The sequence below is a fragment of the Rhinatrema bivittatum genome, chromosome 19 (genome assembly GCF_901001135.1).
Source record: "Rhinatrema bivittatum chromosome 19, aRhiBiv1.1, whole genome shotgun sequence".
In the NCBI taxonomy this organism is placed as follows: domain Eukaryota; kingdom Metazoa; phylum Chordata; class Amphibia; order Gymnophiona; family Rhinatrematidae; genus Rhinatrema; species Rhinatrema bivittatum.
This window is the reverse complement of record NC_042633.1, coordinates 24,468,594-24,589,400: the sequence shown is the minus strand read 5'-3', so window position 1 is coordinate 24,589,400 and position 120,807 is coordinate 24,468,594. Positions and strand designations below refer to the sequence as shown.

General features: G+C 50.7%; 5 protein-coding genes across 6 annotated transcripts; 1 reads left to right on the top strand and 4 right to left on the bottom strand.

Moving 5' to 3' along the window:
- Nucleotides 1-1,516: 1,516 nt before the first annotated feature.
- On the bottom strand, nt 1,517-19,296 carry LOC115081113 (liprin-alpha-3-like; the record flags this gene model as incomplete). Its single annotated transcript, XM_029585625.1, is given in 7 exon segments — nt 1,517-1,741; nt 5,465-5,551; nt 7,205-7,279; nt 7,464-7,628; nt 7,989-8,090; nt 9,863-10,922; nt 19,165-19,296. Coding segments are annotated over 6 exon segments (888 nt in total), but the record flags the coding sequence as incomplete, so codon positions are not given.
- On the bottom strand, nt 17,481-23,383 carry LOC115080304 (early nodulin-75-like). The gene is made up of 4 exons (XM_029584456.1): nt 23,311-23,383; nt 22,301-22,403; nt 18,123-18,447; nt 17,481-17,924 (listed from the first exon to the last, which is right to left on the bottom strand). Exons 1-4 carry the CDS (start codon nt 23,381-23,383, stop codon nt 17,481-17,483), a joined length of 945 nt encoding a protein of 314 aa, XP_029440316.1.
- Nucleotides 23,384-24,767: 1,384 nt separating this feature from the next.
- LIN7B (lin-7 homolog B, crumbs cell polarity complex component) lies at nt 24,768-36,953 on the bottom strand. 2 transcript variants are annotated; one of them, XM_029585336.1, is made up of 6 exons: nt 36,810-36,953; nt 36,559-36,677; nt 31,164-31,235; nt 27,946-28,155; nt 27,576-27,739; nt 25,329-25,502 (listed from the first exon to the last, which is right to left on the bottom strand). In XM_029585336.1, the coding sequence occupies exons 1-6, from the start codon at nt 36,862-36,864 to the stop codon at nt 25,481-25,483; spliced, it is 642 nt and encodes a 213-aa protein (XP_029441196.1). In that variant the 5' UTR covers nt 36,865-36,953; the 3' UTR covers nt 25,329-25,480. The 2 variants fall into 2 exon arrangements, with proteins under 2 accessions (XP_029441195.1, XP_029441196.1); XM_029585335.1 differs by lacking the exon at nt 27,576-27,739 and having other exon boundaries at nt 24,768-25,502.
- Nucleotides 36,954-50,681: 13,728 nt separating this feature from the next.
- SNRNP70 (small nuclear ribonucleoprotein U1 subunit 70) lies at nt 50,682-99,437 on the bottom strand. The gene is made up of 10 exons (XM_029585062.1): nt 99,285-99,437; nt 79,691-79,846; nt 79,377-79,439; nt 79,172-79,226; nt 74,084-74,148; nt 73,724-73,786; nt 73,550-73,631; nt 52,959-53,060; nt 52,368-52,455; nt 50,682-51,770 (listed from the first exon to the last, which is right to left on the bottom strand). The coding sequence occupies exons 2-10, from the start codon at nt 79,835-79,837 to the stop codon at nt 51,047-51,049; spliced, it is 1,389 nt and encodes a 462-aa protein (XP_029440922.1). The 5' UTR covers nt 79,838-79,846; nt 99,285-99,437; the 3' UTR covers nt 50,682-51,046.
- Nucleotides 99,438-101,846: 2,409 nt separating this feature from the next.
- Nucleotides 101,847-111,999, top strand: KCNA7 (potassium voltage-gated channel subfamily A member 7). The gene is made up of 2 exons (XM_029585061.1): nt 101,847-102,965; nt 107,687-111,999. The coding sequence occupies exons 1-2, from the start codon at nt 102,381-102,383 to the stop codon at nt 108,569-108,571; spliced, it is 1,470 nt and encodes a 489-aa protein (XP_029440921.1). The 5' UTR covers nt 101,847-102,380; the 3' UTR covers nt 108,572-111,999.
- Nucleotides 112,000-120,807: the final 8,808 nt, after the last annotated feature.

Here is a 120,807-nt window from a genome sequence, read left to right as displayed (position 1 = left end):
CACCCAACACAGAATAAGAAAGAGAAAGTTGCAGACAGAAACTGAGCTGGAAACTCCCAGAAGCCCAACTCTGCCTGCAGTGCAGCACCGGAGAAAGAGAAGAGGAAATGCATTTTCTCCTGCACTGAGAAAAGAGAGAGAAAATCCAGGACGTCCCACCCAGGAAGGAGCAGGAAAAACTGCGTCTGATCCTGTGGGGGAAAGAGGAGAAACAGCAGCCAGAGCCGCAGAATCTGTGGGGTCAGAACCGGGATCTGAGCAGGGAAAATGCGGATCAGCACCAGAACCTGGAAACTGTCCTTCTTACTTTCTGAACTGCCCTCTGGGACTGGAGGGCTCAGGGGATGGGGGCAGGGATACAGAGCCTGTCACCTCTAGGACTGGAGGGATCAGGGGATGGGTGCAGGGATACAGAGCCTGTCACCTCTAGGACTGGAGGGATCAGGGGACGGGTGCAGGGATACAGAGCCTGTCACCTCTAGGACTGGAGGGCTCAGGGGACGGGAGCAGGGATACAGAGCCTGTCACCTCTAGGACTGGAGGGATCAGGGGACGGGTGCAGGGATACAGAGTCTGTCACCTCTAGGACTGGAGGGATCAGGAGATGGTGCAGGGATACAGAGCCTGTCACCTCTAGGACTGGAGGGATCAGGGGACAGGTGCAGGGATACAGAGTCTGTCACCTCTAGGACTGGAGGGATCAGGAGATGGTGCAGGGATACAGAGCCTGTCACCTCTAGGACTGGAGGGATCAGGAGATGGTGCAGGGATACAGAGCCTGTCACCTCTAGGACTGGAGGGATCAGGGGATGGGTGCAGGGATACAGAGCCTGTCACCTCTAGGACTGGAGGGATCAGGGGATGGGAGCAGGGATACAGAGCCTGTCACCTCTAGCACTGGAGGGCTCAGGGGATGGGCGCAGGGATACAGAGCCTGTCACCTCTAGGACTGGAGGGCTCAGGGGATGGGGGCAGGGATACAGAGCCTGTCACCTCTAGCACTGGAGGGCTCAGGGGACGGGAGCAGGGATACAGAGCCTGTCACCTCTAGGACTGGAGGGCTCAGGGGACGGGAGCAGGGATACAGAGCCTGTCACCTCTAGGACTGGAGGGATCAGGGGATGGGTGCAGGGATACAGAGCCTGTCGCCTCTAGCACTGGAGGGCTCAGGGGACGGGAGCAGGGATACAGAGCCTGTCACCTCTAGCACTGGAGGGCTCAGGGGACGGGAGCAGGGATACAGAGCCTGTCACCTCTAGCACTGGAGGGCTCAGGGGACGGGAGCAGGGATACAGAGCCTGTCGCCTCTAGCACTGGAGGGCTCAGGGGATGGGTGCAGGGATACAGAGCCTGTCACCTCTAGCACTGGAGGGCTCAGGGGACGGGAGCAGGGATACAGAGCCTGTCACCTCCAGGCACGGGAGTATTGGGGGAGATACAGAGCCTGTCACCTCTGGTTCTGGAAGTTTACTACCTCTGCTGCTGGAGGACCTGGGGATCATGCCCCCCACCTTACCTCCTTCAGGTCCCGCTGCAGCTTGGCGTTCACCTCCTCCGATCGGATGAGATCTTTCTGTGCAGTATTGAGTTCCTCTTCCAGCTCGGCCATCTGGCGGCACATCATGGTGAGCCGCTCCTTCAGCTGGGCCAGCTCCATCCTCTGCTTCTCCAGCACGTCCTCCATGTCCGACTCCCGGCCCCCTCGCAACTCGAGGTGTGGGGAGGAGCCATTCAGCAAGGCCTGAGGGGCACAGGGGAGGACAAGAGGAAGACGTGATCTCTCACCCCTGCCCCAGGACCCATCTGATCCAGGGCAAGGCTTCAAATCCCTCCCCCCATACAAAAAGGGCTACAGCTGCTACAGGACGGATCAAACTCCTTCTTACGCACCCCGGGGACCTGGGAAGCAGAGATCAGGGGCACACGTAACCCTAGAATGATCCTCTTCCTCCACTAAGGCACCAGTTGAGGAGCAGATCAAAGCCATTGGCTTATCCAGTCTGTCCCGGCTGCCGGCCGTAGAGGCTTGACCACTTGTAGGGAATTGCTCCTTATGCACGTCATTTCCCCTCACTCACGCCAACCCCCAGGCACTCCCACCTTTCCAGGTCTTTACCACCAGCCTGCCCTCAGCTCCCAAAGTGGCCGCTGGCACTGAGCTGGTTGGTTTCTGGGCCTCCCCCGTGGCCTGGGGGTCTGGCCAGCTCCTGCTTCTCTTCTCGCTATCGCCTCTGCTCTGCAGGAAGGTACTTTGCAACCTCCCAGGCCTGCTCCCCTACCACCGTCGTAGGCCAGGGCCAGTGGCTTCAACTTGTGCAGGCGCCATACGCCTCTGGTACATGCCACAGGCCCCGGCCATCTCTGGCTTCTCCCTGGCTTCACCCCCCCCCCCCCTGCCCCACGAGAGGCCGCACCATGCATCCAGCGCCCTTTCGGTGTACAAATGTTTGATTTTATGATTGTGTTAAGTGTTTGCTTTCAGGTCTTTCGGGTTTTCAGCTCAGTGGGTGCCAAGCCGGGATATGGCACCATGGCAGAGATCTCTGCTCAGCCCAGGCTTCGATGCCACCAGGGGGGCTCAGCCGGATGAACTTATCTTTCATCTTTATTCAGGATTTAGGTTCCCAGGGCAGCCGGGCAGGGTACAAATCGCCCTGGGCTGCAATTGTGAGGAGCCTGAAGTCTCCCTCCAGATCCCTGCTATCGGGTTCTCACTCCCGGCCCCATCGTGCACTGCTGCGTTCCTGAATCTTACCTGCCCAGCACTGGCAGACAGGAAGACAGCCCCGCCCTGCCCTCTTATACAGGAAGACAGCCCCGCCCTGCCCTCTTATACAGGAAGACAGCCCTGCCCTCTTATACAGGAAGACAGCCCCGCCCTGCCCTCTTATACAGGAAGAGAGCCCTGCCCTCCCTCTTATACAGGAAGAGAGCCCCGCCCTGCCCTCTTATACAGGAAGAGAGCCCTGCCCTCCCTCTTATACAGGAAGAGAGCCCCGCCCTCTTATACAGGAAGAGAGCCCTGCCCTCCCTCTTATACAGGAAGAGAGCCCCGCCCTCTTATACAGGAAGAGAGCCCCGCCCTTCCTCTTATACAGGAAGAGAGCCCCGCCCTTCCTCTTATACAGGAAGAGAGCCCTGTCCTCCCTCTTATACAGGAAGAGAGCCCCGCCCCTGCCCTCTTATACAGGAAGAGAGCCCTGCCCTCCCTCTTATACAGGAAGAGAGCCCCGCCCTCTTATACAGGAAGAGAGCCCTGCCCTCCCTCTTATACAGGAAAAGAGCCCCGCCCTCTTATACAGGAAGAGAGCCCCGCCCTTCCTCTTATACAGGAAGAGAGCCCTGTCCTCCCTCTTATACAGGAAGAGAGCCCCGCCCTGCCCTCTTATACAGGAAGAGAGCCCCGCTCTCCCTCTTATACAGGAAGAGAGCCCCGCCCTCCCTCTTATACAGGAAGAGAGCCCCGCCCTTCCTCTTATACAGGAAGAGAGCCCCGCTCTCCCTCTTATACAGGAAGAGAGCCCTGCCCTCCCTCTTATACAGGAAGAGAGCCCCGCCCTCTTATACAGGAAGAGAGCCCCGCCCTGCCCTCTTATACAGGAAGAGAGCCCTGCCCTCCCTCTTATACAGGAAGAGAGCCCCGCCCTCTTATACAGGAAGAGAGCCCTGCCCTCCCTCTTATACAGGAAGAGAGCCCCGCCCTCTTATACAGGAAGAGAGCCCTGCCCTCCCTCTTATACAGGAAGAGAGCCCCGCCCTCTTATACAGGAAGAGAGCCCCGCCCTTCCTCTTATACAGGAAGAGAGCCCTGTCCTCCCTCTTATACAGGAAGAGAGCCCCGCCCTGCCCTCTTATACAGGAAGAGAGCCCTGCCCTCCCTCTTATACAGGAAGAGAGCCCCGCCCTCTTATACAGGAAGAGAGCCCTGCCCTCCCTCTTATACAGGAAAAGAGCCCCGCCCTCTTATACAGGAAGAGAGCCCCGCCCTTCCTCTTATACAGGAAGAGAGCCCTGTCCTCCCTCTTATACAGGAAGAGAGCCCCGCCCTGCCCTCTTATACAGGAAGAGAGCCCCGCTCTCCCTCTTATACAGGAAGAGAGCCCCGCCCTCCCTCTTATACAGGAAGAGAGCCCCGCCCTTCCTCTTATACAGGAAGAGAGCCCCGCTCTCCCTCTTATACAGGAAGAGAGCCCTGCCCTCCCTCTTATACAGGAAGAGAGCCCCCGCCCTCTTATACAGGAAGAGAGCCCTGCCCTCCCTCTTATACAGGAAGAGAGCCCCGCCCTCTTATACAGGAAGAGAGCCCCGCCCTTCCTCTTATACAGGAAGAGAGCCCTGCCCTGCCCTCTTATACAGGAAGAGAGCCCTGCCCTCCCTCTTATACAGGAAGATAGCCCCGCCCTCTTATACAGGAAGAGAGCCCTGCCCTCCCTCTTATACAGGAAGAGAGCCCCGCCCTCTTATACAGGAAGAGAGCCCCGCCCTGCCCTCTTATACAGGAAGAGAGCCCCGCTCTCCCTCTTATACAGGAAGAGAGCCCTGCCCTCCCTCTTATACAGGAAGAGAGCCCCGCCCTCTTATACAGGAAGAGAGCCCTGCCCTCCCTCTTATACAGGAAGAGAGCCCCGCCCTCTTATACAGGAAGAGAGCCCCGCTCTCCCTCTTATACAGGAAGAGAGCCCCGCCCTCCCTCTTATACAGGAAAAGAGCCCCGCTCTCCCTCTTATACAGGAAGAGAGCCCCGCCCTGCCCTCTTATACAGGAAGAGAGCCCCGCTCTCCCTCTTATACAGGAAGAGAGCCCCGCTCTCCCTCTTATACAGGAAGAGAGCCCCGCCCTGCCCTCTTATACAGGAAGAGAGCCCCGCCCTGCCCTCTTATACAGGAAGAGAGCCCCGCTCTCCCTCTTATACAGGAAGAGAGCCCCGCCCTGCCCTCTTATACAGGAAGAGAGCCCCGCTCTCCCTCTTATACAGGAAAAGAGCCCCGCCCTGCCCTCTTATACAGGAAGAGAGCCCCGCCCTCCCTCTTATACAGGAAGAGAGCCCCGCCCTGCCCTCTTATACAGGAAGAGAGCCCCGCCCTCCCTCTTATACAGGAAAAGAGCCCCGCCCTCCCTCTTATACAGGAAGAGAGCCCCGCCCTGCCCTCTTATACAGGAAGAGAGCCCCGCTCTCCCTCTTATACAGGAAGAGAGCCCCGCTCTCCCTCTTATACAGGAAAAGAGCCCCGCCCTCCCTCTTATACAGGAAGAGAGCCCCGCCCTGCCCTCTTATACAGGAAGAGAGCCCCGCTCTCCCTCTTATACAGGAAGAGAGCCCCGCCCTCCCTCTTATACAGGAAGAGAGCCCCGCCCTGCCCTCTTATACAGGAAGAGAGCCCTCCCTCTTATACAGGAAGAGAGCCCTGCCCTCCCTCTTATACAGCTGCCCCTACAGTAAGGGACCCATCCTCTCCCCTCTTACACAGCTCTGGGTGTTGCCATCTTTGTCTTTACTAGCATCATCGATCCCTGAGCGTCTCCGGGCCAGCTGCTCCCGCAAAGAGAGGGACTGGAAGGAAGAATGAAATCTCAGAGTCACACGTCTGGAAAGGCAAGTGCGGGAGAGCCTGCGCCTCCGGCTCCAATGTCCCCCCATCATCCTCCAACCTCCTCCCACAATCCCTGCAGTGAACAACAGAGACCACGGTCCTCTCCTCCCACCCTCCAACCTCCTCCCAGAATCCCTGCAGTGAATGTGGGAGACCACTGTCCTCTCCTCCCACCCTCCAACCTCCTCCCAGAATCCCTGCAGCGAATGTGGGAGACCACGGTCCTCTCCTCCCACCCTCCAACCTCCTCCCAGAATCCCTGCAGCGAATGTGGGAGACCACGGTCCTCTCCTCCCTCCCTCCAACCTCCTCCCAGAATCCCTGCAGCGAATGTGGGAGACCACGGTCCTCTCCTCCCACCCTCCAACCTCCTCCCAGAATCCCTGCAGTGAATGTGGGAGACCACGGTCCTCTCCTCCCACCCTCCAACCTCCTCCCAGAATCCCTGCAGTGAATGTGGGAGACCACGGTCCTCTCCTCCCACCCTCCAACCTCCTCCCAGAATCCCTGCAGTGAATGTGGGAGACCACGGTCCTCTCCTCCCACCCTCCAACCTCCTCCCAGAATCCCTGCAGCGAATGTGGGAGACCACGGTCCTCTCCTCCCACCCTCCAACCTCCTCCCAGAATCCCTGCAGTGAATGTGGGAGACCACGGTCCTCTCCTCCCACCCTCCAACCTCCTCCCAGAATCCCTGCAGTGAATGTGGGAGACCATGGTCCTCTCCTCCCTCCCTCCAACCTCCTCCCAGAATCCCTGCAGTGAATGTGGGAGACCACGGTCCTCTCCTCCCACCCTCCAACCTCCTCCCAGAATCCCTGCAGTGAATGTGGGAGACCACGGTCCTCTCCCTGCCACCCTCCAACCTCCTCCCAGAATCCCTGCAGTGAATGTGGGAGACCACGGTCCTCTCCTCCCTCCCTCCAACCTCCTCCCAGAATCCCTGCAGCGAATGTGGGAGACCACAGTCCTCTCCTCCCTCCCTCCAACCTCCTCCCAGAATCCCTGCAGTGAATGTGGGAGACCACGGTCCTCTCCTCCCACCCTCCAACCTCCTCCCAGAATCCCTGCAGTGAATGTGGGCGACCACGGTCCTCTCCTCCCACCCTCCAACCTCCTCCCAGAATCCCTGCAGTGAATGTGGGAGACCACGGTCCTCTCCTCCCACCCTCCAACCTCCTCCCAGAATCCCTGCAGTGAATGTGGGAGACCACGGTCCTCTCCTCCCACCCTCCAACCTCCTCCCAGAATCCCTGCAGCGAATGTGGGAGACCACGGTCCTCTCCTCCCACCCTCCAACCTCCTCCCAGAATCCCTGCAGTGAATGTGGGAGACCACGGTCCTCTCCTCCCACCCTTCAACCTCCTCCCAGAATCCTTTTTTGGAGAGAGTGTGGGAGACCACGGTCCTCTCCCTGCCACCCTCCAACCTTCTCCTGCCCCATCACACTTGGAACATTTCGGGAAATTCCTCCTGCCCAGCAGTCCATGGCTTGTGGCCCCCCTATCCCTCCAAGCACCCTAGGTAGGTTGTGGGGTGACCAGATAGAGAGAAGCCGCTCCTGCGGTGGGAAGTGGGGTGAAGGTGCTACTTATCGGAGGAGACGCAAATTACCTCCTGACTGGAGATTTCTAGTTCCTCCTCCAGCACGGCCACTCTCTCCAGCGCAACCCGGAGCCGCTCACGCACCTGCAGAAGGAGAGCCAGAGGTTCTGAGGTGGGGGGGGGAGACAGGGGAGGGGGGATCTACACAAATACCACGCGCTCCCCTAAACTGCCAGCAGCAATGAGCACCAAAGTGGGGCGGCCGCCTCTGAGGACACCTCCCCTCCCTACCAGCTCACCCAGGGCAGCTCTGGGGCTTTGCACTCACCTTCTCATCCAGAGCCTTATGGTGCTCAAAGAGAGACTTGAGGGCCTTCAAAACCTCCACCTCGCTGGAGACTCCAGCAGGGGACTGCGCCTGCCTCTTCACCACGGTCATCCTGAGGGATCGCTCGTGCCGGGACACCAGACACTCTAAGTGCTCCAGGAGGAGCTGCGGAGGGAGGGCAAGGCCGAGAGAGCGGCAAGGTGAAACAGGAGAGAAGCCAAAGGGAGAGAGATGGGTGGGTGGAACACAGCAAGGAGGAAAGAGGAACCAGAAAGAGGGGGGAGGTGGGGGAGAGAAGGAGGACAGAGTGTGGGAGAGGGAATGTGAGAAAAAGGGAAGAGGGGGTAGGGAGAAATTAGAAGCTGAACTCCTGGTACACTCTGGCCTCTGCCTGGATGAGTGAGGGGGAGATCAACGCCACTCCTCCCCTCACAAGCAGCCCCTGCCCCCCCCCCCCACCTCTCTCAGACATCGGCACCTCCCTCCCCCCTCACTCAAACCCTTTCTCACCCTGACCAGACTCACCCTGGTATTGTTCCTCTCAGCCTTCAGCTCCAAAATCTCCTCCTCACGCTCCAGAAGCTGCTCCCGGCACACATTCAACTCCTTGGTGAGGGCTGCAAACTCCTGCGCAGAGAGAGAGAGAGAGAGAGAGACTGAGAAACGGGCAGGGAGAGAGACAGGGGAGCTCCTGCAGAGAGGGAGAGCCTGAGAGACGGGCAGGGAGAGGGACAGGGGAGCTCCTGCAGAGAGAGAGAACCTGCGAGATGGGCAGGGAGAGAGACAGGGAAGCTCCTGCAAAGAGAGACAGCCTGAGAGACAGGCAGGGGGAGAGACAGGGGTGCTCCTGCACATAGAGAGAGAGAGAGATAATGGAAGGGGAGACTGCGAAGGGGTTGTGAGCATATCTGCGAGGAGATTGCATGGGATTAGCAGTGGGACTGCGTGTGGGACTCCCTGGTGCACAGTCTGTGAGTTTCCCATGGAGAGAGAACACGGGATGCTCTGCAAGGGAATGCATGGGACTCCCTGACACAGGGACTCCCTGGGGTTGAGAGTTTGGGACTTCCTGGGTGAGCGTGTGGGACTCCTTGGAGATGAGCACATGGGACTCCCTGGAGGAGAGCATATGGCACTTCTTGGGGTTGAGCCTGTGGTATTCCCTAGGGTACAGCATGTGGGACTCCCTGGGGGTGAATGTGCTGTTCTCACTGGGGTTGAGAGTGTGGGACTTCCTGGTGGTGAACGCACGGAATTCCCTGGAGGTGAGCCTATGGGATTCCTGGTGGTGAGTGCGTGTGGGACGTCCTGGGAGTGAGCCTGTGGGATTCCCTAGGGGACAGTGTGTGGGACTCCCTGGAGGTGAGTGTGTGTGATTTCCTGGGGAAGAGCATGTGGGACTCCCTGGCAGTGAATGTATGTGACTCCCTGGCGGTGATCGCGTGGGACTCCCTGGAGATGAGTGTATGGGATGTCCTGGGAGTGAGCTTGTGGGATTCCCTAGGGGACAGCGTGTGGGACTCCCTGGCAGTGAATGTATGTGACTCCCTGGCGGTGATCGCGTGGGACTCCCTGGAGATGAGTGTATGGGATGTCCTGGGAGTGAGCCTGTGGGATTCCCTAGGGGACAGCGTGTGGGACTCCCTGGAGGTGAGTGCATGGAATTTCCTGGGCGACAGTGTGTGGGACTCCCTGGCAGTGAATGTATGTGACTCCCTGGCGGTGACTGCGTGGGACTCCCTGGAGATGAGTGTATGGGATGTCCTGGGAGTGAGCCTGTGGGATTCCCTAGGGGACAGCGTGTGGGACTCCCTGGAGGTGAGTGCATGGAATTTCCTGGGCGACAGTGTGTGGGACTCCCTGGCAGTGAATGTATGTGACTCCCTGGCGGTGATTGCGTGGGACTCCCTGGAGATGAGTGTATGGGATGTCCTGGGAGTGAGCCTGTGGGATTCCCTAGGGGACAGCGTGTGGGACTCCCTGGAGGTGAGTGCATGGAATTTCCTGGGCGACAGTGTGTGGGACTCCCTGGCAGTGAATGTATGTGACTCCCTGGCGGTGACTGCGTGGGACTCCCTGGAGATGAGTGTATGGGATGTCCTGGGAGTGAGCTTGTGGGATTCCCTAGGGGACAGTGTGTGGGACTCCCTGGAGGTGAGTGTGTGTGATTTCCTGGGGAAGAGCATGTGGGACTCCCTGGCAGTGAATGTATGTGACTCCCTGGCGGTGACTGCGTGGGACTCCCTGGAGATGAGTGTATGGGATGTCCTGGGAGTGAGCCTGTGGGATTCCCTAGGGGACAGCGTGTGGGACTCCCTGGAGGCGAGTGTGTGGGTTTTCCCTCGGGGAGAGCCTGTGGGACACGTGGGCCTCTACCTCAGGCAGTGACGCCTCCTCACCTGGGGTAGAGCAATGCTGAGCTGCCGCTGCAGGGACTCCTTCTCGTGGCTGAGCTCCCGGAGGCGCAGCTGGGCAGTGGCCAATCCCTCCTGCGTCTCTCGCAGTGACTCCAGCAGCCGCTCTCGTTCATTCAGCATGTTCACCATCAGCTGCTCAAAGTTGGCGTCATCGGCGCTGTACGTGGAGCCGCGCCGGTTATCCTCGCTGATGGTCGGCATCACCTCACACATCATGTTGACGGGCTCGCCGCAGGGGCGGGGCTTACGTCACAACAGGGAAGCGAGAGGAGGCGAGGGTCACCTCAGATCAAAGAACCGGGGGTAGGCGAGTCCCCTTCAGAACAGGGAACCTGGAGGCTGGAGGTCAACTCAGGACGAGAATTGAGGGGGGGGGGGGGGGTGGGGGGAGGATGGGAGGGGGAGGTGTTAGCTCAGATCATAGAAGCGGGGTGGGAAGTTCCCCTCGCCTCAGCACCGGGAACTGGACGGCGGCCACTTCGGGACAGGAAATGGGTGAGGGGGGAGAGGTCACTGTACCTCAGGACAAGACTCCAGGGTTGGAGGAGGGGGGGGCTGGTCACCTCACCTTAACACAGGAAGCCTGGGGGGGGACGGGACACACAATTCTTCTCCCCTCAAGACATGAGGCAAGGGGGGGAGGGATGGAAGTCACCTCAGGACGGGAAATGGAGGGGAGGAAAAGGTCCCCAGTGCTGGGGGTTGAATGGAACCCCCCCTTGGGGGGGACTGGAAAGTGGGCGGGACAAGTGCGAGCCTCAAGACAGGAAATCAGGGGTCAGAGGTAGGGAGGGGAAGGGGACGTCAGGGGTCAGAAGGATGAAAGGGAAAGCAGGGGGTATGGGATTAGGGAGACAGGTGGAAGGGAGGGCCAGGGATCAGCGGGGAGGGCAGGGTCATGGGGGGAGAAGGCCACAGAGAAAGGGAAGGTTCAGAGGGTGAAGGGGAGGTAGGGGAGGTAGATAAGGCACCGGAGATCAGAGAGGCCTCGGAAGGGGGGGCATTCCTTGAGCCGCAAACTCCACGGATGTCCGCCAGGAATCTAGGGGGGAGATGGAAGAGAGAGGGATGCATGAGTGCCACGTGGAGCTGAGAGAGCAAGCCTCCCCTCCCCCACCCCCCCCCAACCATGCCCCTCCGTCAGGCTGCCCACCCTAACCCAGGACAGCGGCATTCAATAACGAGCCCAGGCTGTGCCCAAGACCCCTCCTCCCCTTTCCCCCTGGCCTTAGGATACCCAGCAAGCTCCTCCCTCCTCTCGCACAGCAAGGGCCCACCTCATCCCCCTGATCCCTCGCTCCCCCTCCCACCCGATCCCCAGGTGCACGCAGCGCTGAGCTCAGAGGGTTCCAGGTTCTCAGGCTCTATTTTTGTTGACAAGGCATGAAGCAAAGCTTCCTCTACCATAATTATCTTCTCCTAACGGCAGTCTCCTTAATTACTCTAATTGGTAATTAAAGCCATTTCAAGTTCCACCACACCAGCGACTGCCTCTGCACCCGGATCTGAAGTCATGCTCCCTCCAATGGCACAGCCGCTGGCTATATGTGGCAGTCTGTCCCTAGTCCATGACTCAAAGACAGCCAAGATGTGACGTCAATCCTCTAAATCAGCTTCGCTGGAAGGACCCTGTGCCACAAAAGTGACATGTTCTAGGCTGGAACGGTTTCAGAGCCGGAAGGACTGAATCAGGGATATGCCATGCTCAAGGCTGTTCTTCTGTGGGGGCTAGAATAAACCTGCGCCACCAATGAGCCACGTTCTAGGCTGCCCTGGGTGGAACTAGGAATGACCCCATGCCACGCGCAAGACACATTCTACAGTGGTCCTGCCTGGGTGTGGGAATGACTCAATACTAGTGACGAGGCACGTGCTAGGCTGAGGCTGAGTGGGTATGCAAATAACCCTGCACCGCGGAGGTGACACGTTCCAAACTGGTCCTCGGTGCCCATGGGAATGACGCTGTACCACAGGTGTGATACATTCTAGACAGGTCCAGTGCCACGGAGGTGACACATTCCAGACTGCTCAGGATGTGCCTGTGGGAATGACCCCCATGCAATGGAAGTGGCACATTCTAAGCAGGTCTTGCATGGGTGGGGGAATGACTCCATGCCACGTAAATTACACATTCTAGTCTAGCTCTGAGTGGGTGTGGGATTGACTCCGTGTCACTGATGTGACACACTAAAGACTGAGCCTGTGTTGGTATTGGAAACAACCCATGCCAGTAACTTGTCCTGCATGGGTGTCGGAAGGATTCTACGCCATGGGTGTGACACATTTAAGAGAGGTCCTGCATGGGTGTGGGAATGATTCTGTGCCATGGATGTGACGCATTTAAGAGAGGTCCTGCATGGGTGTGAGAATGATTCTGTGCCATGGATGTGACACATTTAAGAGCGGTGCTGCATGGGTGTGGGAATGATTCTGTGCATGGATGTGACACATTTAAGAGTGGTCCTGCATGGGTGTGGGAATGATTCTGTGCCATGGATGTGACACATTTAAGAGCGGTGCTGCATGGGTGTGGGAATGATTCTGCGCCATGGATGGGACACATTTAAGAGTGGTCCTGCATGGGTGTGGGAATGATTCTGTGCCATGGATGGGACACATTTAAGAGCGGTGCTGCATGCGTGTGGGAATGATTCTGTGCCATGGATGTGACACATTTAAGAGCGGTGCTGCATGGGTGTGGGAATGATTCTGTGCCATGGATGTGACACATTTAAGAGGGGTGCTGCATGGGTGTGGGAATGATTCAGTGCCAGGGATGTGACACATTTAAGAGCAGTGCTGCATGGGTGTGGGAATGATTCTGTGCCATGGATGTGACACATTTAAGAGCGGTGCTGCATGGGTGTGGGAATGATTCTGTGCCATGGATGGGACACATTTAAGAGTGGTGCTGCATGGGCGTGGGAATGATTCTGTGCCATGGATGTGACACATTTAAGAGTGGTGCTGCATGGGTGTGGGAATGATTCTGTGCCATGGATGTGACACATTTAAGAGTGGTGCTGCATGGGTGTGGGAATGATTCTGTGCCATGGATTGGACACATTTAAGAGTGGTGCTGCATGGGTGTGGGAATGATTCTGTGCCATGGATGTGACACATTTAAGAGCGGTGCTGCATGGGTGTGGGAATGATTCTGTGCTATGGATGTGACACATTTAAGAGTGGTGCTGCATGGGCGTGGGAATGATTCTGTGCCAGGGATGTGACACATTTAAGAGTGGTGCTGCATGGGCGTGGGAATGATTCTGTGCCATGGATTGGACACATTTAAGAGTGGTGCTGCATGGGTGTGGGAATGATTCTGTGCCATGGATGTGACACATTTAAGAGCGGTGCTGCATTGGTGTGGGAATGATTCTGTGCCAGGGATGTGACACATTTAAGAGTGGTGCTGCATGGGCGTGGGAATGATTCTGTGCTATGGATGTGACACATTTAAGAGTGGTCCTGCATGGGTGTGGGAATGATTCTGTGCTATGGATGTGACACATTTAAGAGCGGTGCTGCATGGGTGTGGGAATGATTCTGTGCCATGGATGTGACACATTTAAGAGCGGTGCTGCATGGGCGTGGGAATGATTCTGTGCCATGGATGTGACACATTTAAGAGGGTGCTGCATGGGTGTGGGAATGATTCTGTGCCATGGATGGGACACATTTAAGAGTGGTCCTGCATGGGTGTGGGAATGATTCTGTGCCATGGATGTGACACATTTAAGAGCGGTGCTGCGTGGGTGTGGGAATGATTCTGTGCCGTGGATGTGACACATTTAAGAGCGGTGCTGCATTGGTGTGGGAATGATTCTGTGCCGTGGATGTGACACATTTAAGAGTGGTGCTGCATGGGTATGGGAATGATTCTGTGCATGGATGTGACACATTTAAGAATGGTCCTGCATGGGCGTGGGAATGATTCTGTGCCATGGATGTGACACATTTAAGAGCGGTGCTGCATGGGTGTGGGAATGATTCTGTGCCATGGATGTGACACATTTAAGAGTGGTGCTGCATGGGCGTGGGAATGATTCTGTGCCATGGATGTGACACATTTAAGAGTGGTCCTGCATGGGTGTGGGAATGATTCTGTGCCATGGATGTGACACATTTAAGAGCGGTGCTGCATGGGTGTGGGAATGATTCTGTGCCATGGATGGGACACATTTAAGAGCGGTGCTGCATGGGTGTGGGAATGATTCTGTGCTATGGATGTGACACATTTAAGAGTGGTCCTGCATGGGTGTGGGAATGATTCTGTGCTATGGATGTGACACATTTAAGAGTGGTCCTGCATGGGTGTGGGAATGATTCTGTGCCATGGATGTGACACATTTAAGAGCGGTGCTGCATGGGTGTGGGAATGATTCTGTGCCATGGAAGTAGCGCATTCTAGGCTGGTCCTGTGCTACTTTGAATGGAAACCACAGTATTCAGGATTTTTCTTTACGAAAATCCCCCGGCTGACATTGCTCCCCATTCCAGCCATCTCCTTCGCCTTGTCTCCCCTCGCTGTGCATTCTCCTCCCCAGAGCAGGAACCACAGATCTTTCAAGTTCCCCGTCTCCAGCAACGCCCCAGCAGTGGGATGGCAGATCCACTCCACCATGACAGCCCCCACCAAAGCTAACCGGGCGTGCAGTGCCGGCTGGAGCCCCCCGCACCATATCCACTACTACCCTCCCCCCCCCCCCCCCATTCAATCCCCGCTTCCGTGCTTCCCTCCCCATCTGCAGCTCACAGCCCTCGGAAGCTCAGACCCTGCACCCTGAATGCTGCCACCTGCCCACTCGCAGGGCCACGGCGTGAAAACAGAATCCCCCTGCCTTCGTGGTGTAGGAGCTGTGCCTTGAGAAATCACAGACTGGAGCGGGAGGAGCCCTTTCAGAGCCCCCCTCCCACCTCCACTCCCCTACAGGTCAGCATTAAAAACCTGAGAGAAGAGTCATTTTCGGGAGGCAGCCTGAGAGAAGCTCAAATCTGGCAGTGTAGCATGGGTGAAAGATGCATTCGGACATCCACTGGCTAGGCCCAGCCTTGAGAGCGAGGAGCTGCTGCCACCTCATAACAGAGCTGTGTATCTGCCTGTGCCGTAAGATGCCAGAAGCGCCCCCCCCCCCCAGGAAAGGCCCGGCAACTCCCATCACCAGGAGAGCAAAACGGCTCCGAGAACCCCCATGCGGCAGGCCGTACTGCACACTCCCACAACCCAACACCTCTCCTGCCACACTCATGCTCTGCATCCACTCTGTGAGAGTGCAGCAGCAAACAGAAAAACACCCCCTCCCTCCAATACGTGGGGTTCCCTAGGATGCATGGGGGGCCAAAGCAACGTAGGGGCAAGCCAGGAAATCAACAGGATCACAAAAGCAGAGACAGCCTGGGGAGAGCTGGCATCGCTGGGGGAAGGAGGGGGGGGGGGGGGAGGGGAGAGAACTGGCACGGCCAGGGGGAAGGAGGGAGCACCTCAGGTCACATTGGATAAGGGACTGGCATGGCATGGGGAAGGGGAGCGTATCTCAGGTCATAATGGGAGGGATCTGGCATGGCTCGGGGGGGGGGGGGGGGGGGGGGGGTGAAGGATGGAGAGCAGATCGAGCCCAGGATCACTGAGAAACGGGAGAAGAGGGAAGGGAATTGGGGGGGGGGGGGAGGGGAGCGAGATCTGGAGGAGGGAGCAGAGGAGCAAGGAGGTCCCTGTTGACTACATGGACCCCCAACTAATCCCAGGGCAATACTGAGGCTGTACAAGCAGGGAGGGACACTGATGGTTAGGGGGGGGAGGGAATGATGGTGGAATAACGGGGTAAGGTGATCATACTGGGGCAGTTTTAAGAATAGGAAATCAAAGCAGAAGCAAAAGATTGATGTTGGGGGGGGGGGGGGGGAAAAGTCGCAGGTGCTGGGATACTAATGGCAGAGGCGGTGATGCTTGGGTGCTGATGCTGGGAAGGATGCTAATGTTGGGGATGCTGATGCTTTAGATGCTATTGTTGAGAAGGATGCAAATACTTTGCATGTTAATGCTGAGAAGATGTAAAATGTTGGGTAGGATGCTAATGTTGGGGGGATGCTGATGCTTGAGATGCTGACATTGGGAGGGATGCTAATTGTGAGCTGGATGCTAGTGCTTTGGATGCTTATGTTGGAAGGGATACTGATGCTTGAAATGCTAATGTTGAGCTGGATGCTGTTTTTTTTTAAACGCCGATGTTGGGGTATGCTGATCCTGGGAGAGAGGCTGATGCTTGGGATACTGATGTTGGGGAGATACTGCTGCTTTGGATGTTGATATTGGAGGGAAACTTGTACTTTGAATGCAGATGTTGGGGGAATTCTGGTGCTTTGGATGGTGATGTTGTGAGGGATGCTGATGCTTGGGATACTGATATTGGGGGGATGCTGGTGCTGGGAGGGAGGCTATGTTGGGATCGAAGCTGGTGCTTGGGATACTGATACTGGGGGATGCTGATGCTGAGAGAGGCTGATGCTTGGGATATTGATATTGGGGAATTTCGGTGCTTTGGATGCTGATCCTGGGAAAGAGGCTGATGCTTGGGATACTGATATTGGGAGGCATGGGGGGGGGGGGGGGAATGATAGTGTTTTGCATGCGGATGTTGGAGGAATGCTGGTGCTTTGGATGCTGATGTTGGGAGGGATGCTATGTTGGGTAGAAGCTGGTGCTTGAGATACTGATATTGGGGGATGCTGGTGCTTTGGATGCTGATGTTGGGAGGGATGCTATGTTGGGATCGAAGCTGATGCTTGGGATACTGATACTGGGGGATGATGATCCTGGGAAAGAGGCTGATGCTTGGGATACTGATATTGGGGGGATGCTGGTGCTGGGAGGGATGCTATGTTGGGATCGAAGCTGGTGCTTGGGATACTGATATTGTGGGATTCTGGTGCTTTGGATGCTGATGTTGGGAGGGATGCTATGTTGGGATCGAAGCTGTTGCTTGGGATACTGATACTGGGGGATGCTGATGCTGAGAGAGAAGCTGATGCTTGGGATACTGATATTGGGGGGATGCTGATGTTGGGAGGGATGCTATGTTGGGATCGAAGCTGATGCTTGGGATACTGATACTGGGGGATGATGATCCTGGGAAAGAGGCTGATGCTTGGGATACTGATATTGGGGGGATGCTGATGTTGGGAGGGATGCTATGTTGGGATCGAAGCTGGTGCTTGGGATACTGATATTGTGGGATTCTGGAGCTTTGGATGTTGATGTTGGGAGGGATGCTATGTTGGGATCGAAGCTGGTGCTTGGGATACTGATACTGGGGGATGATGATCCTGGGAGAGAAGCTGATGCTTGGGATACTGATATTGGGGGGATGCTGGTGCTTTGGATGCTGATGTTGGGAGGGAGGCTATGTTGGGATCGAAGCTGATGCTTGGGATACTGATACTGGGGGATGATGATCCTGGGAAAGAGGCTGATGCTTGGGATACTGATATTGGGGGGATGCTGGTGCTGGGAGGGATGCTATGTTGGGATCGAAGCTGGTGCTTGGGATACTGATATTGTGGGATTCTGGTGCTTTGGATGCTGATGTTGGGAGGGATGCTATGTTGGGATCGAAGCTGTTGCTTGGGATACTGATACTGGGGGATGCTGATGCTGAGAGAGAAGCTGATGCTTGGGATACTGATATTGGGGGGATGCTGATGTTGGGAGGGATGCTATGTTGGGATCGAAGCTGATGCTTGGGATACTGATACTGGGGGATGATGATCCTGGGAAAGAGGCTGATGCTTGGGATACTGATATTGGGGGGATGCTGATGTTGGGAGGGATGCTATGTTGGGATCGAAGCTGGTGCTTGGGATACTGATATTGTGGGATTCTGGAGCTTTGGATGTTGATGTTGGGAGGGATGCTATGTTGGGATCGAAGCTGGTGCTTGGGATACTGATACTGGGGGATGATGATCCTGGGAGAGAAGCTGATGCTTGGGATACTGATATTGGGGGGATGCTGGTGCTTTGGATGCTGATGTTGGGAGGGAGGCTATGTTGGGATCGAAGCTGTTGCTTGGGATACTGATACTGGGGGATGATGATCCTGGGAAAGAGGCTGATGCTTGGGATACTGATATTGGGGGGATGCTGGTGCTGGGAGGGATGCTATGTTGGGATCGAAGCTGTTGCTTGGGATACTGATACTGGGGGATGATGATCCTGGGAAAGAGGCTGATGCTTGGGATACTGATATTGGGGGGATGCTGGTGCTGGGAGGGATGCTATGTTGGGATCGAAGCTGTTGCTTGGGATACTGATACTGGGGGATGCTGATGCTGAGAGAAGCTGTTGCTTGGGATACTGATACTGGGGGATGCTGATGCTGAGAGAAGCTGTTGCTTGGGATACTGATACTGGGGGATGATGATCCTGGGAAAGAGGCTGATGCTTGGGATACTGATATTGGGGGGATGCTGGTGCTGGGAGGGATGCTATGTTGGGATCGAAGCTGGTGCTTGGGATACTGATACTGGGGGATGATGATCCTGAGAAAGAGGCTGATGCTTGGGATACTGATATTGGGGGGATGCTGGTGCTGGGAGGGATGCTATGTTGGGATCGAAGCTGGTGCTTGGGATACTGATACTGGGGGATGATGATCCTGAGAAAGAGGCTGATGCTTGGGATACTGATATTGGGGGGATGCTGGTGCTGGGAGGGATGCTATGTTGGGATCGAAGCTGGTGCATGGGATACTGATATTGGGGGATGATGATCCTGGGAAAGAGGCTGATGCTTGGGATACTGATATTGGGGGGATGCTGGTGCTTTGGATGCTGATGTTGGGAGGGATGCTATGTTGGGATCGAAGCTGGTGCTTGGGATACTGATACTGGGGGATGATGATCCTGAGAAAGAGGCTGATGCTTGGGATACTGATATTGGGGGGATGCTGGTGCTGGGAGGGATGCTATGTTGGGATCGAAGCTGGTGCATGGGATACTGATATTGGGGGATGATGATCCTGGGAAAGAGGCTGATGCTTGGGATACTGATATTGGGGGGATGCTGGTGCTTTGGATGCTGATGTTGGGGGGATGCTGGTGCTGGGAGGGATGCTATGTTGGGATCGAAGCTGGTGCTTGGGATACTGATACTGGGGGATGCTGATGCTGAGAGAGAAGCTGATGCTTGGGATACTGATATTGGGGGGATGCTGGTGCTTTGGATGCTGATGTTGGGAGGAATGATGATGCTGTCACTGGTTGCTTCCCTCCCCTCCCTCTTACCTGTGTCCGGGCCCAGTGGGTAGGGCCTCCCTCTCCTCCGTCCCCGGGGCCGGGCGGCCGCGCTCTCTCTCCGCTCCCAGCAGCAGCAGCTGCCGATCCCCGCCGGCGCACCTCCCCTTTAACACGCTTCCGACTGGCACCCGCCGCAGCTAATCACCGGCCGGGACCCAGCCAATGGCAGGCGCAACGCCCTCCGAGCGGCCTGCCAACCAATCGGCAGCACGTGGAGGCGGAGCTGGCCGAAGGGATGATGTCATCCGGTGTGTGGCGGAGCCCGCTTAAAGGGGAGGCGTGAGAAGGGAGGGGGAGGGAGGCAGACACAGGTAGAGCCCGCGCCAGCTGTGTACAGATGTGCTGCAGGGCCGGGACCCCAGCCAGCCATAGAAAAGAGAGCGAAATCATTACCACCCCCTTCGCCATCCAAGGGATCCCTGATTGTTATTGCTCCAATTTCCCATCCTCGGCTAAATGCAGGCGATCTCTGCTTAGATTACTCCAAGCCTCAATTCTCGGGTAAATACAGGGGACTGCTAATTAGCATTACTCCCCGGACCTAAGGATTACTAGAGGGGATTCCTAATTACTATTACTCCACGCCCCAGGAAACTAATCAATATTACCCACTACTCCATCCACCGGTGAATACAGGGGATCCCTCATCATTACGCCAGTTCCCCATTGAGGGACATATACCGGCGATCCCTAACCATTATTATTACAATTCTCCTTCCAAGGGTAAAAAGAGAGGGGCTCCCTGATCATTATTATTTTAATCTCTCATCCTCGGGTAAGTACAGGAGATCCCTTATTATTACTGCGCTGCCTAGGAGGGCGGGGGGTGTAATTATTGCTCCACGCCCCCATGGAAATCCCTAATTATTATTACTCCCACCCCCCATCCTCGGGTAGATAGAGGGGATCCCTACTTATTCCACTTCTCAGGGTGCTAATCATTATTAGCCCATAGCCCATCCTAGGGTCAATGCTGGAGATGCCTAATTATTATGCCAATCCTCCATGTGCTGCTATAGAGTGGGGATACCTAATTATTATTACTCCAATCCCTCATCCTTGGGTAAATACAGGAGATCCATCCCAGATTACATACAGGTGGTCCCTAATTATTATTAACCCCCTTTGCCATTTTAGGATACATACAGAGGATCCCGATTACGTTTTCTGCCCCCCCCCCCCCCCCCCCCCCATTATTATTTCTGTCCTCCCCTGCCCAGAGATATGCGGGGATCTATTTATTTATACTTCTCTTGCCAGATCCATACAGGGGATCGCTAATTATTATGGCCTCCCCCCCTATCCCTACTTGTATAAGGATAGGGTGTAATGAGTATTACCCTCCCCATCCCAAAAAGACCCCAGGAGTGACACTAGCTGATACATCTCACCTGCGGGCCAGCCCAGGCCCACAGCAGCCTAAGCTAAGTAAGGGGGGCTGCTCTCAGAAGCAAGCCCTGTGCCTCCTGGAAGCCCCCTACAGAAGGTGCAAGTCTACACAGGATTCAGCCCTTTCAGACCTTGCATTGTCTGAACACCATGCTCCGTGCCTGCAGTGCACGAGGCTTGGGGAATTTAATGCCTTTTCTGGGATTTGCTGCTTAGCAGATAGGGAACGTATAGACTCGATCCCTTGCCTAAGACAACTTTACGGATCTTCTTTGCACGAGAGTAGCCAATGGTATTGCATTTATTTTCTTGGTTAACACCTAAAACAGACTTCATCAGCTTTGCACCTTAACAAAAAGGAACACATGCAGTACAAGCAGGACAGCTGTGCTTACCCTGCTTTACTACCTCCAGCGCCACATATGCTGGCCCAGTAGGGGGGGCAATCTGCTCATGCAGCAAAAATCAACGACTGCTGAGACATCCTTGCCGGAAGATCGGGGTCAGGTAGCTGAAGAGTCATAGCCAGAGAACCAGAAGTCCCTCAGCTCCCTCTGCGTTGGTCACACCCGACAAATACCTAAAATAATGCAGATACCTCTTCACAGTGACTGCCCATGAGATCTTGCTGCTGGGAAGAGCATGAGTACCAGAGGTGATGGAGCATAGAAGGACTGGACCTCCTGGAAGCAGCCCAGGGATAGACAGACAGTGATCTAGGCCACCAGGCAATAAGGATCATTGGCCCTTAACCACCCATCCGAGGCTAGGGGACAGTGCTGTGGAACCTCGGGCACTGCTCTATGGCACAAATGGTCAGTCCGCCCCTGGACCAGCCTCAGCTCAGTCCCTGTGCTTGGATTGTAGCCAGCATGAGGCCAAGAAGAGATTTTTACTTGATGATGGAATAGAACATGAAGGCCTTGAGAGATATTTAGGAGTTCTGCTGGGTATAAGTTGCTTTAAGCAAAAGTTTAGTAACAATAAAATGGCAGAATGCAGCAAAAATCACAGAGCACAGGGGCTGAAAATACTAGAGACCGCAGCACAGCACAGAAGGGGGCAGGGGACTGAAAATACCAGAGACCGCAGCACAACGCAGAGAGGACAGGGGACTGAAAAGACCAGACACCATGGCACAACGCTGAGCAGGCAGAGGACTGAAAATACCAGACACCACGGCACAACACAGAGAGGGCAGGGGGCTGAAAATACCAGACACCACAGCACAACGCAGAGAGGGCAGGGGACTGAAAATACGACAGACACCACAGCACAACGCAGAGAGGGCAGGGGACTGAAAATACGACAGACTATCATATTGGAGAGCGTGCAGGGGCTGAAAATACCAGACACCACAGCACAACGCAGAGGGCAGGGGACTGAAAATACCAGACACCGTGGCACAATGCAGAATGTGCAGGGGGCTGAAAATACCAGACACCACAGCACAACACAGAGAGGGCAGGGGGCTGAAAATACCAGAAACTGTAGCACAATACAGAGAGCACAGGGGCTGAAAAGACCATAGACTGCAGTACAACGTAGAGAGGGCAGGGGACTGAAAATATCAGAGATTATCATATTGAAGAGAGTGCAGGGGCTGAAAATACCAGACAACACAGAGCACAGGGGCTGAAAATACCAGATACCACGGCACAATGCAGAGAGCGCAGGGGACTGAAAATATCAGACACCATGGTACAACGCCGAGAGCACAGGGGGCTGAAAATACCAGAGACTATCACACTGCAAAATGCTAGGGGGCTGAAAATCCCAGACACCGTGGCTCGCTGCAGAGCGTGCAGGAGGCTGAAAATCCCAGAGACTGCAGCACACTGCAGAAAGAGCAGGGGGAGCCTGAAAAAATACCAGAAACTGTAGCACAATACAGAGAGCACAGGGGCTGAAAATCCCAGAGACTATCACACTGCAAAAGGCTAGGGGGCTGAAAATCCCAGAGACCACAGCAAAAGGCAGGGGACTGAAAACATCAGAGACCACAGCACAAGACGTTGGAGCTGAGGAATAACAACAGCTGGGGCATCACCATGGGTTCCCTTCCCAAGGAGATTTTTTTTTTTTTTTAAACCCCTTCAAGTCTCTTCTCTTGTTGCTAATTTCATTCACTGAGCAAACTCGTTCGCTGTACAACACGAGCATTTCCGTAGCCAACGGCGCAGAGATCTCTCCCCCTCCTCGCTCTGAGCGAGGCAAGGAACGAGGAAGAGAGTTCACACATCTGGATCAGCAGGGAAGAGAGGACAGATTTAGCACATCTGCCCAGCATCTATTTTCGGTAATCGGGGAGGGAGTGGGTAAGGCAGGTGACGCATCGCCCCATGTAGTGTGAGCAAGCACAGAAAGCCACTGAATGACCCCCCCCCCCCCCCCTCCCGAGGACGAGAAGACGCGGAGAAAGAGCGACCGAGTTACGAAGTAAAGGGAACGGCAGAGAAAAGCTCAAACCTGCCCTTCCAGTCTGGCCGGCTTTTTTGATAAACGCAACCCCGTGCCAACTCCCCCGACCGGCGCTCGACAGCCAGAATCCGGCGCGGGCAGCGCGCGTCGGGACAGCGCCAAAACGCAGCCCTACCTGAGGGCGCCGTCGCCGCCTCGCCACCTGTCCCGGCGCTCCTGCAGGGAGAGGACCCGGGCGGCGCATTCCCGCCTCTGCGGAGAGGCTGCCGATGGGGCTCGGCCAGCACCTTGCACAACCTTCCTCCCCCCACGCGCGCTCTGTACGAGGGCAGGCCAGGACTCGCTGGCACACCCGGCCGTGGGTGTGCGTCCACCTCCGGCGGAGGCTTCCCGTCATCGCTCGGGCAACACCGGGACTGCCGCGCCAGCAGGCCCGAACCGGGATCGGAGCAGCCGGGAACCGTTTCTCCTTCCGGGCCTGGCTGCGGTTGCGAAGCGTTTTCTCGTTATCTATAAGCCACTTTCATGTACCAATTATCCTGCTAATAAAAGTTTCCTGAATTAGAGAGAGGAGAAGGGAGTCAGAGGATGGGACAGACAGAGGAGGGGCCCTGGGGCCTGAAGCTCTCCCCACTGATGCATCCATTCCCCCCACCCCCTTCCACAGTCAGCTTTTCCTCCATCCACCCAACCTCGGGCACAGAAGAAGGTGGAAAGGGTCAGCGATGCACCCCGTCTACAGCACTTTCCCACTGCCTCATGCCACGGCAGCACCACAACAGGAGTCACCTTCCCCCATGCCAGCACCAGCAGGCCTCTCCCTGCCAGCGTGCCAGCCCCCAATCAAAGGAGCCGCTTTACCCCACCAGCCACCCAGCACCCCTGTGTCTGAAGCTGCCCTCCCCCCACAGTGCCACCATGACTGAAGTCACTTCTCCCCTGCCAACAGTGTCACCGTAACCGAAGCCACCACAACAGGAGCCAGCACCCCTACTCCACTGTGAGACAAGAGCCACCTCTGAAACGGCAGCCCTCCACTCCCCACCCGAAACCTGCACCCTCCGAGGACCGCGGGCCGCCTCCGCCGGGTCACCGGAACAGGAGCCGCCGGGCCAAGTATCTGTGTTTCAGACACAAATTAAACGGAAACTTGCCTCTCCTTAAACGGCGATATATTTTCTCCCCAAATAAAAGGCCTCACCTGACCATTTTATTTTTTTTGTAGGTTTTTGCTTATTCTCCAAAGCTGCACCATCGCCTGTCCTCCAGCTAAGCTGCAGCTCCCTCTGCTGTCCACGGGAAGAGCTGCAGGTTGGGCTGCACTGGAGACCTAGCTCCTGTGCCCGCGGCAGGCCCCACTCCTTCCTCCACCCGAGGCCTTTCAGGGTCCCTGCCACCCAGGCTCTCTTTGGGCTGTAAATTTGCTTAACAGAGAAGGTCAGATCAAGGCAAGCACGGGGGGGCAACGTTGACGTGTCTTGGTTGGAAGGAGACCTTCGGTCTGGGCCCGGGACTTCTCCCGCCCGACAGTCCGGTGGCGCCAGCGGCCAGAGGCACCCTTCTGCCTCCACCCCGGCCCAAAGGCTGAAAACAGTAGGGGAGCCTGGGGGCTCTTGGAGAGCAGAGCGCTTCTTCCTAAATGAAGCAAACCCTTGCGGACACCCGTTGGCTCCTGCGTTGCTCGCTCGCACGCCCCGCTGCTCGCCAACGCTGCAGCCGCTGGGCGCGTCCAGCCAGCTAACACCCGTCACCTCCCTCCAAGAAAGAGTCAGAAGAGCATCTCCACAGATCAGCTGTTTATTAGGGGAGAGGGGAGTCAGCATGAGGGAGACATTCAACAGTAACACGTCAGTCTATGCAGGCACACGTCCTAGAAAAGGGGCTTCCCTGAATGCCTAGGCCCCGGGTCTCTGACCTTGCAGCTACTGAATCCCGTCACGCAAAATGCAGCCGGCGCTCGGAGAGTGAAGCCGAGTCCCTCGGGCTGCTGGGCTCCCGTCCTCGCGAGGAAGCCCGGGACTCGCTCTGTTGTCTGCTCTTCTCCCGAAGCCCCAGCCAATCCTCCACCCGCAAGGAGGCCGGGGTTTCTCCACAGCCTGGTGCCACGGTATCGATCCAGCCACCATCGGCGACAGAGAGACGCCGCCACGGCCCTGCTATGCCCAGCTGCAGGGCCACATCCACCTGAAAGACCGGGGGGGGGGGGGGGGGGGGGGGGAGTGGTGCACCTGCAGGTGTCCAGGCAGGGAGGCCGAGTGACTCGTACACCTGGCGCCCCCTCTAGGCCGTGCCTGAAGACCGGGCAAGCACGCGCACAACACATAAATAAGGACAATCACAGGATACACGACTGAATATACAGAGAAGTAATGTGCACAAGAGAGAGGGGGCGCGGGCGACCGGCATTGTGCAGAGCAGTAATAAATAAATACATATCCATCTATACAGATCACAGGAACCGGAGGAGACTGAGGATGCCGAGCAGAGGTGGGGATTAACCTCTGGACTCCAGTGACCTACAGGAGAGAGGGAGGAAAGCTGATGTCAGTGTGAGGGCAGAAAGTACAGGAACACGAGGAGGGGGCCCCAGAACACCTCCCCCCCCCCCCGGAATACACGACTTATAGGGTTACAAGCAGAAGACCACAGGGATGGCACCAAGCGGACCCAACAGCCAGGCGGGATCTCAGCAGCGCCACCATGAGTGTGGATGAGCTAACATGAGCACCAAAAAACAAACCAGGTGGAGGCGATTTTTCCCTCCTGAAAAGCTGACTGGCTGTCGGGGCACCAGCACAGGTTACAGACCAACGATTTGGGATTGGTGCAGATGGGGACGCGCAAGGGCCGGCAGGGGGGCTAACAGCTAGGGAGAGACTCCAAGAAATAAGCAATTAAACACATTTAAACCTGATCAAAGATTTGTCCCAAAAATGTGCCTGAAGTCCCCATCATACAAGGACTTTCAATCGGATTGGGATAGAGCAGCAGAACTGCCCTCGGGTAACAGAAGGTGGATGCTGCATTAATAAACATGAACATTTGCTACAGGACAGCGCTGGATCCTGCAGAAAGAGGATGTGGACTGAACTCTCCTACTGCTCAGCTACAGGACAGGACTGGATCCTGCAGAAAGAGGATGTGGACTGAACTCTCCTGCTGCTCAGCTGCAGGACAGGACTGGATCCTGCAGAGAGAGGATGTGGACTGAACTCTCCTGCTGCTCAGCTGCAGGACAGGACTGGATCCTGCAGAGAGAGGATGTGGACTGAACTCTCCTGCTGCTCAGCTGCAGGACAGGGCTGTATCCTGCAGAGAGAGGATGTGGACTGAACTCTCCTGCTGCTCAGCTGCAGGACAGGACTGGATCCTGCAGAGAGAGGATGTGGACTGAACTCTCCTGCTGCTCAGCTGCAGGACAGGACTGGATCCTGCAGAGAGAGGATGTGGACTGAACTCTCCTGCTGCTCAGCTACAGGACAGGACTGGATCCTGCAGAGAGAGGATGTGGACTGAACTCTCCTGCTGCTCAGCTGCAGGACAGGACTGGATCCTGCAGAGAGAGGATGTGGACTGAACTCTCCTGCTGCTCAGCTACAGGACAGGACTGGATCCTGCAGAGAGAGGATGTGGACTGAACTCTCCTGCTGCTCAGCTACAGGACAGGACTGGATCCTGCAGAGAGAGGATGTGGACTGAACTCTCCTGCTGCTCAGCTGCAGGACAGCGCTGGATCCTGCAGAGAGAGGATGTGGACTGAACTCTCCTGCTGCTCAGCTACAGGACAGGGCTGTATCCTGCAGAGAGAGGATGTGGACTGAACTCTCCTGCTGCTCAGCTACAGGACAGGACTGGATCCTGCAGAGAGAGGATGTGACATGAACTCTCCTGCTGCTCAGCTACAGGACAGGACTGGATCCTGCAGAGAGAGGATGTGGACTGAACTCTCCTGCTGCTCAGCTACATGACAGGACTGGATCCTGCAGAGAGAGGATGTGGACTGAACTCTCCTGCTGCTCAGCTACAGGACAGGACTGGATCCTGCAGAGAGAGGATGTGGACTGAACTCTCCTGCTGCTCAGCTACAGGACAGGACTGGATCCTGCAGAGAGAGGATGTGGACTGAACTCTCCTGCTGCTCAGCTGCAGGACAGGACTGGATCCTGCAGAGAGAGGATGTGGACTGAACTCTCCTGCTGCTCAGCTACAGGACAGGACTGGATCCTGCAGAGAGAGGATGTGGACTGAACTCTCCTGCTGCTCAGCTGCAGGACAGGACTGGATCCTGCAGAGAGAGGATGTGGCTTCACAGCCTAGTACCTGAACAGGAGACTGCACACTGGGGGGGGGTTACATTCTCTGAATGGGTCACCAGTTCCATTACGGTTTGCCAGGTGTCACAGGTCATGAGGTCTTCAGGAGAGGGGGCTTTTGATTCTGTGTTTAGGCTAACACCAGAGACTGCTGTTCTGTCCAGATCCAGAGCAGCGTGAAGAGGAAGCTCTTCCCACCCCCCCCCCCCCCCCGCACCCCCAGCCACAGAGTTTACGGAGCCGCAGGGACCCCAGCTCGCAGGTGCGCCCCCTTACGAGTAGCTGTTCTGCTGCTGCCGGCGTCGGGCTGTCCGCATTTTCTCAAACCTGGCCTCCATCTCTTCCAGGACTTTGGGCGTGTAGCGTACGACCAGCTTTACCGTGCCCTGGGCTGCCTTCAGCAGCTCCACCGCCTTCTCATGTTGTTCTCCTTCCACACTCTGTGCAGGGGAGGGGGGAAGAAGAAAACAGAACCCTCCCCAGCATGGCAGAGGAAGCCCAAAAGACGTCGTTAGTGCCTCTCGCCCCAAGCACGACCACAGCCATTCAGAACACCAAGCCCAGCATCGCCACCGCCACACACCATTCGCTTTGGCGGCCCCCGCAGCATCCGCCAGTAGCCGCCCCGAGAACCCTGCTAACTCACCACCCCATTGACCGACAAGAGCTGGTCTCCTCGTTTCAGGCCCCCGTGGCGGTCCGCCACCCCTCCAGGAATGATGCGGGAGATGTAGATGGGGGAGTTCTGCTCCTTCCCCCCCATGATGTTGAAGCCCAGGCCCTCGTCCGTCTTGGGCAGCTCCACCACTCTCGGGTGGGCGTGGCCTTCGCTGGCTGCAAAGGCAGCGACCGTGGCCTGCAGGGAGAAGCAAATTAAAACCAATAACCTTGATGACGTCAAGGGCCGCCTCCACTGCACAGGTGTACCAGTTGGAGGAGGGCGAGGATGCAGTCCTGAAATCTTAAAAAAAAAAAGAAAAGACAGGGAGGAAGGGCTGCTGGACACAGGGAATGGGAGAATGGGTCAGGTGTACTGAGAATGTCTCTTATCAAGAGGGAAAAAAGCCTTCAGTACATCAGGCCCAGTGACTGAGGTAAAATAATCCAAAACGTGCAAGACAGGCTGCAGGCAGGGAAGAAAATGATGTGGGCCGAAGGGCTGGCATGAGTGCTGGCCGTGCCCCGTGAGAGGAGAGGCCAAGGGGGGGTCCTGTAGCTCACTCACAGCCCGAGATGACGTTCCCAAAGACCATGGGAGAGCCATCCCCGACGGCAAACGCCCCGGCCCAGTCACAGGAGGGCAGCCTTCGCTGATTAAACCCAGCCGTCACGTGGGGGGTCCACTGAGCCCAGTATCCTGTCGACAGTAGCCAGGCCGGGCCACGAGTGCCTGGCAGATCCCACGAAGTCAAGTATTTTCTGCGGATCACTCCCAGGGATAGCGATGGCTTTCTTTAGTCTAACTGGCTAATAACGTGTTATGGACTTTTCCAAACCCCGCTGTGCTCGTCGCCTTGACCTCGATAGTGCGCTGAGTGAAAAAGTACTTGCTATGATTTGTTCTGAATCTGCTGCTTGTTAGTTTCATGCTTTAGTATTATTTGCTGCTTGTTAGTTTCATGCTTTAGGATTATTTGAGAGAGTAAATAACCTTTCCCTATTAACCTGTTCCACCCCCCTTCTGATTTCCTAAACCTCTCCCATGTCCCCTCTCAGCTGTCTCTTTTCCAGGCTGAAGAGCCCTGGCCTGTGCAGCCTCTCGTCATAGGAGAGATGCTCCATCCCCTTTATCATTTCTGTCGCCCTCCTCTGCACCTTTTCTATTCCCACTGTGTCTTTCTTGAGATGGGGCGACCAGAACTGCACTCAATACTCAAGCGGCAGTCGGACTGATACATTCTCCATTATCAAAAGAGATTCGTTTTAGTTGCTCAGAATCTCCACTATTAAAGACTGTTTCAGGTGCGAGTCTGTTCCAACATCCTCCTCCGTAAAGACGGAGGCAAAGAATTCAGTATTCTATTTCCTTGTCCTCCCTACACATCCCTTTTAGCCCCTCGGTCATCTAGAGGCCCAAGTGACACCCTCACAGGCATTTTACTTCAAATGTACTTGACAATGTTTCTATTCGTTTTAGCCTCTCTGGCAAGCTTTTCAAATTCTCTCTTGGCCTGCCTTACTACTGTTTTAATCTAATTTGCCAGTGCTTATGCTCCTGCCTATTTCCTTCATTTGGGTCTGCTTTTCATTTTCTGAACAATGCCCTTTTAGCTTTAACTGCCTCATTTAGCTCACCATTAAACCATGCTGGCAGTCAGTTGGTCTTGCTTCTACAATTTTTAATGCATGGAATACATTTTATTTGGGCTTCCAAGATAGTATTTTAAAACAATGTCCACCCTTCATACAAATTTTTAACCTTTGCAACTGCTTTGTTTAGTTTTTTTCTAATTTTTTTTTCATTTCATCATCATCTTCCCTTTTTAAAATTCTACACTACTGCAATAGCTTTTCTAAATGTCCTCCCTCCTGTGATTATGTCAAGTTTGATTACATTATGATTGCTATTGCACCACTGTAACCTCTTACACCAGGGTGTGTGTTCCATTGAGGATTAGATCTAACGTGCTTTTCAGGGGGACGGGGGGGGGCGGGGGAGGCTCATACACTGAAAGATTCTTCACATCCACTGTCTAACCTAATGCACCCCTCTCACCGATTCTAGGACAAGAAGCAGTCAGTGATACATCTAAAAACTTAACTTCTCTAGCTTATCACAATCAAACATTGATCTAATCAATACTTGGGTAAGAAATCTCCCATTATTGCTAAATTTGCCTTATTAATTTCAACTAGCATTTCATAGCCATTTTTTTTCCATCTTGGCCAGGTGGCGGGTAGTATACACCCACTGCTATACTGAATCGTCCCACTGGGAATTTCTATCCAGAAGTATTCCACAGTGCAGGATTTTTAACATGCGTGACTCTATGCAATCTTTACATATAGTGCCACCCACTCATCAATGCAATCTGCCCTGTCACGTCGATATAATTTATACCCTGATATCACAGTAGTTATCCTCTTTCCACTGTGCCTCTGAAATGCTTAGCATGTCTCTGTCCACGCTTAACGCCATTCTAACTGTACGTTCATGCTATTCAGACTTATGGCATTTGCAGAGAGCCCTTTTAAAGGAGGTTTTTTAAATTGGACTTTTATTTCTATTTCTAGCCCCAGCCTGCTTATTAGCAGATGATACAGGCAGTGTAGAGTCATTCACATCTGTGAGCTCTTTATCTATATCCGTCTGGACTACTTCAGCCTTAACCACAACCTTTCTACTGGGATATTCTAATTTTCCTATCTTGCAAGCATCCTTGGAAGACACCTCCCTCCAAACCGAACCATGCACTTCTGAGCGACTGTTGTCTTCCCCTTCCCCCAGGGTCCAGTTTAAAAGCTGCTCTAGACAGTCGGACAGCAGGCCTGTTCCTTCCCTGCCAACGAGCTGGTGCAGAGACGGAAGCAAAAAAAAAAAGAAGCCTGGGAAATTGAAAGTTGGCGACAGGGCTCTGCCAACCACCACACAGGCCTGGGATCTGCCGAGCAGCAGGACCTGAATTCAAGCATCCCACAAAGAGAGAGAGAGAGAGAGAGAACCGCAGCAGAAGATAAGGAAAGTTGCAGAGACGATCAGCCCTTCCTCCATGTGCTCTAGGGATGATGACTGGGGAGAGAGGGAATGAGCCTTGGAACCCTGTTGGCAGGATGCTGCCGCCATGGATTGAGATTTCCCTGAAAGGGTCCCCCCCTGCCTTGGCCCTTCGCCTCCAGGTGAGAGCTAGAGTGAGAAAGCCATACCTTGGCGGTAGCATGAGCCCTGATTTCAGCACTGCCCGTGATATCCAACGTGTCATAAAGCTGCTCATATACCTGTAAAACAAACAAAGAGCAGTGATTAGGGGGGGGGGGGGGAGAGCAGGGGCTGCAGCAAGCAGCATCTGAGAAAGGAATCCCCCTCAAGAACCAGGAAAGGGTGCAGCCCCCACACTCAGGAGGCCACCTCCAGGACCCTATGGGGAGGGTTTGGTGAGACAGCTCAAAATCCAAGAGACCTGGCGAAGGGGCGGGTGGAGGGGGCTGGTACATTGTAATGCATGGGTGCAGCGCTTCTGCTATCACACAAGACTTAAATGGCGCAAAGCACTGCAGAGGTGAAGAGAAAAAGTGAGGACCATGAGAGCAAGCTGCAGAGGGGAGAGGGGGCAGCACACTGACCTCACAGGTCAGAGAGGGAAGAGAGAAGGAGGGAGGAAAATGGGGGAGGGAGGGGCAGCACACTGACCTCGCAGGCCAGAGGGGGGAAGAGAGGAGGGAGGGGCAGCTAGGCCTGGAGCTACCGGGTGTGCACACCCTGAAACTGCACAGGGCGGCACACCCGGAGGGGCGGCGGAAGCAGCAGCCCTCAAGGCCGCCAGTGGACCTGTCCCACCGCCAGCGGCGAGGAGGAAGAGGCCCGTGGAAGCCGCATCCCGCCGGCGACCCGGAAGTACAAAAGGGTCCATGAGGCCACCGGTGGACTCTGGCCCACCGGCGGCCAAGAAGACAACGAGGACCGGCGTTAAGCCGCCGGTGGCCCGGAAAAGGATGAGGCCTCCAAAGGCCGTCAGCGGACCCCATCCCATCGGCGGCCGAAGAAAGCAGCAGCAGCTCCTTCTCAGTGCTGGCGCTCGCTGTTGAAAACACGTGCAGCTGGCACGTTTTCTTTTCTTTTTTAAATTTATACGTTATTCATTTTCTTCAATGATTACAAATCTACTCCAATATAACTTATTATTGTTCTGCACATAACATAACTGGGGGGAGAACAACAGAGAAAAACTGTATATTACATAAATAAATCTACTATCTAATAGAAACCCAAGCAAACATCTTGGGTTTTAGTTGGATACAAATAATAAGAGGAAAGGAGTCCTTTCTTATTTTGTCTCTAAATTCTCAGCTTATCCAACAAGAATGTTTCTAGATGCACCGGGTCTCCAAAACCACATTTTTCCCCCCCTGATAAGTTATATGGCAAACCCAAGGAAATTTACGGAAGAAAGTCGCCCCCGGAGGCCACCACTCGATGTTTTAATGACAAGAAGCTTTTTCTCCTTGCCTGGGGGGCTCAAGAGCCGTCTGAGAAGATCTGTGTTTTGTGCCCCTAAAAAAGATACATCCTTGATCCTGAAAAATGCCCTGAATAGACTATCTTTCTCTTGTTCAGACAGGAAGGCTACAAAAAAGTGTTGCCCTCTTTATCAATTATGTCTATAGACTCCTCCAAGAAGACTGGAGGAGCTTCTAGATTTATATTTTGCATCTCCACATTCCTCGCTGAGTTTTTGGTAAAAGAATGTATTTTAGATCATCTGGGAATTTCTTTGTCTTTATTACCTCAAAATCTCTCTCAAGAATTTTTTTTTTTTTTTTAAACATCTCGACTGGGGATAGCAGGCGGGTTAATGGAAAGCTTACTATTCTCAAATTCCTTGACCGTTGCAAATTCTCCATTTCCTCTAATTCTTTATGCATATTCATGCTATCAGGCAGGAAGGAATTTTCTGAACTTTGTACCAATTGAACTTTGGCATTTAAAGCAGATTATATCTTTTTCACACTTATGGATTGTGGGGTAAAAAAATCTTATTTATTTTATTTATTTATTTAGGAGTTTTTATATACCGGAGTATCACATCGGTTTATCAATCTTAAACTGTTTCACTATTTACTTTTATCACAGCCGACAAAGATTTATTCATGGTGGCAATATTATTATCTAGCTTCAAAATCATTTTCCATAAATCAGATAAAGTAACATTATCTGGCAGCGTGGCCGGGATACTGCTACTGGTAAGAACTGGAAGTGCATCAATATTTTCCACAAAGAAAGTAATTTTTTCAGACCCTTGGTTTGCTGCTTGATTAATCAAGCTTACTTCTAAAGGGATTGCTCCCACCAGTTCTCTTGCCAATTCGGTAGATGGACCCCTATTTGGCTGCGGTGGAAATTCAGGTCCCTTGCCAGGACTGAGGGAGGCTAGTGTCGTACCTCCCAATACATCTTCACTTGGCGCTATCATCTGCCTCACGACATGTCGGTCCATAGGGCCGGTGCAATGTTGCTGCACTGGGGACAATGTCAAGATCTTTGCTTTCCTTTTCTTCCCCATCCACGAAGAAAACAAAGTCAAAGGGTTCTGCCCAAACTCACCCGGACTAAGCCGGACCAAGCCGCACGCCCCTTCGGTGTCACGCCGGCGGCGTCAACGCACCAGGTTTTAAAATCCGTGGCCACGCCCCTCTGACGTCGGCGCCTACGACTCAGGCTCTGTCACCAGCTGAGGATGATATTCGGGGCCTCTCTCTCGCTTGGTAAGCCTCGGGAAGGGGCCGACAGCCCTCTCCCTTCCTCCTTCTCACTCCCCCTAGCACGTTTTCTATGCTGATCTTGCGATGCACGAAATTAGCATAGAGGAAGTGCTGGGCTCGCATGGTTTGATTAGTGCATGGGCAGGCACATGAGGAGGAGCAGCAAAATGGTTCCCGCTGGTATGAGAGTGTGTGTGTGTGAATGAATGAATGAGAGCCTGACCTGGGTTGTGGTGTGGATGAATAGGAGCATGACTAGGTGGAGGAGGGGGTTAACGTGAATGGGAGTCTGACTGGAGGGTTTTGTGTCTGTGTGAGGGAACCTGACTGGGATGTGTGTGTGTGTGTGTGTGTGTGAGAATCTGACTGGGATGGATGTGTGTGTGTGTGTGAGAATCTGACTGGGATGGATGTGTGTGTGTGTGTGTGTGAGAGAGAATCTGACTGGGATGGATGTGTGTGTATGTGTATGTGTGTGTGTGTGTGTGAGAATCTGACTGGGATGATGTGTGTGTGTGTGTGTGTGTGAGAATCTGACTGGGATGGATGTGTGTGGGAGAATCTGACTGGGATGGATGTGTGTGGGAGAATCTGACTGGGATGGATGTGTGTGTGTGTGTGTGTGTGTGTGTGTGGGGGGGGAACCTGACTGGGCTGTGTGTGTGCGCGCGAGAACCTGACTGAGTTGTGTGTGTGTGCGCGTATGTGAGAACCTGACTGGGATGTGTGTGGATGTGTGTGAGAACCTGACTGGGATGTGTGTGAGAACCTGACTGGGATGTGTGTGTGTGTGTGGGGGGGGGGGGGGGGAAACCTGACTGGGATGTGTGTGTGGGTGTGGCGGAGAACCTGACTGGGGTGTGTGTGTGGGTGTGGGGGAGAACCTGACTGGGATGTGTGTGTGAGTGTGGCGAGGGAGGGAAGGGAGGAAGCATACTGACCTCACAGATCAGAGAGGGAGGGAAACGAAGGGGAGAGAGGTGCAGCGCACTGACCTCACAAATCAGAGGGAAGAAGGAAGGAGAGAGGTAGGAAAGTGGGGGAAGGAGGGAAGCAGTCTGACCACATTGCTGAGAGAGTGGAAAGTGGAGGGGCAGCACACTGACTTCACAAGTCAGGGAGGGAGGGAAGTGAAGGAGGAAGGGGAGAGGGGCAACCAGTTCAGAGAGGGAAGAAGGAAGGAAGGAGCGAGAGAAACGGGGGGAGGGAAGGGGAATGGGCAGCAACCACCTCCTGGATCAGAGAGGGAAGAGAGAAGATGGAAGGGAGGGAGAGAGACAGCAGGCTGACCTTGTGGGTCGGAGAGGGGAGAGGAGGGAGGAGCTGTACATTGATCTCCCAGGTCAGAGAGGGGAGAGGAAAGTGGGTTTGTGGGGGAGGGCTACCACACTAATCTCATGATAATTCCGATCAGTTTTACAAGCAATCATTCTCAGTAAAATCGACTACTGCAACTCACTACTACTTGGCCTCCCTGCTAGCTCCACAAAACCTCTACAGATGTTGCAGAACGCAACAGCAAGGATTCTAACCAAGACAAACAAAAGAGACCATATAACACCCATCTTGAAAAATCTACACTGGCTTCCTATCAAATTCAGAATACTTTTCAAAGCCCTCTCATCAATCCACAAGGCAACACATAACATCGCCCCACTCGAGCGCAAGATCCCTCTTCAACCTCACACCTCACACCAGACCAGTGAGACAAGCGTACAGAAACAACCTACAGGTCCCACCGATGAAGACAGCATTAGGTAAAAGAGCTTTCTCCACTGCCGGTCCCAAACTTTGGAACTCTCTCCCATCAGACCTCAGACTAGTGCAATGCCCGATTGTATTTAAGAAAAGACTCCAGACCTGGTTATTCAACCAAGCATTCTCCTAACTTCAGCTTTTATGCGTATTCCAACCTATGATCCCTTTCATTGGTAACCCCCAGAGAGCAATATTAAAAACCCAGCCTTATGCCCAACACCCGTTCTCAACTCCAGCCTACATTAGGCCCCATATCTGTTACTTTATGTTGTTAACCCCAACTATTTTTATCCAAGTTCAATCTACCTGTTTATTGTAAGACATCCTCTTGTCATGGTTATTGTTTAGAATGTAAACAGACTTGATTAGTAATTCTGTTTACTGGAAAATCGGTATATAAAAGTGCTAAATAAATACATAAATAATCTCATGAGTCAGAGAGAGCAGGAAAGGAGGGGAAAAGGGTCAGAGAGGAGAGAGGGAAGAGGGGAAGAGAGAGAGGGGGGGGAAGGAGGGAGGGGCAGCACACTGATCTCACTGGTCAGGGAGGGAGGGAGAGAAGTGAAGGGGAGAGGGGCAGCCAGGTCAGAGAAGGGAGAAAGGGAAGGGGGAGAGAGGGGCAGAACACTGACCACATGGATCAGAGAGGAGAGAGGGAATTGGGGGGGAAGGATAAAGGCAGCACACATTGACTCCCAGGTCAGAGAGGAGAAAGAGGGAAGAAGGGAGGTAACAGGCAGCAGACTGACCTCGTGGATCAGAGAGGGAGGGAACAGGGGCGGCACACTGACCTCGTGGATCAGAGAGGGAGGGAACAGGGGCGGCACACTGACCTCAGAGATTAGGGAGGGAAGAGGAGCAGCAGACTGATCTAGCAGGTTAGAAAGGGGAGGGGGCAGAAAGGGAGCAGACTGATCTAACAGGTTAGACAGGGGAGAGGGAGGGGGATTGGGGCAGCACACTGACCTCAGGGATTAGAGAGGGAGGGACGAGGAGCAGCAGACTGATCTAACAGGTTAGACAGGGGGACTGGGGCAGCACACTGACCGGGGGGGGGATGGAGAGGAAGGGGCAGCGCACTGACCTCCCGGATAGCCGAGCAGAACTTGCTTTGCAGGACGCGCTGCAGGGCCTGGAGCTTGTGCGGGGGGAGCTCTCCGCTGCGCTGCAGCCTCTCCAGCAGCTCGATCGCCCGGGACACATCTGCGAACGAAGGCAAGAGAGGGAGCGCTGCAGCAAGACGGCTCCAGTTCCATTGCTACACCCCCGCCCCCTCTACCAGAATCGGGGGGAACATCCCCCCCCCCCAATCCAGCCTGTCCCTGCGCCTCTTACCTCGCTCCAGCCCCAAAGGCTCCGCCAAAGCAGCCATCTTCACCACAGCAGTCATCTGACCTCCCCAGCTGGGGAGGGGGGGAATGAGGGCGGGATTAGCAAGGGCAGGGGAGCCCTGCTCCCCCGCCTTCTGCAAACGCAGAGAGAGCCTGGGTTTTATTGAAACAGAGAGAGATGCCCACATCTGTGTACCTGAGTGGAGATGGATAGAGACAGGCCTCCCACTTTATGCAAAAACACACACACAGCCAGCATTTCATTTAAGCACAGAGAGATGCCACACCTTTGTAGCATTGTGGATGTGTATGTATAGAGAGATAGGCTCCCTACTCTGCAGACACACACACTGCCATACCTTCAAGTCTTTTATTTCAACAGGGAGAGATGCCCACACCTCTGGACCTGCCTGGGTGGGTGTAGATAGATAGATGGATGGATGGATACAGACAGGTCCCCAAACTCTCCCCTCTCCCTTCGGTCTTTAGCTGCATTCATGACCTCCGAGCACACGCCCAGGCCAAGCACATCTTTGAAGATGAAGGGAGGTCCCAGCTCATCAGCACCCACAAACCGGGAAGCCCAGAGGCTGTGAGGGGTCTCAGGACCCTAAAACCTGGGGGGGAAGGGGGCTATTCAGCAACAACCCAAAATGAAGTGTCAGTCCAATTATTCTAATTTTTTTTTTGTTTCTTTGACCTTTCAGTTCTTTGCATTCAAGTGCAGTAACACAGCAACCCCACTGCTGTCCGCAGTGACAAGCTGCGAAAAGGTCTCCTCTGCCTTCCTGGCAAGAGAAACCCTCCTTAGATTTCTGTCTGGCGTGCCAAAGTCCATGGTGGCAGGAACAACTATTAATAGACTCCCCTGGCTGTCCGGTGAAGCCCGGGCTTGGGTTACCACAGGGGCACCTGGGGTACATACAGGAAGCCCATGCATGGACCCCAGCCCCCAGAATCTCAGCCAAGGGGCAGCCGCACAGGGCCCTGCATCCTTAGATCACAGAACCCCACAAGCCTGGGCTGGCTCCGCACTGGCACCAGGCCCCGGTCGACCCCCGGCAACGAGACTGCTGCAGGGATGAGCGGGACTGGGCGGGCAGCAGGGAGATTGGCACAGCACCCGCTCCGCTGCGTTGCAGCAAAGGGCCTTGCTGGCACTCAGAGCAGCTTTCCGGGGAGGTTTCCCCCCTCCATCTCTCCGGTGTACCCTCCCAAGGACACCGGCTCGGAGCAGCAGCGGTTATCTTTAGCAGTGTAACCGAAGCCAGCAACACAGGAATGCGCCTAGCAATGACATCAGCCAGCCGAGTCCCCCGGCTGGATGCCTGGGTGTGATCCCTCCTCCCCCAGGAAAAAATTTCCGTTTGGAGTATCAGGTTCAGAAGTGTCCACTAAGCAGAACAACTGTAATAAGATCGAGTCACAACACCATATTCACAGCGAAGGTGTACTTACAAGGATTCCCTATTCTCCTAGCTCAGCCACTGCTATCAGACAGGGAATCCTATAAGATGTATTCCCTTCCCTGAGCCCTCTCTTCCCCCACGCAGGACTCTTGATGACCTGTTCTTCAGCCGTCCGAGCTGGATCCATGCTTCTGTGTGCTAGTGACAAGCTTATGCAGGGCTGGGGTTGAGAACCACTCTTCCACTGCCCATGCCGGATGGAGAAATGCAGAGGGAGATATTCAAAAGCCATTTAGACAGATAAAAGTTATCTATCAAAATGGCAAGTTTTGACATATTCAGCCTCTTCATGATCCAGCTAAAATCTTGCCAGATTAAGAAAAATAAAAAGAGGCTTTCTGGGAGCTCAAATCGGGAGGAGCTACTTATCCAGCTAAGTTCGTAGCTGATTTACTAAGCATTTTTCCCCACAGACACAAAATGGGAGAAAAGCCTTAGTGAATCTGGCCCTTAGCCAGATAAGCAGTCATATTCAAACTTACCCGGGTATATTCAGCGGCACAGCTGCACCGCTAAATTAGCTGGATCAGTCCTATCCGGCTAACTTGCTCTGAATACGGACCTCTTAGTCTCACCTGCTAATTTCCTTTCCTCAACTCCAGCCAGACCAATCCAGACACTTTTATGCTCCCCAACCAGCAGATGGAGAAAGACAGCTTTACCGACGTCACCCTCTTCTAAGAGCCTATGCGGACGTCCACCTGACAGTTTGTCTGTAACAAGCTAATAAGAAACAACTGAAGGCACCTCCAGAACATGGAGGACAGCTAAGCAAACCAGACCAAACACAAACCCTCTCGTTTCTGCAAAGCTCACAAAGCAGGGTTGGCAAAGTGGCTGGACTCAAGGAAAAGAAATCAACAGGTAAGACAATTTCTCTTTCCCTTTTCATCCAGCCAGATCCATGAGATGTTCCCAAGCTATCCCCTCAGACTAGGTGGGAACTGCCAGTTCTCTCCCAAAACGGTTGGGCTGAACTACTCATTGCCCCTGGCTCAAACATCCAGATGGTAATGTTTTGAAAAGGAATGCCAAAGAGGCCCAAATTGACCGCTCTGCAAATCTCCACTGGTGACGACAACCGGTGCTCCGTCCACAAGGCCCGTAGTTCAGTTGAGTATACCCAAAGGCCCCCAGCAGTAGCAATCCCTTAGGGATATACACTCTTCCAACCGCCAGCTTAATCCACCTGGCTAGGGAAGCTTTCAAAGCTCCTTTACCCTTCCCAAGGATTGCAGAAAAGAGCGAAAAGATGATCCAACTTTCTAACTGGCTACCAGAGGAGAGCCCTGCAAACATCCAACTGGCGAAGTTCCTCATCGTTCTTTGAACACATCTCCTTGAAGGAGGGGAGGGAAAGCCGTCTTAAGATGGAACTGGAGGGGAGGAATAACCTAGTGGCTAGCGCAGCAGGCTGCGAGCCAAGGAACCCAGGGTCTAAATCCCACTGCTGCTCCTTGTGACCTTGGGCAAGACACCTTCACCCTCCGTTGCTTCAGCAAACTTCGAGCCTGATTTACTAAGCTATTTTTCCCCCCCCACCCCCATCAACATAGAAAGGGAAAAAAGCTTTAGTAAATCAATCCCTTAGAGATTGTAACTCCTCTGGGATCAGGGAAATACATACACTGTCTGAATGTAATTTGCTTTGAAGTGGCTGACCAGTCACAAAAGGCAGAATAGAAATTAAAAATGTTAATTCATTTTAAAAACTTAACTATGACACTACCTTAGGGTGAGAAAGTAGAACCGTGCAGATAGAGACAGACTCCTTCAAAAACCTTAGAAAATGCTTCCTACATGAAAAGACCCATAACCCTGAAGTTCACCTGACCAAATATATCGCTACCAAAATGACCATCTTAAATGTTACCCATCTTTCCCCAATGCCGTGTTGAACGGTTTGAAAGAAGCCACAGACAAAGCTGTCGAGACGAGATTCAGATCCCGCAACAGAACCAATTCCTTCCTGAGAGGACGGAAAATACGTTTGGCTCACCTAAGAAAATCGCCCAATGTCTGGATGCTCTGCCAGTAAAGCCGCCCTTGCTGCAACCTCCATAACAAGCAAGAGCTGCCACCTGCACTCTGAGGGAGTTTAGTGCCAACCCTTTCTCCAGGCCATCCTACAGAAAAGCCAAAATCCCTCTCTCGACAGACCGCACATCAAACATATCATAGTGGAGGATTTTCAGGGCCGTTCAAGGATGGCCACCACTCAACTGGAAAAATCCTTCTTGATCAACCTAGACCACTCAAAAGGCCAAGCCGTAAGACAATATGGCGCCAAATTCTCAAGAACCACCAGGCCCTGGCAGAGGACCTCATCAAATCAGTGTACCAGAGATGCCTGGGTTCATTGGGTGCCACCAAAATCTGTAGCCCCCTGATATCCCTCTGCTTTCTTATTACTTGGCCCACCAGAGGCCATGGAGGAAGAACATACAGAAGACCCTGACTTGGCCCAACTTGGGGAATGGCAATCAGGCCTGCCAAATCTTCCTTCCACAGATGTAAAATCGCTTTTCCTTGGTATTCCTTCCTGTAGCCATCAAGGCCATGACTGGCAATCCCCTCCCCCCCCCCCCCCCCCCATCTGTTCACTATCTAGGATAAAACTGCCTCCGATAGCTCCCAGTTTCCTGGAGCAGCGCCGGAACTGCATCCAAGTGAACATCCAGCTCAATTAGGGGTAGCAACCACTGCAACAAGCAGGCCACACCCCTGCCCCATACCCTTACCCACCCATGGTTTTTTTTTTGGAGATGGCAGCCCTCCATCCTTCCGCTCTGTGAAGGCGAGCCGCTGCAAGCACCTTCACATGCTTCTCTGCCCATTTTAATAGCAGACCCCCCTCAGTGGTGACTTGAAGACTCTTGGTACCTCCCTGATGATTCACGTATGCTGCCACCATTGCATTGTCTGAGAAAACTTGAACCGCCTGACCCTGCAGAGGAACAAATTCTAGTACAGCTCTTCTGATGACTCCTCTATAACCGATGAATGGGCTAAGTGGCTTCCGACTAAGTCCAAGTTCCTTGCGCCATCTGCCTCTGAGCCCCCTAGCCGAACAGCCTGGCATCGGCTGTCGCCGTTATCCATGCGGGAGTCTTCAGACCTACACCTGCTTTCAAGTTGTCTGCCAACAACCACCAATCCAGACTTAAGTTGCGGTGACAGCAGAAGCCTAATGGAATTCTCCTGTGACTTGGTGGACCATCTCGATTGCAAAGCCCTATTAAGGGACCCTAATGTGCACTCTTCCCCTTGGCACCAAATCTAGCACTGCCATCATCAAGCTCGGCCCCTGAAGAAAATCCCATATTCTGGGCCTCTGACCTGCCAACAGACTTCACACTTAACTCTGGAGCTTCTGTATTCTCCCCACCGTCATATAAACCTGACTTTCCTTTGGGCTTGGCAAAGTTCACCCAGCCCAGTCCCTGCAACAAGCGAATCACCTTGGTAGTGACACGTCAACTTTGCCCAGATTAAGCAACCGTCCACATATGGATGTACCAAACCTCTCTCAGCAAAGAGCTGGCCCCCAACTCTCCTATCACCTTGGAGAAGGTTCTCGGAGACATGGCCAGCTCGAACAGCAGAGCTCAAAAGTGGAAGTGACCCCCACCCCTTATGACCAGAAATCTCTGGTGCTCCTTCTAGATGGGAATAGGCAGGAAGGCGTCTCTCAAATGCAGAAGAAAAACATTCTCTCTCTCACCGCCATCTTAAGCAGCTTCAGCATCTCCATCCTGAAGTGAGAGACCGTCAGTGCCTTGTTAACCTGTTTTAGATCCAGAATAGGCCAAAAAGTCCCTTCCTTAGGAGTCATGAAGTCTATTAAAGTCTCCCTTCTCCCCGTTCGGACTCTGGAACCGGGACGACAGCTCCTCTTCACTGAAGACATTCCAGAGTGGAGCACCACTGGATGGAAGAACAAGGCAACATTACAAAGGGTCCGAAATATGGCAAGAAAATTCCAAAGTGTATCTGTCTCTCATGCTATGCAGAACCCATTGGTCTAACAATTTGGACTTAACCATTGGAAAAGAATTGTTAAAGACTGTCTACTTGACAAACGGAAAGCTGGGTCTCTCAAACTTCATTGGGTACTCCTAATTCCTCCCCCTCCAAAAGGGATCTTAACAAAATGGACAGTTTACGCTGGTAGACTGATGCCTTTCCTGGTTGATGACACCTCACTTCCCAGAAGCAACATCGAGCTGGAACTCCACTAGGAGTCCCCTCTGGGTTGATCCTTGGGGAGCCTGGGATGTTCTCTCTCCCAACTCCTTAACCTGCTTCCTCAGATCTTCCCCAAAGAGGAGCTTTGCCAGCTGTAACTGAGATGCTGATTCCGCTGCCTGATTTCTCAACATAATAGCCGATGAGCTGCCACTCTAGAAATCATACTCCAAGCTAAGACTAGGATAAAGTCATGAGAGGCAGCTACCAAAAAGGCCACTCCTGGCTCCTGTTGAACCGCCTCCTTGAACTTTGCTCCAGCCGACTCTAAAGAACCTTTCTGGAGCTACTAAGTTCAACGCAGGCATGCCCTGGCCACAAAGTCACCGCCAATTGCCGCTTGTAGCACTAGGCTCAAAAACCTCAAAGGCCAGTTTGAGCACGGACTCAATCTTTCGATCCTGCATACCTTAGAGCAGGGCTTCCCAAATCTGTCCTGGGGACCCCACAGCCAGTTGAGGTTTCAGAATATCCCACGACTATGCATGAGATACATTTGCGTATATTGAGTCTCCGTGGTATGCAAATGTATCTCAAGCATATTCATTGTGGAGATCCTGAAACCCCGACTGACTGTGGGGTCCCCAGATCAGCCTTGCCTTAGAGGGATGCTCCCTCCTGCACAGGTATAGTGGTCTTCCTTGTGACCATGCAAACCAACACATTCACTTGAGGAGTATAACTTTTCTTCTGCCTGCAGAGGATAAAGCCTTTCCAGGACTTTCTCGGCCTTTAAGCTGGAATCTGGAGTATCCCATTGCAGAGATTAATGCCTTGATTGCCTGATGCATAGGAAATACCTTTGCAGGTTTCTTAATGCCTGCCATAACAGGATCACCTTGCAACTTGCTGTCTTCAGCCTTCTCTGATAGATTCAGCACTACCAAGGCCTGATCAATCCGTAAAGACAGCGGTTCCTTTCTGAACAAATTGCTACGGGAGCATTCTTCAGGTCTTTCTCCGTCTCTCTCCATCAGACATGGCAGACCTGGAAAACTTCTCCTCCAAGTCCCAATCTTCACCCCCTGTCCTAAATGGAACCGATCCTTTCAGAAAGGGCACAGGACCAAAAGCGGCTCCAGTGCCTGCGTTTTGCCAACTGAAAGCTTGGTGCAGAAAAATGCAAAAAAATCCAGGGACAAGGAGGGGGCTGCTAATGCTGGTCCTTCTAGACAGTGCTGGGCCTGAGCCCTCCCACAGAATCCAGTCTCTCTGCATGGGCAGCAGCAATGGAGAGCCTACATCAGCTTCTCCCACTGTAGCACGTGGTTGCAAAAGGACTGCCATTCCCACCATAGCAGCTGGCAGGCCAGCAGGATCCCCTCCATTATGAGTTGAGCCCACTGCAGACGCATCTTCCTGGACAGCAGTGCTCTGCCCCATGCCTTTTCTCTCTCCCCAGCATGGATGGCCAATACTGCCGAGTCCTGCCCAGGCCTGGCAGTCCCCAGGTGCCACACATTGGGTCACTCGGGCAGTCCTGGTATGGTCGCCCCTCCCCACGTTGTTCCTTCATTCAGCTGCCATTGCAGCCCTGCTGACCTCTCTGCACTGATCCGACCTTTCTTTAGAATCACACAGCCCCAGCAAGGCAGCAGATAAGGAGGGAACAGAGAGGAGGAAACGGCAACCGGGGATAGCGAGGAAGGCCACCAGCCATTACCTTCCACTTCAATGCCCCTGGATTAGGCAATGCTCATCCAGAGGACAACAGTCCTAAAAGGCCTGTCCCCCAGCAACAGCAAGTCCTCTTCACCCAGCCTAGCTACAGCTTTCAGTACAGGATGCTTGTTTACCATCTGCTCGACTCGAGCCAGAGAATACTGGCAGACTGAGGTCAGCAAATCTGCTGGTTCTCATTCCATCTGTTGGTAGGAGAGCAGAAAGCCAAGCGTCTGGACTGAACCGACGAGGTGGGATACGTGCATGAGGCACCGAGGAAGAGCTTTGTGCTGTGTTTCTGCTTCACGTGCATCAGTGCCACCTGCACGGGGGTCACAGCACAGCAGCAGTCGCTGCTGGCAAGCTTTCAATAAATAAGTTTCCGAAACTGAAATGCTTACAGACCTAGGAACTCTAATAAAAGAACACAGACAGGGAGATGGTGGTGCTTTTACCTGCAACCTGACTTACCCACACATTGCTTTGCACCATTCTCAGCAAGATGAGACTTCTTCCCAGAAAGAACGTGGCTCCCCCGAGAGGATGAGATGCAACCAGGGCTCAGCTTGCAGCTTTGCTCTAACTCCAGTGATGACATTCAGAGGACAGATTTGTATTTTTTTGTTTTTATACTGCTTTCTTTCAACTAAACCACAATCACTCTATGGGGTAGAGGGGGGGGGGGGGGGGGGGAAGAGGACTCGCATAGGGAATGGGAGAAGATTCACACACCGAGCGCCAAGGAATCAGAATGCACAGGACCAAAGAGCGTTCAGATTTTCAAGAGGCTGGGGCCATGGACCTCATTTAATCCTCCCACCAGCCTCAATCCCATCTTCTCTCGCGCCTCTCAAAAGTCTGTCTCGGTCCCCACCAGCCTTGCTCTCGGTCCCTGCACCCTGTTTCTATAAAGTCTCTCTCAAGCCTCCTCCCTGTTCCCTTCAGTTTCTCTTGGCAGTCACACACCATAACATCTCCCACAAGAAGGATGGGGGCTTGATGGCCCCAACGTAACACCTCCTTCCCTATCCCTTGTGTTATTTGGCCCCCCCTCCCCTTCTGCTCTGCACCACTATCCTCTTCTCTTGCTCCCTTCTTCTCTATCCTCCTCTATCACCCTCTCCTATCCTCTTTGCCCCTCCTTCCTCTGCAGTACTTCTCTTGCACACTTTGGAACACCTTCCTCACTCATTCCTTCTGGCTCCCATACCCTTCATCAGCCCTCTATTTGTGTCCTTCTCAACTCCTTCACCACTACCAATCACCAACTCTGGCTTTCAGCCTTCTACCCCCATCACACTTCTGGATCTGTTACCCTCTACCCTATCTATGGCTCTCCGTCACACATCACTCTTCATCATACCTGGCTCTCACACTCTCATCACCACCCCAGCACAATTTTGGGCTTTTTCATGTCCCCCATCACCATATCTGGCTTTCTTACATACACACACACTCTCCTCCTCTGGATGCCTTTCCCGGTTCTCTTGTGTCTTCTCCACTCCCTCCATACTATCTCGCACAAATCCTCCCCCCTCCCACGTGACTTTAATGCAACAGCTTGACCCCTCTCTGTACCTTCTCCCCACCCTAGCCTTGTTCCCATCAGACCCGCTGCAAAACACATGGCCGTGCAGGCCTTGGAGAGGAATAAGATTCCAGCTCCTTCAAGCTGCAGTATTTACTTCAGGGAGTAGGGGAGGGAGATGATTCAGCCTTCCTCACCTCCCCTATAGCATTTAGCTCTTCCTTGTGCTGTGCCTCCTCATTCAATCCTCTCCACACTTCCTCCCAGCAATCACCCCTTTCTGTAGCACTCTTTCTTGAAGCATTCCCCCCCCCCCCCCATCCCAAGGCCTTCACCTTTTTCTTTTGCCACAAATCATTCTGGCTTGACTGGAGCTCCAGGGGACTTCCTTTTCCCCTTTTCTGTTGACTGCAGCCCAAGCTCTGGGAGCATACTCATCTGTTAGGCTTGAAGCAGTGCTCACTACAGCTTTTCCAGTCACACCAGGCAGCAGAAGACAGCAGAGCGCTCGCACGCCACTGCCTTAGGAGCAGGAGGGCAAAAGCCACATTTTGCACATAAAAGAGCTGCATGTGGCTCCCCACTCACCGGTTGGCAGCCCTTCTTCTACAAGGTGGCACGTAGAAAGGATGCTCTGTATTTTGCCTCCCTTTCTACCTAGTTTCATGCTGTGACTCGAGTAAGGAGAAGGCTTAGGGAGCAGCCTTCACTGGCTCCTGGCATAAACATCCTCCAATCCAGGACAACTGAGCGATACCTGAAGCAGCTCGGGCTCCAAAGCAGTGGGAACTGGAGAGCAGTGGTTCTGCAGCAGAAGCAGCCCCAAGCCTGGGTGCACCTGTAGCAGCGCTTCCTTCGCGCCGGGTGCTCGCCCGGGTGGGTGCTTTCATCCATGCAGGCGTTGCGTCCGATGCAGTGACGGCTAGGGAAGCATGCTTGCCCGTTTTCACAGGATCAAAGGCTGGCAGACAGCAGCATGGGCCCAGGCTTGAAGACACCCTGGCCAGAAGCGAGAGAAACCCAACCCCATTTCTCCAGCTGCAGCAGTTGCGGACTCTAACCCAGTAAGGAATAGCCAAAACGGGCCCCATTTCTGCCAACAGCCCCTCCTTCGTAAAACCTCCTACCATAACTCTACTCAGTTGAGGCTGTTTTCACCTCGCTTGGGCAGGAGCTTCCTGTGTAGTAACTTTTATTTCAGATAGGTATCAGGAAATGCAGTCCAGTTAATTCTCCCCGCCTACTCAAGGAGAGAAGACAGAGGTTTTATAGAACGCACGTGGCCCAGTTGTCCCAAATGCAGAGAGGTAGTCTGGTGCATGCTCAGGGAAAAGAAAAGCAGGAGCAATAGGGGAGGTATTTGAACATTGAATTTCCCCAAGTCCCATATTAGGGTGCCATTGCACTTGTTTAGAAAATAGCTCCGGAATGTTCTAAAAGTATATTAGCTGATGTGTATTTCCGACCCTTGGATAGGTAGAGAGCGGGAAGTTCCTCCAGAAGATGGTCATCTCTTGCTGGACAATCTCGACTTCACTAATTTTTTTGGACAAGTCTACTAAAGCTGAAGATCTAGGGAGGGGGACAGTTAGTCACCTCTTATGTTCCCTCAAGATCAGGACTCCCTCACATAGTTGTGTTTAAAAAAGATCTGGATAAATTCCTGGAGGAACAGTCCATAAACCGTTATTAACCGGACAGACGTGGGGAAAGCCACTGCTTACACTGGGCATTAGAAACAGGTAAGCAACTCTGCTATCCCATGTAACAGGTGTTACAAGACAGCAGGATGTTAGTCCTCACACGTGGGTGACATCATGAGCCCAGCACAGAAAACTTATGACAAAGTTTCTGGAACTTTGACTGAGCGTGCCCTAATCAACACAGGGTCCCTCTTCAATCTGGTAACACAGAATCACAATACAAATAAACAAAAATCGGAGAAACCCAACCCTGGGGGAGTGTCAGGCGGGTTTCATGAGGACTAACATCCTGTTGCCCTATGAGAACACTTGTTCTAGGTAAGCAACTCTGCTTTCTCCTAGGACAAGCAGGATGGTACTACTCCCACATGGGTGAATCCCTAGCTACAGGCTGCGCCCCAACACAAAAGGGGACCAACAAGCACCAACCAGGTGCCAATGGGCACAAGCACAGTGCTATTGGTAAGAGCCTGAAGCCCATCCCAGGATTTGGCTGGGGAGCCGGCTGGGGCTTGGGAGCTCTGTTGCCTGGGATGGCCCCTTGAGCTCACCCTCTGCGAATGGGAGCAAGGGGCTGGAGGATAGTACTTCCTCTGGCAGTAGAGACTTCCTCTGACCCTTCCTCGTGGACCTCCTGGCTAAGGAAGGCGGGTCTGAAGTGCTGGCGGAGAGCTGTAGGAGGGTCTCATGGCGATCCAGCAATTGGGCCACTGTGTCCCTCACCTTATCTCCGAAGAGATTCTCTCCTGTGCACTGCAGATCAATGAGCCTTTCCTGTACCTCTGGTTGGAGATCCTAGGCCTGCAGCCATGCCATTCTGCGGGCACCAATTCCTGCTGCAGAGACTCTCGCTGCCATCTCAAAAACATCAATGGCTGAAACAAGCCATGTTTTCCATACTCCAGGCCCTGATGCACCAGCGATAAGATGGGGTATTGCTGCTATTGAAGCAGTCGCTTCCAGGGGTTGCAAGAGTATTGGCTCATGTAGAGCTGGTAAGAGGCAATACGGTCAATAAGCATGGCCCCTTGGAACACTTTCCTCCCAAGAGCGTCCATCGCTCTATGGTCCTTGCCCAGGGATGCAGAGGTGTGGGTCTGGGAGCGCTTGGCCTTCTTGAGAGCGGATTAGACCACTACCGATTGGTGTGACAGCTGATGCTTCTTGAAGCCGGTAGCCTGTTGTACAGGGTAAACCCCATCCGCCTTCTTGTTAACGGGAGGTACTGAGGTGCTCCCAGATCCTCAGCAGCAACTCTCTAAAAATCTTGTACACCGGGACTACCACAATCTCATTAGGGGTCTCCACGAACTGGAGGATTTCCAGCATCTTCTGCCTGGCATCCTCCTCAGTCATTAACTGAAAAGGGATAACCTCCACCATAGCCCGTACAAAACTTGTGAAGGTCAGGTCATCCAGAGGAGACCTCCTTCGCTCATCTGGAGGAGATGGTTCTGAAGGGAGACCCTCTAAGTCCTGGGAGGATTCCACAATGTTATCCCCACCCCCCACCGGTCATACGGGACCTCATCTTCACTGTATTCTACAGGGGATGTGGCCCTGGGTTCTCAACCTTCGTCCAGAGGCACGGACATTGGTAGCACCGATGCCAGCCCTGGTCTTTCCCCAGTGCCAATGTTAACTATGAAACCAGACGTCCTCGACTTGGAAGAGACAGACAGGGACTGGTCCCCAGTGCCCCTATCTGCCGACAGTGTCGATGAAACTGCCAATGCCCATCAGTGCGGCTCCCAGGTCCAACTGTGCCGATGCTGCCAATGTCGATGCCTTGGACTTCTTCCATCTTGTTGATCTTCTCCATCTTGTCAAGCCGAGCATGACACCTCTTGGGGTCATCTGGGCGCACATGCGGCAACTCCAGATGTCGTGCGATGGCCCCAGGCAGAGGACATACATCTCCCTGGGGTCTGTGATGGACATGGTCATCGGACACTGGGGCACTGATGGAAACCGGACGAGGCCATGACGAAAGAAAGGGAAAAACAAAAGATGGTGACAGCAGGTAGTTGATGCCAACAGGACAGAGGCACTATCGCCACCATGGGGTGGGAACAGAAGCAAAAAAAAAAAACTTACCAAACCACCGAAAAACCTGACTGAGGAAACTAGAGGGAACCGCGATCAATGAATTTACATGAAAAACCCAGAACAGGACAGTGAAAAAAGTTTAAGGCAATTTCAAGAGAAAAGCCACAAGCTCATTCTCCCATGAGGTGAAAGCTCCGCAGGGGAAAAAAAAAAAAAAAAAGACTGAAGAGGGACCCTGTGTGGAAGCGTGGATTAGGGCATGCTCAGTCAAAGTTCCAGAAACTTTGTCATAAGTTTTCTGTGCTGGGCTCATGATGTCACCCACATGTGAGGACTGCTATCCTGCTTATCCTAGAACCATACTTGTACCAATCCAGGTCACAAGTACCTGGGGATCCTGCCAGGTACTTGTGACCTGGATTGGTCACTGTTGGAAACAAGATGCTGAGCTTGATGGGCCCTTGGTCTGACCTTGTATGGCAGTTCTTGTTCTTATGACTTTTTGGCAACATACAAGAGCTATTTCATGACTGTGTGGTTATTTCTTGAAATTTCTAGGTCTACAAAAAAAGAGCAGAAACTCTTACAATGCACCAGGAAGACTTGTTTGTTTTCCCTGCAAATGTATTTTGAGATTGCAAAGCGTAAAATTCTAGTGGTCTGCTATATTATATATATATATATATTATATATGAGAATGTATGATATAGGGGCTTTTTCTCAGATTGTATATAATTCTCTGAATGCTTTGTTTTCTAATGCAAGTTATGCTTGGTATCTTAAAAAAAAACAAAACCCAACAATCACAAGTAACTGAAAAGGCTGAAGTTTGTAGTACTCACACTTTGGCTGTACTGGGGGGCAAGAGTTGACTCATCTACCAGACACAAAGTGATGGCAAGCGTGACTGCCTCCATGTCCATCTGTCGCCCTCGCCATCCCTTGGTCTTTTCTCCTGTTCCCAATCCCTTACTCCTGCAACTTACTGCCAAGCTTTCCCCGTTTCCATGCTCACACTCACTCTGTTCACATGTGACTGCCCACTGTTAAGCTCACCATCATTCTCTGGGAATTTCTGCTTTTTTCCCCTCTTTCATTTGCTCTTGTATAAAACAGTCGAAGCCCCTTGAGTTGAAAGCCAAAAAGAAAAGCCCAGTTTAGAATCTGGTGGACTTTTGAGGTAAGGAACGCCCCCAAATAAACTTGACAATACAACATTAAAATTCAATTTTAATTTTATTCCCTTGGACACAATTAAAAAAGAAAATTCTACAGCGACGCAAACCTTGCACAAACTCCTAGGATGGATTATTATACTACATAAACTCAGAAAACATACCCACCTACTGAAAAAAATTAAAGAAAAAAAAAAAAAATCTATAAACAGGCACCTGTCTGAGTTTCACCAGGAACGTTCGGGGAGGCCTTGGAATGCCTCCCTTTGGTTTGAAAGCTCTTAGCTTGCACACGCAAGTGAGCAACAACGAAGATGAGGGAGCCGGGCGTATGCGAGCAGACCCACGGATTGGTCCAGCTGTGGAAGAGACAGAGTTCACAGATGGGGGAAGGAGAGCAGAGCTGGTTACTCCATGGGGGGTTCCATCAGGTAGCCATTTTCAGCAGACATGTAACCATCGCCGGAGTGCATGGAGGACTCCTGGTCCAGGTACATGTCCTGACTGGTCTCTTCCAACTGCTCCGGCATCATGCCATTATCTGGCCCTCTCTCTTCCCGCTTGTCCCCACGGTCTCCCCTGTCCCTCTCTCTCTTGTGCTCCCGGTCTCTGTCCCTGTCCCGTTCCCTGTCCCTATCTCGGTCCCTGTCCCTATCCCGTCTCCTCTCCCGGTCTCTGTCCCTATGGCTGCGTCTCCGGTCCCGGTCCCGCTCACGATCCTTCTCTCTGTCCCTGTCTCTGTCCCGTTCCCTGTTCTTTTCTTCTGGCTCCGGTTTCAGCTCTATGCCATCCATGCCTAGGTCACCCAGCTGAACATCTTCCACAAGGCCCTCACCTGCTTCCAGCACATCACCCTCCCCCCGCTCTTCTTTCTTGTCTCGCTCGCGTTCTCTCTCACGCTTGCGGTCCCGGCTACGACTCCTGCGCTTTCGGTCTCGCTCCTTATCCTTGTCCTTGTCTTTTTCCTTTTCCTTTTCCTTGCTCCTCTCCCTGCTGCGCTTCCTCTCCTCCTTCTCACGGCTACGAGTCCGACGTCGGCGCTCTCGCGAGCGGCTTCTGCGCCGCTCTCGTTCCTTGTCCCTCTCCCGACTGCGCTCCCGCCGGTCACGCTCTCTCTCTCGATCACGGTCTCTGGAAATATAAAAGCCACAAGAACTACACATCAGGCAAACACTCAAACATTTCGTCCCTTCTCACCATCAAGTCAAGGACCACATGGGCTCCACAGAGATCAAGACAGCAAGATCTGGACCTATGGGAGCCCCAAGCTACCTACACAGGAAGTCCACAGACCTTATAACTACTATGGCTGCTGCAATGACTGCACAATTTGTCATCCTATAACTGAGATAGCAAAAGGCAGGCCTGACAGACCTATGACAAAGGATATAGGATGCATTTGTAATCGTATAGACCAGTGGTCCCCAACCCTGTCCTGGGGGCCCACCAGCCAGTCGGGTTTTCAGGATAGCCACAATGAATATGCATAACAGAAGATTTGCATGCACTGCCTCCATGACATGCACATTTTCTCTCATGCATATTCATTGTGGCTATCCGGAAAACCCGACTGGCTGGTGGGCCCCCAGGACAGGGTTGGAGACCACTGGTATAGAGCCCATGATCCTAATGTGGCGGAGAAAGGAGAAAAACCACACTGGATGGATAGTTTCTGCCTCGTCAAGCCATGCCATCAGCTACAACATCCACAGCGATGAGAAAGCTCACCTTTCATCGTATCTGGAGGTGTCGTCTCGGCCAGAGTGCCGGATATTCACATCAGCCCCACCCCTGCGTGTGCCACCGAGGCCGCCTCCTGCAAAAGAAACAAAGGCAGTCCATCCAGCCCCGAGTGCACAAGGGCAACAAGGGGAACCACTATGCTTAATGCCAGCAGAACATCTCAAAGGGGGAGAGCAACCAGTTCCTCCTAGAAACAGGGGACCATGCTAAGGGAGTTCTCATCCAATTCTAGCCTGTGCTGACAGGAAGTGCGGTGGGGAATAGTGTGGAGGAGCTCACAGCTCCTGCAGTCCCAGCTGCTCTCAGCAGAGGGCACTGTAAGAAATGACACAAGAGGTGTGGGCTGGGTGTGGGGGAGATCACATCTTCTGCTGTCCTAGCCTCTTCCAAGCATGCAGGAGCACTGGCCATGGGGCGGGGTGAGGGGAGACCGTCTCTGCCGATCCCAGCAGGGAGGCACTGTAGGGAATTGGCAGGTGCTCGGATGGAAATTAAATCCAGCCTGGTATGACCCGTACACACCTGAAAGCTCACATCCCACGGTGGCTACATGAGATTAAACGTTGATATCCTTACCAAGTCTGCGTGGGCGCCAGCCTTTCACCGTGCGTCCTCTCTCTACATCAACCAACACTCTTCTCCCGTCTATTTTCTTGCCATCTGCGTGCTTGTATGCCGCTGCAACAGATTGTGTCCAGAAGGGCAGAGGAGCTCCAGTTAGCCATGTCGTCCCAGGCCTGGCCCCCCGCCACCCCAATGCCCTGCTTTGCATACACAGAAGCAAGCCACCAGTCTTCTCTGGAGCATCACCAAGAAATGCAGTTTGGGACTCCCCAGAACATAGGCCACATGGGCTTAACTTGCCTTCTCCCACACAGAGTTGTGTTTGAAGTTACTCAGTCCCAAGTGAAAAAAAGGGAGAGAGAGATGCAAGATTTCATGGGTTTTCTAGGAATGGAAAGTAAGAAAACCAACAGCTACACAGAGGCACTTACTCCTTTCCACATTATAATGGGGCTACTTTCCAGAACATCTCATGTAAGGGGTGGATTAATGTCCTCTGCAGGGTGCAGAAAGCCCTTGGCCAATGGATTGTTCATGGAGCCAAGACCCAGATTGGGCCTCTGGGTACCCAACCCAGCTCCACCTGAGGCTGGAGGAATCTCTCTGGAACAGAGGCCTGCCCATCGCCTACTGCAGGAAATGAAGGACTTGGGGCTCTTCCCAGAAACCCAAGCCATCCAGCCTGGACCAGTGTCTCCCCAACGGCAATGGAGCATCCAACCCGCCACCCCATAATATCAGTACAAGTATACAAAGGGACTTTGCTGGGCTCCCTCCATGTTAAAGCTGCAAGAAAAGCAAAGGTTACAATCAACATCAACCTCCCTGGGCCTAGGGCTGACATCTGTCTCCAATCCAGACTTGCACAGCACTCACACCACAGAGGCATGGAAGGCAAGAAAGGGAAGGGAGGTGGGGAGGGGACACATTTGAAGGATGGGGTGCAAACACCAGCATGCACTGCAGCCCCCCCCGAGATACACCCTACCCACTAGCAAATCAGATAGGGAGATGCCGAGCTGCAAGTACAAACCAGGACACTGAAGCACAAGCTACTCATCATGTCCAAGGTGGTCAAGTTAGCAGCTGCCTGCCCCTCAACCCCTTCCCCCAAAACCATTTCCATCCCTCTTAGGAAGAGAGGGGACGTGGGTCTCCAGCCAGCCGTACTTGGGCCATGCCTACTCGATTTCTCCTCCTGCTGCTGCCAGATGTAGTGGGAAAACCTAGAGCCTGCGTCAGATGCTCCCCAAAGCCTCCCGCCCTCAGGCCACCCCCCCATCACACCCACACACACTTCCTCCTAATCACTCTCAACCCAACCCATTATCAACCACAGGGAGAGGAAAAAAAAAAAAAAAGTCAAGAGCCCTGAAATCTACAAAGACAAACAATGCATACAGGACTACCACAAGGCACCAGTAATGAACAAAAGGGAAAAAAAGATGTTTACCTGGAGACACTACTTACAAAACCTTTCAACTTACGGCCACAAACAACGAAACTCGGATGCTATCTTGCCAAAGATGAGGCTCTCTCTGAGCCTTGGCTGCTGCGGTTTGCTGACTTTGTGGGGGGTTTGGTTTAGTAAATTTTTTTTTTTTTTTTTTTGGTTTGGTTTGGTTTTGCACAATCTTGTTTCCTTTTCTTTGCTGCTGAGTGAAGTCTCACTAAAGCCTTACCTGTCTCAGCAACTAGGACCAGCCTTTACGGGAAAAAAAAAAAAATCAAGTCTCTTTTGTCTCTCTGTACTTTTGACAATATGCTGCTGCGCACAGACTCTGTGGCGGTGTGGCCTGCTGCTCCCAGAGGCAAGCCACGGACTCCGCTGGTCCCCTCGGCTCCGAGCGAGTGTGATGGCGGGCCCCGTGACTCCCTGGGGTCGGCACCTTCCCATGCTCAGGAGTCATCCAAAGATAGGAAACGTACGCCCCCCTGACAGGGCTTCCCTGACTTTTGTTTGGGGGGGGGGGGTGGTGGAGGGCGAGTAACCAAAGCCACCCCCCTTTTGCCACAGAGACTCTCACTACACACTTACATGGCAAGCAAGGAAGCCACTTTGTGCACCTGCTGGGTCATCTTAACAACCAGGTGCCCTTTAAAGGCGAATAACCAGATGGAGCGCTATGACCATTGCTGACCATTGTAAAATCCACTCAAAAAACTGCGTAACTTGCCTGATGCAAAGCACAAATGGTCTTAGGCTGGGTCTTGCCTTGAAAACGAACGCAAAACGTTTTACAACTAGACGTCAACTTTGCTACAATTTTGGTAACAGCGCGACAGCCCAGCAGTTCAGTTTTAGGAGCAGATTTTACCGTGATGGGAAAAGCCCCTCCGACTCGAGATGGCCATGCGTTGTGACCTGCAATATCCTGCCAGAGTCAGGCTTCCGCCTGGCTCCACAGCACACAGCAAGTGAGCGGAAGTGGAAGTGCTCCAAGTCGGGTTTCTGCGACACGGCCGGGAACCCAGCGCAATGTCACGCGCCTGCGGGGGAAACCCGGGGGGGTAGTGGCTAAAGCAGGGAAAGGAACGTGCCTTTTTTGCTATGTGCACTACTCTGTCACTTATAAACCACAGAGACAGAGGGGACCACGTGCAAGAGGAATGCCTCAGGCGGAGTCCTCGCACACATTCCAAAAAAGCATGAACAAAGCAAAAAGAGGCTTTGCGGCCCATTCCACCTGCCACCATCACTGGTTCCAAACATCATCAAAATGAGACGATGTAGAGGAAGACGAGCCCCACAGCAATGCTGTAAATGAGGCAGGCTTCTACAAACCAAGCAATGTTATCTGGGCGTTTTAAGTTAAAAGAGTGAGCAGTGGCCTGAGAGGGACAGAGGGTGGGAGGATGCAAGAGTTTAAAAATACCTGATTAAAGCTGCAGTTCATTAGTGACCTCCCCCAAAGTAGGGGGTGCACAACGCTTTCTTCCCATGCATAGAATGGAACTTACGACCAGAAACAAAGATAGGAAGATTTCTGCAGCTAGGGAAGAATTGCAAGCAACCCCAATCCCATCCTTTACATTACCATCAACCGTATACCTCTTCTCCAACCATCATTCCTTCACTTACCAAATCCAATGCCTCTACTGCTCAAACTTTTATCCCTTTAGATAGCAGACCCCAACTATCCCACCTCAGCTTTCAAATCCAATGCCTCTACTGCTCATCCTGTCATCCCTAGGATACCACATCCCAACAACTATACCACTCATCCTGTCATCCCTAGGATACCACATCCCAACATCTATACCACTCATTCTGTCATCCCTGAGGATACATCCCAACCATGCCTCCTTCACTTAGCAAACCCAATGTCTCTACTGCTAATCCTGTCATCCCTGTTGATACCACATCCCAACCATCCCACCTTCACTCAGCAAACCCAATGTCTACTGCTAATCCTGTCATCCCTAGGATACCACATCCCAACCATGCCTCCTTCACTTACCAAACCCAATGGCTACTGCTAATCCTGTCATCCCTAGGATACCACATCCCAACCATGCCTCCTTCACTTACCAAACCCAATGGCTACTGCTAATCCTGTCATCCCTAGGATACCACATCCCAACCATGCCTCCTTCACTTAGCAAACCCAATGCCTACTGCTCATCCTGTCATCCCTAGGATACCACATCCCAACCATGCCTCCTTCACTTAGCAAACCCAATGCCTACTGCTCATCCTGTCATCCCTAGGATACCACATCCCAACCATGCCTCCTTCACTTACCAAACCCAATGGCTACTGCTAATCCTGTCATCCCTAGGATACCACATCCCAACCATGCCTCCTTCACTTACCAAACCCAATGGCTACTACTAATCCTGTCATCCCTAAGATACCACATCCCAACCATCCCTCCTTCACTTACCAAACCCAATGTCTCTACTGCTCATCCTGTCATCCCTAGGATACCACATCCCAACCATGCCTCCTTCACTTAGCAAACCCAATGTCTCTACTGCTAATCCTGTCATCCCTAGGATACCACATCCCAACACCTATACCACTCATTCTGTCATCCCTAGGATACCACATCCCAACCATGCCTCCTTCACTTAGCAAACCCAATGCCTACTGCTAATCCTGTCATCCCTAGGATACCACATCCCAACCATGCCTCCTTCACTTAGCAAACCCAATGTCTCTACTGCTAATCCGGTCATCCTTAGGATACCACATCCCAACCAGGCCTCCTTCACTTAGCAAACACAATGCCTACTGCTAATCCTGTCATCCCTAGGATACCACATCCCAACTATGCCTCCTTCACTTAGCAAACCCAATGTCTCTACTGCTAATCCTGTCTTCCCTGAGGCTACCACATCCCAACCATGCCTCCTTCACTTACCATACCCAACCCCTCTACTGCTAATCCTGTAATTCCTGCAGATACCACATCCCAACTATCCCTCCTTCACTCAACAAACCCAATGCCTCTATTGCTAATCCCGTCATCCCTAAGGATATCATATCCAAACTCTCTCTCCTTCACTTACCAAATAACACCCTCTACTGCCGATTTTCACCCCCCCGCCCCTCCTGTCTCCAGATCCCATCATTTGAATCTTTCTCCTTTCCCTCTTTCAGTTTCCAGGTGGAACCATTGAGAAATCGAAGAGCTTGTAGGGTTTACCAAACGCAGGCTGGCATCTGTTCTTTACAAATCTCCCTTTGCTTGGAGTTTCAAAGGCCGTGGCGAGGCGACAGTGCTTCCCTCTCGGGTAAATACTGGTGGCTTACCTGAGTCTGTTTACCTTACCTTCACCTTTATTTAGTGGGGGGGTAAGAAAATGTGTGCAATATGAAAGAAAAACCCGAGCCTGAACTACTTCATGCCAGTCCCCAGGTTTGCAGACTACTTTTAAAGAAACAAACCATGTTCATGTTACCCCCTGTTAAAAGGCTTACCACCCCCCCCCCCTTCTATGAACAATTCAGCTCGTATAATTCTATCTGATCTCGGCAGCTGCAAATAACTGGCGGCAGCTGAGCTGGTCCTGGATGAAGCACCATCACCAATGCACTCTAGGAACTGCAGTCCGTCTTTTCTTAATACATTTGGAAGATATTTAGCACACCCACCTTGCCAAAAGAATTCCAATCACAGTTGTAGATCCAACTGCTTTCAAGACCCCCAGGACTACAATTCCCAGAAAGGACTGGGCTGGTATTCAGTAGACCGCCTCTCTCCAATAACCCAAGGGCACTTGTTAGCCTCAAGACTGAGCTAAGGTGACAGGGCTCCTGGGCGGATGCACCACATTTTAGGATGTGGTAGCGGTTTTAATTTTAAAATGTGATCGTATTTCTTAAGGAATCATTTGATCTCTGAGCCGAAATAACCCCTACCTGTTCCGTCTGACCTATAAACTCACTAAACCTGACTAGGAGGCTTACCAACATCCTGGCCTCCTCTTTACCCAGCGTACCCAAACCCACATAACCACCACCATCTCTCCGCAGATGCTTTCCATGCATTAAAGAGTTAAAAAAATGCCAAGAGAGATGTTTTTGATGCTAAGCATTTAGCAATCAAAGCCCTGAGCATGTGGTCTGTATACAGAGTCACATCTACCTTTGTACTACAGACTCAGCCTCACCAGGCTTCTCTCTCCTTCAGACTGGTTGAGGTGAGTATTTTTAGCCAAGGCTAAGCATACATAAACATATCACACTTTTAAAAGCAAATTCTATTTTTAAGTATCTTCTGCCGTGTGCTTCTTTTGAGATCCAGTACTCCCAACTGCTCCCCTTCCTTTACTCAATTATCCCATCACCACCCAACAATAGATTTAATAAGCCACTGTCAGAATGACAGCCAAGAAGAACTGGAGCAGGCTGTGATTCTGCCCACGCCAGCAGGAGGAAGGGTGCAGGAAATGTGCTATAAAGATGATCATCAAGGATCACCATCAAATGAAGTTGAACCAGGACACTGGGTCAGCACTTGCTCAGAGGAAACAGCATCCCATAACACTATGCTGGGACACTGGGTCAGTGCTGGCTCAGAGGGGAGAGTGTCCCCTAACACCATGCTGGGACACTGGGTCAGAGGGGAGTGTCCCCTAACACCAGGCTGGGACACTGGGTCAGAGGGGAGTGTCCCCTAACACCAGGCTGGGACACTGGGTCAGAGGGGAGTGTCCCCTAACACCAGGCTGGGACACTGGGTCAGAGGGGAGTGTCCCCTAACACCAGGCTGGGACACTGGGTCAGAGGGGAGTGTCCCCTAACACCAGGCTAGGACACTGGGTCAGAGGGGAGTGTACCCTAACACCAGGCTGGGACACTGGGTCAGTGCTGGCTCAGAGGGGAGAGTGACCCCTAACACCAGGCTGGGACACTGGGTCAGTGCTGGCTCAGAGGGGGGGGAAAGAGTGTCCCCTAACACCAGGCTGGGACACTGGGTCAGTGGTGGCTCAGAGGGAGAGCATCCCCTAACACCAGGCTGGGACACTGGGTCAGTGCTGGGTCAGAGGGGAGAGTGTCCCCTAACACCAGGCTGGGACACTGGGTCAGAGGGAGAGTGTCCCCTAACACCAGGCTGGGACACTGGGTGAGTGCTGGGTCAGAGGGGAGAGCGTCCCCTAACACCAGGCTGGGACACTGGGTCAGAGGGAGAGTGTCCCCTAACACCATGCTGGGTCAGAGGGGAGAGTGTCCCCTAACACCAGGCTGGGACACTGGGTGAGTGCTGGGTCAGAGGGAGAGTGTCCCCTAACACCATGCTGGGTCAGAGGGGAGAGTGTCCCCTAACACCATGCTGGGACACTGGGTCAGTGCTGGCTTAGGAGGAACACTAAAATGCCATCCTGGGGCACTAGTTCAATACTGAATCAGTGTGTGTGTGTGTGTGTGTCTCGCTCACTCTCTCGCCTGTTTTTCAGTCTTGAAGCTTTAATTTTACCAGACAGGAATGCTGGATCTCAAAATACTTTTTTCTTTCAAACTAATGAAAAACTGTATTTGAGAAAGCATAAATGGCTGAGTTTTTGAAAAATTGGAAAAAAGTCTAGTGTACTTGTGTTTACACAACCTCCAGGTAATCTGTTTACACTTCCTGCCCTAAAATATGTCTCAAAATCTGATGCAACGTCTAGGGATATATGAAAGGAAGTAATTTAGCCAAAACGTTAACAAGGTGGGAAAGTGTAATCTGAGATCCTAGGCGAGTATGTGTGTTTGTTTTTATCTTTTGGGGTGAGGTGGGAGAAGTAATTAATGTAGTGTGTTTGTGTGAAGAATTCTAAATTAAGGAGCTTGGATGCAATCAGCCTAATACTTAACTACAGCAAAACCCATTTGGTGCTTGTCATGGTTTGCACATAGGTGCCCAGACAACCGTTTCTCCACCCCCCCTGCCACAATCAATATGGCACTGAGCAAGTGCCCAAGTCCCAGTGGGGACCGACAGCCCAACTAAAAGTTATAGGCAACAGCTCAAGGGGGCAGGGCAAGCAGGAGAGGCCTAGAGAGCTTGGAGTAGCCCATCTTACACTAAAGGAGAGATCAGAAGTGAGGTGAAAGGGCAGAGAGAAGGAAACACAGAAAGAGAAAAGACGGCTAACTGGACAGGGCCAAGCTGCCATTTTATTTAAGTTAATTCAACTTATTATTCAATTATAAGCTGATTCCAGGGCTCAAGTATCTCTGGTAAATCCAAGGCCCGAGACTCCAGGTTCTGCCGCCTACCCTTCCTCACAAAGTTTCCAGATGGTGATGTTATAAGAAAGTAAGACTTGCCATACTGGGTCAGCCCAAAAGGTCCATCAAGCCCAGTATCCTGTTTCCAACAGTGGCCAATCCAGGTCCCAAGTCCCTGGCAGGATCCAAGGGCTAGATAGATTCCAAGTTGCTTATCCCAAGAATAAGTCATGGACAGCTGCAACTCCACCTTAATAATGGTTTATGGACTTTTCCTCAGGAATTTGTCCAAACCTTTTCTAAACACAGCTACACTAATAGCTTTCACCACATCCTCCAGCAATGAATTCCAGAGCTTAATTATTCGTTGAGTAAAAAAATATTTTCTCTTATTAGTTTTAAATGTATAACCCAGTAACGTCATTGTGTCTCCACTAGTCTTTGTATTAACGTTTCATTCCACTCATTTTATAGACCTCTATCATATCCCCCCTCAGCTGTCTCTTCTCCAAGCTAAAGAGTCCTAACCTCTTTAGCCTTTCCCTCATAGGGGACTCGTTCCATCCCCTTTATCATTTTGGTCGCCCTTCTCTGTACCTTTTCTGGTTCTCCTATATCTTTTCTGAGATGTGATAACCAGAACAGCACACAATACTCAAGATGAGGTCACACCATGGAGCGATACAGAGCCATTATGATATTCTCTGTTTTATTCTCCATTCTTTTCCTAATAATCCCTAGCATTCTATTTGCTTTCTAAGCTGCAGCTGCACACTAAGGAAAAATTACTGCTTACCTGATCATTTCGTTTTCCTTAGTGTAGAAAGATGGACTCAGGACCAGTGGGTTATGCACCTCTGCCAGCAGATGGAGACAGAGCAAACTGACACCACAGTATATATACCCCTACAGTGACATCAGCCTGCCAGTATTCTATTCAAAAGCAATTGTAAACAGACTAGAAACAAAACGATTAAAAAGTCAACCATTACTGTACTCAACCAACAAGCAACACTAAACTCAGGTAATGAATGTATGTACCCCAATCTACAGACTGGACAAACACTTACCAGTAAACCTCTGGAACACATAGCCCCACAGGACCACCATTAAACCAACATGTGATGGAGAGGCCCCTGCTGCAACAGATTCTTGTGCAGCGGAAGACAAAGGGGAGTCTTCTACCACGGGTCTTCGCAGATCCACATAACATGGTCTTCTGGGCCAATCCGGTGCCACCAGGAGCACTACCCTCCTGTGGCCTTCGATCCTGCGAACTATTCTGCCCAACAGGGGCCACGGGGGAAAAGCATACAGCAGCTTGTCTTCCGGCCAGACTTGTATGAGAGCATCGATACCCAAGGGCTTCGAATCTCTCCTGCGACTGAAGAAGCGAGGAACCTTCGCATTCCAAGAAGTCACCAACAGGTCTAGGAACAGAAAGCCCCAGCAAACCACTATGAGCTGAAATACCTCACCCGACAACACCCATTCTCCCGGGTCCAGACTCTCCCAGCTGAGAAAGTCTGCTCTTACGTTGTCGTTTCCTGCAATGAGAGAGGCTGAGATCGCCTGGAGATGCCCTTACGCCCATTCCATAAGTTGGTCTATTTCCAGCGGCATTTGCTAGCTCTTGGTTCCTCCCTGCCGATTGATGTAAGCCACTGTTGTTGCGTTGTCTGACATTATTCGGACCGCTTGACCCTGCAGTCTGTCACTGAACTGCAAGCATGCCAAACAGACCACCCTGGCTTCCAGGCAATTGATGTTCCAGAGAGACTCTTCTGTGTTCCAGCACCCTTGCGCAGTTAGTTCCTGAAAGTGCACTCCCCAATCCTGGAGACTCACATCTGTCGAGAGTATCAACTAGTCTGGCAACATCATGGAAACTCCCTCTCTCAGATGAACCTCCTGCAACCACCACTGCAGGTGAGAGCAGATTTCCAACAGCAAGTGGAGCCGAACCGAATAGTCCTGCAACTGTGGGCTCCAACGAGACAGCAGGGAGCGCTGAAGAGGACGCATATGCGCTCTTGCCCACAGCACCACTTCCAGAGTTGGTGCCATCAGAGTACCTGAAGATAGGACCACACTGTCGGGCGTACACTATTCACCAAAAGATGAACCTGCGACATCAACTGCTGAATCAGAGTTTCTGGCAGGAAAGCTTTGCCCTGCCTCATGTCGAACCGAACACCCAGGTACTCCATCAACTGAGAAGGCTGAAGACTGCTCTTAGCTAGGTTCACTACCCAACCAAGCTCCTGCAACAAGGAGATCACCTTGCAGGTTACCAGGCAGCTCTCTTCCAGAGACCAAATATGGGTGGTATTAGGATCCAATCCTCTCAATTCTGCTGCCACCAACCATAACCTTGGAAAAAATTCTGGGAGCGGTGGCTAGACCAAAAGGTATCACCCAAAACTGATAATGGCGCCCCAGCATCGCAAAACACAGAAAATGCTGGTGCTCCAAATGGATGGGAATATGGAGGTAGGCTTCGGACAGATCCAGAGAGGTCAGATATTCCCCCGACTGCACGGCCATTATCATCGAGCGTAATGTTTCCATGAAAAAATGAGTCACCTGCAAATTACAGTTGACCTCTGAGATCGAGGACGGGACAAAAGGAGCCCTCCTTCTTGAGTACAAAAATGGAATATCACCCCATACTTTCCTGAGACGTAGGCAACTAGAACCACAGCCCTCAGACTGAGGAGCTTGACAGGGTAGATTCCACTGCCTGATTCTTCTGCAGGGAGAGGCAAGGAGACACCATGAACACGTCCCAAGGAGCATTGCGAAATTCCAACACATCTTTCTCGTATCACCTCCAGGACCCACTGATCTGATGTGATTTTGACCCACCTCTGATAAGAGAGAGAGAAACACAGCTCTATCTCGTCTCCAGGAGTGGATCGGCAAACCTTCATTGTGAGGTTCGGGAGGATCCGCCACCCAAGCCTTTCTTGGCTTGTCTGGGACGAAAAACCTGAGAGGTGCCGAAAAGCCGAGTCCTCAAATTTCAACCCTCTGTAGTGATGAAACCGCTTGGAACCCCTAAGACAACCCCTCATACCAAAGGGGTGCTGCAACTGCTTCTTCTCCTCCGGCAACCAAGGAACCGGGGATTCGCCCCACTTACTGGCCAGTTTCTCCAACTCTCTCCCAAAGAGGGAACCTTTAAAGGGCAACTTTGTAAGATTAGCTTTGGAGGTTGCGTCGTCCGAACAATTATGCAATCATAATTGACATCTGGCGGCTATTACCGAAGCCACTCCCCTAGTCGAGGTATGGACCAAATTTATTTATTTATTTGCAATTTTTGTATACCGACATTCGTTAGGAAAACATCACATCTGTTTCCATGTAACAAAGTGGCCAACTGGGCTTTACAATGAAACTGATAGGCGAACTGGGTAGAGGGGAAGAGGGGGGAAAAACAAGGGTAATACTGTACAAATTGAAAAGCGAAATAAAATGGCTTGGTACACGCAATGAAAAACATTATATACAGGTGAATTATTTACAAAAATAATTAGGGAAGGGAGTTAGGAAGTGGGGAGAGAGGTAGAATGTTTGGGGGGCGAGAGGTTCATGTGTATGCTCGAGTAAAGAGCCAGGTCTTGAGATTTTGTCAATTTTTTGGAGCAGGTCTCAAGGCGTAGGTGGGTGGGAATGGAGTTCCATAGGGAAGGTCCAGCTAGGGATAATGCACGTTGTTTGCATCCCGCATCTGCTAAAAAGGCGGCAGGTTCCATAACTGCTCTGTTCACCCCAGAATCATCAACCTCCTGAGAGAGAAGCAGACAAGAGCAAGACACCAGGGCACAACAGGAAGCTATCTGCAATGTCACTGCCACTGCTTCAAATGCTTGTTTGAGAATGGCCTCAATTCTATCATGCACATCCTTTCAAGGCTGCTCCTCCCTCCACGGGAACAGCCACCTGCTTATAGATGGTACAGACCAGCGCATCCACTTTCAGAAAACGCAAATACTCTCTCAACGCTGGATTCAGAGGGTACAGGCCTTCCAATGTCCAACCCCTCTGAAATTTGCCTCCAGAGCATTCCATTCAAGATCAATCAATTCTTGAATGGCTTCCATAACAGGGAAAAAACAAGAGGCTTTACACAAAGAAACCAAAATGGGATACTTCCTTGGCTCAGACTTGGAATCTGCCCCAGATACTCCCAGCATCTGCAAAATCTGGGAAAGCAGGGACGGCAGTTCATCTCTAGGAAAGAACCGCAACATGGTCAGATACGATTCCGGTCCCAGTCGAATTTCCCCATCTTCCAGGGAGTCAGGATCTGCCTCATCATCAGTGCTATTCAGGTTTCTGTCGGGAATACCTGCAGCTAACAGAGGCGTGCTTCGGCGCTTAAACGTAGGACTGGAAGAGAGAGGGGCCACCGGCTGAAGATCCACCCTGACAGGATTAGACAGGGTTGAGGACTGCACCTGAAAAAAGGATTGTAATCCTTGGAAAAAAAAAACAAAAAACACTCTACCCAAGATAAGGCGGAAGGATCCAGGCCAAAACCAGGTGTATTGGAGTGGGGCCCACTGAGCTGCCATCTCCTGCGAAGGAACCAGTCAAAGGAGTTAAGGTCCGGCACACCTCAGACAAGTGCATAGCCAGACCATCATCAGACTGGGAAGAACCAGGCTTAGTAAAAAAAAAAGTCAGAGGAAGACAATTTTCCCTGAGCCTCTATGCAACGCTGACACATGTTAGAGGGCACTCCAGACTGAGATGCTTGAATATGACAGGCAATACAGAGAGAAAGGTGCTTAGCTTTCTTGTTCACCGGTGCCATTAGTTCGTCAGTTAAGAACATAAGAACATGCATCCAGCTGGTTCGCAATGAAAAATTTCAAGTGCACAGATTTTATACGCACAAAAATTAGGCGCCCCAAGACTAATGTGCCGCAAAAAACAAAACGCACAGTGTGCCAAACTCTGGGCCTACCACCAATATGCTCAAAAATGTGCACACAGAAGTGCGCCCAAAAGCTGAGCGCACAATTCGCACACAGAGACTCCTTGTTGAGGGCAGTCAAACACGCGCAGGAGAGCGCGAAAACGCCATCGCAGCCTACCACGCAGCATGCAGGAAAAAGCCTAACACCTGGGCTGCTCAACCCGCCAGGCTGCTAAAATTCCCTTAACCCCCCCCCCATGGGAGCGGGAACGAACGTCAGAATGGCACGCTGAGCACGGAGAACGGAAGTAGTCCTATAAAACCCCATCTACACTGTCTCTTGACTTTTTTTTTTTTTTTTTTTAAACTTACCTGAGGTCAGTCCTTCCCAGCTGAGTACAGAGAGTCTCCGGCTGCGGGGGGGGGGAGAGGGCATCTGCCATCACCGCTGCGCTCGTATTCCTGTGCCCGCTGCCTTTAAGCTGTACACAATCAGTTAAGTCCACGCCGGTGAAAAACCAGCTACTGGACCCAAGGAACACATCTGAGAGCCCACGGAAATCACCTCAGAAATTCTCAACTGGGGGAGGGACCATCTGGTATCACCGCAGGAGAGCAGGGTTTTTTTTTTTTTTTTTTTTTTAATTCTCTTTCTAAAATCTGAAGCAATCCTCATAGGGAGACACACATCCACCATCTGCTGGAGACGGAGAATACTGGTGGACTGTCGTCGCGGCAGGAGTATGTATACTGTGATATCAGCTTGCTCAGTCTCCCATCTGCTGGCAGAGGTGCATAAACCACTGGTCTTGAGTCCATCTGTCTACACGCTATGAAAGCAGAAGATTTCTTAAAGGCATTTAAGAGGAGGTGAATTCTGTCTGCTGCTGCACTTGCCCATGATGGGAGCATGGGGAGGGAAATCTGCTTCCCTATGCTCTCACCATGGGCAAGTGCAGCAGCAGACAGACTTCACCTCTCGAAGTGCCTTTAAGAATTACAAGGAATCGCTGAGATGTTTCTGTTGAGTTGTGCTGCGTTTTCAGAAGGAATGAAAGATGGAAAGCATGCAAGATTATCACATATTTATAACTATGCATATTACCTAGAGCTGTTACATGACTTTGCTGCTCTAAAAAGCACTTGTTAGCTTTAATTGCCTGCTTTAGTCCACCAATGTTTAACTCCAGCCCACCCATTTCCCTATTGGGGGAAACACCTCTCTCAGAGCACTGGACTCTCCCTTCAACAACCCAAAAGGTATGAAAAAAAAACCACACTTCTATGCAGTCAGGATAGGTACAGAGCAGGGTACTATCCTAGGAACTGGAGGGAGATCCACCTGATATTTGAGCCCTGCAATTCAGCACTAAGGGATCAATGGACACAGGGAGGAAACTAAAATGCTCAGCCACTTTCCTAATGTATACTGGGAGAAGACAATGCTACAGTAGGGTTACTGCTACCACAGCATCATCTGTCTCTCCCCCCCCCCCCCTAGAAAGCAGCACAAGGTCAAGACAAGTGTGAGAAGAAACAGCCCTCCTCTAGAACTAAGTCTGGGGCACTAACGTAAGGAGGAACGGTGCTGGATGCCGACACTGAACTGGGCTTCTGTGCACAAGTGTGTGTGTGTCTTTGCAAAGAGAGAAGGTGTGTGTGTGCGTGTGTGTATAGAGGTACTACGAAGGCTTACCCATCATACAAACCCTTATACCAACCATACAATGAGATGTTGTAAAGGGGAGCATTAGCATCAGCTGCAAGCCAGCAGTGGCAATTGCCATCACAAAGGTGGCTGCAGTGACAATAAGAACACACAATTAATACACCCCGCTCACAATACACTTTCTACAGTATTTCTTTAAAACACGTTCAACAAAAAGATTAGCACGCACTTTCTGAGATGGGCAACAGAACCATCTGTTGGAGCTGGGCCTCCATCCCACCTCCACATTATTAGGCCCTGTTCACAGTAGTGCCCAGGAAACCCTCTTTTACTGCCCCAACCACCACACGAAGATGCACAGGTAGCTCCTACAGATGCTTTACCTGTTGCCCATCCGCCACATGTCCAGTGGGGCCCTGATCACAGTAACTGTCACAGTTACTCAGAAGGCAGGTGCCGGTGACTAAATGAGCACAGAAGCACCCCCTCTCCCCATATGCTGGTTCTATCATCGCCTGTCATTGCAGACTGAAGGGCTGAAAATGCTACTGCTATCACTCATGGATCATGTCCCTACCTCAGGACAGCTCAAGCCTCTCGCTCACCAAACCCCCTTCCCACCTGTCCAATGTCTCCTATATAGGAAAATTGGTTCTTACCTGCTAATTGTCATTCCTGGAATACCACAGATCAGTCCAGACAAGAGAGTTTTGCATCCCTACCAGCAGATGGAGGCAGAGAAAAACTTTTCTAACACTGCTACATAAGCTAGAGTGCCACCTGCAGTCCCTTAGTATGGACCTGTACCCAAGCCAAGATGCAGACAAATCCAAAAGCTAACCTAACTCTCTCCTCTACGTGAGCAGGGAAATAAGGGTAGAGCCCTTCAACAAGAGCCCTTATGTCTACAGCTGGGATTGAAACCCCTGAAACTTAACCAATTACGCAAAGACTTTTCTGTCTTCTCTATGATACACATACACATAGCAGAGACAGCGGATAGGATGGGGCTCTGGACTAATCTGTGGTAGTCCAAGAATGAAAATTAGCAGGTAAGAATCAATTTTCATTTCCTGTTCATACCCCAGATCAGTCCAGACAAGTGGGATGTATCCAAGCTCCCCTAAGCCGGACAGAAATCTGAAAGACCAATTCGCAACACAAGCTCCCAAACAGTCCCTCATCAGGCACCCAAACATCTATTCAGTAATACCTGGTGAAAATGTGAAGCAACGACAAAGTTGTCACATGGTAGATCTCCTGACACTCCGCCCCCCCAAAAAAAACCAAAACACTGCCTGCACTCTTGCTCATTCAAGAGCAGCCCCTCCCTCTGAAATATAAAATGAAAACTATGACCTCTTTCAGCCACCATGCAACCGAAACTTTCAAAGCCTTGCACATTTGTTCCACTGAACAGCACAAAAAGGTGATCAGACCTTCGAAATCCACTGGAAAACTTAAGACACCGAAGTAAACACCAATGACCAACCAACAAACTAAAGGCTCAGGGTCCACTGCATCCAGATGCCAGAACATGGAAAGTTCAACCGGATGTCGCAGACAGGATGATGAAAAACGATGTTCAACAAAAATAATGGAACCATCTGCCAGGAAACCCCTTTCTCTGAAATTTGAAGAAATAGGTCCCTTCACAACAAAACCCGAAGTTCAGAAATTCGCCTGGCCTAACAGACAGCCACTAGAAAACACCACATCTGGAAAGAGTTCCTCTAGGAATGTTCCTGTAATGGTTGAAAAGGTGAACTACAAAGAGCCTTAAGCACCAAATTGGAGTCCAAGAAGGGTATACCCTCCTAAAAGGAGACCTTAAATGCTTAACGCCTATCAGAATACCACATCTAGATGGACCTCTAAAGAAATTCCATCCACCTTACCCTGACAAAAACAGTCTAAGACTGCCACCTGAATATGAAGAGAGTTCTACGCCAACCCCCTCACAAGTCCTTTCTACAGGAAGGCTCAATTCTGAGGACAGACATCCGCATTGGGTCAAGTCCTTCTTCAACGCACCAGACTTCACACACCTTCCACACCCTAACATAAGCCAAGGCAGTGAACGGTTGTCCGGTTTGAAGTAAGGCAGCAATAGCTGCTTCTGAGTACTCCTTCAACTGCAACCATCTCCTACCAAAGGCCAGGCCACGAGACAAAAGCAATCTGAAAAGATTGGACCCTATCAGAACAGCCACTGAAGATGACCTAACTTCAAAGGACCATTGACTGCGAGATTTACCCAGACACGCAAATTAGTGTCAACGTGACCACTCTGGCACAATTAGAATACAACTGAACTCACACTGGCCACAAAAGAACCAACGTGTTTATGCCTTCTGAGCTACCCTCTATAGTGCTTACATTGATATTCCTTCTTGTCGCCATGAGATCCCCCTGAGGAACTCCCCAACTGGCCTGAATTAGCTCCATTGCTTCTGGCAATAATTCCCATTTTCCCCCGAATCCATCTGCTGCTGGCTCAGATAGTCCACTTTGATTACATGGGACGCTGCCAGTACCGCCAAGTGCATTACTGCTCAAGCAAATATCCGATACCGCATTATCCGATAAAACTCGAACCGCGTGACAAAGACCATAATGCTTGAATGGATAACCAGTCTGGAGTCAGTGGTTACCACTCCCCAATCCAGGATCCCCAACACCACGCCTCACTCTAAATTGGCTCAAGAAAGCCAGCGCGAAGGACTGGACATGGCAATACCTTGAAGCAATGACGGGAGCTGAAACTCCTCAGAGGGCAAATTCCAGCGAGGAAAAGAACCTCCGGGAGGAGACCATATATGCGCGACCGCCCACGGAACTAAATCCAGCGCAGAAGCCAAGGCGCCCAGGACTTATAAACCACCCCATATTTTGGGTACTAAAGCCGCAATAGACGATGGACCGGAGCCTTGACAACATTATCCTCTCTGCCGCGTGGAACACTCTTCCCAACCTGATATCGAACCTCGCCTCTAGATACTCCAGGGATTTGGAAGGGAATAAGGCTGCTCTACATTAGGTTCATCACCCAGCCTAGACTGCAACTTCTGCATCACCCACTGCACGAAATGTCTTCTGACATTGCCTCAAGGAGCTGAACCAGGAATCCCTCTTTTCGCAGTTCCGCAATTACCACAACCATCACCTTGGTGAAGGTCAGAGGAGCAGTCGCCAACCAGAACAGTAGAGGCCCTGGAACTAAAAAAATGCTCACCTAGGTCCAACCGCAGAAGTGTCTGATGTCCTGGCCTGATGGCTTTATGCAGAGAAGCCTCTGACCGTTTCGATGCCAGAAATTCCCCTTTGCTCCTATTGATTTCAATGTTTCCATGCAAAAGAGATACCCAGGCTGCTGCATCGATCTTCTTCAGATCCAGAACGGGCCAGTGTCTCCTTTCTTTGAAACTCCAAAATAGACTGAATATCCGGCCTTTCCTCCGATCCTTTGGAGGCACAGGTACCCTTGTCTCTAAACACTGCAACGCTTCTAGCGTGATGTGCACGGCATCTCTTTTTTGCTTGTGACATGCAAGGGGAAGTCATGAGGCTTCTTGGACCGGATGAGCAAAATCTAAGGTGAAGCTGCCTCTTATCACCTGGTGTACCCATTGGTCCAAAGACCTTGGTCTACTCCTTATAACAAAGGGCCAATCTCCCTCTGACTGCGCCCCCCCCCCCCCTTTTTTTTTTCCTTTTGAAAAGAGTGGAACACAGCCTCACTTCATTGTGAGGCCTTTTGCATCCACAGCCCCTTGACCAGAGTTATCCCGGGTGGAATTATGAAGACCCCGAAAGGTCTGCTGCCCCCCTGGATCCTTGCTTCTGAGACGAGAAAGACCCATCTGTTGGAGCGATACCCTCTCTTCTGGCAACTTTAACCCTTTGGACTCCCCCAAAAGGCTTATAAGTGTTCCAGATCCTAGCCGCATATTAACCTCCCCTTAAAGAGGAGATCCATGATCTGGGAATTGGACCAGACATCCGTTGACCAATTGCGTAGCCAGAGAAAAACGTTTAGCTGATACTGCCGACACCATAATCCCAGCTAACATCCGAAACAGATCTTAGGGCGTGCATGCCACATAAGCCATGGCTGCCTCGAGGGGAAACCTGCCCTTTTGCCTGCAAGCCCAAGGTCGAAACCTCGAACATCCTTTCTAGATGAATTTCCAACTTCCGATCTGAGCCATCTCCAGCGTGGCGAAATACTTCACCCAGGTGGGTTTTCTTTGTAACCGTGGAGGCCAAAGTATCCGCCTTTGGCAGGGGATAGAGCTTAGCTATAGTTCTCCCCACCAGTCCCCACTTGTGGAGTATCCCACTCCCGAAGAACCAATTTCTTAACTGTTATATGAAACGGAAAGGCCTCCACAGCCTTCCCTAACCTCATGATTGAACCCCAGCTGAGAAATTTCAACTCCCAACCATTCCAGGACATGCGGGATCAGAGGCCACAGCTGGTCCTTTCTGAACAACCCGATCACCTTAACCTTGGCTGCCTACAAAGGGCTCCCTCCAGGGCCATCATCTTGACCCTTGAACTCCTTAGAGATCCGCATCGTCAGAGTCACCGCTCTGATGACCTTGAAGGTCTAGCAGACGGGAAAAAAAAAAAAAAAAAGCACTCGACCCTCCCCAAGAGTCTCACTTGCCCGCCTTAGCCTGTCACTGGGGTCCCGGTGGAGGAGCACGTTTGCCTCTTGCTCCCTTTTCTGGCTAAATAACCTTTATGCCTTAAGAGGACAAAATCTGAGGAAATTCCTGCTGCTCTGCTGGAACCTTCCCTCATGGGCTTCCCAGCCTCATCACCGCCTCTCTGGGTCCACAGAGAAATCATACACAACCGGCGATAAGGGGGGGGGGGGCGTCGAATCCCTCCCTTTCCACAATTCTGCCTAACTGCCACGTGGTGACAAAAATGGCCACCGCTCCCACGATTGTCAGCCGAGCTCTATCGCCTGCTGCAGCTGATCGGGTGACAGTTTTATGCAGCACTGCCTCAGCGTCTGTCCCCAAGCTTCTCCTCCTGAGGCACACTTTAGGCATGCACATCTCTCTCCGTAGGCCTTGCAGCCCTTTCCGCGGCCTGCCGCCATTATGCACACACAGCTGCCTCATGCGCTTACACTTAAGCGCGAAATGCATCCGAGCCATTAGGCACGAAATCGTCGGAACAGGCGCTTACATTTAGGTGCTTTCCCTTCTGGCTCTGCAGCACTTGCCTCATCCTGGGGCCACCATTAAACGTGCCCTTCATGCTTGCACTGAAGCCCCCCCCCCCCCCCCCCCGACTCGGGTGCCGAGTGGGCCTTGATTGCTTGCTCTCCTTCCCCTCCCCTGGCAATCTCATGACCAGACGGTCAGTGTCTTTACCCGCACTGCCTTATTTTTTTTTTTATTAAGACAGGCCTGCGACAATACCACCAGAAAAAAAGAAAAGGGAATACTGGCTATCAGTCCCCTTGACTTCCAGGGAAAGGAGGAAGCCAGAACCACCGACAGTCCCCCTCGATGACTTCAGGCTGAGCTAAACCAGGGATACCAACCCCTTGCTCCACCTGAGGGATGACTCATGAAGCTGCCTAACACCTCAGGGAGCACAATCCTGGTTTTTTGGTTCTCTGCCTCCCTCTGTTGGTAGGGATGCAAAACCCCCTTGTCTGGTCTGATCTGGGGTATGAACAAGAACCTTTGCTCTTTAGAAAAAAAAAAAAAAAAGCATCAAACTCCAGGCTCTCACCATATTCCCAGCTACTTACCCTTAACCCCAAAATGTGGCAAGGTGGAAAAAAATCACACACAAAAACAAAACCCTCCAGCATATCGCTCAAACCCCCCTCCTGCCCTGCAGGGTAACATCCCTGGCTGATGAGTTTCTGCGACATCAGGGCACAGTTTGCCCAGCTAGGACCACAGCACGGCTGACTTTCACGCACAAGAAGTTATGTCCTGAGCATGCAAGGCTCCCTTTTCAATGCAGCAGGCAACTGGAAATCCTGCACCACACACACACACGTTACCTTCCAGAGCACTGCTTGCGCTCAAGAACCCTGTCCCAAGCTGGCCTGTGCTGAAATTAATGTGATCAGGGTCCCACTGGACATGCTACAAACATTTACATGACTTACCTGACGGGAAAGAGGGGAAAAAAAAAAGAAAGCCACCCTGGAGTAAACCAGGGGCACGATACCAGTTACTGTGAACAAAACAATGAAGCTTTGGTTTTTGTTTCCCCCCTCTGAAAGCAGTACAGACATTATTATGCATTTCAGACAATCAGATAAAGGTTAAGGCCTCGAGGAGGCGGGAGGAGTACTTACAGTGCATATCCCTTTCATGTTCATATTCGATGAATGCGTAGCCGCGGGGCTTTCCCGAACGCTTGTTGTACACTATGTGAATCTGAGAGAGAGAGAGAGACCAAAGCTGTCAGGCTGGGCCCTGAAATGCAAGTGACCCCTCCCCCCCCCGGGCCCGGCTTCCGCAGCACTCACCCGTTTAATGGGCCCGTACACCTCAAACTCTCTGCGCAGTTTGGATTCCGTCGTGTCGTAGTTCTGCAAGGTTAGAAGAGCATTGACTGAGTGCCCTCTGCGATTAAAGGATCTGAGCTAATTAATGCAGAGGCTGACATGGCAAACAAAACAAAAAACGGCTGACTCCCACTTGGCTTTCCCCCCCCACTTAGGTGAGTCACTCAGCCTTCTGTGCTCAAAACTGTAATGAAACTGCAGGAAAAGGACGAGGGAGCTGTCAGAGCTCAACCACTGCATAAATAAGAAGGTTCACTGCATCCCTCACTGGTCAACAAGAAACACACAATGGGAGAGAAAAAAAAAAACCCCACAGCTTACCACTCTGGCAACAAAAAGGGTCTTGAAGGCATCTCCTTGTGCATTTGGGTCATTGTGAGGATCCCCTACAAAGAGAGAAAGGAAAGTGCAAGCAGATCAGGCATTTGTACTCTAAGGTGGGCTGGATGCAGTCTGGCACAGAAACACAGAGATGGCGGCCGAAAAGGACCAAATGGTCCACCTGGTCTGCCCAGTAAGCTTACGGTAGTTTGTGCTGTGCCGTGTAGGTTACCCCATGCTTTTGTGTTTCCCAGACCATAAAAGGAAAATGGGTTCTTATCTGCTAATTTTCGCTCTTGTAGTACCACAGATCAGTCCAGACTCCTGGGTTTTGCCTCCCCACCAGCAGGTAGAGACAGAGACGTTTTGACTGACTCTACCCTATACCAGGAGGTGCCACCTGCCATCCCTCAGGATTACTAAGTACCCAAGCAGAAAACAGCCAAATAACTTCTAATAACCAACACTATAATATCCCTCAAACGAGCAGAGGAAAGAGGAAAATGTATAACTTTGGAACTTTAATTGTAAGGACTAACCAGAAACCTGTGCCCTTCTTCAGAATTGTTATAGTAAACAGATCCAGCGGACGCTCCAAAACTCCTCTCCCCCACCAGGTGAGATTCTGGACTAATCTGTGGGACTACAAGAACGAAAATGAGCAGGGAAGAACCAATTTTCCTTTCCCTGTACGTACCCGGATGACTCCAGACTCCTGGGATGTACCCAAGCTTCCCTAACCGAGGCAGGACTGCGAGAGTCCTGCTCAAAGTACTCTCTCACCAAAACCCATGGCCTCTGGGGCCTGGATGTCCAAACGATAATGCCTAGCGAAAGTGTGCAATGACTTCCAAAAGTAGCCGCCCTGCAAACCTCTTGTGGTGAAACTTGCTGACATTCGGTCCAGGCGGCCACCTGAGAACAGGTAGAATGAGCCCTTAATCCCTCCAGGACAGGGCAACCTTGACAGATGTACGTGGAGCCAATGGCTTCTTTCAAGCACCGCGCAATCGTGGCTTTTGACGCCTTATGACCCCTTTTTTGCACCACTCCATAGTACAAAAAGATGATCAGACAACCGGAAGCCATTAGTAACCTTAAGGTGCTGCAACAATGCACACTTCACATCCAAACGTCACAACTCCTTCGCATAAGGCGCCATAACCTCCAAACTTGGGAAAGCCGGGAGATCCACTGACTGATTTAAGAAATGAAGAAACCGTTCTTAAGACCACCCCCGAATCTGAAATCTGCAAAAAAAGGCCCTCTGCATGACAAGGCCTGAAGTTCCGAGATCTGCCGAGCAGAACAAATCGCCAGCAAGAAAACCACCGTCAAAGTGAGATCTTTCATAGTAGCTCTTTTTCAGAGGTTCAAATGGAGCTGCATACCTGCTCTTAAGGACTACATTAAAGCTCCAGCAGGGACACTGCTTCCGAACCGGAGAACGCAAATGTGTCTCGTTCCCCCACCCCCGGAGAAACCACATCTGGGTGCGCAGCTAGAGTCGCTCCTTGCACTTTGCCTCTAAGACAGCCCAAAGCCGCCACCTGAGCTCTGAGGGAGTTAAAGGATAAACCCTTCACTAATCCCTCTTGCAGAAGAGCTAGAATATGCCACGGAGGCCTGCATAGGGTCCACCCCTCGCTCCGCACACCAAGCCTCAAAAAACTCTCCATACTCTCACATATGCCAAAGGTCTCCATGTCCACTCCGGAAAATCACCTTTCCTGGATGGATCTCTATTCTTCTCACAACCTTGCCCATCAGAGGCCATGGCGGAAACAGGTAAATCAGAATACTGTGCGGCCAAGGAAGAACCAGGGCATTGACCCCTTCTGCTCCACGCTCTCTTCTGTGACTGATGGACCAGGATGTTTCCTCTGCCGACCATTGGCCTTGCACGGACTGGGACTTACACACGGCTCCCCAGTCAGAGAGACTGGCGTCACTGCCATCCCACTGTGGCACCTCCAGATCCATGCCGTAGCACAAATGAACCCGACCAAGCCACCCCGAAAGACTGGACCTGACTGACTCTGGAAGCAGTAGTGGAAGATGAAACTGCTCCGACATCAAACCCCACCAGGATAGCAACACATTCTGTAGAGGTCTCATATGAGCACACGTAAAATTGAGTCAAACGACCCCCGATGACTGGGACTGAGGATTGGGTCGGCCTCGCCTCCTTGCGCGGGCTTGGCTCTGTCACTCCCTTGGCCAGAGCCTTCTCTGTTCAGCCTACACCCATGAAATGACTGGTTCCAGGACTGCGACCTCCCTGAGGTCTGCCTCTGGCCAGCGTCCAAAGCTCTGCTCTGATGGAAATGCCTCTGCCCCCAAAAGAGGGCGCACAGGAAGAAATCCTTTTGACCCTTTGGGCTTGTCCTCCAGTAGCTTGTGCACTTTGTCTCCCAAATGCTTTATCAGCTGCTCCAAGTCTTCTCCAAAAAGGAGCTTGCCCTTAAACACCAAAGCTCCCAGTTGAGCTTTCGACAAAACATCCACTGACCAATTCTGTAACCAAAGGCGCCTCCTAGCGAAGACCAGGGACATCGTCGTCCTGGAAGAAGTGCAAAGGAGGCATCGGCCCCATAAGCGACCGCAGCCTCCAATCGCTCTGCCTGTTCAGAATCCTGGGGTGACAGATCCTTGTTACCTCAAAACTGCTGCACCCATCTCAAGCCAGGCCGCAGCATAAAACTGCTGCACACTGCAGCACGGATGCCCAGGGCAGACACCTCAAACATCTTCTTAAGGTACACCTCAAGCTTCCTGTCCTGCAAATCCTTCACAGCTGTCGCGCCAGCTACTGGAATGGTGGTCCTTTTTGTAACTGCCGAGACTGAGGTATCTTCAGATACCTTAAGAGCTCGAGTGTCTTCGGGCAAGGGATAGAGCTTATCCATGGCTCTACTAACCTTAAGGCCAGTCTCCGGAGTATCCCACTCCCTGACCACCAACTGTTTTACTGACTTATGAAAATGGAAAGTTGTGGCCGGACCCTGTAAACCGGTTATGAATCCTGGTCAGACTCTTCCTGTGGAACAGTTATCCCTAACTCTGCCAGGTCATGTGGAATCAGGGGTCCCAGAGTTCCTCCTTTTGAAACAGGTGAACTACTTTAGGATCGTCCCCCTCCATAGACAGGACCTTCGCCGATTCTTCATCCGGATCCTGCCCATTCCTGGGCGGACTAGAGTCGGAAGGCCCATCCCCAGATAGCAACCCACGATCGGACTCCTCTGAAGAACCATCGTCTGGCCCTGACACAGCTGGACCGAGGACTCTCCGAATCCTTGTGGCCGCGGTCCTCCAGGCCATAAAGGCTTCATGCACTAGGAGAAAGGAGCAGGACCAGAATTCCCCTTCAAAAGATCCGGCTCCTGCTCAGACTGCCCCTCCTGGCCCCCCCCCCGGGCTCCATTGGGGATGAAATCTGCTGGGGTCAGCGCTGGCGGGAGATCCCCTCCCCCTGCCATCCTTTCTGCAGCAGCCGCAAAGGTTTTCAAAATGGCCGTCATTCCCGCGCTAGGCGGGAACAGATCAGCAGCCCTCCTCCAACGCAGCCGGAGACCTACCAAGCCACGCTGCCTCAACGATGCTGCTGCAGCCCCTCCCGATGTACCCTCCCCACCGGAGAGGCATTGGGAACATTGGCCAGCCCTCGACAAACGTGAGCTGTGCTCATCGTATGCAGCACAGCGACTCTCATGCGGCATGGCTCGACCAGACCCCAACAGCTCAGGAGACGCCTGGAGAGGAGAAGGGAGGGGGAGAGCCGCACAGACAGGAGCCCCCTGAATGGCTTACCGCCCTCCATCACCGTCGACAGGGAGCGCGAAAGAAAAGATGCCCTGTCGTATATCATTTCTCTTTTCAGTCAGACTTTTTTTTTTTTAAACTCTATCCTGCATGAAGGGTGGCAGAGGCTTCCTTCAATCCTCCTGTAGGTGAGGGAACTGGACCACCAGCTTTCACTTCTGGCATTATTCAGAGAGCAGATTAAGGTCCCCAACCCTGGCTCGTCCTGCACTCTAACCAGAAGGGATGGTCCCACCAGGACCTGCCAACCTCCTGGGAGGATAAATTCCTGCTAAAAAAATCCTCTTTTTCTTTAAAAAAAAAAACCTCAGGTATAGAACAGCAGGTTTTGCACCTCCTCAATAGGCTGGAGACAGAGAAATACCGAGGGTTGGCAGGTGGCGCACCAGGTTAAGAGGCGGTGTCTGCGAAAGTCTGTCTCCATTAGCTGGAAGGGGGACAAAACCCAGGAGTCTGGACTGATCTGGGTATGTACAGGCAAAGTCAGGGCCCTCATCGGTTGCTGTTTGAATTCAGCTCCCCGTTACCCCCCCACTGTGCTTATCTGTTTCCCACACTAGCCTTCATTGATTGCTACTGAAACCAATTCCCTGTTATGCCTTGCTGTTGAATTAGAGAGCAATGTTTAGAGTTGCATCAAAGTATGAGTCTTATTGGTTAAGGGAAGTAACCACCGCATCAAGTTACTCCCATACTTGTTTCCCCCAGACCATAAAAATCGGGGCCCCTCAGTTCCAATTCCCCCCTTTCCCCCTGCCATTGAAGCAGAGAGCAATGATGGACTTGGTTAAGGGTCATAACTGCTGCACCAGCAAGTTACCCCCATGCTCTCTTTTCTTCATTTCCATTCTTTAGCCTTTAGGGATCCCCCAGTGTTTATCCCAAGCCCCTTTGAAATCTTTCACTGTTTTGGTTTTCACCACCCCCTCTAGAAGGGCAATTCCAGGCATCCACCACCCTCTCCGTGAAGAAATATTTTCTGACACTGCTTCTGAGGTGTCCTCCTTGGGAGTTTCATTTCATGACCTCTAGTTCTACTGATCTCTTTCCAACGGAAAAAGGTCTGACGTTTGTACATCATTAAAACCTTTTAGGTAGCTGAAGAAACAGGTCACCGGAAGGGTTAAAAATGCGAGCTGTGCAAGAGACATAGCTGGGTCATGACATGAAGGCCCACCAAGTTAGAGCAGGACAGTGAGACCACCTGAAAACGTAATAACCCCTCTCCGCCCTTGAACCTGCCATGCCGCAGCAGACACTTACAAATCTTCAATTCATTCTCCACATCATTCTGCCTTCTCTCGATCTTCTCTCGTCTCTGCAAGAGGGAGAGAGCACAAAATGTGAAATACAGCAAGGGATAGCCCCCCAAAGTCTTCCTTACAGCTGAACGTCTCCCATTACATTAACAATCCCCCAACTCCTATTTTGCCCATTAACCCTCGTGCACAAATATCCTCTTACTCACCTTCCTCTCCATACGCTCCTCCCGCGTCTCAGCCCGGGTCGGAGGAGGGGCATCTCGAGGGTCCTGAAAAGCAAAACATCTGCACATCAGGTCACTCTGAGGCGTTGGGATACACCGAGTCCTAAGCCATACATAACATCCAAACCAAATTAAATGCTAAGACAGCACCCAAAACTTCCTGGGGGAAAAAAAAAATGAAACCAAATCCAAGTTACAAGTAGTACTTGCCAGGTACTTGTGACTTGGATTGGTCTGACCCAGTATGGTAACTTATGTTCTTATGAGCATGCTGCCTGGAATTGCAGGCCCCTCACCTCAAACTCCCGGATGTACGGGGCAATACCACAGTAAGGCTGGTTGTGATGCTTCTCATGTGGCAGTTTCTCCAACGGAGGCAAATATGGGATCGGGTCCCGGGGGGCAAAAAGAGCCAACAGGTTGGGTGGCAGGAACTGAGTCATTTTCGAAATCTGCAGAGAGAAAAATGGATTTTTAGATAAATCCTAGTGGGAATAAGCATTGCGTCAACACGGAGAAATGTATCAACAGTTATGCTACTGAAAAATCCACTGTGGTGTAATGTTGGTGAATGAATGCATATTACACAGGGCAAGATCCAAGGCAAAGGAAAGGAAAAGGGGCAAGACAAGGCTACAGTTCAGCAGTGAATGACATTAAAATAGTTATCACAACAGTTAACCCAAGTGAAAGGTAGGTACCAAGAAAGTTAATCCCTGATCATTTGAACCTGGAGGAAGCAAACTTCTACAAACTAAGGCAAAGGACCCCCACATTCACAGGTTGGTAATAGCCTGCAGTGGAGAAATTACTTACCTGATAATTGTTTTCCTTAGTGTAGACAGATGGACTCAGGACCAATGAGTTATGCTCCCCTGCCAGCAGATGGAGACAGAGTCAGGTTGCAATGCTGACGTCACAGTACATATGCCCTTGCAGTGATCTCAGCTCTCCAGTATTGCCTTCAAAAACTACTGTGGACATACTAGTGAAAGAACTTGATTAAAAATATGATTAAAAACTGATAACCGTATCCGTACTCAACCAACCATAAACACTGAACTTCAGTAAGAATACAGGTACCTTAATCTAGGAACTAGATGAACACTTCTGTGATCCCTTGAATTTGAGGCCTATTCCATGGGAGGGCCCATTGCCCAGTTCTTGGACAGCCGAGAGCGGGATGCTGAGTCCACCTGTCTACACTAAGGAAAACAAGATTATGAGGTAAGTAATTTCTCCATTGCCTAGCAGGGAGCCAGATGGACTCAGGAGCGATGGGATGTACAAAAGCTACTCCCGATCGGGGCGGGAGGCTGCCCACGGTCTCATCAACACCGCCCGCGCAAAGGCTGCGTCCTCTCGGGCCTGTACGTCCAGGTGGTAAAACCTGGAGAAGGTGTGCAAGGACCACCAAATCGTCATTCGGCAGATAGATATCGAAGGTAGACAGCAGTCTAGCTTCCACCCATGAGACCGCCTGAGCCCTAGTGGAATGGGCTCGGATCTGAGAAGGTAATGGCTTTCCAGCCTCCACATAGGCTCCAGTGACTACACCTTCTTAATCCAGCGAGCTCTGGGAGGCACGATGCTGGTTCACTCTTGCTTCCTTTCGCCATGAAGGACAAACAGGTGGTCCGTCTTTCAGATTGGTTCTGAGACTTCCAGAAACCGCACTAAAAGTCTCTTGACGTCCAAAGGAGGAGACTACATTCCTCTGCGTTCTTGAGTTTATCTAGGGATGGCAACGAAATGGATGGATTCAAATGAAACTCCGATACTGCCTTGGGCAAGAAGGATGTCAGTACGTAGCTGTATCACCCCTGGAGTCATCCTGAGGTACGGTTCCCGCACAATGTCTGCAGTTCAGAAGTACGACGTGCCGAGTATATAGCCACTAGGAACACCATTTTCAAAGTCAATAACCGCAAGGAAAGACTGTGCGACGGTCGAAAGGAAGGACCTGCCAAAAATCCATTTCTAAATTAAGATCCCACAAGGGAACAGGCAACCGTAAAGGAGGTTGAAGGTGCTTCCCTCTCCCTTCAGAAAACGGGTTACTTCAGGATGAGCCGACAGGGAGGCCCCATTCACCTCACTCCTGAAACAGGAGAGAGCCGCTACCTGTACCTTCAAGGAGTTAAGGGCCAAAACTTTATTCAAATCATCCTGCAGAAATTCCAGAAGAAGGATTTTGACCATCCGCGGGAGGACATCGCGTTCTTCACGCCAGGCCTCAAATACTCTCTAGACCCATATATATGCTAGGGACATGGAGAATTTTCGAGCATGGAGTAAGGTGACAATTACCACTGCAGAATATCCCCACTTCATCAGGCAAGCCCTCTCAAGTGCCAGACTGTAAGACAGAATCGAGTCGGATCCTCGTGAAGGACAGGTCACTGCTGCAACAGGTCCCTGTGCGGTGGAAGGCACAGGGGGTTTCTCCACCAGGAGTCTCTGCATGTCCGCATACCACGGACACCTGGCCAATCTGGAGCCACAAATAGGATTAGTCCTCTGTGGTGTTCAATTCTGCGGATGACCCTGCCCAGTAGGAGCCAAGGAGGGAAGGCACATAGCAACTCGTCTTTTGGCCAGATCTGGACGAGAGTGTTGATTCCCAGGGATCATGGATCTCTTCTGCAACTGAAGAATCGATGGACCTTTGTATTGTGAGATGTGGCCATCAGGTTGACTGATGAGAGTCCCCAGCAACCTATCATCAGTTGAAACGTCTTGGTGATAACCCCCACTCTCCTGGGTCCAGATTCTCCCTGCTTAGAAAGTCTGCTCTGATGTGGTCTTTTCCTATGATGTAGGAGGCTGAGATCATCTGTAGATGTATTTCTGATCACTCCATAAGGAGAGGTCTATCTCCTGTGACACCTGCTGACTCTTGGTTCCTCCCTGGCAGTTGATGTAGGCTACCGTCATTGTGTTGTCAGACATCACGCAGACTGCTTGACCCAAGTCTGTGGCTGAACTGTAAACATGCCAATCTGTCTGCTATGGCTTCCAGGCGATTGATGTTCCAGAGGGCTGCTTCTTCCGTCCAACGTCCCTGGGTTGTCAGCTCCTGACAGTGAGCTCCCCGGCCCCAAAGACTCGCATTTGTGGTGAGAACCACAGAGGACAGGAACACACCCCTGCAAAGATGAACTTCCTGCAACCGCCACTGGAGGTGAGAACAGATTTTCATCGGTAAGTGGAGACAAATCGCATAGTCTTGGGACTGTGGGTTCCCAACATAATAGAGACCCGTTGAAATGGACACATATGTGCCCTCGCCCACAGCACTACTTCCAGGGTTGCCGCCATCAAACTAAGGAATTTGAGATAGCTCCACACCAGGCGAACAGACTTCACCAACTGATACACCTGGTACATCAACTTCTGTATCCACGTGGTTGGAAGGAAAAAAACAAACAAACAAAAAAAAAAAACTTTGCCCCATCTGGTGTCGAACTGAACTCCCAGATACGCAAAGGACTGGGAATGTTTGAGACTGCTCTTGGCCAGGTTTACTACCCAGTCGAGTTCCCATAGCAAGGAGATCACCTTGTTGGCTGCCAGGAGGCTCTCTTCCACAGACTTGGCCCGGATCAGCCAATCATCCAAGTATGGGTGCACCAGGATCCCATCTTTTCTCAATGCTGCTGCCACGACTACCATAATCTTGGTAAATGTTCGGGGGGTGGTGGCTAAGCTAAAGGGTAGCGCCTGAAACTGATAATGTTGGACCAGTACCGCAAAACGTAGGAAGCACTGATGTTCTTGTCGGATTGGAATATGTAGGTAGGCCTCGGACAGGTCCAGGGAGTTTAGGAACTCTTCCAATTGTACGGCTAAGGTCTCCATGCGAAAATGAGTCACTCGCAGGTGACTGTTGACACTCAAGGTCCAGAACGGGATGAAAGGAACCTTACTTCTTAGGTATGACAAAATAAATGGAACACCCCCCCCCCCCGTATTTTCCTAGAATTTGCCCCAGGAACTCCCATCGTCTTCAGGCTCTGGGAAACCAGGGCCGACAATTCGTCTCTGTGAAAGAACCATAACATGGTCCGATACAGTTCCAACCCAGGGGGAATTTCCTCATCTTTCAAGGAATCTGGGTCCTCCTCTTCATCCGTGCCATCCAGGTCCCTGCCAGGGATACACTTGGTAAGGTGAGGCATGCCTTGGGGTCTGCCGGTAGGAATGGGAGACAGAGGGTTCACCGGCTGAGGTTCTGTCTGGACAGGGGCCAGAGAGGCAGAAGACTGCACCTGTACGAAGGCTTGTAGCCCCTGGAAAATCTCCACCCAAGAGAAGGCAGCGGATCCATGCTTAGTCCAAAAGGTACTGGAGTGGGCCCAGTTGAATTTCTCTCTCCAACGGATGACCCAGTCAAAGGTGTACTCAGGTCCGGCGTACTGCTAGTTAAGGCTGTGTCAAACCCATCACCTGAATGGGAGGAGCCTGCCTTAGCAAAGTCCGAGGAGGTCAATTCTCTTTGGGCTTCCTCACAGTGCTGACATAAGTTGGAGTCCAGGTCAGGCTGTGAAGCACTAATATATGACAAGCAATGCAGAGAGAAAGGCGCTTAGGTTTCTTGGCTGCCGGTGCCATTGGCAGTGGCTGTGCATTCAATCAGCTCGTACTTAAAAATGTATGCGCACAATTTACGGATATCGAGGCGCTCGCACGGTCAGTGCACACAGCCTTCCTGTATCGCTCGCTTTCAAAGTTGTTTACGCAGAGACGTGCTCGTTATGTGCATAGCGTATACGCAGAGCTGACGCAGTGTGAGTACAGATGTCCTATGGAGGGCAATAAGGCAAGCACAGGAAACGCGCGCAAGATGGCGCCGCCGTGGCCTACCACGTGATGTGCCAACCAAGCCTGTAGCAGGGCCTAGACCACTGGGGGCTGCTCAACCCGCTCACAAGCCGGGAATAATGATGGTATGGCGCGCCGAGCACGGGGGAGTCCTACCAAAAACCCCTCTAACCATCTCTGAATCGATAAAATCCCAGATCTGCAGGCCCTAATGGCTGAGGCAGAATTGGACATTGTTGCTATCACAGAAACATGGTTCACAGAATCTCATGAATGGGATACAACAATACCAGGCTACAACTTGTTAAGGAAGGACAGAGAGGATAGAAAAGGGGGAGGTGTGGCTCTTTATGTCAGAAACAACATCCAAGCAACTGAGCTACAAGGAAGTTGGGGTATTGAAGAAGCTCTATGGGTCGACCTAAAAAACGATGACGGAGCATCCATTTATATTGGAGTGGTTTACAGGCCTCCAAACCAAAAGGAAGAGCTGGACAGAGATCTGGTTAAAGACATCCATAAGATAGGTAAGAAGGGAGAAGTGGTGATCGTGGGTGACTTTAATATGCCAGATATAGACTGGAAAATCCCATCTGCAGAAACTAAAAATAGTAGAGTGATAGTGGATGCCATGCAAGTATCTTTGTTCAAACAAATGGTGTTGGAACCCACGAGAGAAGGAGCTATACTCGACTTAGTGCTCACTAATGCAGATAATGTCTCAGATGTCCAGGTGGGCGCCCACCTCAGCAGCAGTGATCATCAAACGGTATGGTTTAATATCACTAAAATAATAGGGAAAAGAACCACAAAGACCCGAGTTTTACAGTTCAAAAACACAGACTTTGAGGAAATGGGGAACTACCTGGAGGAAGAACTTAAAGGATGGGAGAACGAGAGAGATGTGGATCAGCAGTGGACCAATCTAAAAGGAGCAATCACCAAGGCAACTGCTCTATATGTTAGAAATGTAAAGAAAAGCAAAAGAAAACTGAAACCTATCTGGTTCTCAATGGAGGTGGCTGACAAAATTAAAGCTAAAAGAACAGCATTCAAGAAATATAAAGGATCCCAAAGGGAGGAGCACAAAGAAGAATATTTGTATCAACTGAGGGAGACAAAGAAATTAATCAAGTTGGCAAAGAGTCAAGCGGAAGAGAGGATTGCCAAGGAGATAAAAAATGGTGACAAAACATTTTTCAGATACATCAGCGAAAAGAGAAAGGTCCAAAGTGGTATAGTGAAATTGAAAGGTGGTAATGATCAATGTGTAGAGAGAGATGAAGAAATGGCAGAAATATTAAACGAATACTTCAGCTCTGTGTTCACTAAAGAAGACCCTGGAGAAGGACCATCTCTAAACAACAAGAAACTGGAGGGAAGGGGAATAGATGAAAATCCTTTTACAGTAGAAAATGTGTGGGAAGAACTAAAGAACCTGAAAGTGGACAAAGCCATGGGGCCTGATGGGATTCATCCAAGGATATTGAGGGAGCTCAGAGATGTTCTGGCGGGTCCGCTGTGTGACCTGTTCAATAGATCCCTAGAAACGGGAGTGGTGCCGAGTGATTGGAGAAGAGCGGTGGTGGTCCCGCTTCACAAGAGTGGGAACAGGGAAGAGGCAGGCAACTACAGACCGGTTAGCCTCACTTCGGTGGTGGGAAAAGTAATGGAGTCACTGCTGAAAGAGAGAATAGTGAACTATCTACAGTCTGGAGAATTGATGGACCAGAGGCAGCATGGATTCACCAGGGGAAGATCCTGTCAGACAAATTTGATTGACTTTTTTGACTGGGTAACCAAGGAATTGGATCAAGGAAGAGCACTAGATGTCATCTACTTGGATTTCAGCAAAGCTTTTGATACGGTTCCGCACAGGAGACTGGTGAATAAAACGAGAAGCTTGGGAGTGAGTGCGGAGGTGGTGACCTGGATTGCAAATTGGTTGACGGACAGAAAACAATGTGTGATGGTAAATGGAGCCTTCTCTGAAGAGAGAGCGGTTTTAAGTGGTGTGCCGCAAGGATCGGTGTTGGGACCGGTCCTGTTCAATATCTTTGTGAGCGACATTGCGGACGGGATAGAAGGTAAGGTTTGTCTTTTTGCGGATGACACTAAGATCTGCAACAGAGTGGACACGCCGGAAGGAGTGGAGAGAATGAGACGGGATCTAAGGAAACTGGAAGAGTGGTCGAAGATATGGCAGCTGAGATTCAATGCCAAGAAGTGCAAAGTCATGCATATGGGGAGTGGAAATCCGAATGAACTGTACTCGATGGGGGGGAAAGGCTGATGTGCACGGAGCAGGAGAGGGACCTTGGGGTGATAGTGTCTAATGATGTGAAGACAGCAAAACAATGCGACAAGGCGATAGCAAAAGCCAGAAGAATGCTGGGCTGCATAGAGAGAGGAATATCAAGTAAGAAAAGGGAAGTGATTATTCCCTTGTACAGGTCCTTGGTGAGGCCTCACCTGGAGTACTGTGTTCAGTTCTGGAGACCGTATCTACAAAAAGACAAAGACAAGATGGAAGCGGTACAGAGAAGGGCGACCAGGAAGGTGGAGGATCTTCATCGGATGACGTACGAGGAGAGATTGAAGAATCTAAATATGTACACCCTGGAGGAGAGGAGGAGCAGAGGTGATATGATACAGACTTTCAGATACTTGAAAGGTTTTAATGATCCAAAAACAACGACAAACCTCTTCCGTAGGAAAATAATCAGCAGAACCAGGGGTCATGATTTGAGGCTCCAGGGAGGAAGATTCAGAACCAATGTCAGGAAGTATTTCTTCACGGAGAGGGTGGTGGATCCCTGGAATGCCCTTCCGGAGGAAGTGGTGAAGACCAGAACTGTGAAAGACTTCAAAGGGGCGTGGGATAAACACTGCGGATCCATAAAGTCAAGAGGCCGCCAATGAAGAGTGGGTGACTCGCCAGAATGATGGCTATTGACACAATACCCTTATTAAATAAACATACACATGCTTACTGTGACTCCTACATCGCTCTAAGCTTCAACAGCAAGAGGTAATGGAAAAAAGGATTTGCACTCACAAAGAGGGGAGTAGCTGGCTTGTTACGGCGGTTACTACCCCAAACCAAATATGCCTGATACTTCACTTTCAATGCATATACAGCATAGCTCTCTGCTTCAATGACAGGGGAGAAGAATAACTGATACTTCACACATCCAGCAGAGCTCTCTGCTACAACGGCAAGGGAGAAGAAAAAGGGTTCGCACTCAAAACGCGGGGAGTAGCTGGCTTGTTACGGCGGTTACTACCCCAAACCAAATGTGCCTGATACTTCACTTTCCATGCATATCCAGCATGGCTCTCTGCTGCATCGGCATGGGAGAAAAACTGATACATCACGCATTTCCAGCATAGCTCTCTGCTTCAACGGCAGGGGAAAAAAAAAAAATTAACAAACAAACAAACAAACAAACAACGGCAGGGGGAAAAATAAAACAAAAACAAAAAACTGATGCTTCACGCATATCCTGCATAGCTTCAACGACAGGGGTGAAGAAAAAAAGGATTCGCAATCACAAAGCGAGGAGTAGCTGGCTTGTTACGGCGGTTACTACCCCAAACCAAATGTGCCTGATACTTCACTTTCAATGCATATCTACAGCAGGGGAGAAGTAAAAAAAAAAAAAACCAACAAGAGCTATACAACATAGTCTAGGTAAAACAAATAAGCATGGGTGTAGCTTGCTTATCGCGGCAGTTACTGCCCCTACTACCCCTAACTAATCAAGCTAGATATTTCACTTGCATGCAGCTCCATCACTGCTCTCTACATTAATGGTGGGGGTGGAAGGGGAATAGAACAAGGAGCTAAGAGTAACAGATAAGAATGAGAGAAAAAATGTGTGAGGCTTGCTGGGCAGACTGGATGGGCCATTCGGTCTTCTTCTGCCGTCATTTCTATGTTTCTATGTTTCTATGAAGGTAAAATTTTTCGTTCGGTTTCCTGAACACGCTGCCTTTCAGCTGCCTAAGCAGCAAATTCCACGCTGGGAACCAGCTACCGGACCAAGGCACACCTCTGAGGGATCTCGGAAATCACCTCAGGAATTCTCAACTGGGGGAGGGACCTTTAGGTATCACAACAGGAAAGCGGGGCTCAATTTTCTCCAATTTAAAATGTAGAATTTCTCCTTCCAAAAAGTACAATAATCCCCATAGGGAGAGGTACGTCCACCATCTGCTGGAGAGCAGAGGTCACTGCAGGGGTACATGTACTGTGACGTCAGCTTGGCAACCTGTCTCCATCTGCTGGCAGGGGAGCATAACCTATTAGTCCTGAGTCCATTTGGCTACATGCTAGGAAACTACAGTTACACCTCCCCCCACCCAAATGAAAAAGTGGGGCATGAACAGTGATGTGAAGGTGAAAACATAAGGATCCCACCTTCACCGCATGGATCACACCTTAGAATATCATGCCTTATGCAAGTCCGGTTTTATTTTCTTTATCCGTGGCTCTCTACCATCCTGGGCAGACAAGCAGACCAGCTCCCATACTTCATCCACCATTCAGCACTCTCCAAGTTTTAACTCCAGGCTCTGTAATAATCTAAACAGTTACCAAACTTAGGCCCTAATGTAAAACGTGCTGGGTTCTATGCACTTTTTATGCGTGTACTTTTATTCCCGATTTGAGAAGTTTGGCACACAAAAGTAAGGTACATAATCCTGTACTATTATGTGCACACACATTAGCACACTTCCATGCAAATCCCATGTTTGTGCACAAATTGTGTTTTATGAGCATAAAATAAGTTTTGTGCATCTGTAAACAGGGCTCTCCATAGACAAAATGAATTAGCTATGATACTCCGTAAACTAAGCTTGTGCAGGAGTTTCCACACGTGCGCTGCCTCATGAGCCCTTCAGTCAACTCTCCAGTAAGGCAGGCAGATAATAAGCATAGACAATTCGTCCTATTTACGGAGAACCCTGTTTACAGGTAAGCTAGCTTGCTTTCTCCATCGACAACCAAAACTGCTTTAGCCATGACACATGGGGAATCCAAAGCAGAGGAACACTTGCTGAAAAACCAACCCCAACCCCACCAATGGAGAGTGGACCAATGGGTCAACAGGCTGTACAAAACTGCCTGCCCAAAACTACCATCAATTCTTGAAAAGAGGCCCAGACAGTAGTGGGACATGAAGGTTTTCCCTGACCACCAAGTTTCAGCTTTGCAAATGTCCTTAATGGAAGTAGACCTGAAATGAACCACTGAAGCAGCCATGGTTCTCACTTAACAAGCTTTGACCGTTCGTAATCTGCAGGCTAAGCAGTACCTAACAGTGCAAGATACAGTCCACATGCCAGTTGGACAGTTTGGCTACAACCAGTTGAGAACCTTGACAATGGGTTGACTTCTCCTGAAGTAATATGCTAAGGCTCTCTTACAGTCCTTTCTGTATGTGTGTGGCTTTGGAAAAAACTAGGCGCACAATAGCATGGTTAATGTGAAAAGCAGACACCACATTTGGAAGGAATTTAGGGTAAATATGCTAAACCACACCATGGTAGAAGAACGGAAAATATGGTAAGAAACCAAGGCTTGCAAGTACTCTTCAAGCAGAAGTGACAGCTACAAGGAACACCACTTTCCAAGTTTAAACTTGCTGATTTGAGAGATTGAAAAGGAGGATTTGGCACTGGTAGTTTGCTAACCTGATGTCTGGAGTGCCACAAATTTCTCATCAACTTAAGACACTAAAGGGTGGCTAGAGACTGGTGGTACACCATACCAACGCTAAAGTGAACTTTCACTGAAGAATTACTAAGGCTTGAAGATGAAAAGGTGTAGTATATACTAAAGACAGACCCTCAGACAGGCTAAGGAATCCAGAGACCTGGATTTGAACCAAGAGAATCTCCTGGTTGAAGGCTTAACAGCTTATATCAGGACATCCTCCAACTCCTTGGGGAGAGCAAAGAGGAGACTACTGTGCGTTCAACTTCCATGCTGTGAGGGCCAAGGACAACAGATTTAGATGGCAAAGCCTGCCGTTCTCCTGCATGATAAATGTCGGAGAAGTTTCTAATGAAATCAGAGACCGCGCTGAAAGCTGGACAAGATACAGAAACCACGCTTAACATGGCCAGGCCAGAGTAATGAGGATCATCCTTGTCCAGTCCTGGAGGACATTCTAAATCATCCTCGATATCAGAGGAATTGGAAGGTAAGCACACAGTACACCGACACTCCAGTTTACAGGAAAAGCACTGTGAAACAGACCTGTAGCTGCTCAGAAGCATGGATAGACCAGCAAGCTCTGAATTCCCAGCAAGTAAGTCACCTACAGGTGGTCCTTGTGACAAAGCATCCACAACCAAATTCCCATGGCCTCCTGACAAAGGGCATGAGCCCACGACCCCTTGTTGTCTAGAACACAGCTACCTGATTATCCATCTGGATCAAAATTAGTTGTGTCGACATGCATTAGGAGCTTTCGCTCTCCTAACAAATGTGTGCACCTCTGTAAGTCACCTAGAATTTGTCATCAGGCGACTAATAAAATAAAATGGGTCACAGCTCCCAAAGGCTAATTTGAAGTTGTCTCAGCTGGGGATCACACCCTTGCATCCATGCAGAACTGGTATGAGCTCCCCACCCCTTGGTGGAAGCATCAGTCAGTCACTTGGTGCGGTGGGGTACAAGCCCACTCAGAACTCTCTCATCCACCACTTTTGAGATGCTTTCATCTCAGGAGTTACAGAAATCTGGTAGAACAAAGGCTGATAGTTGATCCCACTGAAAGCATCTCATATACAGTTGAGTCATGGGGAACACATGTACAGCAGTGGCTATGTTTCTGAGCAAGATCAAGACTGATCTTGCTAGAGCCCAGTCCTGAAGAAAAACCTCACAGAACTACAGCCTTTTCCACCAGAAGAAATGGTCTCTTGCAGGGAGTCTACCATTCTTCTATGAACTGAATTCTTTGTACCAGGATCAGGGTCAACTTAGGAAAGTTTCCAGGAATCCCAGTGGCTGGAGGAGCCCCCTTAGTCTTCTCAAGTGACTAGCACATTTGATGGGGAAGGGCTCATCACTAGCCAACCATCCTGGTAAAGGACATGAAAATACCCTGCCAACAAAGCTGAGCTGCCACCACCACTAAACACTTTGTGAACATACTTCGCGCCACTGACAGGCCAAAGGAAGCACTTTGTACTAGTAATGAGCAGCCTTCACCACAAACCTGAGGAACTTCCTGTAAGTAGGGTGAATGGGAAATGTGTATGTACGTGTCAGATCCATGGTGCACAACCGTTTGCAGGGAGCTCATCTTCAACTTCTTCCAGGTTAACAGTCTATTCAGTCTTCGTAAATCCGGAATGGGTCCCAATCCTCCTGTTTTCTTGGGTATAGAGAACTATCGGGAATAGAATCCTGGACCACGCTCCTGGAAAAGCAGACTATCACTTTCTGCAGAAGGAGCAATTCCACTTCTAACTGAAGTTGGCTGATTTGAGATACTGTATATTTCTGAAGACTGAGAACCTCTGGGTTGGGGGAAGGCGAGAAAAATGTACCGTAAATGGCAACCACATTCCTCAATCTTTGGAACCCACTGGTCATTTGTGACTTTCCACTACTCTTGAAGGAAGGACTACACCCTTCCCTTAACTTGTGGATGTGGGGAGCAGCGTAGTCAAAATCGCAAGCCCCCCATAGGCTGCATCTGCTGTGGCGTTTTATGCCAACATCACTCCCTTTGGCAACCTCTGGCCAGAAATGGTTGCTGCTATGAAGTGAATGGGATTCAGTAACGCTGGAAATAGTGAAAAAAGCACCTCTGGAAGAATGGTCTTTCTTGAGATGGGGCAACTAGAACTGCACACAATCGAGGTGCAGTCGCACAATGGCTTAATTACAATATTTGTATACTATCCTTCCAAAAATGATCAGGGCAGTTTACATGAAAACACACACAAACATCATTACAAACAGTAGAATCAATGTCTTATCTATAGAGTTCATTTTTGTTTAAAAATTTGTTAAAATATTTACATTACAGGTTTTTATCGAATGATTACTCTTATGCGTGTTTTAGTTTGTAATTTATATTTGCTTATTTTATTTTTAGCCTTTTAATTATGTTACTAGTTTTATTATGTATGTATTTTTATGCTCATCACCTAGATCTGCATTGAAGTTAGGAGATTCACAAATCCAATAAAATATTACATTTACATCATAGGCATGTCTAAATAACCAGATTTTAACTCCATTTTGAAGATCTTAATATCAGGAGACCTTCGAAGTGCTTCTGGCATGGTGTTCTATAACCTGGGCCAAGATACCAAGATGGCGTGATCCCAAACTTCGCTCAAATATGCACTTTGTAGTGTTTACTGGTTTACTCCCTTTGGGGTACTTTAAGTGTAAGTAGCTCCAATCCAGTCTGAATAGTTATTATAAATCATTTTGTGGATGAGGGTTAATATTTTATATTGGATGCAAAAGTTTCTTGGTAGCCAACGTAGATAAATTAATATAGGGCGTGAATACTATACCGAAACTCCCTCCAACTACCTTAAGGGACTGGTCACGGTGATCTAGCCGGTTCTTCCTTAAAGAACAGCCCTGCAAGGGATTCTGGACCCAGAGAAGATTCCTTCAGCCTAACAGAAGTCGGCAGGGCTCAGAAGGGCGAGAAGCCCCCGGGAGCAGGCAGAAACCAGGAATAAGCTAAGATCTGCTGTGCGTGCTAGCCAGTATTTCTGAGTTACCTGAACTTCAAGGTCAGTTGCCTAATTTGTTTTGCTTTCACCGTAAATAAAATACACAAACAGCCAAGAATCTGCTTCCAAGCCACTACTGCTCAAGTTACCACATATGGTGGCAGTAGGGGGATTTCTTGCCTAAATTGGGGGGGGGAATGACACCCTGCAACGGTGTTTTGGGGGTTTTTTTAAAGCTTTTTTTCTGGGACCTCCTAATTCCATTCTTCCAGCTTTTACATAAGACCAAGGGGGCCTATCCCTGTCTATATAGTCGGGGTCAAGCAGTAAGTAAGGGCCAGACAGGCCAGAAGAGGGGTTTTTCCCCTGCTCTCCTATCCCTGGAGAGGTGGAGGCAGCTCCATAAACAGGGGATATGGAGCAAGCGATCCAGGTCCTTGCTACAAGACAGCAACAATTAAAATGCCCTGCAAACACAAACTGATCAGCAGCAGGCCTTGCAAGAGCAAGAGGTGCAGCAGCAAACAATACTAACACAGATAAGCTCAAGCTGTGCAAACAGCCATAACCAGTCCACCTCCTGTGTCACCCACACTACTTAAGATGACCCCCCAGAGAAGACATGATGGGTTTTTGAAAAACTTTGAACGCACAGCACAACTGACAGGCTGGCCCGAGGACAGGTGAGCTACCTATCTGGGTAATCTACTCACCAGGAGTAGTCAAGAGGCCATCCAAACAGCTATTCCGGAAGGGAGGGCCACCTACCAGGAAGTCAAAGCAGCCACTCTCAAGAGAGTGAGTCTCACTCCAGAAGCGATTTTGGCAGGAAGTTCTGCGGGCTGAAGAAAATTTTAGGAACCTATTCCACAGGCTTAAAGATGTCGCCTGGAAGTAGCTGCAACCGGAAGGGAAAACCAGGGTGGAGATAACCAAGGTAGTTCTGCTAGAACAGTTCCTAGACAGCCTTGAATGGCCCATGCAGCAGTGGGTTTGCTCACACCCAAGCCTTACGGCTGAAAAGGCCCTGGACGTAGCGGAAACCTATTATTAGGCCCAGACCATGCCAGAGTCACCATCACTGCAAGGGAAGCCCCTCAGTCCGGATAGAGGACGGCGGAGCCCTAAGACTCGCAGGTCTTGACCATCAGTAGCGCAAGTCTGCTGGACTTTTCACCTCCTCTGCAAACCTCTTATCTGACTGCCATGCTTCAGTTGTGGAGAAAGGGGCCATGTTGCCAGAGGTTGTCCTTGCAGAGGAGATGAGCCAATGAACATTAATGCTGACAACTCCTCATTTTTGGAATTTCATGGATGTTTCCAGCCAGGGAGTTTCTACTTTTGTGATTTCAGTGGAACTAGATGGCATGCCAATCCAAGCATTAGTGGACTCGGAGTGTGAAAACGCTTGTTTGAAAAGGGTTGGTAAAGTGAGTCCAGACTGACTGCAATCGAGTAGTAATCCTGGTATGAAGCCACAGGGGACAAGACCAGATCCCACAAGTCGGGTACAACTGAAGACCCTGGCCAGCCAAGACATCTCTAAGGTAAATGAAACAACCCTGCACCTTGCGTAAGGTAAAAACTCTGCGTACCTCAAGTGTACCATCAGCAGATCAATGGCCTGGTCAAGCAATTCAATGAAATGCTCCAACAAACGTTGACGAAATTTGTGGATGAAGACGGCATGAACTGGGATGCACTCCTACTCTATCTGCTGTTCACAAAGTACCACAGAGCTTGATGGCGTTTTCCCCTTTTGAGTGGATGTATGGGAGGAGACAGAGGAATCTTGGAAATAGCACACGAGACTTGGGAAGACTAAAGGAACCATGAGCAGAACCTCGTTGACTACCTTCTCCAGTGCAGGATTGCCTAAAAAAAAATTAAAAAAAAGGAAAGGCTGGAGAAGCCCGCCTTGCCTAGAGAAGGCTCAGGTTACCCAAGCCAGAGGTTACAATCGCCCTATGATCCAAAGAGTATTCAATCCGGGGGACTGTGACCCCCTCCTCCTTCCATCCTCTGTGCTTATCCCAGGCTTTACCCCTCACACCTAAGCATCCTCTGTGCTTATCCCTGACTTTACCCTCAGACCTAAGCATCCTCTGTGCTTATCCCAGGCTTTACCCCTCACACCTAAGCATCCTCTGTGCTTATCCCTGACTTTACCCTCAGACCTAAGCATCCTTTGTGCTCATCCCGGGCTTTACCCTCACACCTAAGCATCCTCCGTGCTCATCCCGGGCTTTACCCCTAAACATCCTCCATGCTCATCCCGGGCATTATTCCTAAGCATCCTCCGTGCTCATCCCAGGCTTTACCCTTCACACCTAAGCATCCTCCGTGCTCATCCCTGGCTTTACCCCTAAGCCTCCTCCGTGCTCATCCCGGGCTTTATCCCTCACACCTAAGCATCCTCTGTGCTTATCCCAGGCTTTACCCTCACACCTAAACATCCTCTGTGCTTATCCCGGGCTTTATCCCTCACACCTAAGCATCCTCTGTGCTCATCCCGGGCTTTACCCTCACACCTAAGCATCCTGTGTGCTCATCCCAGGCTTTACCCTCACACCTAAGCATCCTGTGTGCTCATCCCGGGCTTTACCCCTACACCTAAGCATCCTCTGTGCTTATCCCGGACTTTACCCTCACACCTAAGCATCCTTTGTACTCATCCTGGGCTTTACCCCTACACCTAAGCATCCTCTGTGCTTATCCCGGGCTTTACCCTCACACCTAAGCATCCTCTGTGCTTATCCCGGGCTTTACCCTCACACCTAAGCATCCTTTGTGCTCATCCCGGGCTTTACCCTCACACCTAAGCATCCTCCGTGCTCATCCCGGGCATTATTCCTAAGCATCCTCCGTGCTCATCCCAGGCTTTACCCTTCACACCTAAGCATCCTCCGTGCTCATCCCTGGCTTTACCCCTAAGCCTCCTCCGTGCTCATCCCGGGCTTTATCCCTCACACCTAAGCATCCTCTGTGCTTATCCCAGGCTTTACCCTCACACCTAAACATCCTCTGTGCTTATCCAGGGCTTTATCCCTCACACCTAAGCATCCTCTGTGCTCATCCCAGGCTTTACCCTCACACCTAAGCATCCTGTGTGCTCATCCCGGGCTTTACCCCTACACCTAAGCATCCTCTGTGCTTATCCCGGACTTTACCCTCACACCTAAGCATCCTTTGTACTCATCCTGGGCTTTACCCCTACACCTAAGCATCCTCTGTGCTTATCCCGGGCTTTACCCTCACACCTAAGCATCCTCCGTGCTCATCCCGGGCTTTACCCTCACACCTAAGCATCCTCCGTGCTCATCCCAGGCTTAACCGCTGACACCAAAGCATCCTCCGTGCTCATCCCTGGCTTTGCCTCCTAAGCCTCCTCCGTGCTCATCCCGGGCCTTTTCCCTCACACCTAAGCATCCTCAGTGCTTATCGCAGGCTTTACCCTCACACCTAAGCGTCCTCTGTGCTTATCCCAGGCTTTACCCCTCACACCTAAGCATCCTCTGTGCTTATCCCAGGCTTTACCCCTCACACCTAAGCATCCTCTGTGCTTATCCCGGGCTTTACCCCTCACACCTAGGCATCCTCTGTGCTTATCCCGGGCTTTACCCCTCACACCTAAGCATCCTCTGTGCTTATTCCAGGCTTTACCCTCACACCTAAGCATCCTCTGTGCTTATCCCAGGCTTTACCTCTCACACCTAAGCATCCTCTGTGCTTATCCCAGGCTTTACCTTCACACCTAAGCATCCTCTGTGCTTATCCCAGGCTTTACCCCTCACACCTAAGCATCCTCTGTGCTTATTCCAGGCTTTACCTTCACACCTAAGCATCCTCTGTGCTTATCCCAGGCTTTACCCTCACACCTAAGCATCCTCTGTGCTTATCCCAGGCTTTACCCCTCACACCTAAGCATCCTCAGTGCTTATCGCAGGCTTTACCCTCACACCTAAGCATCTTCAGTGCTCATCCCAGGCTTTACCCTCACACCTAAGCATCTTTCTTCAGTGCTTATCCCAGGCTTTACCCCTCACACTTGAGGATCCTCTGTGCTTTGTTAGGAACGTAAATAAAGGAAAGAGAAAACAGACTATGCTGTCGTTTTCTAAAGTAGCAGCTGAAAAGATAAGGGAGAAAAGGTTAGCGTTCATAAACTATAAGAGATCGCAGTAAGAGGAAGTCCGGCTACAAAACCTGGAAAAGCTAAAAGAAGCTGGGGAATTAGGAATGCAAAAATTAAAATGGAAGAAAAAACAGTGGATACAGTAAAATGAGGGGGGACAAGACTTTTTAAAGATATGCTAGCGTTAGAAGGAAGTGTAAAAGTGCATTGTGAGACTGAGGTGAAGGGGAGGAATATGTAGAAAATGAGGAAAATGTTAAATTTCGTAACTAATATTTCAGTTCAGTGTTCACTGTAGAAGAACCAGGAGCAGGGCCATATAGAAGAAATACAATTAAGATTGGAAGCAAAATAAACCACAATTGATTTTCAGAAGTGAGGAGCTAACTAAACTTAAAGTAGATAAGGAGATGGGGCCAGATGAGGTTACATCTGAGGGTACTAAGAGAAGTCCTGGCAGCCTCACTGGCTGACTTTTTCAATGCTTCTTTGATCAGGAATAATTCCAGAGGACCAGACATGGGCAGATGTGGTTCCTATTCATAAAAGTGGAAGTAAGGAAGAGGCTGGGAACTACAGACCAGTTAGTCTGACCTCTGTGGTGAGCAAATTAATGGAACTGCTGCTAAAACAGAGGATAGTGCAGTTTCTGGAATCCAATGGATTGCAAAATCCAAGGCAGCATGGTTTTACTAGAAATATAACTTGTCAGATGAATCTGATCAATTTCTTTGACTGGGTGACCAAAGAGATGCATCAAAGAGCATTAGATATAGTATACTTTGACACTATTCTGCATAGGTGACTTCTAAATAAATTATGTGCCCTTGATATAGATCCTTCTGTGACCAACTGGGTTAGAAACTGGCTGAGTGGGAGGCAACAAAGGGTAGTGGTAAATGAAGGTTTCTCCCAGGATCAGTCCTTATCAACGTTTTTGTGAGTGACATAACAGAATGGTTGTCGGGAAAAGTTTGTCTTTTTGCTGATGGTATCAAAATGTATGACAGGGTGGACAGTCAAGAAGGAATGGAAAACATGAGGAGGGATCTAATGAATCTCAAGGAATGGTCTAAGGTCTGGCAGCTAAGATGTAATGCTAAAAAATTCAGACTTAGATACTTAATGTTACTATATGTGCCTTCTTGTAAACGTTGTGATGGTAAATAACTTAACAGTATAGAAAAGATTTTAAATAAATAAAACCCCAAGGAAAAGGTACAGAATTAAAGATGAAACTCTTCTAAGCACAAAGGAAGTGCGGGATCTGGGGGTGATCATATCTGATGATCTTAAGGTGGATAAAGTGACAGTAAAAGCCAGAAAGATGCTTGGCTGCATAGGGAGAGGAATGGTCGGCAGACAAAGGGAGGTGATATTGCCTCTGTATAAGGCCCTGGTGAGACGTCGCTTGGAATACAATGCTGGAGACCGCACCTTCAGAAGGATAGGAACAGGATGGAGTCGGTGCAGAGGGGGCTACTAAAATGGTCAGAGGTCTTCCTTCTAAAGCATATTTATTTATTTAACACTTTTCTATACCGACCTTCATGAAAAAAATTCACATCAGATCGGTTTACATGGGGATAGACAAAGATCTAAACATGTATACTCTAGAGGAAAGGCAAGATAGGGGAGATATGATAGAGAGATTCAAATATCTGAAAGATTTTCATGCACAGGTGAACCTTTTCGATGGAAAGAAGGCTCTAGAAAGAGACCATGAGATGAGATTGAAAGGGGGTAGACTCAGGAAATATTTCTTTACAGAGAGGGTGGTGGAAGCATGGAGTGTATTTGAACTCAGGAACGCCTGGGATAAGCGCGCGGGGGGGGGGGGGGGGATCGGCACAGTGAGGCTGCATCAGTTGGGCGGATGGGCAGGCTAGATCAAGTATATGGTGTTTTAGTGCCTCATAACATAATCCGCTACGAACTACCAAAAAGCGAAACTAATCTAAAATATAAACGAGGGTACGATGGTCGTTTCTCGGATGTATGGAAGGCGGAAAAAATTACACCGCCAACCCCCATTTCCTGCGGGCACAGGAGCTGCGACTTCTCACCGCCCCCATCCGTGGGAAAGGGACCAGGCACAGAGCGAGCCCGAGCAGCGAACTCCGCTGAACCTCCCGCTACTCAACTTACCGTTACCCTCCTCACCTCTCCGTTCCTCTCCTCCCCCCTTCCCCCGCTCCCGCCTCACCAACCTCTCGGGCTCCTCAGCGTGCGACCAGGCCGCGACCGCCGCGCGCCGTCTCCTCGCTGCACATGCGCAACCGCAGGGCACGTGCGCCTGCGCGCACTCATGCGGGTCCCTCCGCCACCGTTGTCGGGCTACGCCCCTTCCCGTCGGCGGTTACATCATCTCCCAGCAACTACCACGTCACCTTCCGCCGTACGGAGGATAACGAAAACAGTAAAAAAAAAAAACCAGGGGAGGAAAAGGGAGGACGAGAGAGTCCCTAGAAAGACGCCCCCCCCCCCCAAAAAAAACCCCTGTACTCTTTCCCCTACAACCAGCAGAGAGAACCCTAAAGAACCATCATCTGGCCCCCCCCCTGCCTTTTCCCTTCTCACCCAGCAAAGGAAAGCCATCATCTGGCCCCCCAAAATCCTGCCCTGTTCCACCCCAAACACAGCAGAAAGAACCATCTCCCCCCCCCCCAAACACCCCCCCCCCCTGCTCTCCCCCCTAACATCCAGCACAGGGGAATCCTGAAAAACCATCACTTGCCCCCCAAAATCCTGCCTGCTTCCTCTCATACCCAGCAGAGGGAGCCATGGAGAACCAGCCCCTGCCCCCAAAATTCTGCCCACTTCCTCTCATACCCAACAGAGGGAGTCCTGGAGAACCATCATCTCTCCCACAGAACCCTACTCTCACCCTAACACCCAGCAGAGGGGAATCCTGAGGAACCATCACTTGCTCCCAAAATCCTGCCCGCTTCTCCTCATGCCTAGCAGAGGGAGCCCCGGAGAACCATCAACTCTCCCAAAATCCTACCCTGTCTCCCCCACACAGCAAACTGGAGCCCCCCCCAAATCCTGCCCCCACACCTTACAGGTGATCTGAAGAACCAGCACTTGCCCCCGAAAACCCCACCCTATCCCCCCATACAGCAAAGGGGAGCCATCACCTGCTCCCCAAAACCCTCTCCCCCCAATCACACCCAGCAGAGGGGATCCCTGAGGAGGCAGCACCTGCCACCAGCACCCTGCCCTCTCGCCATATCTGGCAGCTATGTACTTTATCTCTCCCACCCCAAACACACACACATACCCCATGCCTTCCTCAGCTGCATTACCACCTCTGCACTCCCGGAGGCCAGGACAGAGAGGCTACACTGATATTCATAAATACAGCATGGACAGCTGAAGAATGGATCATTATTTGAGCCCCATGCTGGCATCACACCAAAACATGTAAGGCTTGAAAACAGAACGGGCAGCTGGAGAACAGACTCGGTGGGGGAGGGATGGAAATGTGTTAAGTGGGGACAGAGTTTAATATAAGCGGAGAAGGAAATGAAAGGTGACCAAGGATTATGACCAAAAGAATGGTCAGTAGAAGTGAAAAACAGTCAAGAGGATGCTTTGGGCTTCTGATTCAGGGCCAAAGAAGGGCACTGGTGGCCGAGAATATGGTGGATGGGTGCCAGGGCAGCAGATGACACTCCTCCATCTTAGCACAGGAGATCCCCTCTGATATATTAATTTTCTCTTTGAAACCTCACATTTCAGCCAAGCGCATCTCTGGCATTTTCCATGCTTGGAGTTCTTGCAGCTGGGATGAGCAAGAGTAGAGTGGCTGAACAGCTTCCTGCAGGAGCAGAGGAGGAAAGGACCTCCTGGAAGGCTCTAAATTGCCTCAGTCTCCAAGTTGGCAGGTCCAGAGCTGACATGGCAAGATGGGGAACACTCTGTCAGACCTGAAACACTACAGGGATCTTGCTGAGACCCCCCTCACCAGCGCTGGAACATGCTCAGCAGGGGCCGAGATGTGCCTTTGGCGGATGGACACAGAAAGAAGTTCTTGCATCCTGCCATTTTGCCAGGAACTCCCAGTATTGTGGGTACACCCCACCCCTCAGCGGCACAGCCCCCTAGAAATGGACCAATGGGGCTCTGAGAAAGTTCTGCAGGTCACAGGAAAAAAGGACCTGTTACTGGAGCTGCCATACGTAGAGAGAGGGCCCCGCCAGACTGTGGCTCATCTGCTTGGCTTTGGGGTAGAGGCAGGGAACTGTTAGGTAATTGCTTTGAATTCCTTTGTATCTTACCCGCACTAAGTCAGAACTCATAGAGGTTTCCCGCTCCCCAAGCATTACTGTTTTATAACATGCTCTCAACTGGGCCGAGTGAACTGGCATTGCCCCCCCTTGGCGTCCATAGACTTTGTGTTATTTAGAGAAATTGGCATGGCAAGTTATTAGATGCAATAGGGCAAAAGCCAGATTAGCCTGGGCTGTTTGGATTGACCTCAGCTAGGAGACGACCCAATTTGAGGCCACCTGCAAAGAGCCTAGAGTGTAAAGTCGATGGCTGGACGTCCTCCCTGGTGCCTGGGAGCAGCACTGCATGAGTGCATGTGTTATTTATAGAGGTTCTGCTCTGTAGGATTTGGGAGCATGGCTGGCCTGTAGCCTTCAGTCCTTTACAAGCATTGGGGACTGGGGAGGTGGGTGGGCAGGCGGGGGGGGGGGCTTGAGGTATAGGGGGAGGGAAGTGGGGAGGAGCCAGGGGGTGTATATTTTTATTTTGTATGGAACTTGGAGCTGGTATAGTTTGGAGAACCTGATCCCTTGTGAGCTGTGTAATTCTGTTTACAGCAGAGACTTCCCCAAGGCTGGCACAGGGTCCAGAGGCTGGGCAAGACGGGTGTGAAAAGGAAGGACAGAAGGAGTAGGAGAAGAAAAAAAGGGGCATGGAGAGCGAGAAATAAAATAGTAGAGGGGAGGGGGGGGGGGGCAAGCACCGGCAAAGCTGTGGAGACAGAAGAGGGCCAGGAGATGTGACTGAAAAGTGACGAGGGAGCAGAGAACTCGGAGAGAAGTGAAAAATGCTGAGGGAGTTGGAAGCAGTTTCCTCCTAGACATAAGTTCAGAACGCTGTCTGTCCGTGTATGAGTACATGTGTATGAACGGGAGCAAAAAGCCCGACAGGAAGCAGAATCCCACTGCTCTTAACGAAGACAAGAGGGCGAGCTGGTGAGAGGGAACGAGGCCGGTGAGACACCCCCCCCGGGAAGGTTGGCTCGGCTTCCTTGAGGACGATGGCTTCCCTGCGGTCCTGAGCAGACAGCCATGGAGCCCGGCACCGGGGATGACACGGCGACCGACGCTTCCCCTCTGCCCCTGATGAAATACAACTACTGCTGCCGGAAGAACTGCTGCGAGCGGCTGGTCATCAACGTCTCGGGCTTGAGGTTCGAGACCCAGGCCAGGACCCTTGGCCGCTTCCCCAGCACGCTTCTGGGAGACCCCCGGAAACGAATGCTCTTCTTCGACCCGCTGAGGAACGAGTACTTCTTTGACAGGAACCGGCCTTGCTTTGATGCCATCCTCTACTACTACCAGTCAGGGGGGCGCCTCCGCCGGCCCGCAAACGTCCCACTGGACGTTTTCTTGGAGGAGATAAGCTTCTACCAGTTGGGGGACGAGGTGCTGACCAAGTTCAGGGAAGACGAGGGATTTATTAAGGAGGAAGAGAGACCGTTGCCCAGGAACGAATTCATGAAGCAGGTGTGGCTGTTGTTCGAGCACCCGGACAGCTCCTCTGCCGCCCGGATCATTGCCATCATCTCTGTCATGGTCATCCTGATCTCCATTGTCATCTTCTGTCTGGAAACACTGCCAGAGTTCAGGGATGAACGAGACGTCTCCTTACCTGTAAGTCCTCTCATTCGTCCTCCCACCTCTACCTAGATCGTTATTTTTTTGGGATGGTGGAGGTAAAGGTCAGAAGTGTGTGTGTGTGTGGGGGGGGGGGGGGGGGGGGGGTTGGGCATCACTTGTTTGCTTTTTCAAAAGCTTTCCTCTATCTCTCCAAGCATTTCCGGGGAGCCTTTAAGGCATCGCGTTCTCTCATCCCATCTCAAAATAGCCTTTGAAAGCCAGACACCCTATCTGCAGGAGTCAGCCTGCAAGCTGCAGGATTCAGCACGCCTGCAGAACCAGCGATTAGGACTAGGGTGCTGTTTCCGCATGGTGTGCACGTTCGGGCCCAGCGGACGGTGCTTCCTTTCTCCGTCTGCTTCCGCCCTAGTTCAGGACCGTGCATGGCCACGTGCCTGTCTAGCTGAGGTGGGGAGAGGGGCTCTCAGCTGGGTGCAAATCCCCCTGCCGCTCCTTCTGGACCTTGGGCAACTCACCTCACTCTCCTTTGCCCCAGGTACCAATCTCGGGCCCGGATTTACTAAGGCTTTTCTCCCCCTTTGAGATAAGGAAATACCAACATGGGACCCGCTTTGAAAGGCCGGAAAGGCAGTATATAAACTAGATAAATACAAGGCTCCTTCCTGGGATCTGTGTTTTGGCTCCTGCAGCTGACTACTGTGAGCCTTTTGTGAGGGGAGGCTACCTCCAGAAGCACCGAATGCAGAAGGGGGGCCGGTGGCTGGCTGGATCGCCCCGGCTCTGGCTCCCGGAGAGTAGCTGGGGAGGGATGAACGAGCCACATCTTTTCAAAGCAAAAGCAGTGAGGTCGGCAGTGGTGCCCCAGGAGAGGGCAAGCTGTTGACTTTTATGATATTTGGGGGGGCGGAAAGGCTCAAAGGGACAACAGAGTCAAGTTAAAAAAAAATGCTTCAATGAGATTCCCAAGCTCTAGGTTCTTAAATTTATTCCCTCGATTTTCGGTAGAGAATTCTCCTAAATTTAGAGACCTAAAAAAGCTTAGGGAGCTACTGTAAATTTAGGCCTGCCGTTCATTTGCCTAGATCAGGTGCCCCAGGCCAAGCGCCTCACTTTCCCCCCCCTAACTCCACCCCTCTTTAGAACCCAAAATCTAGGTCAGTCCTAGTTGATTTTATTTATTACAATATTTATATTCTGCTGCTCAGCGGATTACAATTGCAACATAATTGTTTAAATATGTAAACCGTTGTGATGGCATTACCGAATGACGGCATATAAACCTTGATAAATAAAATAATATACAGCAAATAAAAAAAAACAACATAAAATAGCAAAAATGACAAAGGATACAACTAAAAGAAGTATGTCACAGTTGGCCAAAATCCCTAGGAAAAAAGCCCCAGCAAACAGTAAACGTTTTCGTTTCTTTCAAAAAAAAAAAAAAAAGCTTAAAATCTGCGCGTAACCGAAGCTCCTCTGGCAACGCCCAGAACCAACAACAGAGAACGCGCAAGTGCAGTTTAGGTTCCCGTCTGGCGGGGCCGCCTCTTCCCTGGGGCCTCCTGCCCCGATGTCCCTCCCGCGTCAGAAGGAGCCAGCAAGCAGCGCCGCTCGCCCGCTCCTGCGGCCTCCCCTTTGCTGGCTTCCCGCCGGAGCCGGCGGGGCCCCGCCTGCTTCTGACCTCAGCGGGAAGAGGAGGAGGCGGCAGAAGCGGGCAAGGGGGGGCGCCGCTCGCCCCGATCCCTCCCGCCGGATGGCGATAATCCCGAGTGGGGAAAGGGAGCTGGTACTGTCAGGGAGGCGGGTGGGGCAAGGAAAGTGATGATAATGCCAGGGGGTGGGGGAAGGAGATGGAGGGAAGAGAAGGTGGGTACTGCCAGGATGGAGGAGGAAGGGAAGGTATGGTGGTGATGCCAGCGGGGCAGGAGGGGGAATGAAAGGAAAGTGATAAAGCCAGAGGATGGGGGTGAAGGAAGGAAGTAATTCTAGCAGGGGGGGGTTGGAGACAGAAGTGAATTCATGATCCTAGGAGAGTGGAGAGGAGGGAAGGGAAGGTGCTGAGGGGGCTGCAGCATTAAAAAGGTTGGGAGGCACTGCTGTAATTGGCCCATGCTCAGCTTTGTGGACGGTAGGGCACAGTCGTGCCCACGTTTTTGTTTGCACAACTTTACTCCCAATTTAAGAAGAAATTTGGTGCACAAAAAAATGTGTGCACAAATGTGAGTGAAAGTGTGTGCACAAGTTAGCCCTCCTGAATTGAAATCCCACCTTAAGGCAGGCATTAGCGAGTCCCCTTCCTCCCCCACTTCAGAGCAGTGCCAAGGCCTCACTTGGGTTTTCTTAGTGCTGGAAATCGAGCTCCAGGTCACGGGTGGGGGTAAAGTTTCATCTAGGGTTCTGCATGCCCCATTTTTGTGCAGCAGATCAAACTTGCATAAATCCTAGCCTTTGTGCGCCTTGTTGGGGTGGCACGCTTCTTAACTCCTGCTGCCGTTGGCTTACTGCACGGGAAGTTAACGCCTTTCTCTTTATGCCCGAGGAAGGGAAACCGGCGCTGAAGTTCGGGGCACATTTTCTGTGCACAGTCAGCTTGCATCGGGGGCATAAGTTGGGCGCTTGAGCTCTTTCAAAACCGACTGCCGGGGGCTGTGGCCCTGGTGTTGCAAGGGTCCCCTCCTAGCAGTGATTTCCAAACATGTCCTACCCGCAATGAATTGTGCATGAGATGTATTTGCGTACCCTGCCCTCGCCCCCACAGTGTGAACATTTGGCTCCTGTGTTTGCGTTGTGGGTCTCCTGAAAGTCTGACTGGCTTGGGGGAGGAGGAGGAGGGGGAGGAGGAGGGGGGGGGGGGGAACTGGTTTGGGAGCCTCTACTCCCATCACCAGGGAACACAGCGCCCTGGGCAGGGCACTGCAGGATAATACAGTGAGGCCAAACTTGGGCTGCCAAGTTCCTCCTGAATCTGCTTTTACCCGGCCAGCTCTGCCACCCGCCCAGTTCTCCCTTCCCGCGTGCTGTTTCAGGCCCTTGGACTCTGCAAACCTCCACGGATGGCATGGTGCCCGCTTTGTGACGAGACGCTGACTGTGGAGAGATGCCCCCCACCTCACCCCCCCCAGCCGTCTTTCAAGTCGCCAACTTTTCCTGGCCTCCGCAACCCAACGGTCCCTGCACAATATCCTTAACCACATGGCTTCAGGTCATTGGAGGGGCTGGGGATCAAGAGGGTCCTGGACTTGTCCCCCAGAAATGCAATAGGGCGAGACTGGAATGGGCTCCATGTGACTCTGATGACACATGGCACCAGCTGGTCACCTCCACTCCTACCTTACAGGCTCATCGTCACTGCCTACCCTTGGCTGGGAGTTTGGGGGTCGTCATTTCCATAGGGTTATTCTGCGTGACTGTTCTCATTGTGTCTGACTGCACAATGGAGTAATTATAGAAACTGACAGCGGTTAAACATTGCTAGGCCCGTCCAGTCTGGACATTTTCCCTGCTGCCAGCTGCAGAGTTGCTGGATTGCTGGCTGCTAGGAACATTTTAGTAAAACTGGTCAAAAGAAGTTCCGTGAATAAGCTGGGTAGAGCCGATACCTCCACTGGCCTGAGACGTGTCTAAAGGTGCAGTGCTTCCTCTTTCAGGACCCCCACTGCACCATCACACAAAGAGCCCCAGGTCACTTTATCTTGGCCCTGAAAGAGACCTGTTTAATGTCCAGCACAGGAGGGCAGGGCCATACTTGGAAGGGAAGGGGTAACCATCCTTGACCCTGCATCACCACTATAGCCCCCGTCCCCAGTACTATGATATCAGCGTTCCAGGGCTGGGCTGGGCTTGATTTGCCCTGCTTCCTGCACCTTCTATAGGTCAGCCCTGAGGATGGGGCATGGGGGGAGACAGCGGCAATAGGAATGCTACCACCTTACTGTCACTGAGGACGACTCCTTATGTTACAGGGTTGAACCACCTGAGGTATTATGTGCCATGGTAATTTTCTCCAAAAAAAAAAAAAAAAAAAATGACCATGTCTGGGCCAGCAGTAGCCTCCGCCTTTCACTTTTTCCCAATGGGGAAAAGGCGTCAACATCAAACAGTGACCTGACATGACCTGACAGAAAGTCACCACCAAAAATCTTCTTTTCTATGCTTTGCGTCCTCGCAGAGAACAGCGGCAGGTTAGAGCGGAGTTTGGTGCTGCCCACTGCATCACACTTGTTGATGCAGACTTCATCCTAAAGTTCAGGAGGGATGATGAAGTTTGGGGATCCTCTGACAGCTCCTCTCCCTCCATCCCAACTCTCCCAAATCAATGTAGGCCTTGTTTTCCACAGAATTAGGTACCCAGTTCAAGGAATTTGGCATATAAGCCCCCACCAGCTGGTGCAACCTGAGAATCTGCCACTTCTATCAGATCTCAAATGTTGCAGGGATGGGTCAGAGCGTTTCTGGAGAGCGTGGGGGTATTTAGAGCTGTCCTTTGATGTGCGGTGGGATCTTAGTATTGGAATAGCAGGGGGTGCTGAGCACGGGAATGAGATACATTGGCAGAGCTCTGTGTGTGTGGTGGGGTGGTGGGGGGTCTTCAGTACTAGAATAGCAGGGGATGCTGCAGGGCAGGAGTGAGGTACATTGGCAGAGTTGTGTGCGTGTGGCTGGCCAGGTCTCAATGCTGAAATAGCAGAGGGTGCTGGAGGCCAGGACTGAGGTGTACTAAAAGCCCATCCTATTGATCGTCTTCTCTATTTCAGATATCATCCCACCACCACAAGGGCAACATCACGCATGCTATCGTCCAGAGGAGCCCCTTTGACGACCCTTTCTTTATTGTGGAAACCATTTGCATCTGCTGGTTCTCCTTCGAGCTGCTGGTACGCTTTGCTACCTGCCCCAGCAAGCCAGCCTTCTTCAAAGACATAATGAACATGATAGACTTTGTAGCCATCATCCCTTATTTTGTGGCCTTGGGTACCGAACTGGCACGCCATAAGGGTGTTGGCCAGCCGGCCATGTCACTGGCCATCCTCAGGGTCATCCGTTTAGTTAGGGTCTTCCGTATCTTCAAGCTCTCCCGCCACTCCAAGGGGTTGCAGATCCTGGGCCAGACGCTGAAGGCTAGCATGAGGGAGCTGGGACTGCTCATCTTCTTCCTCTTCATCGGGGTCATCCTCTTCTCCAGCTCCGTCTACTTTGCCGAGGCTGATCACGAGGACACAAACTTTACGAGCATCCCAGAGGCTTTCTGGTGGGCTGTGGTGACCATGACCACAGTGGGTTATGGGGATATGTCCCCCGTGACAGTAGGCGGCAAGCTGGTGGGCTCACTGTGCGCCATTGCTGGCGTCCTGACCATCTCTCTGCCCGTGCCTGTCATCGTATCCAACTTCAGCTACTTCTACCGCCGCGAAACCGAATGCTCAGACACAGGCCAATACAACCACATCGGTATCTGCCCCAACATGTCCTCTTACTTTTCTGATTTAAAGGAGATGGAGTCTTTGGAAGCTGGAGATAATGTCAAACTTCTGTGCACCAACTCCAACTCAGAGCTCCTGGATGGCGTCTGCCTGATAGACCAAGGACAGCTGGAGCCTTTGAATCCTGGTCAGCCTACCCACCTGATCACGCAGGTGTGACTCGGAGGATCTGCTTTAGTTCCCCTCCACCTTTCCATTTAAGTGTCTTACTACCAACCAGGGATCTGTGAAGACTATGCTATATGAAATTTTATATAGGGAAAGGGGAGAAAACTCAAGGATGACTCCCATGTCACAGTATATTCAGGACAGCAAAGATGTTATTTATTGTAAACAATACAGAAGTTGGGGTTAGGGATTTCTTTTCCAGTGTTTGCAACCTGAAGGCAGCTGCAAGTGCCTCTGTTTCTCTCTCTCTCGCTCATGAGTCACAGAGTTAAGCAATAAGTTTAATACCCGGTAGCATGAGCCCTGTTGAGCAAAACATGAGAGGTCTTCGCCTCCAGTGAGTCACATGGCCAGATTGTGAAAGATTCCCCAGAGAAGGCTGGGGGTACCCCATTGGCCCGTCAACTTGGCCAGTGCTGCACCAAGCCAACGGGAAGGCCAGCTGAGGAAGCATCTGAATTTGAGTTGGGCAGGGGACATCCCCTTTCCTCCTCCCCTTGATTGGGAGAGCAGCTGGCAGCAGATCCCCGTGAAATTACAGAAATGCATTCTTGAATTACATGTGCTGGAGAGCACGGGGGGGGGGGGGGGAGGGGGAACAGCTAGAGCAGGACAGCCTCAGATAAAGGAGAGAAGGACATAGCTCCATTAAGAGAGTGCTGGAGAATCGAGGTAGCTTGCTCGGGGTTTTCCAGAGAGGCAAAAGGAGGCCTTTCTCCAAGGAGAGATGAGAGAAGGTATTGCTAGGAAAGCCTGGCTGTATCCCCAGCTGCTGTGTTTAGGAGTCAAGCTGTAAGCTATGGTTGTCGTTAATATAGTGAGAGATCTCTAAAGAGGCTTAATAACAGCAAGAGCCAAGATGCCAGTGGGAGCCTCTTAGAGTAAAAATCTCTCTTGGGGGGGGGGGGGGGGGGGGCTGTCTTACACGCAGACTCTCTTTGCAATATATATCCCTTTCCTTTCTAATTCTCGCTTTTGCACTTTGGGAGACTGTGACTTACTGGGAAAGAGATGTCTCTTTACCCCCAGGATCGATGTCTCTCATGCTGGAAAGAGACCAGCTCAACCCAAAGATGCCCTGTTTCACATTGGCAGGGTCTTCTTTCAAAGAGAAAGAGAAGGGCTTCATTTCTGTAGGGCATCTCTCCAGGGCACAGTCCCATGCAGCTGCTACTTCACCGTCTTTGCGTTATCTCGGGCAACTCCCGCCCTGCTTCTCTACCTTGACACTTGGGTTCATTGGCGATGTGCTGTGCTTGTCATGCATTGACGTCTCTGTCTCCACCCTCACCGTTCAGCAAGTAACTGGGGAAGAAGGATTTTTCTAGTCACTCCAGAGAGAGAGAGAGAGAGCGCCCCAAACTCTCCATCCTTTCCAATGGTGACATAGTCTTAAAAATGTTTGACATTACAGGCAGCCAACAGCACACACTCACGGATAATTCCACACCCTCTAGCTACTTTTTGCCACCATGCAGAAGGAGATCTTGAGGACAGATTTGTACTACAGCACAAGGATAGAGGACAATAGCTGTCAGCCCTCTTGCTAACTTTTGAAAGAGTCTTAGCATTTGATGCACACCAGTGATCAGAAAAATGGGCATGATCATGGAGAGTATCAGCAGTTAATAATTACCTTCAGCACCTGATAGATTTCTAGTGTAATGTTACACACCGCTCAACAAATGATACCCTCATACGAAGAAAATCATCCTGTCAACCACATCACTCACCTCCATAGACTTCAATAGGTGTCATCCCTTTAAATATCTCTTCCTGTTATCATTCATTTCCATAGGCTTCAATGGCACCACCTCCTTATTTATTTATTTATTAAATCTCTCTTCCCCTCATCATTCACTTCGGTAGACTTCAGTGGTATCACCCTCTTAAATATCTCTTCCTCATGCCATTCACCCCCATCGACCTCAATGTCTTCACCCTCTTAAATAACTTTTCCCCAAATCATGTTACCCTAGAATTTAATGGTGTCACCCTGTTAAAATATTTCTTCTCCATGCCATTCACCTCCATAGACTTCAGTGACACCGCCTTTTAAATATTTCTTCTTGTCATTCACCCCCTAAACTTCAGTGGCATCACCCCCTTAAATATCTCTTCCATCATTCACTCCTATAGATTTCAGTGGCATCGCCCTCTTAAATATCTCTTCCCAAAATCACTTCCTCTGTTGACCTCCATGGTATCATCCTCTTTTCTCCATGCTGTAGCCGTCAGTGATATCTTTTTCTTAATCACAGCAATTTCTTCAGAGATTTCAGTAGCATCCACCTCTTACATATGTTATAGCTACTGAACGTCACATGCTATCTCAATCATTAGTAGTTTGTCAGGATAAGAGGTCGTTTGTTGGCTGAAACTTTTTATTTTTATTGCATTTCAATGTTCTTAATTTCAGAGTTGAACAGAAGCCAAGATGGAAGAATATGGGGGGGTTGGGGGAAGGACTTCCTGCAAGATAGTTTTGACGCCCAAGCCTTGTAAGTGACCAGAAAGTATAAGCCCTTTCCTTGGAGCTGACATGGCCCTGCTTTCCTGAGTTCTAGAAGTACATTGGGATTGACGGAATGGGATTCTATTGGTCAGCCAATACAAGTTGACTGGAATCTTTCTGCTACCGGCTACATAGTTAGCAGTCGGCTCCAGGCCCACATCAGAAAGAAAGACGTTGGCGGTTGGAGTTCCTTTGCCAAATGGATGGCCAGCAGTTGCTGAGCTCCTAGGACCTCACCCAGCTGGGGTTTGTTGGCTCAGATGAAAAACATTCAGCCAGCTGAAGGCAGGAAGATGGGATGGCTAGAAGGGGCATGGTGGGGCGGGGCCTTGATTTCTCAGAACCCTTTAGGAAAGGACCTCTCCACCCCCTTCCAATTTGGACATCAGTTTACAGGCAGTGATATTGGCCAATAAGACTTTTTCCCCATGAGGTTGCTGTACGGATTGTTGAAATTTTGGATTTTCTATTTTTATTAAATTTTTCTAAAATCTACACAAAAATATCCCAAAACAAAAAAACATTACTTATTATAATCATTTTGAAAATGTGCATGAGACTGAGATGAAGCCTATGCAAGCTTTTTGGAACCCGGAATGTTTACAATGACTCTCTGTGCACCCCTTCCTCTTCCCCTCTCATGGCAGGACAATGGCTCCTGGACATAGGATTCTCGAATGAGACCACGGGGAGGGAAATCCCAAAGAGACTTGCAGGCTACTGCACATTTGATCGCTAGGCAATAAAAGTGTGCCACTCCTATTTATTTATGGCAAAGTTAGTCCCTTGGGTGCTGTTTCTCAGTCATCTCAAAACATTTGCACAGCCCTGGTAGATGTGAGTGGGACAGGGCTGAGCTCTGCCCCATGCCTTGTTGTTATAATCACTGGAGCTTCATGAAACCCTTGTTTGGTTGATGAGTGATGTTGTGAGATCAGAAGAAGGCAAGCAAGCCATCTCTTAGGTGTGCAGTGTGCTCAATGTTTTTTGTTTTTTTGGGGGCAATTGGATCATCATACATTTGTTAATGGTCTTCCTCTCCCCAACCTGGATTGCCACTAATTCCATGTCATAAGGGACAGTCTGATACAGGCCTGGTTGTTTTCCCATTGCATGCTGGAACCTGTAGTTTTGATTTCCCAAGAAAAGTAAGAAGGGCAAGTCCAAATGGATGCAGTGGATGATAAAAACCAGGATTTGATTGGCCAATCTGGAAAAAAAAATAGAGCCAGTTGAGTTGGTAATTATACCTATACATAAACTTACACTCGGTTCCATGTCAGAAGGAACAAGCTGATTCAGTCCTGGTTTTTCCTATGGCATGCATGGACTTGTAGATCCCAATGTTCAAAAGCAGGACTACAAGTCCCAGTATGCAATAGGGAAAAACTACACAATCTAAAGAAGCCTTAAAGACAAACACAATGTCCATAATCATGGCAGAGCTGATGAAGTATTGTAAAGCACACATACTGAGAAATGACTGAGGGCCTCCAGCAAACTTGTAATGATTCAAACAACTTGCAAAATCCTTCACTTGTGATGTACACAAAAAAAAAAAAAAAAGTTGACCCAAAATCTCATCTTTAAAATGCATAAAATGGGGTTGAATTAGCAAATTTGAACCCAGTAAGCAGTAGGCTTCAAGCATAGCAAAATGTATGTAATGGCCCCCTGACCTGTTACCTTGGGGGAGGTGATTCTGTGTCCAGACCGAGCCTGGCAGGAGCCCCTCGGCAGCAGGCTCCATTACTCCTTGGATAGTCCCATAATCAAGGATAGTGAATAAAGACCCAAAAAGGCCATCCAGGCTGCTCAGTAAATTGCTTGGTTGGTATAACTGCGGCAGAAAAAGACGGAATGACCAGCATGTTTCAGGAGGTAGTAACTGCTGCTCTGAGCAGGTCCCTCCTAGGCCTCTGTTTAGGGTAGTGGCTACCACTCCTTGCCAGTTACCCCCAAGCCTTATGTTAAGGGGAGTGATATTTACAATCAGACAATGCTGCTTGAACATGCTTTGCTTTTGGTCTTGGTGTAGAAGCAGGTTCTCTCCTCCATTGCCTTCTGTTAAGGGTGGTAACTGCCGCTCCGTGCAGGTAAACCCCCCCCCCCCCCAGTGTCTTCTGTAAGGGTGCCCTCCTATTGGGGAAAAGGGTGTAATGGACGAGATTTCTTCCCCAGGGGGGGAAAAAACCCTAAAATAGATGGAACTGTAAACATGGCTAGCAGTATTTACAAGTTTTATTACATTACTCAATGATAATATGCTATTTGATCTCTGGTGGGATCTTAAGTAGTTGGCAGGAACAAAAGCATCACCAGCTATCGCCATTCAAAAAAAAGAATCTCTTGTGTTCCCTTTATTCTAGTAAAACCAGCCTCTGACTATTTCCCTTTCCCCTGTATTCCATGTCTCACCCCCGGGTAGGCTACAGTTACCGGCTTGATTATTGGCGTAACTGCTCACAAGTTTCAAATTTGTGCAAGGTCTACCCCTGCAGCTCTCTGCCTATTTAAAGTGCAAAACCTCAACAGCATGAAACATGGGAGCTCGCCTGACAGCCTCTGTTTCGGCACAAGGCGCTGCCTGCCTTGGTTTACACTCCAGAGGTCTGAAAGAACTCAAAAACTGAAATTGCAGATCTCTTACTAGTAACTTGTAACCTATCCAAACAATCATCCATTGTACCTGAAGACTGGAGGGTGCCCACTGTGACGCAGATCTTTATAAACCGGCGAGTCTGACTTCAGTGCTGGGAAAAAATCATAGAAACTATTCTAAAGATCAAAATCACAGAACATATAGATAGACCTGGTTCAACGGGCCACAGCCAGCATGGCTTTACTCAAGGCAAGTCTTGCCTCACCAAGCTGCTATTTTTTTTGAACAGGTTAATAAACAGGTGGATACAGGTGAGCCGGTGGATGCAGTGTATTTGGATTTTCAGAAAGTGTTTGACAAACTCCCCCACGAGAGACTCCTGAGAAAATGAAAAAGGCATGGGATAGGAGGCAATTGCCCAATATTTCAAAGCGTTGCGCGCTTAAAATCAAGGGGGAGGGGGGGGGGGTTATGCGCACAGCCGGGCCCTGCGCGCGCTGAGCACATTTTAGAAATGGCCCGGCCACGGGCATTACCCCCGGTACGCGCAGAAGTGCCAGGCCAACGAAGAGGGGCAGGTTAGGGGCCGACTGGGACAGCGGCCTTAATTAAGCCTTGTCTTGGGGAAGTGTGGGCCGGCGTGCCGAAGTTACCTCTCTGAAGCATCAGGTAAAAAAAATAATAAATTTGAGTAGCTACGTAGGGGTCAGGGAGGAAGGATAGGTAGGGGTATAGGAAAGTTCCCTCCCAGTCCACTCCTTAATGGAAGTGGACTGGGAGGGAACTGGGTAAAGGCCCGATCACGTTGCCAAGCGTAATTTACAAAATTCCTCCCCCCTCCCCTGCGTGCGCAAGAGGCCGCCCGCCTGCAAATGCACACGCAGGAATCGTATTTTAGAACATGCGCACGTTATAAAATAGCTGCGTCCATGTGCGCACGCCAGGAGCAGCGCGCACATGGACACCTGCGCAGGCCTTTGAAAATCGACCTCAATGTCTTGTTGTGGATTGCAAACTGGTTAAGACAGGAAACAGAGAGTAGGATTAAATGGTCAGTTTTCTCAGTGGGAAAAGGGTAAACAGTGGAGTGCCTCAGGGATCTGTACTTGGACCTACGCTTTTGAACATATTTATGAATAAACTGGGAAAGGTAACAACTAGTGAGGTGATCAGATTTGCAGATAACACAAAATTATTCCAAGTTGTTAAATCACAAGCAGATTGTGAGAAACTGCAGGAGGATCTTGGAAGACTGGGCAGATGAAATTTAATGTGGACAAGTGCAAGGTGATGCATATAGGGAAAAATAACCCTTGCTGTAGTTACACAATGTTAGGTTCCATATTAGGAGCTACCACCCAGGAAAAGAATCTGGGCATCATCGTAGACAATACTTTAAATCTTCAGCTCAGTGCACAGCAGCAGTTAAAAAAGTAAACAGAATGGTAGGAATTATTAGGAAAGGAGTGGAGAATAAAACGGAGAATGTCATGATATCTTAGAACTCCATGGTGAGACTGCACCTACAGTACTGTGTACAATTCTAGTCACCGTCTCTAAAAAAAAACCAAATATAGTTGAACTGGAAAAGGTACAGAGAAGGGCAATCAAAATGATAAGAGGGATGAAACAGCTTCCCTATGAAGAAAGCAAGTTTGCTTACTGTAAATGGTGTTTTCCATAGATAGCAGGATAAATTAGCCATGACATGTGGATGATGTCATCCAACAGCATTGAACGGACTTCTCTCCTAGCTAGTAGAACTTTTAGCTCTACTGAGCATGTGCGGGAGTTCCCAAGCAGGTATTGTCTTATGAGCCTCCTCAGTCGATATCAGAGTTAATCCTAGCTAGACATTCTCCAGGGATGGTATTTAGCATGGGTAATTCATCCTATCTACGGAAAACACTGTTTATATAAGCAAATTTGTTTTTTCTATCGATAAGCAGGGGAGTCCCAAGCTGAGGGTTGCAGTGGAGCTTTTATCGAGTAAGCAACCCAGACCACCATGGAGAGTAGTCTATTGCGAGAACAGGTTACGCAAAACTGCCTGTCCGTATTTATTATCAGTCCTTAAGGGATTGTCGAGATACTAATGGGATGTAAGGGAGTGAACTGATGACCAAGTTGCAGCTTTGCACATGTTTGAGAGGCACTTCTTGCAGATGAGCAATGGAAGAGGCCATAGCTCATACCTGCTGTGTTTTCACAGAATCTGCGATTTGTAAGCCTGCTGAAGTGTAGCATTGCCGATTACATTTCACTATCCAGTTAGACAATGTATATTTGGTGACTGCCATGCCAACTCTGTTAGGATCAGACGATGTGAGGATCGGCAAAGCTTAGCGATGAGGCACAATTCTTTCCTTGCAGTAGGCCAAAGCTCTTTTGCAATCTAAGGTATGAACGGTCTTCTCTTTCATACACATGTGGCCTTGGAAAGTAGGTAGGTAAAACAATTAGAGTATTTGATATAGAAAGCCGAGACAACCTTTGGAAAAAAACTTTGGGTGAGTGCAAAGTACCACTCAATTGTGAAAAGATTGCATGCATGGTGAACAGTGAATGAGCCTGGAGTTTGCTGACTCTAGCTGAGGTTCCTACTAAAAGAAATGCCACTTTCCATGTGAAGAACTTAAGAGAAACCACCTCTAAAGGCTTAAAAGGCAGCTTCATTAATTGAGAAAGGATAACCTTCAAGTCCTATGGAACAGGAGGTTTTTGTACCAGAGGTTTAATATGCCAAAAAACGTTTCATAAATTTCGATACCAGTGAATGAGCAGAGATGGAGGAGGAGGAGCAGCCTAGTGGTTAGAGCAGTGGGCTATAACCCAGGAAAACCAGCGTTCAAATCCTGTTGTCACTCCTTGTGACCTTGAGCATGTCACTTTATCCTGCAGTACAAAATTTGATTACAAGCCCTGTGCAGATAGGGAAATACACTTTAAAGTGCCGAAAAGCAGAATATAAATATTGTCTACCATAACATGGTAAGCCACTATGGTGCTGAGAAGTGCTCTCACAGAGGATGCTGTGAGGCCTGAGTCAGAAAGGAGGAGCCAAGTACTTTAGCAAATGCTTAGGTTGCAAGAGAACAGGTCCAAGGTGTCCTGTTGGCACCATGTGGAATATCTTTTCCATTTAAAAGCATGGTTCTTTCTAGTTGATAGGTTCCTAGCCATAAGAACAAGAGAACATGCCATACTGGGCCAGACCAAGGGTCCATCAAGCCCAGCATCCTGTTTCCAACAGTGGCCAATCCAGGCTACAAGAACCTGGCAAGTACCCAAAAACTAAGCAGATCCCATGCTACTGATGCAATTAATAGCAGTGGCTATTCCCTAAGTCAGCTTAATTAATAGCAGGTAATGGACTTCTCCTCCAAGAACTTATCCAATCCTTTAAACACAGCTACACTAACTGCACTAACCACATCTTCTGGCAACAAATTCCAGAGCTTAATTGTGCGTTGAGTGAAAAAGAACTTTCTCCGATTAGTTTTAAATGTGCCACATGCTAACTTCATGGAGTGCCCCCTAGTCTTTCTACTATCCGAAAGAGTAAATAACCAATTCACATCTACCCGTTCTAGACCTCTCATGATTTTATAGACCTTTATCATATCCCCCCTCAGCCGTCTCTTCTCCAAGCTGAAAAGTCCTAACCTCTTTAGTCTTTCCTCATAGGGGAGCTGTTCCATTCCCCTTATTTTGGTCGCCTAAGCATTTGCTAAAGTACTTGGCTCCTCCTTTCTGACTCAGGCCTCACAACATCCTCTGAGAGAGCACTTCTCAGCACCATAGTGGCTTACCATGTTATGGTAGACAATATTTATATTCTGTTTTTCGGCACTTTAAAGTCGCCAAAACCATCAGGTCCTCAATTTCTCTGGGCAAATAGAGATGAGTGATTACTGAAAGTTCAACATCCAAGTCATTAGGCTGAGGGATGGACGTTTCGGATGATAACAGCATTCCGTCATCTTTGAGTTAACAAGGGAAGGTCTGTTCCCAGATGTACGGGGGTGGGGGAACTGCTGGAAAGCTGTCTGAGATATGCAAACTACATCTGTCTGGGCTATGAGGATTAACTGAGCGCGGTCCTGCAGCAACTTCAGTACTGTTCTGGTGATCAGTGGAAAAGCGTACATGAGACTTGTGCCTCATTCAAGCAGGAACGCGTCCTGAGTCAACCTGAGTTTGCTGGGTAGAACTGAATAAAGTGTGTCTAGCTTCTTATTCTGTTCCAATGCGAATAGTTTAATTCACAGTAGGACCCCCCCCCACAAGTCAAATAGTTTGTCGGCTGCTGATTGTCACAGAAACCACTTGTGCAGACAAAACACTCTGCTGAGGCGATCCGCTAGCATGTTGGAGATCCTGGAAGATAGGTGGCTTGAAAGACAGCCCAATTCTTGGGTCACCCACTGCCAAATCTTTAAAGCTTCCTGGCAGAGTCCATGTTACAGGTTCAGACCATGCCCACTGGTATCCTGCCCGGGGACTCTGACCTGGGGGGCTTATCCCATATAATCACCCAATTACTGGGATTCGACCTGGGGGCTTGAACCCAGGAGCTAATTCCCAACGCAAAGAGCCACAAACTTGGATTCAGTACATCACGGTTCTAGGTAAGAGAGTACGTTTATTTAAGCAATAGGAGGATAGAAGAAATAAAATCAAATCAGATAGAAGAAGTAATGGTCGATAATAACAATTGCTCCGTAGACTTAAAAAGCTTACATTTCCAAAGGATCAGCCCTACCATCACATCCAGGGCTCTCTGTCTCCCTCTCTTTCTCACTGTCTCTCCTTATACACTACAAACGCTTGTGAGAACAGCCCCATTCCCTCCCTCTGAGTTCTTGTCAGTTTTCAGAAACAGCTGTGCGGCCCTCATTCTCACTCTCAGGCTTTAGTATAAGTTAATTGCTAGTTTTCTCATCATAGACTTAGGGGTAGATTTTTTTTAAAAATACACGTGCGCGTCCATGTGCGTGCACTACCCGGCGCGCGCACAAGGACGCAAGATTTTATAATATGCGCGCGCATGTCATAAAATCCATGGTAGTACGCACAAGGGGGGGGTGTAGAATTAAACAAATTCATGCAGCGACGAGATCGGGGCTCCCCCAGTTCCCTCCCAGTCCGCTCCAAATTAGGAGCGGACTGAAAGGGAACTTTCCTACCCCCTACCCTAACCTCCCCACCCTCTAAAACCCTCTTTTTTTTTTTTTTTTTACACCTCGCGCATGCCAGCAGCTGGCCGGCGCACGAGGCTTCGGGACAGTGAGGAATGGCGCTGACCCGGCCCGCCCCTCCCAGAACATGCCCCCGGGCCCACCCCTTGCAGGAAGGCCGGCACCTATGCGCGTACGGGCCTTTACGTGCATGGCCGGGCCTTTTTGAAAATAAGGCTCAACACGCGCAAGGGCCGGATTTTACGTGCGGGGGAGAGATTTAAAATCCGGCCGTTAGAGAAATAGCTAAATAAACAGACTCTTGCCTGTTCGTAAACGTTTCACAGTGCAAGACAGTAAACAGGAGTTCACTCAGACTTTGGCCTGTGGCCTTCAAACTAGTCAGTGTCTGGGTGAAAATGCTGAATCCATATGGCCTACCCTCTATATCCTCCAACAGTCCGTGACCCTGTGCCTCCCTGTTTGTTGACATAAAACATGGTAACCTGATACTCGGTTTGAATCAAGAGGCTTTTCCCCTGAGGAAGATTCAGGAAGGTTGAGCATATCTGAATTGCCCTTCGTTCCAGGAGATTTGTCTGAAAAGGCTTTCCTCAAGTGCCCTGGGGTTGAAGGGATCCTGTGTGAGAGTGTGGAGGTGTCCCTCACTAAGGTTACTTGATGAAGAAGAGTGAGAAGTGGAGCTCCTTCCTGAAGTATGTGGGAGTTTAAGCCCCAATGCAACGCCCATTTCATATCCCTGCAAACTTGTTCTGTGGTTGGTAATGAGTGAGTTAAGCGGATCCCATTGACAGCACAGACCCCACTGCGGGCAACAAAGGCGAGTTAGAGGGACTCCATAAATAGCTGCTGCCACATGACCTCAAGTAATGAGCATTGCTCTGCCTGTGGAGCGCTGAGCAGTCAGCAGTTTGTGAATGAGCGATCTCATGGCTCTCGCTTGTTCTGATGGGAGAAATACTCTCTCCTGTAAGGAGTCCATCCACTCTCTGATGGATGGGGTGTTCTGTCGACACTAGATTTGACTTCTCGAACTTCACCAGAAAACCCAAATCCTGTAGAAGGTACATGATCTTGTGCAGGCAGAAACAGAGCTTGCTGTGACTAGCCCGTCGTCCAGGTACGAGAAGACCCGAATCCCTTGGCGACGCAGATGTGTCGTCACCACTGCGAGGCATTTGGTAAAGACTCTCGGAGCCGCTGCCAGGCCAAAAGGAAGTACTTTATATTAATAATGGAAAGACTCCACCCTGAAGCGAAGGTAGTGCCAGTGGGAGGGATGGATGGGTCTGTGATTGAGAGCAGACATCCATTCGCCCTTCGTGCTGAGGGAATTCATTTTGAATTTCTCTGAGCAGATGTTTATGCAGGTATCTCAAATCCAGTATGGGCCTCAACCCTCCTGATTTCTTGGGGCTGAGTAGATATTGGGAGAAGACGCCGTGTCCATATTGGACTGCAGGAACTGGTTCTAGGGCTCATTGTTGAAGAAGTGACTCATTTTCCTCTGGAATTGCAATCAAGTGAGCCGGATCTGGATTGATAGTTGAGCAGTGAGGAAGGGATGGTGGCTGGGAGAAATTTATTTATTTAAGGCTTTTATATACCAATGTTCCTGTACTAGTACATATCACGTCGGTTTACATAGAACCAAAGTTGGAAATTACATCAAACAAGATGATACAGATAACAGGGCTATCAGAAATGCAAAGGTATCAAGAAGGTATGCAAAGGTATTACAGAAATGCAAAGGTATCCAGATTCCGCAATTTTGAGTTATCTGGTGCCATGCATCCAAGAAGGCCTGGATTCTGCCGCCCCCCCACCAGAATGGAGGACTGCTGACTGTTCGTAGGAATCTAAAAGTGGATCCAGGTTTAGGCTGAGCTTGTTGTATTGTCTTAGGCTG

Excerpts from the sequence above, each read along its gene's own strand:
- LOC115080304 (XM_029584456.1), bottom strand. The coding sequence starts at position 23,383 with ATGACGGGAAGCCTCCGCCGGAGGTGGACGCACACCCACGGCCGGGTG. Across the intron at positions 22,404-23,310 it reads GCGAGTCCTGGCCTGCCCTC|TGTGCTGCAGTCTCTGGGAT; the intron begins GTACAGAGCGCG and ends CTCTTTCTGCAG. Across the intron at positions 17,925-18,122 it reads CCAGCATCCCCCCAATATCA|CCTCCCTCCCAACATCAGCA; the intron begins GTATCCCAAGCA and ends ATCCCAACATAG.
- LIN7B (XM_029585335.1), bottom strand. The coding sequence starts at position 36,864 with ATGACTGCTGTGGTGAAGATGGCTGCTTTGGCGGAGCCTTTGGGGCTG. Across the intron at positions 36,678-36,809 it reads GCCTTTGGGGCTGGAGCGAG|ATGTGTCCCGGGCGATCGAG; the intron begins GTAAGAGGCGCA and ends CTTCGTTCGCAG. Across the intron at positions 31,236-36,558 it reads TCTGCTCGGCTATCCGGGAG|GTATATGAGCAGCTTTATGA; the intron begins GTCAGTGCGCTG and ends TTTGTTTTACAG.
- KCNA7 (XM_029585061.1), top strand. The coding sequence starts at position 102,381 with ATGGAGCCCGGCACCGGGGATGACACGGCGACCGACGCTTCCCCTCTG. Across the intron at positions 102,966-107,686 it reads AACGAGACGTCTCCTTACCT|ATATCATCCCACCACCACAA; the intron begins GTAAGTCCTCTC and ends TCTCTATTTCAG.
- SNRNP70 (XM_029585062.1), bottom strand. The coding sequence starts at position 79,837 with ATGACTCAGTTCCTGCCACCCAACCTGTTGGCTCTTTTTGCCCCCCGG. Across the intron at positions 79,440-79,690 it reads CGTACATCCGGGAGTTTGAG|GACCCTCGAGATGCCCCTCC; the intron begins GTGAGGGGCCTG and ends TTTGCTTTTCAG. Across the intron at positions 73,787-74,083 it reads CCCTTTTTGTTGCCAGAGTG|AACTACGACACGACGGAATC; the intron begins GTAAGCTGTGGG and ends CTAACCTTGCAG.